We start from the raw sequence: 144,179 nt of genomic DNA on the forward strand, positions 1-144,179 counted from the left end.
CGCAGCCTGTACTATACACACATATAACATGTCACCCCTCACACCCGCAGCCTGTACTATACACACATATAACATGTCACCCCTTACACCCGCAGCCTGTACTATACACACATATTACATGTCACCCCTCACACCCACAGCCTGTACTATACACATATAACATGTCACCCCTCACACCCGCAGGCTGTACTATAAACACATATAACATGTCACCCCTCACACCCGCAGCCTGTACTATACACACATATTACATGTCACCCCTCACACCCGCAGCCTGTACTATACACACATATTACATGTCACCCCCTCACACCCGCAGCCTGTACTATACACACATAACATGTCAACCCTCACACCCACAGCCTGTACTATACACACATATTACATGTCACCCCTCACACCCGCAGCCTGTACTATACACACATATAACATGTCACCCCTCACACCCGCAGCCAGTACTATACACACATATTACATGTCACCCCTCACACCCGCAGCCTGTACTATACACACATATTACATGTCACCCCTCACTCCCTGTACTATACACACATATAACATGTCACCCCTCACACCTGCAGCCTGTACTATACACACATATTACATGTCACCCCTCACACCCGCAGCCTGTACTATACACACATATAACATGTCACCCCTCGCACCCGCAGCCTGTACTATACACACATATTACATATCACCCCTCACACCCACAGTCTGTACTATACACATATAACATGTCACCCTTCACACCCACAGTCTGTACTATACACATATAACATGTCACCCCTCACACCCGCAGCCTGTACTATACACAAATATAACATGTCAGCCCTCACACCCGCAGCCTGTACTATACACACATATTACATGTCACCCCTCACACCCGCAGCCTGTACTATACACACATATAACATGTCACCCCTCACACCCTGTACTATACACACATATTACATATCACCCCTCACACCCGCAGCCTGTACTATACACACATATTACATGTCACCCCTCACACCTGCAGCCTGTACTATACACATATATTACATGTCACGCCTCACACCCGCAGCCTGTACTATACACACATATAACATGTGACCCCTCACACCCGCAGCCTGTGCTATACACACATATTACATGTCACCCCTCACACCCTGTACTATACACACATATAACATGTCACCCCTCACACCCGCAGCCTGTACTATACACACATATAACATGTCACCCCTCACACCCGCAGCCTGTACTATACACACATATAACATGTCACCCCTCACACCCGCTGCCTGTACTATACACACACATTACATGTTACCCCTCACACCCGCAGCCTGTACTATACACACATATTACATGTCACCCCTCACACCCGCAGCCTGTACTATACACACATATTACATGTCAGCCCTCACACCCGCAGCCTGTACTATACACACATATTACATGTCACCCCTCACACCCGCAGCCTGTACTATACACACATATTACATGTCACCCCTCACACCCGCAGCCTGTACTATACACATATATTACATGTCACCCTTCACACCCGCAGCCTGTACTATACACACATATAACATGTCACCCCTCACACCCACAGCCTGTACTATACACACATATAACATGTCACCCCTCACACCCGCAGCCTGTACTATACACACATATTACATGTCACCCCTCACACCCGCAGCCTGTACTATACACACATATAACATGTCACCCCTCGCACCCGCAGCCTGTACTATACACACATATAACATGTCACCCCTCACACCTGCAGCCTGTACTATACACACATATAACATGTCACCCCTCACACCCGCAGCCTGTACTATACACAAATATTACATATCACCCCTCACACCCACAGTCTGTACTATACACATATAACATGTCACCCCTCACACCCGCAGCCTGTACTATACACACATATAACATGTCACCCCTCACACCCGCAGCCTGTACTATACACACACATTACATGTCACCCCTCACACCCGCAGCCTGTACTATACACATATATAACATGTCACCCCTCACACCCGCAGCCTGTACTATACACACATATAACATGTCACCCCTCACACCCACAGCCTGTACTATACACACATATTACATGTCACCCCTCACACCCGCAGCCTGTACTATACACACATATTACATGTCACCCCTCACACACGCAGCCTGTACTATACACACATATCACATGTCACCTCTCGCACCCGCAGCCTGTACTATACACACATATTACATGTCACCCCTCACACCCGCAGCCTGTACTATACACACAAATTACATGTCACCCCTCACACCCGCAGACTGTACTATACACACATATTACATGTCACCCCTCACACCCGCAGCCTGTACTATACACAAATATAACATGTCAGCCCTCACACCCGCAGCCTGTACTATACACACATATTACATGTCACCCCTCACACCCGCAGCCTGTACTATACACACATATAACATGTCACCCCTCACACCCTGTACTATACACACATATTACATATCACCCCTCACACCCGCAGCCTGTACTATACACACATATTACATGTCACCCCTCACACCTGCAGCCTGTACTATACACATATATTACATGTCACGCCTCACACCCGCAGCCTGTACTATACACACATATAACATGTGACCCCTCACACCCGCAGCCTGTGCTATACACACATATTACATGTCACCCCTCACACCCTGTACTATACACACATATACCATGTCACCCCTCACACCCGCAGCCTGTACTATACACACATATAACATGTCACCCCTCACACCCGCAGCCTGTACTATACACACATATAACATGTCACCCCTCAAACCCGCAGCCTGTACTATACACACATATAACATGTCACCCCTCACACCCGCAGCCTGTACTATACACACATATTACATGTCACCCCTCACACCCGCAGCCTGTACTATACACACATATTACATGTCACCCCTCACACCCGCAGCCTGTACTATACACATATATTACATGTCACCCCTCACACCCGCAGCCTGTACTATACACACATATTACATGTCACCCCTCACACCTGCAGCCTGTACTATACACACATATTACATGTCACCCCTCACACCTGCAGCCTTTACTATACACACATATAACATGTCACCCCTCACACCCACAGCCTGTACTATACACACATATAACATGTCACCCCTAACACCCGCAGCCTGTACTATACACACATATTACATGTCAACCCTCACACCCGCAGCCTGTACTATACACACATATAACATGTCACCCCTCACACCCGCAGCCTGTACTATACACACATATAACATGTCACCCCTCACACCCGCAGCCTGTACTATACACACATATAACATGTCACCCCTTACACCCGCAGCCTGTACTATACACACATATTACATGTCACCCCTCACACCCACAGCCTGTACTATACACATATAACATGTCACCCCTCACACCCGCAGGCTGTACTATAAACACATATAACATGTCACCCCTCACACCCGCAGCCTGTACTATACACACATATTACATGTCACCCCTCACACCCGCAGCCTGTACTATACACACATATTACATGTCACCCCCTCACACCCGCAGCCTGTACTATACACACATAACATGTCAACCCTCACACCCACAGCCTGTACTATACACACATATTACATGTCACCCCTCACACCCGCAGCCTGTACTATACACACATATAACATGTCACCCCTCACACCCGCAGCCAGTACTATACACACATATTACATGTCACCCCTCACACCCGCAGCCTGTACTATACACACATATTACATGTCACCCCTCACTCCCTGTACTATACACACATATAACATGTCACCCCTCACACCTGCAGCCTGTACTATACACACATATTACATGTCACCCCTCACACCCGCAGCCTGTACTATACACACATATAACATGTCACCCCTCGCACCCGCAGCCTGTACTATACATACATATTACATATCACCCCTCACACCCACAGTCTGTACTATACACATATAACATGTCACCCTTCACACCCACAGTCTGTACTATACACATATAACATGTCACCCCTCACACCCACAGCCTGTACTATACACACATATTACATGTCACCCCTCACACCCGCAGCCAGTACTATACACACATATTACATGTCACCCCTCACACCCGCAGCCTGTACTATACACACATATTACATGTCACCCCTCACTCCCTGTACTATACACACATATTACATGTCACCCCTCACACCCGCAGCCTGTACTATACACACATATTACATGTCACCCCTCACACCAACAGCCTGTACTATACACATATATTACATGTCACCCCTCACACCCGCAGCCTGTACTATACACACATATAACATGTCACCCCTCACAGCCGCAGCCTGTACTATACACACATATTACATGTCACCCCTCACACCCTGTACTATACACACATATAACATGTCACCCCTCACACCCGCAGCCTGTACTATACACACATATAACATGTCACCCCTCACACCCGCAGCCTGTACTATACACACATATTACATATCACCCCTCACACCCGCAGCCTGTACTATACACACATATAACATGTCACCCCTCACACCCGCAGCCTGTACTATACACACATATAACATGTCACCCCTCACACCCGCAGCCTGTACTATACACACATATAACATGTCACCCCTCACACCCGCAGCCTGTACTATACACACATATAACATGTCACCCCTCACACCCGCAGCCTGTACTATACACACATATTACATATCACCCCTCACACCCGCAGCCTGTACTATACACACATATTACATGTCACCCCTCACACCCGCAGCCTGTACTATACACACATATTACATATCACCCCTCACACCCGCAGCCTGTACTATACACACATATAACATGTCACCCCTCACACCCGCAGCCTGTACTATACACACATATTACATATCACCCCTCACACCCGCAGCCTGTACTATACACACATATTACATATCACCCCTCACACCCGCAGCCTGTACTATACACACATATTACATGTCACCCCTCACACCCGCAGCCTGTACTATACACACATATTACATGTCACCCCCTCACACCCGCAGCCTGTACTATACACACATATAACATGTCACCCCTCACACCCGCAGCCTGTACTATACACACATATAACATGTCACCCCTCACACCCGCAGCCTGTACTATACACACATATTACATGTCACCCCTCACACCCGCAGCCTGTACTATACACACATATTACATGTCACCCCTCACACCCGCAGCCTGTACTATACACACATATTACATGTCACCCCTCACACCCGCAGCCTGTACTATACACACATATAACATGTCACCCCTCACACCCAGAGCCTGTACTATACACACATATAACATGTCACCCCTCACACCCGCAGCCTGAACTATACACACATAATACATGTCACCCCTCACACCCACAGCCTGTACTATACACACATATTACATGTCACCCCTCACACCCGCAGCCTGTACTATACACACATATTACATGTCACCCCTCACACCCGCAGCCTGTACTATACACACATATTACATGTCACCCCTCACACCCGCAGCCTGTACTATACACACATATAACATGTCACCCCTCACACCCGCAGCCTGTACTATACACACATATAACATGTCACCCCTCACACCCGCAGCCTGTACTATACACACATATTACATGTCACCCCTCACACCCACAGCCTGTACTATACACATATAACATGTCACCCCTCACACCCACAGCCTGTACTATACACACATATTACATGTCACCCCTCACACCCGCAGCCTATACTATACACACATATTACATATCACCCCTCACACCCGCAGCCTGTACTACACATATATAACATGTCACCCCTCACACCCGCAGCCTGTACTATACACACATATATAACATGTCACCCCTCACACCCGCAGCCTGTACTATACACACATATAACATGTCACCCCTCACACCCGCAGCCTGTACTATACACACATATAACATGTCACCCCTCACACCCGCAGCCTGTACTATACACACATATAACATGTCACCCCTCACACCCGCGGCCTGTACTATACACACATATAACATGCCACCCCTCACACCCGCAGCCTGTACTATACACACATATAACATGTCACCCCCTCACACCCGCAGCCTGTACTATACACACATATTACATATCACCCCTCACACCCGCAGCCTGTACTACACATATATAACATGTCACCCCTCACACCCGCAGCCTGTACAATACACACATATATAACATGTCACCCCTCACACCCGCAGCCTGTACTATACACACATATAACATGTCACCCCTCACACCCGCAGCCTGTACTATACACACATATTACATGTCCCCCCTCACACCCGCAGCCTGTACTATACACACATATTACATGTCACCCCTCACACCCGCAGCCTGTACTATACACACATATTACATGTCACCCCTCACACCCTGTACAATACACACATATTACATGTCACCCCTCACACCCGCAGCCTGTACTATACACACATATTACATGTCACCCCTCACACCCGCAGCCTGTACTATACACACATATTACATGTCACCCCTCACACCCTGTACTATACACACATATTACATGTCACCCCTCACACCCACAGCCTGTACTATACACACATATTACATGTCACCCCTCACACCCTGTATAATACACACATATTACATGTGACCCCTCACACCCGCAGCCTGTACTATACACACATATAACATGTCACCCCTCACACCCGCAGCCTGTACTATACACACATATAACATGTCACCCCTCACACCCGCAGCCTGTACTATACACACATATTACATGTCACCCCTCACACCCGCAGCCTGTACTATACACACATATAACATGTCACCCCTCACACCCGCAGCCTGTACTATACACACATATTACATGTCACCCCTCACACCCGCAGCCTGTACTATACACACATATAACATGTCACCCCTCACACTCGCAGCCTGTGCTATACACACATATAACATGTCACCCCTCACACCCGCAGCCTGTACTATACACACATATTACATGTCACCCCTCACACCCGCAGCCTGTACTATACACACATATTACATGTCACCCCCTCACACCCGCAGCCTGTACTATACACACATATTACATGTCACCCCTCACACCCGCAGCCTGTACTATACACACATATAACATGTCACCCCTCACACCCGCAGCCTGTACTATACACACATATAACATGTCACCCCTCACACCCGCAGCCTGTACTATACACACATATAACATGTCACCCCTCACACACGCAGCCTGTACTATACACACATATTACATGTCACCCCTCACACCCACAGCCTGTACTATACACACATATTACATGTCACCCCTCACACCCTGTACAATACACACATATTACATGTCACCCCTCACACCCGCAGCCTGTACTATACACACATATAACATGTCACCCCTCACACCCGCAGCCTGTACTATACACACATGTAACATGTCACCCCTCACACCCGCAGCCTGTACTATACACACATATTACATGTCACCCCTCACACCCGCAGCCTGTACTATACACACATATTACATGTCACCCCTCACACCCGCAGCCTGTACTATACACACATATAACATGTCACCCCTCACATTCGCAGCCTGTGCTATACACACATATAACATGTCACCCCTCACACCCGCAGCCTGTACTATACACACATATTACATGTCACCCCTCACACCCGCAGCCTGTACTATACACACATATTACATGTCACCCCCTCACACCCGCAGCCTGCACTATACACACATATTACATGTCACCCCTCACATCCGCAGCCTGTACTATACACACATATAACATGTCACCCCTCACACCCGCAGCCTGTACTATACACACATATAACATGTCACCCCTCACACCCACAGCCTGTACTATACACACATATAACATGTCACCCCTCACACTCGCAGCCTGTGCTATACACACATATAACATGTCACCCCTCACACCCGCAGCCTGTACTATACACACATATTACATGTCACCCCTCACACCCGCAGCCTGTACTATACACACATATTACATGTCACCCCCTCACACCCGCAGCCTGTACTATACACACATATTACATGTCACCCCTCACACCCGCAGCCTGTACTATACACACATATAACATGTCACCCCTCACACCCGCAGCCTGTACTATACACACATATAACATGTCACCCCTCACACCCGCAGCCTGTACTATACACACATATAACATGTCACCCCTCACACACGCAGCCTGTACTATACACACATATTACATGTCACCCCTCACACCCACAGCCTGTACTATACACACATATTACATGTCACCCCTCACACCCTGTACAATACACACATATTACATGTCACCCCTCACACCCGCAGCCTGTACTATACACACATATAACATGTCACCCCTCACACCCGCAGCCTGTACTATACACACATATAACATGTCACCCCTCACACCCGCAGCCTGTACTATACACACATATTACATGTCACCCCTCACACCCGCAGCCTGTACTATACACACATATAACATGTCACCCCTCACACCCGCAGCCTGTACTATACACACATATTACATGTCACCCCTCACACCCGCAGCCTGTACTATACACACATATAACATGTCACCCCTCACACTCGCAGCCTGTGCTATACACACATATAACATGTCACCCCTCACACCCGCAGCCTGTACTATACACACATATTACATGTCACCCCTCACACCCGCAGCCTGTACTATACACACATATTACATGTCACCCCCTCACACCCGCAGCCTGTACTATACACACATATTACATGTCACCCCTCACACCCGCAGCCTGTACTATACACACATATAACATGTCACCCCTCACACCCGCAGCCTGTACTATACACACATATTACATGTCACCCCTCACACCCGCAGCCTGTACTATACACACATATAACATGTCACCCCTCACACACGCAGCCTGTACTATACACACATATAACATGTCACCCCTCACACCCGCAGCCTGTACTATACACACATATTACATGTCACCCCTCACACCCGCAGCCTGTACTATACACACATATAACATGTCACCCCTCACACCCGCAGCCTGTACTATACACACATATTACATGTCACCCCTCACACCCGCAGCCTGTACTATACACACATATAACATGTCACCCCTCACACTCGCAGCCTGTGCTATACACACATATAACATGTCACCCCTCACACCCGCAGCCTGTACTATACACACATATTACATGTCACCCCTCACACCCGCAGCCTGTACTATACACACATATTACATGTCACCCCCTCACACCCGCAGCCTGTACTATACACACATATTACATGTCACCCCTCACACCCGCAGCCTGTACTATACACACATATAACATGTCACCCCTCACACCCGCAGCCTGTACTATACACACATATAACATGTCACCCCTCACACCCACAGCCTGTACTATACACACATATAACATGTCACCCCTCACACTCGCAGCCTGTGCTATACACACATATAACATGTCACCCCTCACACCCGCAGCCTGTACTATACACACATATTACATGTCACCCCTCACACCCGCAGCCTGTACTATACACACATATTACATGTCACCCCCTCACACCCGCAGCCTGTACTATACACACATATTACATGTCACCCCTCACACCCGCAGCCTGTACTATACACACATATAACATGTCACCCCTCACACCCGCAGCCTGTACTATACACACATATAACATGTCACCCCTCACACCCGCAGCCTGTACTATACACACATATAACATGTCACCCCTCACACACGCAGCCTGTACTATACACACATATTACATGTCACCCCTCACACCCACAGCCTGTACTATACACACATATTACATGTCACCCCTCACACCCTGTACAATACACACATATTACATGTCACCCCTCACACCCGCAGCCTGTACTATACACACATATAACATGTCACCCCTCACACCCGCAGCCTGTACTATACACACATATAACATGTCACCCCTCACACCCGCAGCCTGTACTATACACACATATTACATGTCACCCCTCACACCCGCAGCCTGTACTATACACACATATAACATGTCACCCCTCACACCCGCAGCCTGTACTATACACACATATTACATGTCACCCCTCACACCAGCAGCCTGTACTATACACACATATAACATGTCACCCCTCACACTCGCAGCCTGTGCTATACACACATATAACATGTCACCCCTCACACCCGCAGCCTGTACTATACACACATATTACATGTCACCCCTCACACCCGCAGCCTGTACTATACACACATATTACATGTCACCCCCTCACACCCGCAGCCTGTACTATACACACATATTACATGTCACCCCTCACACCCGCAGCCTGTACTATACACACATATAACATGTCACCCCTCACACCCGCAGCCTGTACTATACACACATATTACATGTCACCCCTCACACCCGCAGCCTGTACTATACACACATATAACATGTCACCCCTCACACACGCAGCCTGTACTATACACTCATATTACATGTCACCCCTCACACCCGCAGCCTGTACTATACACACATATAACATGTCACCCCTCACACCCGCAGCCTGTACTATACACACATATAACATGTCACCCCTCACACCCGCAGCCTGTACTATACACACATATTACATGTCACCCCTCACACCCGCAGCCTGTACTATACACACATATAACATGTCACCCCTCACACTCGCAGCCTGTGCTATACACACATATAACATGTCACCCCTCACACCCGCAGCCTGTACTATACACACATATTACATGTCACCCCTCACACCCGCAGCCTGTACTATACACACATATTACATGTCACCCCCTCACACCCGCAGCCTGTACTATACACACATATTACATGTCACCCCTCACACCCGCAGCCTGTACTATACACACATATAACATGTCACCCCTCACACCCGCAGCCTGTACTATACACACATATAACATGTCACCCCTCACACCCACAGCCTGTACTATACACACATATAACATGTCACCCCTCACACTCGCAGCCTGTGCTATACACACATATAACTTGTCACCCCTCACACCCGCAGCCTGTACTATACACACATATTACATGTCACCCCTCACACCCGCAGCCTGTACTATACACACATATTACATGTCACCCCCTCACACCCGCAGCCTGTACTATACACACATATTACATGTCACCCCTCACACCCGCAGCCTGTACTATACACACATATAACATGTCACCCCTCACACCCGCAGCCTGTACTATACACACATATAACATGTCACCCCTCACACCCGCAGCCTGTACTATACACACATATAACATGTCACCCCTCACACACGCAGCCTGTACTATACACACATATTACATGTCACCCCTCACACCCACAGCCTGTACTATACACATATATTACATGTCACCCCTCACACCCTGTACAATACACACATATTACATGTCACCCCTCACACCCGCAGCCTGTACTATACACACATATAACATGTCACCCCTCACACCCGCAGCCTGTACTATACACACATATAACATGTCACCCCTCACACCCGCAGCCTGTACTATACACACATATTACATGTCACCCCTCAGACCCGCAGCCTGTACTATACACACATATAACATGTCACCCCTCACACCCGCAGCCTGTACTATACACACATATTACATGTCACCCCTCACACCCGCAGCCTGTACTATACACACATATAACATGTCACCCCTCACACTCGCAGCCTGTGCTATACACACATATAACATGTCACCCCTCACACCCGCAGCCTGTACTATACACACATATTACATGTCACCCCTCACACCCGCAGCCTGTACTATACACACATATTACATGTCACCCCCTCACACCCGCAGCCTGTACTATACACACATATTACATGTCACCCCTCACACCCGCAGCCTGTACTATACACACATATTACATGTCACCCCTCACACCCGCAGCCTGTACTATACACACATATAACATGTCACCCCTCACACCCGCAGCCTGTACTATACACACATATAACATGTCACCCCTCACACCCGCAGCCTGTACTATACACACATATTACATGTCACCCCTCACACCCGCAGCCTGTACTATACACACATATAACATGTCACCCCTCACACCCGCAGCCTGTACTATACACACATATTACATGTCACCCCTCACACCCGCAGCCTGTACTATACACACATATAACATGTCACCCCTCACACCCGCAGCCTGTACTATACACACATATTACATGTCACCCCTCACACCCGCAGCCTGTACTATACACACATATAACATGTCACCCCTCACACTCGCAGCCTGTGCTATACACACATATAACATGTCACCCCTCACACCCGCAGCCTGTACTATACACACATATTACATGTCACCCCTCACACCCGCAGCCTGTACTATACACACATATTACATGTCACCCCCTCACACCCGCAGCCTGTACTATACACACATATTACATGTCACCCCTCACACTCGCAGCCTGTACTATACACACATATAACATGTCACCCCTCACACCCGCAGCCTGTACTATACACACATATTACATGTCACCCCTCACACCCGCAGCCTGTACTATACACACATATAACATGTCACCCCTCACACACGCAGCCTGTACTATACACACATATTACATGTCACCCCTCACACCCGCAGCCTGTACTATACACACATATAACATGTCACCCCTCACACCCGCAGCCTGTACTATACACACATATAACATGTCACCCCTCACACCCGCAGCCTGTACTATACACACATATTACATGTCACCCCTCACACCCGCAGCCTGTACTATACACACATATTACATGTCACCCCTCACACCCGCAGCCTGTACTATACACACATATAACATGTCACCCCTCACACCCGCAGCCTGTACTATACACACATATAACATGTCACCCCTCACACCCGCAGCCTGTACTATACACACATATTACATGTCACCCCTCACACCCGCAGCCTGTACTATACACACATATAACATGTCACCCCTCACACTCGCAGCCTGTGCTATACACACATATAACATGTCACCCCTCACACCCGCAGCCTGTACTATACACACATATTACATGTCACCCCTCACACCCGCAGCCTGTACTATACACACATATTACATGTCACCCCTCACACCCGCAGCCTGTACTATACACACATATAACATGTCACCCCTCACACCCGCAGCCTGTACTATACACACATATAACATGTCACCCCTCACACCCACAGCCTGTACTATACACACATATAACATGTCACCCCTCACACTCGCAGCCTGTGCTATACACACATATAACTTGTCACCCCTCACACCCGCAGCCTGTACTATACACACATATTACATGTCACCCCTCACACCCGCAGCCTGTACTATACACACATATTACATGTCACCCCTCACACCCGCAGCCTGTACTATACACACATATTACATGTCAGCCCCTCACACCCGCAGCCTGTACTATACACACATATTACATGTCACCCCTCACACCCGCAGCCTGTACTATACACACATATAACATGTCACCCCTCACACCCGCAGCCTGTACTATACACACATATAACATGTCACCCCTCACACCCGCAGCCTGTACTATACACACATATAACATGTCACCCCTCACACACGCAGCCTGTACTATACACACATATTACATGTCACCCCTCACACCCACAGCCTGTACTATACACACATATTACATGTCACCCCTCACACCCTGTACAATACACACATATTACATGTCACCCCTCACACCCGCAGCCTGTACTATACACACATATAACATGTCACCCCTCACACCCGCAGCCTGTACTATACACACATATAACATGTCACCCCTCACACCCGCAGCCTGTACTATACACACATATTACATGTCACCCCTCACACCCGCAGCCTGTACTATACACACATATAACATGTCACCCCTCACACCCGCAGCCTGTACTATACACACATATTACATGTCACCCCTCACACCCGCAGCCTGTACTATACACACATATAACATGTCACCCCTCACACTCGCAGCCTGTGCTATACACACATATAACATGTCACCCCTCACACCCGCAGCCTGTACTATACACACATATTACATGTCACCCCTCACACCCGCAGCCTGTACTATACACACATATTACATGTCACCCCCTCACACCCGCAGCCTGTACTATACACACATATTACATGTCACCCCTCACACCCGCAGCCTGTACTATACACACATATTACATGTCACCCCCTCACACCCGCAGCCTGTACTATACACACATATTACATGTCACCCCTCACACCCGCAGCCTGTACTATACACACATATAACATGTCACCCCTCACACCCGCAGCCTGTACTATACACACATATAACATGTCACCCCTCACACCCGCAGCCTGTACTATACACACATATTACATGTCACCCCTCACACCCGCAGCCTGTACTATTCACACATATAACATGTCACCCCTCACACCCGCAGCCTGTACTATACACACATATAACATGTCACCCCTCACACACGCAGCCTGTACTATACACACATATTACATGTCACCCCTCACACCCGCAGCCTGTACTATACACACATATAACATGTCACCCCTCACACCCGCAGCCTGTACTATACACACATATTACATGTCACCCCTCACACCCGCAGCCTGTACTATACACACATATTACATGTCACCCCTCACACCCGCAGCCTGTACTATACACACATATAACATGTCACCCCTCACACCCGCAGCCTGTACTATACACACATATTACATGTCACCCCTCACACCCGCAGCCTGTACTATACACACATATTACATGTCACCCCTCACACCCGCAGCCTGTACTATACACACATATAACATGTCACCCCTCACACACGCAGCCTGTACTATACACACATATTACATGTCACCCCTCACACCCGCAGCCTGTACTATACACACATATAACATGTCACCCCTCACACACGCAGCCTGTACTATACACACATATTACATGTCAACCCTCACACCAGCAGCCTGTACTATACACACATATTACATGTCACCCCTCACACCCGCAGCCTGTACTATACACACATATAACATGTCACCCCTCACACACGCAGCCTGTACTATACACACATATTACATGTCACCCCTCACACCCGCAGCCTGTACTATACACACATATAACATGTCACCCCTCACACCCGCAGCCTGTACTATACACACATATTACATGTCACCCCTCACACCCGCAGCCTGTACTATACACACATATAACATGTCACCCCTCACACACGCAGCCTGTACTATACACACATATTACATGTCAACCCTCACACCAGCAGCCTGTACTATACACACATATTACATGTCACCCCTCACACCAGCAGCCTGTACTATACACACATATTACATGTCACCCCTCACACCCGCAGCCTGTACTATACACACATATTACATGTCACCCCTCACACCCGCAGCCTGTACTATACACACATATTACATGTCACCCCTCACACCCGCAGCCTGTACTATACACACATATTACATGTCACCCCTCACACCCGCAGCCTGTACTATACACACATATAACATGTCACCCCTCACACCCGCAGCCTGTACTATACACACATATAACATGTCACCCCTCACACCCACAGCCTGTACTATACACACATATTACATGTCACCCCTCACACACGCAGCCTGTACTATACACACATATTACACGTCACCCCTCACACCCGCAGCCTGTACTATACACACATATAACATGTCACCCCTCACACCCGCAGCCTGTACTATACACACATATTACATGTCACCCCTCACACCCGCAGCCTGTACTATACACACATATAACATGTCACCCCTCACACCCGCAGCCTGTACTATACACACATATTACATGTCACCCCTCACACCCGCAGCCTGTACTATACACACATATAACATGTCACCCCTCGCACCCGCAGCCTGTACTATACACACATATTACATGTCACCCCTCACACCCGCAGCCTGTACTATACACACATATTACATGTCACCCCTCACACCCGCAGCCTGTACTATACACACATATTACATGTCACCCCTCACACCCGCAGCCTGTACTATACACACATATTACATGTCACCCCTCACACACGCAGCCTGTACTATACACACATATAACATGTCACCCCTCACACACGCAGCCTGTACTATACACACATATTACATGTCACCCCTCACACCCGCAGCCTGTACTATACACACATATTACATGTCACCCCTCACACACGCAGCCTGTACTATACACACATATTACATGTCACCCCTCACACACGCAGCCTGTACTATACACACATATTACATGTCACCCCTCACACCCGCTGCCTTCACTACAAACAACTCCCCCAGTTCTCCGTCACCAGGACGTGTACGGCGCGTCGGTGAGGAGGGGGTCGGTCTCCATAGAGACGCTGTGTGCTGCGTGACGTCATGAGGGGGCGGCTCCCCACGGCGTGGGCGTCCCGCGGGTGTAATGTGAGCGCGGGGGGGGAGTGGAGAAGGAGGCGGTAGGAGGAGAGCCCGGGGCCCGAGCGGGAGGTGGAGACGATCCTCACACCGGAGCCAGGCACCGAGAGGAGAGCAGCAGTCAGCGGGACACAGCCATGAAGACCCCGGCCGGCGAGCCAGGTAACAACTGCCGCAAGTACAACTCCGCCAAGTGTGATCGCCGGCCACATGGCGCCCTCCTGCCGCCGCCGCATCACAGCGCACTTGTTGCTGCTGCTGCACAACTTTGTCGCGCACGGCCGGGCTGTGATTGCGCCGCCGGCGGTCACTCCTGATATACTTTGTACCCATTCACACTGGACACTTTATGTGTATCGCGCTTGTTTCTGCATTTGTCCCCGATTGTGTCCCTATAGTTTAGTTGTTTCTTTGCGTTGACACTTTATACTGGGGGAGGCTTGTTGGACATGTTGTGATGATTGGTCTGTCACCCGACGTGAGGGGGGATCCTTAACACCGGTCGGTTTCTAGCTCCCCCCTTTCCCCGGGCGGATACAATGTATCCGATTCTCAACGTTCCAAATGGAACTTTCTTGTTTCTTGCACACAACGTGCTCTTAAGGTGGCCGGGAGTGCAGGGGTTAAGCACTAAACTTTGTCCAGAAGCTGCTAATGGCAATTTACTTTCCATGAGCTAAGCCTGCTCCATGGATTAACCCCTGGGTGGCTGCATCACAAGTGAGGAGACACTGAATCCTCTCCCTTGTATTTTATTTTATTTTTTTTGCCAGTGTCTGTGATTGTTATTTCTGTTACTTCTTTGATCTTTTAGTGTTACTTCCTTGTCTTGAGAAATGCTCCTGGAGTGATTGTGTTGGGATAGCTGCTTGTCACCTCACTTGGCCCCATTGGCAATTAGTGTGTATATATCCCCCTCTACCCCCAATATTATGTCAGATTGATCCAGGAGGTAATTCTTTTCTAAAATAGTGCATTTTTTTTTAAGGTATATTTAGATTTTTTTTTATTTAGGTGCAATAATATATTCTATATTGCCTATAAATAAATAATATATTGTTTTATTAATCATGTGCTATATATATATATATATATATATATATATATATATATATATATATATATATATATATATATATTTTTTTTTTAATAAAACCTAATATATTTTATTTATGAGCAATATAATATTATTGCGCATAAATAAAATGTATTTTTTAAATGTTTTTTTTTTTTATTCATTCTTCGATCTGATATCCAATTAACATATAACAAATCAGTGATCACTTATAAGATATCTAATAATCCTCTCCTTTTTTGTAGTTTCGATGAACGCCGTTCAGTTTCGACCCCAACAAAACTATTTCCAGGTGTCTATCTCCTTAGGACACAAGCTGTCATTTCTGGTGTCCAATCTCCCTCTTGTTTTTTTTTTTTTTTCCTCTTTTGTAAATGTTGTTTAGTATTCCCCCCTTTTTCCTTTTTATTTGGCGCCACCTTAAACCCACCCCCCCTTTTTTGGGTAGCCTGATTGTCTGTCTTTTGGAATTTGAAGCCTTCCCCCCCTCCTCCTCCTCTTCTTCACCCTCTTCTCTCTTCCTAAACTCTATTCTGCTTCTGTTAAGACTTGTCCCTTAATTGTGAGGCTCCCGAAACGTTCACATATAATTCTTTGTTATTTTTCTTTAAAGCGGAGTCTAATCCATATAACTAATATGTAGGGTATGATACTTTTTAAAAGATCTTCCTAGAAAAAAAGTAATCTTCCGAAATCCAACTCTTATTTAATGTAAAGTATCGTACTCGATCTTTAGACAACATTTTTAAATTCAAAACTTTGAACCCAAATATTGCTTAACCCTTTCCGTTGTCAATAAAACGCGCGTCGGTCTGATATAATTTCTTTCCAATTTAAAAAAAAAAAATAAAGTGCCATGGACTCGGACACAGATCGAATTGTTCTGTCTCGACAGCGCGGAAAGAGTTAAGACCTTGCGTTAACTTGCAGGCCCAGACAGATGGAAATTCCTTGTAAACTTTCCACTGTTTAAATGTATAAATGTTGAGTGTGTGAGCGCTGCTCCTGCAGTCTCTGTGTCTTTAATGCTGTCCTGGAATCAGGAGTGATGTAATGTTGGTTTTTTGAAACAGAGATTGAATTCCAGCCTTTTAGCTTTTGGCTCAAGGGATTAGAGAGAGGGTGGTGTGGTTTGGGATGGGGAAGAGGGAGGGATAGTTGAGGTGGGGGGGGGGGGGGGGGGGTTGGTGCATTTAAAGAGATAGCATCAGGGTTGCTTCCAGGAGCAACTTATGTTGGGTTGTGGGTTTATTCTTTTTTTTTTTCCAGAGCTTCGCTTCCTTGTCTGGGAAGTCACAGGGTCTTGAGTTAAAGAGTTGTCTTGTGTTATTATGGGACCTGGAAGGAGATTGTAAGGGGGGATGTTTGGTGCCTGTCAGACTGTGCTAGACAAAGGGCAGTATATAGGGTGAGTGGCCTGTTTGTGTGCTTTAGATATGCAGATTGTACAGAAGGTGAAGAGGGCTTTCACAATTGTAAATTCCCCCTTTTTGTGTCCCTTTATTACCATTACCTTCCCCCCTCCCTTATATAAACACAAAAAGGTGCACTACTGATAACACTGCCTTTACCTAGAAGATTAAGTTGGTGATAATATGCCCATAAGTGTGGGCTGCCCCCTATAGAAAAAACAAAATCTGACTGTGAACAAAACTTCCTCCATATTCAGTGCCGGATCCACTCCTGCATTATAAAGGGTTAGTGTGCATTTCTGAGAAGGGCCCTTTAAATAAGTTTTGGTTTAAAAAAAAAAATCCCTCTAGTTGGTTAAAAAGTGGAAGTTCAGAATTACAGATGGAAACCTTGTTACTTTTTAGCTTATCTGTCGGGTGAGTTGCATGTGGCCCCTGCGATACCGGTTGTGTCTTTTGTAGAGTCCACTCATCCTGCAAGATAAACGCCTTTCCTTAGAAGCAACTTTAGAATAAAGGTGGAAGGGGCAACAGGGCTGCGTTCAGACTGGAGCTACAGTTTTTGTGATACCGCTAACTTTAATGAGTGGAAAGAACTTTGCTTATGCACAAAGGAACGTATCGGTGTTATCCCCATTATATGGGACTTCTAATTATGTTGCTCTCCAAAAATGGATCGCTTTGAGATATATATATATTTACTCCATGTCTTGATATAACAAATCATAAAAGTTATAATTGGGTGCTTAAAGGGATGTCATGTTGATAGTTCCTCCTGCCTGCAGATCAGATACCACTATCAAATTGATATATGTATACTCCAGTCCTCACGGCCCCCCACAGGTCGTGTTTTCAGGATTTCTATAGTGCTGCACAGCTAAGAGAATTACTGATGCCTTGATGATACTTCCACCACCTGGCCAATGCTAAGAAAATCCTGAAAACATGAGCTGATGGGGTCCTTGAGGACTAGAGCTTGGGAAACACTGGTATATATCAGTTTGCTATTATTCAGTGATTGGCAGTGTTCCTGGTCTGAATGTGCATGTCGGGATACCTGTCAATCACTAGTAGCTCCGCCCACTGGACTCCTATTTATACAAACATCGGGGATTTCAATAAGTTATTCTGAATCTTGTTTCCAAGAAACTCTTAGATCATTCTGCTCAGCTTCTCCTTCTCTATACCGTGCTGTCCACAGATCATGTACCACGTGTCAGGTTCCCTTTAAATGGATTGAGCTGACATTTTTCTCGAGACGCTTCTGTTTTTTCTTAGCCTTGTGTTAGTTTTGAGTCTTCCTAAGGGAAGAATCGGACGTCCGTATAACTCGTGATGCTCGGACTGGCCGGTGGCTCTACCCACCCGAGTGTGACAGCTGCATAGAAATACATGCTGTCAGGCTTAGGTGGGGAGAGCCGCCGGCCAGTCCGTGCATTGTGTTGCGATCCCCCGTCCGGAGTTATACTTCCGTCTTGACTCTTCCCTAAAGACGAATACATTAAGAGTCGTTTTTGATGGTGTACCACTCGGTACGTATAGAGTAAAAAGAAAGTATTCTTGTCTAACAATAGTCGGATGAATTGAGCCTTATGGATTCTTTGATCTATACTTGAATTGTAGGGCTCAAGCGCAGTGTGAACGAGCATTATAATACAGGACTGTTCACATTAGGTTTGTCCGCACGTCCGTTCCGGCAGTGTCCGTCGTCACAATAGCGCGGTAGGCTTCACTTTCGTGATTGACGGAGTACAAAGTGTCTCTGCTTCATTATAGTGAATGTCGGGGGGCGCATCTAAATTTCGTTTCTTGGTGTTTCTGACGATGGGAGTTTCAGACATGTAGCCTAGATGAGGTGTGAACAGGCACTTATGTTCCCTACTATGAGTGTGTATATATAATGTACAGTGTAAGTTGTGTCACTTAGTGGTTGTACTATCCGCGTGGCGCGTTATACAGGCGCTTGTTCTGGATTCGTGTTTGACGCTCTGTGCCAAGCAGTTTCCCGGTTGGACATGTTGCTATGGCCCTATTGAAGCTTCGCCCAGCACTTTGGCACTGCTCAACGCCGTGTCCCTCATGGGTTAAATTTGTCCAGGTGACAGTTGTGGGATCTGCGTTGGATTGCGAGGCCGCTCTTCAGCAGTCACGCTCCTCCGTGTGGAGGAGAGCCGCGTGGGATCCATGTTGTGTGCCCCCACAGCTCAGGCTGTGATGTGGAGGGGGTGATCGAATGTGGGAGAGAGGAGTCTTGGAACAGGGCTAGGGAAGAGGGATGGGGCGTTCGCGTTGTTGGCTCGTCACATGAAAAGATCTCTTCTTTTTGTCCCCCGTAACAAATGTGTTTTACAGTTTCCGCATATGTTTGATTTAAAGGGGTTTTGGGAATGGATACATGTGAGACAATTTAGATACATCTCTACTACTGATTTATAGGATCTTTAGCAAATGGGTGGGTAAGACATGTCGGCATCTCTGTTGACTCTCCATCCTTGGAGTTCATAACTTCTCTAAGGCACTGTTCACACAGGTGTGACCATGATACCACCTGCATGCGTGAGGAAGTCAGGAGAGTAGGGGGCCACTGCAGGATTACTGTACTTTTGGGGTGATGTTTTTACCAGTCACCTTCTTTCTACCGGATCAGGATCTCTCTCGTAAGAGGAAATATTGTGCTTTCCCCTTCGCTCGGTGCCCTCTCGTCCTCGGCTATTTGTGCTCGGAGTTCGGACTCCCTTTTTTGCTTTGCAGAACATGCGGCTAATTACAGTCACTGAAATCCTATTTATACAATGGTAATTAAATCAAACTCAAGACAGCAGGCCCGAAGTGTTCCTATCCCTACATGGACTACGACAGGCCTGGCTATCTCCGCGGCTGCCATGTATGTATGCCAGACAGGTCAACTCCCAGCAGTATGAGACTGCACCCAATGCCGGGAGGTTTTTACTTATTTTTTTCCCATTATTACTATATGACCAAAATGAATCCAAGCACTATGTATATTATAGGATCTCAATGAAAGTGCGGTGACACCCGGACTGGACTGGAGATCTCCTGAACGACTGGAACCCTATGGATTCGGTAAAGCAGAATGGGGAGTGATGCTAACTCCATACTGGGCTGGACCCGGAGAGTCTTGGCTGGACCCTTAGTAATTAGCAATACACTGTCAGGTTTACAATATGCCTTTATAATGCACAGGGATCTTATGTAACATTTTTTCCATACGTCACTTTGCATTTATTGTGTCTTCAAAGGTTGATTTGAAACTTTGGTATCTCATATTTGCTTCACGTCCCTTTAATTGCATGAGGATAAGAAGAAAGCCGGAATGTGAAGAAAGGGAGATAATATTGGAATTTGTACCCGGGCACTGTAGTTCTGAACTGTAACTGTACAGGTCAATGCACTTGTGTGGTGTGCCGCTGTATACATGTTGACGTACGCGCTTGCATCTGGTATGAACATGCAGACTCGTGTCTCGGCGGAGTGACTCTGCAAGTGCTAATGACTTGACTCTTGGGCTTGGAAAGAGGTGCAGTCGAAGCAGATCTGTCACCGGATTCCCCAAAAGTGCAGACTTTTATTAAATGCTTCTCTTGGACCTGATGAGACAACCTTACTTACTTTTGAGAGAATTTCAGAATGGCACGTGAATGTTTCACTGCCTACAGACCTTTGGCTTGGTTCGTTAAATTGATTTTCAAAGTAAGTACATCCGCCTCACCTGGTCTAAAGAGCTATGTAGTGAAATCTGGGGACAAATCAGCTTTAAAAAAACAGATTTTGGAATGAAAACAGTGGTGTTTATAAAGGGGGGCTTCACCTGAGCCCTATTTGACCACTAAGGCGGAGGATTGAACAGAGTAATGGTTCGTTATTTTTATTTTAACAAATTAAATTCCCGGGTAACCCCTCTGTTACGTCTGGATACCAGGGATCTGCTGACGTGCAGAAAAAGCTGTTTTCTACATACAGTTGTGTATGATTAATTCTCGTGTATGTCCCCCATTAATCAGGCAATTAGCGCTGCATGTTCTGTTCCCTTTGCCATATGGTAATGAATTGCTCTCATGTTCCTCCTCCTTCTCTATTGTAAACCAGATCTGTTTTTGCCTCTTTATTATCCATAATTGGTGCGGATTCCATATGTATGTTCTTCCATACACAAAGTGAACTCCGTTCTTGGAATCTCAAGCATTTCCATCTCTCTTCGGTCAATGCACCTGGTCTTAGCTTGGTTGAGGAGTTAAAGAGAATCTGTCTGTAGGATCAACCCTCCTAAGCCGTCTATATGGACTTGTAGGTCATTGGAAGCTGAATAAAATGATACCTTGATATCTGCGATCCGATGTTTTAGTCAAGAGAAATCCTAATTTTTCTTAATATGTAAATAAGCTGTTAAGATCTATGGGCTGGACATAGATCTTCCCGAGAATCTGCCTCTAGGGCTTATTGAAAGGGGGGATTATGTAGATCAAAAGAGCAGACTGTCAGTCATTACATGTCTCACTCTGGTAACTTATCTCTGCAAGATAAGCCATGAACACGGCTAAGAGGAAGACCAACAACGGTGGAGAAGACTCTGGTGGACCTATCTAGGCTTCCGCCGAAAGCGATCTATTGTGTGTGGGGGTCCATTACCCTCTTCGTGTATTTATCACTTTGTAGCTAGTCCTTGCCCCCTTTGATCTACATCCCAGACGTTATGGCTTTAAGGTCCTAATGACTAATCTCTCTTCATCTTCAGGGGGGAGTGACCCTTCCCTGGGAGGATAATTACATTGACAAGTTTGTTTTCTTGTTTACATTCTTGCCTGCTGTTTCCATCTTTTCCTTTTGACGCCCTCCCGGCATGAAACAAATGGGGTGGCTTCACATTGTGCCAAGAGGTGACTACAAAAAACCCTGAACTGTTCATTCCTGGTATGGGGATCATTTTTGGAACCTTGACCGAAAAATTTAAAAAAAAAAAAAAACCTTTTTTCTTAGTTTCCAACAAACTTTTTTTTTTTCTTTTTTTTTTTGAGTTTGCATTGGTGTGTTTGGCTTTTGCTGTGTTTGCACTGCTGAGCCCTCTGCATCCCTCCTCCGCATTTGTGCCCAGCCTGCCCGCACACGCCATGCTGCTCCCTGATTACCTCACATCTCTGTGCCCATTTGGGTTTGTTTGCTCTGTTTACTCGCTCGTCTTGATCAGGTTTGCATTCTAATCGCGCGAGCCGCCTTTAACACAGTCAATGCCAAATGCGCTTGACTCTTGCACACACTTGCTTTGGGTTATTCCCTTTGGAACACGAGGACTGACCTACTGGGAATCCTTGACTGAAATAGATGTGCTGTTGAGATTTCTGGCTGTTGACATCCAAAAGTACATCATCCTAGACTTAACCTGTATGCTGCCGAGTAGTACCTGGCTGGCAGAAGAAGCGTTAATGACCCATCGCAGGTATTACACCCACACACGTCAGCTCCTGCCTTCTGAAACTTAACCAGGGATGACAAGCCGAGCTTTGTTCAAGGGTTGTCGCACCCTAGGGTGGGTTTTGGGGCATTTGGCCAGGAAGAAGTGGCCTTCAACAAAGCAATGTTTGTTTGGGGTCCCAAACAAGGGAGGAGAACATCTGGTGATGTTGCATTATGATGCTATGTCCTAAGTGCCCGGTTTCATTGCTCGTAGACTCATTTCACGGCGCTTGCGTATCCTAGTCTTTTCTGTAGTAACATGGATGCGCAACCTGGACGATAAAGAAAAAAAGAGAGAAGAATCTACGCCTTCGAAATGTGGTGCTAGAGAAGGATGTTATCAATACCATGGATGGCAAGAAGATCAAATCAAGACAGACATGCTTCTCGAAACAAGGATCACCATGCTACATCTTGCCAACTTTGCTCTCTTCATATGATGTGTCCAATCACTGGAGAAGGACATCATTGTCAGGAGACTAAAAGGAACAAAGTGAAGAGGAAGACCAGCAACCCAATGGCTTGATACTGTCAAGATAACAGTGGTGAAAGACCCTAGTGGACTTATCTAGACTTGCACAAGATCCATCTTCCTACAGATCGTTCATCCATCAAGTCGCCATGGCTTTGAGATCAAGCTGAAGGCCTTTAAATAAAAAAAATAGTAATGCTTGTAGACTCTCAGGTATTAGTGGTGCCCTAAAAAAATTAGTTGTGAGTTGGGGTTGCATGTAGGGGACGAGAACTTTGACAACAAGAGACCATCCTTGAGGAGTGACCACCTATTGTAAAATGTTCCACTCCCTCGTCTCTTTAATGTGCAAATGTGGTTGTCTTGATGGTGAAGACCACTAATGGTCATCCTTTTAGTTCTTCAGCTGTTGTCAGCCTACTGGGAGCTGTAGTTTCACAACAGCTGAAGAACCATCAAGTTGCCGACCATCAGTTTCCAATAACACACCTGTTTGGACCTGTTAGTACAGGGGTTTCAAAAGTTTCTGGTTCTTGTGGTTGCTGCGTACAGTGTGTGCTGTTGCTTATCAAACTTTTTGATGGTTCGTGTAGGGGGAAAGTTACCCACACCGTCTCAAAAGTGCCTCTGTGTCAAAGCACACCCTCCTTTGACTGGTTCAACGTTTGTCTTCCTGTCTAGGCTTTTTACTTTTTTTTCCATAATCTCACTCTGTCCAGGAGTTCTGTGATCTGACCTGGGACTCCTCTAAAATAAGAAAGGGGGGCCAAACTTTTCCAATGTAGTTTGACTTCTTTGAAATAAAGAATTTTTATGTTTTCGTTTGACCACCTTAAACAAAAAAAAACAATTCTTCCATTATGAAAAGTATATGGATTAGTAATGGTTCACTTGACCTAATCTAAAAGGCAACGTTTGCTTTTTACAATCATCTGTTTTTGGGAAGAAAAGTTGTTAAAAAAAAAAAAAAAAAAAAAGGGCAAAAAAATGTTTACGTCTGATCTCTTCTACTCTGAGGTTTGGATGATTCGTAGAGCTAAAGTTATACAAATGCTTCTACAATGAGCACATTGATATGATTTGTGACCGTGTCTGTTACAAAGCCGAGCGCCATCACTCATGAACTTTTCACGTCGCATTTCCCCTACACATGTTGCCTACTAATACCCAACCTATGTATTCCACTCTTTCCTCAATAACTACGTAAATTTATCACCTATTTACGTTTTTTTGAGGGACAGGACATTAAACATAGTTTTCCCATCAACCAATGGCCAAAAAACAGAAATGTTTGTCTCCCAAGGACTCGTTAACTTTTTTTTTTCTTTTTGGGTCAAAGAAAATCGTTGGCTGTGGCTACCCTCAAACCATGTTTTCCTGCCTGGTCAAGACTTCGTCAAGAAGCTTCTTTTTGAATCCCCGAAAAACTAATGATCCAACGGAGCTATTGACTTTAGTAAGGCTAACAAAAGTCAAAAATATGAAACTTTGGCCAACTCTAGTAATAACAATAGCATAGTCTGCTGACTAAATTTGGCTCAATAGATAGACATCCTCAAAAAGGAGGCCATAGTTTTACATTTTTGACTTTTTTTGTCTTTTTGAAAGCTTTTGCCATATGTTTGAATCCTCGTTTTTGGTGATTCGGGTGGAAGCGCCCAACTGTCATGAACGGCTAGATAACTCTTCCTCAGGGTCCTCTTGCACAAGTAGATTTTCTGCCCAATATGAGCGCTGGTCGATTTAGCATCGGTGCTTGGTTTTTCTCCACTTTGAGTCTAATCAGAACTAAGATGTAACTGATCGTTCATGGACAGTTTTAATTTTTTTTTTTTAAATCGAGAAAGTTGATAAAAATGCAAAATCTGGCTTTCCTTTTTAGAATCAGTTTTCCATCCTCGAGGTAGCCATACCTATGTATGTATGTATTTATATTCCTCCTGGCCTGCTCGTGCAAATGGAGTAAGTCCCTGACAACACTTTACCCCTTAACGAAATATCGAGCAATGTGAAATTTGTCACGGCCAATTATTTAATATTTATACAAGTACCCGTCATCTTCTGAATGTTACATTCAACTGTTGGTCGACTAGTCCAGCTGATATCTACTGGTTCAGTTGTGTATGATTATTTGTGTAGAACAATGTTGGCCAAACCCAAATGATAGCGCTTTTTTTTTTTTTTTTCCGACCTGTTTAATTTCAGCATTTCCCCCCCCCCCCCCGATTCTTTGTTCTTGGGTAAGATGAGAAAGGTCCGGTGGAATGGAGTCTACAGTCGTTCTCCTGCTCTTTCAGTTGACCAACCCATGTGTTTGGCCATGGAAAAGCCCAAATCATCTTGCCTGTGTGTACCAGATGGCCTTTCCTCTCTGATACTCACAGATCCAGTTGAGTTGGTACCATATTTTGGTTTATCATACCCTTACTATATCCCCCTGAACTCCGGTTCTCCTTTGCAGCAACATCCATGACCTGTCGAAGACTCTACTTACTTGTCGTCTGCCTTTTTTCTTTCTTTCCCTCCCTCCTTTTGGCTTTATCTTCACACAACAACCCAACCCTGTCGACCTTGGTGGTAATAGTGGTGAGGTCATAGCGCTCACACATTTGGCTTAGCATTTTCAGAAAGACGTTGCGTATTGATCAGTAACTCTATCCCCCTGCCCTTGTGGTGGGTGATTACAGGGCAGTGCCAAGTGGCGCAGTGTGGTTAGCTTGTGTCTGCAGTCGCTCTCCGGGGGCTGCCTCCGTGCAATAGTTTCGGATCTTTGCTTTGACCTTGATGTGCGGAAAACCAATATCTCCTCCTCCACGTCCGTCTACGTGTTGTGTTTTTGCCTTCAGGCAACGTGATCTAGAATAATTTCCAGATATTCTAATGTATGATCCCCTTCTGGGGTAAAACAAACGAAAAATTGGGCACACTTATTTTTTTTTTCGGTGGGATTGTTTAGTCGCCCAATTAAAGACCGCAATGTGTTGGATGTTTGGCCGTTCTGATTTTCTCTATAGACTTCTAACAAATCAATCCTAATAATGTCTAACCTTAGTTGACTACTGACCGATGGACCATCAAGGGTGTCTTCATACAGGGTTTGATGGGATGTGGCGCTCCAAAAAGTGCCTCGGCGCTCTTCTTTTTTTATGATCGTCAGTACTTTGGCTGACCAGATTTTTACTATTACTTTTGTCAATCTCATATAGATTTAAAGGGGTTGTCCAGAACTTTTAACATTGATGGCCTTTACTTAGGAGAGGTCATCAATGTCTGGTGGGGGTGCGACACCTGCCACCCCCACTGATCAGCTATTCCTGTTGTTGGCTTGAACTGCTCAGTTACTTAGCTGCACAGCGCCGTCGACTGAATAGTGGCAGCGGCCGGGTACTGCATATCCTGTTGATTTGAATAGGTGTGCAGCCACTAAACGGTCGACAGAGCTGTTCTGTGCAGTCCGGCCGCCAACGACACCAGCTGATCGGCAGGGTGTTTTTTTGTCGCTCCCTCATAGGCCACTAATGTTAAAGTCCCGGACAACACCTCTAATTCTGTATACTTTTAAAGGAGTTGCCCGTCCTTGCAATATTAATAAGCAAGAAAAAATTGCTCGACCATTTCCATTGATTAAGGATGCGTGTTGCTGAACTGCATTACCAGGCAAGGCCAATGGTCTAAAGGGGGCGCTACCCTCCTTCCTTTTTCTTTTTTTTTTTAAATATAAATAATCCCAATCTTAAGTTTTTAAAGTCCTTCAATTGTTAATGCTATTCAGCCGTCTTGAGCATTCGCTTTAATTACTAAGCACTCTTGTTATTTACGCCATTGTCTTGTCAGTGACGGCATTAATGGTACTAAACCCGTGACGCCCCTGAGACTATGTGTTTTGTTTTTTGTGATGTACAAGCCTAGACAAAACTTTTTTTGCATTTTCTCAGAAGTAGAGAATAAGGAGGACATACGTTGAAAGTGTGCCCCCAGCGGATGGGCACCCCCTTAGTTGGGTCTATTTAGTTTCTCGTTCGGTGTCTGGACTTTTATCTAGTGTTTTTGTCTCGGGGCTCATGTGATGCTTTTGGCATTGGTTGCCGTCAGTTGAGTGTAGCGTGCATCCCCCATGGGCATCCTGGCACTGCCAGCGTCTTCACAATTGCTCGTTATTCTGTTTGATGTGCTGTGCCCTCGGGGGCGGTGTAAGGTGTGGTCATTGTAGAGCTTTGCCCCCCCCCTCCGCTCCCCTCCCTTCTCTTTTCCATTTCTGCAAAGTTAGTAATTAGCTCATTGTGTAGCTGGATGCCCACCCCTCGCTCGCTCGTGGGTGCCGTGCCGCAGCGCCGTCTTGCACACAGAGCCCCATTGAAGTCAGCTCTTAGGATACATTCAGACTGTGATGTCAGAGGCTGGTAACTTTTCCCTTTAATTAGGGAGAACAGGCTGGACTGTGTGCCTGAGTCAGACTAAAGGGGGGGAGGGCGGCTTGTTTGGGATGGGGGCTTTGCAAGAGGAAGGTTGGGGGGGGGGGGAGAGCACGAGCTGAGGAGCGCAGTGATTCACCAGGAGATGTGGGGGCTCATTTCTGGACGCCTGCCACGCACAGGCATGGCAGATATGAAACACGTGGCCCACCCGTGCACTTAACCCAGTCTGTGCCAGGTGAGGGGAGCATACCCCCATAATTCTTAATTATCCCACGACGCACATGTGGTTAACATCAATCCGTCCTTCGTTTTGCTTTGTGATTTGGCGACATTGTTAGCGTCCACGTAAACACCAGGAGTTAAAGGTTACGGTGATGGCGTGACTGGTGACCAGGGGTTAAGTGCCCCAGTAGAGTGGTCCAAGCCAGTTCTCCTATCAATAGCCCTATTGTATACGGTCACCCCCCCCCCACCCCCACCCCCGCCATCCACCTCCTCATTCCCCCCCCGTGAGCCGTGCTTTCTCCAGCTGGACTCGTGTGCTCCGCGCAGCCAACTCCGAGCGGAGTCTTAAGAAATCGGCACCTGGGCTGCGTGACCGGTGAATGTGTCTGGTAGGGGTGGGGGGGAGGAGACTACAACTTGGCTTTCGAAGAGTATTTTGCAAAACGCCAGCGTTCGAGAATCCTATTGCCGACTGTTCACACTTTTGCTGCGTTTCAGCTTAGTTTCGCCGCCTGCAACAAACGACCAAAGTTTCTCGCAATGGAAATGTCACGGTGTGGCACAATTGGATGCACCAGTTCACGGCAACACTGCCGAATAAAATATCGACTATTTGGAGTCGTACGTGTCATTTGTTTAACTTTTTTTTTTTTGCTGCAAAAATTTGGCACTTACAGGGCATTTACACTGGCCAATTATCAGGAGTGAGCGTTCCTAGCAAAAGATTGTTTCTGAAAAATTGAGGAGACCGAACAAAGCGGCTAATCGTCTGTCAAATTAGCAATATGCTTGTTCGTCGGGTGAAATGATTAGGCTCGCTTAAATATGATCGTTCTCAGCAGCTCATCGTCCGTGAAAAAAAAAAAGTGCTGCTGAGAACAATGCAATTCCTTGCTGCATCCAGAACTATCTTTCTATGCGGTTGAACTGGCTATTAGACGACTGCTGATCCTTGCAATAGATGAGTGTCCTCTGTTGTCCGCGCCCCCTACTCCTCCCCTGTTGTCCACGCCCCCGCTCGGGTCAACTCTCCACAAGGTTAGAGAAATCCAGGGCACTAGATGTGAATCTTCTGTACTAATAAGGAGGACAACGCTTCGGCCCCACAGGACCTTTATCAAGCCATAAAAAAGAGATATGCAGCTTTCTTTTTTATGGCTTGATAAAGGCCCTTCACTGCCGAAACACTGATTTTTCTGTACCAAAAGGAGGATGTCTGGTGCCCTGGTTCCTGGATTTCTGTGGCGGGTCTGCTGGTCTAAATGCACCCTTAGGGTTATGTTCACGTTTCGTTTTTCCACACATCAAAGACAAACATCCGACATATAACTCCAATGTGCCCCATGCAACCGACATGAACCCCAAAAAGTGCTTTTTTGGTGTGTGTGTGGGGGGGGGGGGGGTCCATACACGGCGTTGGCATGCCTCCTGTTTGTGAGATCTTTTTCCCGAATGGAATGTGTACCCATTGGGGTTTATAGGGCTGTTCAGATGTCCATGAGTTTTTTGTTGGAAAAAGGGTCTTTCTTGCCCAAAGCATCTGGTATTGCAGCTGAAGTGAATGGGGATGGACTGCAGAACCAGACACATCCTTTGGATCGGAGTGGCGCTATTTCTTGGAACATTTTGTCAAGTGAATATATATCTATCTCTATCATTTAATTCATTTGGAAAAAAATAAACAAATGTCCGTAAAAGTTCAGCCGAGACTTTTACTGGCTGCGTATTATGATAATGGGCTACATAAGGATCATTGGGGAAAAAAAAAAAGTTTTTCTCCCTTTTTGATTTTTGATTTATTTTTTTTTTATAAACTATTAACCACCATAGAGGAAATTCCCTGCGGTCCCTGGAAGAAGAAGAAGAAGAAGAGAAAAAAAAAAAAAAAAAAAAGGCACAGAAGGCGGAGCCTGGAACCAAACATTGGTCCGCAGGGCAGTCGGGGATAAAGTCCTACGGTACAAGGGGCGTAATGCAGTCTTGGCACCTGTCCGGCCCAGTGCGTACAGGAAACCTAAAGAGGAAAGAGATGAAAAGGTCAGACACGAAGAGCGTTTTCACCTGGGCACGGAGCCAAACAAGCGAGAGGGCGGCCGGCAGCTTAACCCTTCTGGGTGTTGAGATGCCGATGAGCGGTGTCGGAGCCAAATGTCTTGAGGGGGCCGGCAAAATGGGGAGGAAGGGAACTTTATTTTTTAGAATTTTTTTATTTTTTTTTTTTAAAAAGAACCCAAAAAACTAAATTTTTTTTTTTGTGTTCTCTAATGCGCCTGTGGATTTGCATAATTCTTTTATGGCGTCCGTAAATCTTCCCGTTGGACGCGAAGCTCCTTGGCACGATAAATCAGTCTGCGAGGCGTTCATTAAGCGCAATATCTTTTATTCCGCGACTATTTAATAATAGATTTTGCTTCTTTCCGAGGAGCTACGAATTGTCCATTATTTCTTCTTAATTTTTTTTTTCCATCGGTAAATATACGGTAACCGCTACAAGCTTAAGTCACAGCAACAGGAGACCCATTGAAGTCGCAAAAGAAAAATTTTCTTTTCACTTTTTTTTTTTTCTCCTTTTCCAGCTTTTGGTTCTGTTGCCATGCAGACGGTTTTCCGAATGAAAACTCCAGCTACGATGCGCTGTCTGTCGATACGTCCGCGGTCGTGCTGCAACTTCGTAGGATCTCCGAGACATGAATGACAACAATTGATTTTTTTTTTTTTTTTTTACCAACCTGACACCTGGCAGGTCACTGGTGCTGCACTGTTGCTGCAATCAACCATTTGCATGCTGCAATAACTTTTATCTACTTTCAAATCTGCATAAAACTTTTTGCGCCCCTAGTGTGTAAATTATTATTATTTTTTTTACCTGTGTATTAAATATTTAAAAAAAAAATATATATATATATATATATATATATATATATATATATATATATATATATATATATATATATATATATATTTTTTCAACTTTTCGAACATTGTACCGATGAAGATCGCAGGGCAGCGAGGGGTTAAGTGTGGATCTGCACTGTATATTTGGTGCAGTTATAGAGCTGGGTGTATTTTGCTGCTTCTTATTCTTGAAGTAGTTTATTTTTAGCCTGGCTTTCACTCTTTCTTTCGCTGTATTTCCCGTTGCTTGGAGACCGGCACTCGTTTCCCTTTTCCTCCCCGTTCTGACGGCTGCCGCCTCCCATTTACATTTACTTTGCACCCTTTCTTTGCCAGTGACGAGGCCTTGACGGGTCTCTTCCTGGCGAGAGTCATCGGGGGTGCCCAGGTCTCTGATTGGTCCCGTGTCCAATTGGCCTTGGGTCCTGATGGTCGCTGCCCCTTCGGTGTGAAATGTTTTTGATGCTCTAAATTGGGTGGATGTGGGGTGTCAAACTTTTTGCGTTGGCCCCCTGCCGCTTGAAATAATTTCCAATTGTCAACCAGAGCAAGACACTTGCTCGGTCACCTTCTTGGTTTGGAGCCATACACATGTTAAACCAATTTTCCATTTTTATTTTTTTTCCTTAAAGGTTTTTTTTTCCCATCTTCCTATATGAACATTTTCGGATAGTTCTTGCAAGAACGATCACATTTCCAATTTACAGCTTATTAAAATTTGCAGCCGTTCTTGAGATATTTAATACTTTTCTTTTCAGCTTGTTGCCTAGGAGACCGACCACCACTGCTGTCTAGCTTTTGTAAGCGCTTCGCTGAAGCCGGCAAGGGGTTAGGAGGTAAAAGGGCGATTCTGGACAGCTTCAAAACGGTGCTAGCAAGCTTTACTAGAAGACATTGTAAGGACTGAGCATGTTTTGCTGTCTAGCAGCGGTGGTCGGCCTCCAAGGCAACAAGCTGTTTGCAAAAAGAAAAGTGTCTATCTTAAGAACCTAATTCACAAGCAAGACTCTCAGAAATAAGAGAGCTTATATGACCAGAGTTTTTTCAGAAAAAATAATACTTTATTAAACATTACATATTAAAATATGATGGTGCTGCAAAAAGAGGGTACAGCTAACTCGCATATTATTCAACAGGAGTATATGTCCGAGAAATAATTATCCAGCGTATAAAATCCCAATGGGATGTTTAATAAAGTATTATTTTTTCTGAAAAAACTCTGGTCATATAAGCTCTCTTATTTCTGAGAGTCTTGCTTGTGAATTAGATTTCCAATGGAGTTGGACGTGATGTTCCTGAAATCCTTGTGAGTATGGTGTTATCTATCTTAAGAACGGCTGAAAATTTTAGCAAGCAGTAAATTGCTAAATTGCTTGTTTTTACAAGCTGTATCTGACAATACCCATATTTGGAGATGGGGAAATAACCCTTTTAAGGACATGTTTAATTGCATTGGGAAGTTTCCGCAAGAGATTTTACTCCTGGGTTTCTCCGCTTTTTGCAATAGTTTAGGTTGACATCTGCTAATTAAAAAAAGAAAAACAAATTTGTGACGTACAGTCCAAGCAGCAGCCTTTATTTTTATATAGTGCCAACATATTCTGCAGCGCTTTACATACATGATCATGGCTGTCCCCATTGGGGCTCACAATCTACATCCCCTATCAGTATGTCTTTGGAGTGTGGGAGGAAACAAGAGAACCCGGAGGAAACCTAGCAAACACGGGGAGAGCATACAAACTCCTTGCAGATGGTGTCCTTAGTGGGACATTTGTTTTCATATTCACTGGCCAATTATGTGCAGTCCATTGTATCCTATGGGCCAAACGCACGTGGGCAATTTTTGTCCCCTTCAGCCATATGGAAAAAAGCTGTAGCAAAGTCCAGTGCAATTTATGGGCCAGACCAGTGCGTGTAAATAGTAGTCAGCCCCTGCAGCAGTCAAGCACGTATAGACTTGACGGCTCCACAAAATTTGACGTTCGCCTGAACTTAAAGGTAGTTGTCCCAACTATTATTTTATTATTTTTTTTTTTAAAGGCATGGATTGATTCAAAATTCAAAAGGCAAATTCGTCTGCAAGGGGCTTCGGGGGTCTCTGTCTACCCAGCTTAGAAGTCGCAGCACCGCTGTAGTAGTTGGGTGATTTTTTTAAAAAGAGTGCAGCATTGGCAAAAAATCACCTGACCATTGCAGCATCAACCGAGCAGGCACTGGTGCAGCAGTGTAGACCTTTGGAGTTGTTTGTGCTCCCTGATTTTTATAATTTTAAGAAATCCATGCCCTTTTTTAAAAAAAAAAAAAAAAAAAAAAAAAAAAAAAACCTCTATAAATTAGTTTGCATAATTTTATATATATTGTATTATATTTTACACATACATTGTGTTTAGTGTAAAATATACTTTCTTGATGCGACTTGTTTGTATTGCACTTCACTTCCCAGTGCTCCTGTCCTGATTCGTGTCCTTCTTTCCTCCTAGGGTGGGTTTTTGATCTCCATAATTTAAGGAAGCTGCCTCAGCACCCCCCCCCCCTTCCTCCTTGCCAGCGAATGACCTCACCCTCTTAATGCCTTTCCCTGCGTCCTTGGCTTCTCTCTTGTTGTCTTGCTCCCTGGCGTCCATTACAGGGACGTTAAATTATTGATGACTCCTGATTTGTTTGGGGTTTGGGGAAATGGCAGAACCACAGAACTGCTCCTCCTCCTCTATAATGATCACAGATAGGAAGCATCTCGGGGAAACAGCGGGAGATGCTGGAAGTTATAGATATGGGGTGGGGGGGGGGTCGTTATGAGTTTTAAGAATATCCTGCGGACAAATTATTTTTTTTACTTACCGCAGACGTAAACAGGACATATTGGAGGTCAGCGCGCAGTACAAGTGTGTTCTCGCCTTTCGCTCGCAGGCACCTACACATGGGTAACAATAGCCTCGTCCTGTCCAGGCATGTTGTGAATAGTTTGTCTGGTGTTGGTGCCCGGGATGTGGTTTGGAAGGTGCTTGGGTCACCAAGGTGTTTGTGCCGTCTGCGGAGAGAGGAAAAAAAGTTTATAAAACTTTTGATAATGAAGTGTCGAACTCTGGTTGAGTGACTTGTATCCATCGGTGGTGCCACCTCTCGTTGAACTTGTATGTAGGAGCTACTGTGCCGTTTTGGCTGAATTCGGATGTCTGTGGAACTATCCAGACTGCAAGAGCCGGGTAAGGAGACCCGCCACCAGTCCATGACGTTGCTGTCCGTACTTGGACCGTGTTTCATGGACATCTGAATTTAGCCCAAGTAGGACAAGCAGATCCTATAAGCTGTCCTCTCCGATTCTGACCAAAAAAAAATGGTTCTGTTGGGTTTTTGCATGCAGACATCCATTGGTGTCAATGCAAACCTAGCTGGGCTCTGTAGTTCTTTAGAGGCGGCATGCTCTGACTAGCGCACCGGATTTCTGACCGGCGCAGCGCTCACGTTGACGTACACTTGCACGGGATTATCGGAGCCTTTGTACGGAGTCATTATTTAGTAATGACTTAAAAGGCGTTCCAGGGACTGTAAATGGTCGCCTGGTTGGAAGTCGTTACGTCAGGATTGGCGGTGACGCATAATGCCTCTCTATATATTATTCCACCTTAATAAATAAACGTGAGATCATATTTAGCGGATTAGTCACTTCCACACTCCTCCGTGTGCGGCGATTGACTCATGTGCTTATCGCTCTATTTCCAGATCTGTATAGATGAGCGTGTGTCATTGTTTGCTGTACGTTCTCTCATCTTGTTTCCCCCTACACTGAGCTTCACTTGAAGGATCATAGAAATAAGAAAGTCAGTGTTGATCAGAGTTTAAACATTTTATCCAAGAAAAAGCTGGGTGGTGGCTAATGTGGCTACCATTATGGCTTGCAAAGTAAAGTGTTGGATCTGACAAATTATCCTTAGCACCTCTACCTTTTAAGTGGTGGTTGCCCAAAAGTGGTCATCTCTTTCGACCATTCCAATGGGGAGTGGAGAAGGCTGCTGCCAAACATGCCTCACAAGCAAAGGGGTTTCTGGAGTCTCTGTAGGAAATCCAGGAGGGGTATCTGTCGTTGGGAGTTGTCTTGTTGCTCTTAGAGATATTCCCATCTTCAAAAATGATTTGTAGGGGTCTGAATTTTGGGATCTTGATCAATCCTGAGAATGAAAGGGCACGGCAAAGATTTAAGGCTAAGAGATTTGGAACCCCCCCTCCTTCAGTCCCAAAAATTAGGCTGTAGAATGCCATCACTTTATGTATTGTCTATGGGATTGCTGGAGACAGTCCTGTAGACCATAAATGAAGCGATGAAATCCAGAGCCATTTTTTGAGGATTTGTCTGATCCACAGTAATCTGCAAATTATCACCTATCCTGAGGATTACTTGCATTTATGGTCCAGTCATCTAAGAGGATGAAAGTGATTTACATAATCGAAATACTCCTCATCCACCATAAGTGTCTGCAATGCAATGCAATTCAACTTCTGGAAGACTTGGATCATCTGAACTCAATGGATGTTCATGAGTTCTGTAGTAAGGTCTTTTTTTTTTCACCATTGCTAAAAGGGGGTAAAAACCAATTCTGGGGGCACATACTAGAAGTTGACACCCAAAAGAGCCAATTGCCAGTGAATGTGTCAAAAAATTACAAACCCGACTGATAAGTTTTACAAGGATGACTGGACTGAAGAAGGATCTTGGGCTTCTGTGACAAGATTACTTAATGGCTGAGTGTCTCATATTGTGACTGCACAACCACCCCCCCCCCCCTCCTTGTTGGTTGATAATTCTTTCAACCTCTGTAAATTATCTTGATAGACTTGACATTTCTCCTGGGGGGTTATGAGCCGATGAAGTGTCTACAGCTGACGTTGCGTTTGGCCACTTCCTGTTGACTCATATTGAGGGGGCATTGAGGGGTCCAGTTGATGTTTAATCCGTGCGGTGCTGGAGCGTGGTTCCTCTTGTCTGCCTTTGCCAAGTGGACTTTTGGATTTTCAGCCACGGATGTAATTTTCCAGTTCGTGTCCCTCAGCTGTTGACTCCACCACATCTATAAATATTTTATTGCACATAATTCAGCCCTTTAAAAAAAGTGGGAACGTTTAACCCAGTGCCTTCCCTTCCACTTCCAGACGGTGAACTTCCAGCAGATCATGACTAGTGAAGGCTTCGAAGAAAAGACTCCATTGTGTCAGTGCACACCTCGTTCCATGTTGTGTGACTGCAGGCACGTGATCCAGACTTATAAAGACGGCTTGTGCTATCATGAGCTATAGATTCAAAGCCTTGGATAAATATTTCTAGAGAATCCTTATAAGTGGTGAAGAAAACTTTTAGAAAAATTAGACAAAAAAAAAAAATGTTGAGAAGGTTCTCAACTCGCAGTCCAGAACCATACGTCTTAAAAAGACTGCACCTTTAGTTCTAGAATGCCCAAATAATTACAACATTCTAGAATTAGAATGTTTTGATCTCTTTGGATATGTTTTACGCAAGAGTGCGACATACTTCTTGTCTGGCCAGTGGCCACTCAACCTTCTGCTCTTGCTATGGTGAGGAGTTTTACTTCTCATTCATTTTCAGGTGAAACGTCCCCACTTTGTTTCTTAGGAAGATTCTCCACCATGGTACGTAAGAGCGATGTAGGACATTCCAGAACTAGTTTGTCTGAAGAACTCAAATCGGTTTGGAAATTTATAAGATGGTACATTGAAATCTTTGAAATCAATTGTCTAGTCCTTTGAGAAGATAAGATGGTCTCCCTGTTGGGGCAACTTCCATTACACCATGAGCGGACAGAAGAGCTCTCCTGTGCAAGAACAATGTATGGGCCTTTGGCCCTCCCAATAGTTTTATCATGCACCATTTTACTTGCTGTGGAAGTGGGCTCCCCTCTACTTCTTGGGCCCCTGTGCGACTGCCCAATGTCTACACACAGTCTTCTCTGCTTTGCAAGCCAAGGTGTTGAAATCGGTTGAGATTTACGTCATGGATGAAGTTTAGAACTTCTCCAAACTTGACTTTGATTTAGGACTTGTGCTCACAATGGAGCTGTTTGTACGAATTGTGTACTGTGGCACGCTTGAGTATGCCAATGTTGGGATTGGAAGCATATTGAGAGGGTACAATATGGCTTCACTGACTGCTATGGGTGGTGTCGTTAGGTTCCATAAACCTTATAGCTTGCACAGTGCCATGATAATTGCGTGCATGAGCCTTTTTGGTGACCATCTAGAGTTAGCGGACCGGCAAACTGTTGGCCTTCTGAAAAAATAAAAATTGGCGTGTTGAATGCCCAATTTTTCAGTAGAGGTAAGGTGTTTGGAAGTGGCTTAACTATCTTTCCCCCATTAATTCCCAGAGGATCACTGCCTGATCCAGAAGTCTCGGCCTTGTAGCACAGTAAGGCTATATGTATGGTTGCCCTAATTGGCGAAACACAACTAATTAAATTCTAGATGTTTGAGTTTTGTGCCCTTTCTCAGTTGGCAAGCGCCTAGCACTCTGCTGTAGATGAAGGTACTTGTGGGCACATCTATTGATCGGGAAGGGCAAGGATATTTACTGGAGTCAGGAAGGATTTTGTTTTCCTCTGAGTAACGGAATTGCCAAGCGGTGGACGGTGGCATTATTTTCTTTTTCTTTTATTCTTTGCAGTCTTCCGGCAGGTCAATAGATCTCGCCCAGTAAAGCCGATAACAGGAAGGATGAGGGAGCAAAGTCTGCTGCCATCTGAGAAACTACATTATCCTTCAAGACGAGAGAGAATAAACTTGGAACAAATCTCGATCTACTCTACCCCCTCCCCAGCCCCCCATCTCTGGAGCTCTAAAAAATACTATCTACCTATAAAGAGAGCTTCAAATTATCAATCAGTACATCCAATCTTTTAAAGGAGCTGTCACCTGTCCGCAAGGGGGTGGGAGTCCTACTGCCGGGGCCGGCACTGATTGACAAATCGGGCTCTTATATTCCCGTTAGAATGGAAGGGTTATTATTTCCACCTTCCCTGATGAAGCACTTTTGCAATTTATTGTTCTCGAGATATTAACACTCTTCTTTACAGCTCGTTGCCTAGGAGACCGACCACCACTGCTGTGATGGCTTGTGCATAAGCTGGCGGGTATTAGGAGTGGACTGCATTTTACAGTGATTGCAGCTAAGCAGTGCTTACAAGCTTAATAGAAAAGTGCTTACAAGCTTAATAGAAAAGTGCTTGTAAGCGCCGTGCTTTTTCAGCCTTTGTTAAGCAGTAGTGGTGGTCGGTTTCCTAAGCAACAATCTGTAAACGAAAGAAAATAAGTGTTAATTTTCAGTCATTTTTTTTTAGATATTAAGACAGTAAATTGCAAAACATGGGAATAACCCTTAAAGGACTGTATTTTGTCCCTTTTGATGTAGTTCTACATGTGCTCTGCTTTTAAATGCTGGGTATTGTTCCCTGTTATCAGCCATTTTTGGCTGTGGAGAGGTTGACGGTGCAGTAAATCACTAGATCTCTGGCCTGACATCCTGTATATTTTCTAATAAACGCGGGAGATTTAAGAAAGTGAGTAAAAGAGAATCTGTTATGGTTGCCCATAGCGACCAATCACAGCGCAGCTTTACATTTCCCAAAAGCAAAATTTGAAATGAGAGCTGCACTGTGATTGGTTGCTATAGGCAAGTGTGTTTACAAAATGGCGAAAATCTGCAATAAATGTCGCATGTATCCCAAAATGATATCCATAAGAACTACAGCACCATTGACGGAAAGATAGCTATAGGTCTCAGAAAATGGTGCCTAATAATAATAATAATAATAATAGTAAAAGTAATCATAAAAAATGATAATTATTTCTATTTTTTATTATTTCTATTAATTGTAATTATTTTTTTAAATTAATATTTGTATTTCTATTTAAATTACTATTGATAATGAAAAAATAGAAATAATTTTCATTAAAACAGTAAAAATTATTTTTTTTGTGGTAAACAAAAAAAAAAAAAACTTGAGTTTTGGTATCGCCATAATTAGACTGATCTGAAGAATATTGTTACCAATTCTTTTACTGCACAATGAATGCCATAAAAACCCAAATCAGATAAACTATGGAATTGTGGGATTTTTTTTTCCCCCACCATTTTACCCCAGTATGACTTTTATTTTTTATTTTTTTTAGTAAATTTTACAGGAAAATGGTGTTATTAAAATCTACACAGCTAGTCCTGCAAAAGTTATGGCTCTTGGAAAAAGGGTAGGAAAAAAATGAGCGCACAACTTTTTTATTACTTGGTCGGAAGGGGTGAATCATTTATTTACATTAAACCAGAATCTATATTGCACTACAAGACCCCGTCGGTGGTTGTGGACCACTAATCTGCAGTGTAATAAAAGTTTGTTGCTGTTTTGCATAAAGTTTCCTTGTGTGTTTTTTTGGGGGCTTTTTAGCCTTGTTTCTCGGCATCACGGTAGGACGTGGTACCAACGATGGAGGCAGGAGTAAATGGATGCTGTGCCGGAGGAGGTGATGGGACAATCCCCCTTTACACCAGTGCCCGCTACCCCCTCTTACTTCTGTACTCCTGGAAGGAATGTGCAGGAGAAGGCCGCCGCTCTCTGCCCTTATAAGAAAAGGGCCTTTGTGTGGGGCTGATGTGACCTCAGTTGGGAGCTATTTGGTGAGCGCTGTGGATGGAGCGAGCCGTGAGCTGGCAGGCAGTGCCACACACCACCGCCTCACATGTTTGGAGCGAGTTCACGTGGTTTCGCAGCACAGACCCATCCGGCATGGGAAGTCCTGTCTGTTTACTGCCACCCAGTCAGCACTTTACAATATACTGCAGAACCCGTCTATGATATTGTGCTCGCTGCGGACCTTATATACCCTGTACTCAAATTCCCGCTGCATGGGTATAGCCAAGCGGACCAGCGGTACTCGTAATCTCATGCATTCCTCGGTTAGATCCATGGGATATGTTCTCAATATCCGATCCTGAAAATGTGGTATTTCAGTGACCATGTATGCTCACTCATTATTATAGGGCATGAGGTATGCAAATGGGAGCGTGCCCGCTAAGCTTTTATGCCCCCAAAGGAGTATACTCTGAGCTTTCGTGTATCCTGGGAGGCAAGTGCTCGCTAGGCCTCCTGCTTTCACGGGAGGGGAGCGTGCCCCCTAAGCTCTGGTGCCTCCCAAAGGAGCATGCTCTGAGCTTTCGTTCCTCGTGGGAGGAGAGCGCTCGCTAGACTTCGGGGCCTCGCCGGAGGGGAAGCGCGCCCGCCGGCCGGGCCTCGCCGGAGGGGAAGCGCGCCCGCCGGCCCTTACAGTTGCAATGTTTCCTATCCGGGTTGTCACCCAGCTTTTCACAATGGCATGTAATTTTACTCTATCAAATGTAATTTTAAATGCGTAATATTTGGGAACCTGGCTGATGACTATGGGGACTGTCATAGCTGCCACGAGAAGCCACCAGTTATTTCTTTTGCCTTTTTAGAGGGTTAACGTTAGAGCTCAGTAACTTTAATTCCATTCTCTTCTTGTTCCAGGGTTTGCCTTTCCTGACTGGGCCTATAAGCCGGAGTCCAGCCCGGGCTCCAGACAGATCCAGCTCTGGCACTTTATTCTGGAGCTTCTGAGAAAAGAGGAATATCATGATGTCATCGCCTGGCAAGGAGACTATGGAGAATTTGTTATAAAGGACCCCGATGAGGTGGCGCGGTTATGGGGCGTGCGCAAGTGCAAACCTCAAATGAACTATGACAAACTGAGTAGAGCACTCAGGTAAAATTATATTCTTATGTTGACCAAAACCTTGTCCAATGTGGTTTCCCACGTGAATCCACATAAAATGGACTTGTTTTGGCTTCCGTGTCAAAATGGCAGATTCTAAAAAAAAAAGTGCTGTGTTTTTTTTTTTTTTTTCTTAATGCGGATCATTCTAAACTCTCACGACTTTCTGTAGGTGAAAGCGGTATCCAACTTCTTAAGATGATCCTGTTTAAAAAAATAAATTAATTATAATCTATTAGAATGAAGCCACCACTGGAAAAAAAATGGTGAAATATCACTATGCAACAGCTTCACAACAAAGCATGTATTGTACCCACAAAATATACAGTCGGAAAAAGAGAACATGTACAAAACAGTGTGTTACACTTTTGACGGACTTGAGTTTCGCCCAATTGGCTTCATCCGGGGCATGTCCACTTCAATATCTTAAAGAGATCCTGTCATCGTCTTTTCCTATATAAAGTAGGGCCAACACATGTGAGCCCTCATATACTGCATTCTGGAATGCTGTATACTTGTTCCCAATGCGCTATGCATAATACAAAAAGAGCTTTTATTATACTCCCCTACGGCGCTGTCCGATTCGATAGGCGATTCAGATCTTGATCCGGGGCCTCCTCTCTTCTTGCGATTGCCGTCCTCCTTCTTGCTTCGTGTGGATGATGCGTCCTACGTCATCCACAGTGTGTCCCCCATCGCGCTCCTTCGCAGGCGCACTTCTCTCTGCCTTGCCGAGGGCAGAGCAAAGTACTGTAGTGCGCAGGGTACAGCCAAAGAGCGCTGACACGTGCACACTGCAGTACTTTTCTCTGCCATTGGAACGTGACTGAGTACAGTGTGTATGATGTAGGACGCGTCATCCACATGAAGCAAGATATTGATATTTTGGCAACAATAAGATATCCCAATCGTTTGATCTAAAGTTCTGGACTTTGAAAGCTTATTCTACCAGATGGTAGAATAATGGCCAAATCAGTTCTCATACTTTGCACTGACGAGGGCCAGTAGCCCGAAACACCGTGTCTGCAAAGATTTGGCTATTATCCTAAGTCATATTGCAAGACTCGTTAAAGGGTCGATTGTGGCTTGTAGGATTGCTGCTTCCAATATGTGGCGCTATAGAGTTAAAGTCTTCTTTCTCTATAAAGAGGCAATTTGCAGAATAATTGAATGTTTGAACAAAATGAAGCAAAGACTAGAAAAATTCTAAAGTAGTGAAGTACCGCTATTCCAGCAACTTCATGACATTTGGTCAACGTATTTATTGTGCTCACAAGATATAGATTAAACCAAGCACAACACACTGGCGTTTCGCCTGATCGGCTTCATCTGGGGAAACCCTTTTTAAAGAACTGTACACTTATGTAATAACACTCTTACCGTGGCAGTCATATCTGTTGCCCCACCAGCCGTTCCTGTTATAAAGGGAAAGTGCTTTTATGGTTGCGATTATTACTGTAATTGCTGCTAGCAAGATCAGCTTAGCAGGAATGGAGGTATATGTGCCTTTTAAATCAGAGCATCGTTGGTTTAATATCTTTAAATCTCATCCCAGTGGATATAAATCCCAGCGTACCCTTTTATAGATACCTGTGTCCCAGCTTACAAGGGGTTACAGGCTGGCAGGATGCGATTCTGCCCTCACCTATTTACTTCTCATACCTGTGGTGGGAGGCAGGAGCTGAGATCTAATTATAAGGTCTTCGCTACACCTGGGTGTTTAGAAAAGCAAAGGGGTAATTACTGGGTTCCATCCAGCAAAATATACCCCATGCGAAATAACAGGGCTGCGACTAGAAGGACAAGCGAACTCTTCTGAGGCAACTGCCAATGAAACAAGCAATTATTCCCCAGAATTCCCAAATCTGCCTGTGATTGTTTTCCTGTTGGAAAACACCTGGAAGTCAGGGTGAAAAACAAAGGTGACCGGAGGCATGTAATCGGGAACTCAAAATATCATCTACTTTTTAATTCCTGCACCATATGCCGCCACAACCTATCGCCGATACGTAGATGATTTGTTCCTGTAAAATTGCAATATCATGGACGACACTAATTTCTATAAGTAACCATGATTTTTTTCTTTGCTTTAGATATTACTACAACAAAAGAATCCTTCACAAAACCAAAGGCAAACGCTTCACCTACAAGTTTAACTTCAACAAACTGGTGTTGGTCAATTACCCCTTCATAGACATGGGCATGACGGGTAAGTCTTCACTGGCATTTTGACCCTTTTGGCCACTGCTGTCTCATTGGAAGGGCTTTAGAAATTTCGAGGCGCACGCTCCCATCTCAAGTCACTGAGAGGAGCATGTCACACGACAAGACCCTCTCCTCTTCCGCTGAGGCCTGAGATGATCCATGATGGTCCATCCCCGGGGGCATGTCCCAGACTCTAGCACAGTAACTGTCGGCTGAACTCTTGTTTAGCTAACCGTTATTTCTTCCCAGTACCCCCCATACATATGTACACTCGCTTCAGCTGAGCATGCATTTCTTTTCAAGGGGGAGTTAAGCAAAAGTGTATTTCCTTGGAAAACTAACTCTGTATGCAGATCCTTCTTGCAGCCGTCATCTCTTGGTGGAGTGTCGACCCATAAGGTCAGCTGTAATGTGTATGGAGATCTTTATACGTTTCCTTCTGGTGGCATTTTTCCAAAAAATTACTGCTTTTGAAATGACTTGAAGAGGGGTGGGGTTGTTTAAAAAATTATCTCTCGTTTTGGTCCTGCTCAGTGGGTCAGCCTACATGGTGTAGTCTCCAGTTCTGCTGGTGACACTGTACAAGTTTTCTATGGACGGTCATTGACCTGAATGCGGAGGAAATGCCGGGCTAGCCGTGGTCTTCCCCATGATAATTGTCAGTTTGCTATCCCTTTTGGAGAGTTTCCCCAGTGCCCAAAAGCAATGATAACCAGCCCTGGCGATAATGTGCCAAAAAACAAAGGCCAACTGTCCGAACACCCAAACCTCCACCATTTAGTATTGTTCTGATGGATTCTACTTTTATTTCTAGATGTTTTTGAAGTTGACATTTGCTTGTGCATTGCTGTTAATGTTGCTTCCTTTTTGTCTTCCCTTTTTATAGGAGGGCCAGTACCCCAGAGTGCCCCACCTGTACCATCAGGAGGAACGCACTTTCGTTTCCCACCATGCACCCCTTCAGATGTGTTGTCTCCCACCGAGGAGCTCCGTTCACCAACCCTCTTCTCCTCCGTGGCACGACGTCTGGCTCGTGGATCAGTCAGTGACTGCAGTGATGGCACTTCGGCTAACTCAGAAGTAGAAGAGAGCCTGAGCGAAGAGCAGCACCGGCGAGGCCCGGGGCCTGACATCCCAGCGTTCAGAGGGCCACCACTTCCTCGACTGTCTCATGAGGGCATTTTCAGAGTCTACCCTCGTCCACGGGTGCCAGAACCCCTTAGCCCGTTCCCAGTGTCACCTATGGGTGCTCCGGCTGGTCTATTGCCCCCACAGCTCTCGCCTGCCTTACCAATGACCCCTAATCATATGAACTATACCCCTTCGCCCACTCTCAGCCCCATGTACCCAGGAGGTAGTCATTTTTCATTCAACCCTGAAGACATGAAGCGTTACCTTCAGGCGCACACGCAGAGCGTGTATAATTACCACCTCAGCCCACGGGCATTCCTGCATTACCCCAGTATTGTGGTACCTCAACCACAGCGCCCCGAAAAACCTCTCCATTTGCCTCTTGACGAGCCACCTTTCAAATTTAAACTCCAGCCTCCTCCTTTGGGTAAAAAGCAGCGGGACCGACCCTTGGAGCCCAGTTCATCTACCTCCTCCTCCTCCTCTTCTTCTGGTGTGCCACAAATTAAAGTAGAGCCCATCTCCGATGCCGAGGAAGACGAGGAGGAACTGATGGTGGAGGTGACGGACATCAGTGAGGAAGAAGATGAGGAGGTGTTTAAGGCACCCACAGCACCAGAACAAAAAGCTCCCCCACCTATTCCACCTGGAAGGGAAGAAGAAGCGGTCAATGCGGTAAGCGAAAGTGGCCGTTGTATCCCCCTTAAGTTGCGTTTCAAGCGCCGTTGGAGTGAGGATCAACGTCTGGAGGCCGAGGGAGGAGTGGAAGAGTCGGACAAAAAAGTAAAGAGTAATCAGGAGGAGCAAAAACCTCCCCCAAAGCCGGTTGGACCTCCCTGTAGAAGGGTGAGCACCGATCTCCAGCGAGCCACAGAGGAACTGTCACTGGAAAGCAGAGATTCCTAATGGAGGACTTACTGGGCCCACCAAGCGTAGCCTAGTCGCCTTTATGCATTGATTCCCCTTGTTGGGATCATGATCCAGCGGAATTTAATCCTCCTCCCGACCCAAGAAAAAAAAAAAAAGTCCTAAAATTCCCTGGATGTGAGGACATTTTTGTTTTTATAATCCCGTATTTTATTTTATCATTTTTTATTTTGGTGGGTGGGTGGGGGGCAGAATTTTAAAAAAGGAAAAAAAAAAATACATGAAAATTAATTTACTGGGTTCGCTGTAGAAATGCTTTTATTTTTTAACATAAGAAATTGCTTTAATTGATCACTTTAAATTTTTGCACCCATGCTATAAAAAAAAAAACACTCCCGTCATTTCGTACATATGTAAATATCGCTTCCTGATCTGCATGGCATAAAGCTGGGGCGTTTTTTTTTTTTTTTTTTTTAACAAATGGGAAAAATCCAAAGTAAACTGTATTTATGCCCAGGCCCTGCCCTTTGCCAGCTAAAGACTGGTGCTTTCTCAGGTTTTTTAGGGGTGCAGCACCCCCTCATTTCACCCTGGGCATTTTCGCTACCATCTTTTACCATCGGGATTATTTAATCTTTTAACTGATCTGCCCTGCAATGCTTTTACCTGACAGGGAAACGGTTAATCAGACACATTGATATTCATGAGGGTTGCCTTAGAAATTTTGCGTTTTTATATAATATTGTAAAAACAAAAAAGACAAATTTTTTTTCTTTATATGAACTTTTCTACCCCTAGCCCCTTCTGCTAATCATTTTTTTTTTTTATTATTTTTAAAGCAAAGTAAATATTAGTAAAAAATAAAATACAGGGGTGTTTTACGTATCGCCCCTTTAAAAGGAAAAATATATATGTATAAATTATAATAAATCTATTCCATGGTTTGTACTGCAGGATATCTGCCACTAAAAATAACATATGGCTTATTGGAATTTTTTTTTTTCTTTTTTTTTCCCCCTTTTTGTTCATTTTCCCCCATTTTGTGTTTTTTCTTTTTTTTTTCTTTTGTTCCATCACAGCCTCAAAACTTTTAACTTCGCTCCTCAGACTCTAATTTTTCAGGACATATGTTGCTGCCGCAATGATGTTTAGCCTTCATGTGAAATTGTTTCAAAAATGTAACTGTCCCTAAAACTTATTTATGTGGACTGCTATTTTTTTTATTTTTTAAATATATAAAACATGGTAACCTATCTTCTGAGGCTCCCGCGCCTTGACGTTACAATCAGACCTACACAAATGTGCCTTATCGAGATGACCTGCAGGCTGCATCACTAATAGTCTTAATACTGGCCCTATGCAGAAATGGTCTTTTGCCCATTTTTATTATTTTTTTTTATTTTTTACTATGTTCGGTCTTTTTTAGGATTTTACGAAGCTTCTGGCAGAAAAGGAGTTAAAAAATTTTTAAGTAGGCCCCTGATCTATTTCCTGTATAGGGATATATTCCCTTTAAAAAATAAATAATATTTGATGACGATTAACTTGAAGAAATGGTCATTTAAATTTTTATTTCAGAAGATCTATTACAAAGTTCCTTATTTCCATTTGTATTATTGATTAGAGAAATCTGATTCTTTCTCCTTCTGGACTGATCAACCATTCTCAATTCATGGGTAAAATTTGTATTTGGTGATGACAGTTGGTGCTCATGAGCTTCTATGGAAAGAGGGAGGAGCTACAGATCTCCATAGAACTTTATCAGCACCGACTGTCATCGGCAATCTCCGTAATGGGAAAATCTGCATTCACTGAAAACCTATCTTTACTTGTGATCTGAGAATGAAAGATCAGTCCAGCGGGAGAAAGTAGAAGATTTCTCTTAATTTATTCCGAAGTTTCATATTTTCACTATTATTGATTTATGAAATAGTTAAACGACGGTTACTCTGAAACTGATCGAAGGAAGCATAAAAAAACATACAAAAAATAAATGCCTCAAGAGTATCCATCTTTAAAAGAAATAAAAATTTAAAATGATTTTTTAGAAAAATCTGATTAATTCTGCAGAATGAGAAGTGCAGATTGATATGACTGGTTGCTATGGTGACATTTATTAACCAGAGAGGCTATATATATATATATATATATATATATATATATATATATATATATATATATATATATATATATATATATATATATATATATATATATATATATATATATATATATATATATATATATATATATATATATATATATATATGTATATGTATGTGTTTGCCAGGCAGCAGGTCCCTAATATCCAGTCTGCCTAAATAAAATCACTGCTCAATTACACAGCACATCTCATCCTGTAGTATTAATCAGATTTTTTTTTCTTAAAATGAAGCTTAAAGGGGTTGTCCATTTTTGGGGGGGGACATTTTATATTCTTACCATATTCATAGACTAAAGATGCACCCAAGTGTGAGATACCAACAAATAGAAAAATACTTCCTACTAATTAAAACATTCTCACATACAGGCGCTCACACACCGCTCTGCTATACACACATACAGGCGCTCACACACCGCTCTGCTATACACACATACAGGCGCACTCACACACCGCTCTGCTATACACACATACAGGCGCACTCACACACCGCTCTGCTATACACACATACAGGCGCACTCACACACCGCTCTGCTATACACACATACAGGCGCACTCACACACCGCTCTGCTCTACACACATACAGGCGCACTCACACACCGCTCTGCTCTACACACATACAGGCGCACTCACACACCGCTCTGCTATACACACATACAGGCGCACTCACACACCGCTCTGCTATACACACATACAGGCGCACTCACACACCGCTCTGCTCTACACACATACAGGCGCACTCACACACCGCTCTGCTCTACACACATACAGGCGCACTCACACACCGCTCTGCTCTACACACATACAGGCGCACTCACACACCGCTCTGCTCTACACACATACAGGCGCACTCACACACCGCTCTGCTCTACACACATACAGGCGCACTCACACACCGCTCTGCTCTACACACATACAGGCGCACTCACACACCGCTCTGCTCTACACACATACAGGCGCACTCACACACCGCTCTGCTCTACACACATACAGGCGCACTCACACACCGCTCTGCTCTACACACATACAGGCGCACTCACACACCGCTCTGCTCTACACACATACAGGCGCACTCACACACCGCTCTGCTCTACACACATACAGGCGCACTCACACACCGCTCTGCTCTACACACATACAGGCGCACTCACACACCGCTCTGCTCTACACACATACAGGCGCACTCACACACCGCTCTGCTCTACACACATACAGGCGCACTCACACACCGCTCTGCTCTACACACATACAGGCGCACTCACACACCGCTCTGCTCTACACACATACAGGCGCACTCACACACCGCTCTGCTCTACACACATACAGGCGCACTCACACACCGCTCTGCTCTACACACATACAGGCGCACTCACACACCGCTCTGCTCTACACACATACAGGCGCACTCACACACCGCTCTGCTCTACACACATACAGGCGCACTCACACACCGCTCTGCTCTACACACATACAGGCGCACTCACACACCGCTCTGCTCTACACACATACAGGCGCACTCACACACCGCTCTGCTCTACACACATACAGGCGCACTCACACACCGCTCTGCTCTACACACATACAGGCGCACTCACACACCGCTCTGCTCTACACACATACAGGCGCACTCACACACCGCTCTGCTCTACACACATACAGGCGCACTCACACACCGCTCTGCTCTACACACATACAGGCGCACTCACACACCGCTCTGCTCTACACACATACAGGCGCACTCACACACCGCTCTGCTCTACACACATACAGGCGCACTCACACACCGCTCTGCTCTACACACATACAGGCGCACTCACACACCGCTCTGCTCTACACACATACAGGCGCACTCACACACCGCTCTGCTCTACACACATACAGGCGCACTCACACACCGCTCTGCTCTACACACATACAGGCGCACTCACACACCGCTCTGCTCTACACACATACAGGCGCACTCACACACCGCTCTGCTCTACACACATACAGGCGCACTCACACACCGCTCTGCTCTACACACATACAGGCGCACTCACACACCGCTCTGCTATGCATTCATACACACTTGTGCACAGCTCTGCTATACACACACACGCACATTTGGGCTCTCGCACAGCTCTGCTATACACACACACGCACATTTGCGCTCTCGCACAGCTCTGCTATACACACACACGCACATTTGCGCTCTCGCACAGCTCTGCTATGTACACACGCGTGCTTACACCCAGCTCTGCTATGCATTCATACACACTTGTGCACAGCTCTGCTATGCATTCATACACACTTGTGCACAGCTCTGCTATACACACACACGCACATTTGCGCTCTCGCACAGCTCTGCTATACACACACACGCACATTTGCGCTCTCGCACAGCTCTGCTATACACACACACGCACATTTGCGCTCTCGCACAGCTCTGCTATACACACACACGCACATTTGCGCTCTCGCACAGCTCTGCTATACACACACACGCACATTTGCGCTCTCGCACAGCTCTGCTATACACACACACGCACATTTGCGCTCTCGCACAGCTCTGCTATACACACACACGCACATTTGCGCTCTCGCACAGCTCTGCTATACACACACACGGGCGCTCAGTTACAGCCCTGCCATACACACACGGGCGCTCACACACAGTCCTGCTATGTGCACATAAAGAGCTGCTTACACACTCACTACACACTTGGTTTGAAAAATCATTTTTACAATTGGATTCCATAAACAATGTTGCACTATTTGGCTTTTCCAGGCTCTGTCTTCTGCACATTCAGATGTGCTCTGTGGTCATAAATCAGCTGAGAGGAAGAAGAAGAAGACACACAGGTGCTATAAAGTCTCCTGTTAGAACATCATACTGAGCTGCCTGACTGTTTCTCTGTTAACTCCTCCTGCAGCCAGTGCAACTCAAAGGCTATAGAAGACAAGCAGTGCAAAATCTTGAATGTAACCCAATTACAAAAATGATTCGAAGCCAAAAAATTTAATTTTGTGTATTTAAGTAACAAAAGAAAAAAAAAATGGACAACCCCCTTTAAGGCAAAACTTTTGGAATTGTAAAATGATGTTTCTCGGTCATGTTGATCAGCGTTTTGTTAATATAAATTAAGCTGGAGATTTTTTTAAGCGTTTGCAGTTCCCTTTTAAGTTGTTTTTTTTTTACGTTTTTGTCTTTAAGATTTAAAACACAAATTTGCCATTCCTGCCCAGTGGCTGCATTTGGTATTGCAACATCGTACCATATAGGTGAATAGGTCTGAGCTGCAATACACAGCCACTGGCCAAGGGTGGCGCTATTTTTCTAAAAGCCAAGTTTTAGTTTAAATCTGACACCCTATTAATTTAAAGACTGACTTGGAGACTTGTCTTTTCTCCATAGAACATACGGCATGATTAACTCTGTTCCTGCCAAGAGCCTCCTCCACCATTCCCGCTAATCCTCAGGACTTTCAGTAACCTCATAAGCATTGTAAGCGTCTGTGGGGTTTAACTATCTCACTGCCAGCCTAGTGTCTGGGAAGGGGGAAAACAAAAAAAAAAACAAAAACCCCATGGTGCTGACTTACGGCACAGTGCATACCAAATTGGCAATGCGAGTGGGCACAGGGGCAGGGTGGGTGGTCTTGCTCTGGGACCGGTAGAAATATGTCAGGTTTAACTTCATTCTGTATATTAAAAAAAAAAAAATGGTTCCCCTGTATACACAGATTGTAAATATATTTAGCAAAAGTCTGTTCACATTTTAAGAATGTATATCTTAAAACAATAAAAAAAAAAGTTGGAATTTCTCTTTTGTTTTGTTTTTTTTCCTTCTGCCTTTTTTATGTGTTTGTTAAAAGTTATAGTTTAAATTTACTCCACTTGTTTTAACAAAAGTGGTCCCAGTTTTGGAAAAATGGTTAAAAAGTTGATTCAAAAGTTTGTGCCCCAAAAAAAAAAAAATAGTTGTGAAACTGTTGCAGATGTCAGACACCAATTTTGTGGAATCCATTGGTTGCCAATTTTGGCTTTTTTAAGCCAAAAATTTTGCATCATTTCTAGTACGCGCCCCCCGGACTCCCCGCCCTGGCGATTTCCTATGTGATTTTTGGTGGTTGAGGCGAATGACCGTGTTACTAAACTACCGGTAACTTCTCAGGTTTTTGGGGGTTTTTTTCTCTTCCATTTTCGAGTACAGACTTTGAGAAGTGGAGCTGCTTTGCATTAATGAACAGCAAATTGCTTAAATAACATTTCACTAATTGCCTTAATTACCAGGAAGGCTCCCCTCGGTATCTGAAGCAATTTATAGGAAATCGGGTGACCTGAAAGGGATTTTACACTTGCCTGACTGGCAGGAGCATTTGCCTGCTGGGATTACGGCTCATGGAAGTAGATCTGATCCTCCACAGATGTAGACTGCTTTCTAGTCCTGTGCAGGATTTGTACTGGAAATCAGCTGACATTAGAACCCAGATTTTTATTTTTTTTTTCTTAATTTCTTACACCGCCACCCTTCCCCTGCCTGGATGAAGGTGTAGAAATGTTCCTATGGATTAATTCCTAGTGCACGAATAAAATTCTAAAACAGTGGCAACTGACACACTTGTAAAAAGAAAAATTTGCAAAGCACTTGGCTAACACATGGATGGCATTCGGGTGATTTTATATATATATATATATATATATATATATATATAGATAGATATATATAGATATAGATAGATAGATAAGATTTTATTCTATAATATATAATTAACTTTACTATATTCATTTTTTTTTACATTTATGTATATTTTTATATATAATTAATGAAAATATTTATATTGTATAAAAAAAATAAGAATTAATGCTAAAAAATTAATATAAATTGAAAATGTAAGAAACTAGAATATGAAATAATATAATAAAAAAAAATATATATTTTATTTTAGACTCCTCATGACTCAAATATGGAGACTTGCGTTGTGTTAAACTTTTTATGGTTTTAATTTCTGGACACTCGATTTGCAAAAAGAAAAAAAAAATCACGACCATGTAAACAGCCCCCCATAGATTGTAATGGTTTTAAATGTGTGAAAAATACCAGAAAAAAAAAGTTTGGATGATACATAAATGTGCTGTCCCATAAACCTCTATCTATAGGTTTTCTGATAATTTGTATGATCATTAAGATCCCTACTGATCCCAAAAATAAGATCTGATCATTGAAATCCCTACAATCCCAAGAAGAGGATGAAGTGATACTGAGCATGTGCGACCATCACTCCTGGATAAGTGGTCGCACATGCTCACTAACACTGCATTCACAGAATAGACTGAGTCCCCTGTCCCTGTGATCAGTGGACGCTCAATCAGTCAGACCCCCAATAAACATATATTTTTCGGGTCATATATGTTGTTTATGGGACAACCCCTTTAAGCATATGGCGTTATTTGATGTGACTATCTCTGTATACACCCTAATCACAAAGGAGAGAGATAACGACACCTGCGTTCAAACTTTCTCACAGACCTTTTACATAGAATTTACAAGGCCATTTATTGACCGGAGTGAATGGCATGTTGCATGGCAGATGTCACCTTTGATCAGCTCCGAGTAGACGCGTGCTCAACCTGACTTCGGTGACTTATAGTCTCACAATTAAGTCAGCCCGAGGATTTTTCTCCATATGTGCCTGAACTTAAAAGGGTTGTCCATATTTTATGTAATTCTTTTTGGCTGTAAATCATTTTTTGTAATTGGGTTCTATAAAAAAAATTTGCATCGGCTGCAGAATGAGTAAACTGAGAATCAGTCAGTGAGCTCAATCTTTTTTTTTAATATAAAAGCTCTCAGCTCATTTATAACCATAGATCAATTTAAAGGGGAATGTGCAAAGAAACCTGAAAGAGGCATACTGCTGCAAAATTTTTAATGAAACCGAATTGCAAAAATAATTTTTAGCCCCAAATAAAATAAATGTTTCCGGAGGTGGAGAGACACTTTAAGCTGGCCCATATGGGTCTCCTTCCATTATCCAAGGGTCCGTCTTGTGTATGTACAGGACAGATCTTATCCACGTCGTATTCTGGTAACACAACCCTCTCCCTTCAGACACTGCTCCAAATCCCACGACTGCCTTCCCCATGAGCAATCAGGCTTATGCAACAATTACAGCATGTGCGGCTTTATTTTTCCGGTGCCCGTGGGAGGGCGAAGTTCTTACTATCACAACAAAGGGTGGTAGATGGCGGTGATCCTGTGCCTATTATCATTAACCTGTTCACCAGCTGAGATGGTAGATTTGTCACCTGTGATTCACGGCAGATCATTGTACGGTATGAATGGGTAATCTACCGCGTGGATCGGAGGTGGGCTACCTCTCATACCGGAGTATTACTAAAAGTGCAACTCAACCGAAATACTAGGAACCCCCCCCCCAAGGCTCCTAAAAATGGAATGATGGCATATGCTTCTGTAGGGTCGCACGAGCATGGATTATACACCGAAAATCTGCCAAGAAAAAAAGTACAATAGGGAATATGTAAAAAAATTAAATATAAAAAAAAAAAAGTGACTTATCTGTTGCGTGGATTTCACAAATTACAAAACATGAGTGGGTGCGCTTAACATATGCAAACTTGTTTCTGTAGCACAATTGTTCTGTTGTGTGAATATAACCTAATACTACCCCCTATGGACCAGAATGTGCGTACTATAACACTTATCCATACTACACAACACTGAATACTATAATAATACAATATAACTGTTCTAATACTGCCCCCTATCTGCAGGAATATAACTACTATAATACTGCTCCTATATACAAGAATATAACTACTATAATACTGTCCCTATATACAAGAATATAACTACTATAATACTGCCCCCTATGTAGAAGAATATAACTACTATAATACTACCCCCTATGTACAAGAATATAACTACTATAATACTGCTCCTATGTACAAGAATATAACTACTATAATACTGCCCCTATGTACAAGAAAATAACTACTATAATACTGCTCCTATGTACAAGAATATAACTACTATAATACTGCCCCTATGTACAAGAATATAACTACTATAATACTACCTCCTATGTACAAGAATATAACTACTATAATACTGCTCCTATGTACAAGAATATAACTACTATAATACTGCCCCCTATGTACAAGAATATAACTACTATAATACTGCCCCTATGTACAAGAATATAACTACTCTAATACTGCTCCCGTGTACAAGAATATAACTACTATAATACTGCCCCCTATGTACAAGAATATAATTACTATAATAAAAACTGGGACGGACAACTGGGATGGACAGATAGTGTGTGGAGGCGATACGCCAGTCTAAAGAAATGGGTTTTTAGGGTCTGCTTGAAACTGTGGGTATTGGGAATTAATCGAATTGTCCTAGGTAGTGCATTCCAAAGAATTGGCGCAGCACGCGAGAAATCTTGGAGACGGGAGTGGGAAGTTCGGATTATGGAGGATTTTAGTTTTAAGTCACTGGCAGAACGGAAGGCACGTGTAGGGTGGTAGACTGAGACAAGGGAGGAGATATAGGGGGGTACTGAAGCATGGAGCCCTTTATGGGTAAGCGTGATAAGTTTAAATTGAATTCTATATTTGATGGGTAACCAATGCAATGACTGGCACAGGGAAGAGGCATCGGTGTAGCGGTTGGCGAGGAATATAATCCTGGCTGCCACATTCAGAACGGATTGGAGAGGGGAGAGTTTAGTAAGAGGGAGCCCGATCAGTAGAGCGTTGCAGTAGTCCAGACGGGAATGAATAAGAGCGACAGTAAGAGTTTTTGCTGAGTCAAAGGTGAGAAATGTCCTGATTCTGGAGATGTTTTTGAGGTGTAGATGACATGAACGAGAGTGATTTGATGTGAGGAGTGAAGGAAAGATCTGAGTCAAAAATGACCCCAAGACAGCGGGCTTGTTGCTGGGGAGTAATGGTTGAGCCACAAACGGAAATGGCAATATCGGGCACAGGTAGGTTAGTGGAGGGAGGAAAGACGAGTAGTTCAGTTTTTGACAGATTCAGTTTTAGGTAGAGGGAGGACATAATGTTAGACACAGCAGAAAGACAATCACTGGTCTTTTGTAGTAATGCAGGGGTGATGTCCGGAGCAGAGGTGTATAATTGGGTGTCATCAGCATAGAGATGGTACTGAAAACCGAATCTACTGATTGTTTGTCCAATAGGAGCGGTGTATAAGGAGAAAAGAAGGGGGCCTAGGACTGATCCTTGAGGAACCCCGACAGTAAGGGGAAGGAGAGGAGGAGGAGCCGGCGAAAGACACAGAAGGAGCGGTCAGAGAGATAGGAGGAGAACCAGGAGAGAACAGTGTCCTTGAGGACAATAGTGCGGAACATAGTGAGGAGGAGCTGGTGATCCACAGTGTCGAATGCTGCAGAGAGATCCAGGAGAATCAGCAGGGAGCAGTGACCATTAGATTTAGCTGTTAGTAAATCATTAGAGACTTTAGTGAGGGCAGTTTCAGTAGAATGTAAAGAGCGGAAACCAGATTGTAAAGTGTCAAGAAGAGAGTTGTCTGAGAGATAGCGGATTAGACGGGAATGGACCAGGCGTTCCAGGAGTTTAGAGATAAAGGGAAGATTGGAAACAGGTCTGTAGTTGGCCGTGCAATTCTGGTCGAGGGATGGTTTTTTAAGTAATGGTTGTATGCTGGCGTGTTTAAAAGAAGAGGGAAAGGTTGAAAATTTTAGTTAGGTGAGTGGTGACAGCTGGAGCAAGGGACTGAAGGAGATGTGAGGGAATAGGGTCACTGGTGCAGGTGGTAGGGCGAGAAGATGCAAGGAGCCTGATCACTTCATCTTCCGTGACTGGTTCGAAGTCAGAAAATGAGCAAGATACAATGTGGTGGGGGAGAGCATGCATAACATTTGGGGATTGGGAGAAAATTTCCTGTCGGATATGGTCAATTTTTTCTTTGAAATAATTGGCCAGATCGTCAGCGCTGAGGTCGGTGGTCGGGGCCTGTGTTGTTTGATTGAGGAGAGAATGAAACGTGTCAAAGAGTCGTTTAGGATTATTGGAAAGTGAGATTATGAGGTTGTTAAAGTAGGTTTGTTTGGAGAGGTGAAGCGCAGAGTTATATGTTTTCAGCATAAATTTATAGTGGATGAAATCTTCGGGCAGATTTGATTTTCTCCACAGCGGTTCAGCGCACCTGGAATACCGCTGGAGAAGACGTGTTTGAGGTGTGTGCCAGGGTTGTCGCCGTCTATGCCTAATTTTTCTTTGTGTAGGAGGTGCGGCTTCATCCAGGGCGCATAGCATTATTTTGTTATAATGCTTCAATGCAGAGTCGGGACATGAGAGGGAGGAGAATTGGGGCCAATGATGATTGCAACCTTTTTATAAATTTCTGGGTGTTAATGGCGCGTAAATTTCTATAAGTGTGTAAAGTGGGGGTGTCTTGAGTAGAGTCACAGTTCTTGACACAGAATGAAAGAAGATTATGGTCAGAGAGTGGAAGGGGAGAGTTAGTAAAGTCATGTACTGAGCAAAGGCGGGAGAAGATCAGGTCCAATGTGTTCCCGTCCTCATGTGTAGGAGAATTAGCAAGCAGTGAAAGGCCGAAGGAGGAGGTTAGTGATAAAAGATGCGTGGCAGATGGGGAAAGAGGATCGCCAATTGGGATGTTAAAGTCTCCCATGATTATCGTGGGGATGTCGCTGGATAAAAAATTTGGAAGCCAGGCAGCAAAGTGATCCAGGAATTGATGGGGGGGACCTGGAGGGCGATAGACAACCGCCACTCGCAGGGAGAAGGGCCGGTAGAGTCTGACTGTGTGGGCCTCAAAAGACGGGAAGATAAGGGAGGGTACAGGGGGGATAACCTGAAAAGTACATTTTGTTGAAAGAAGCAGACCAACACCTCCCCCTGATCTGTTGTCAGGTCGCGGGGTATGAGAGAAATGTAGGCCACCATAGGAGAGAGCTGCAGCGGCGGTGGTGTCCGACTGCTGGATCCAGGTTTCAGTGAGAGCCAGAAGGTTGAGGGAATTAGAGAGGAAAAAGTCATGGATGTAAGAGAGTTTATTACATGCTGAGCGTGCATTCCAAAGGGCACAGTCGAATGAGACAGAAGATATGCAGGGAATATTAATGAGATTAGCAGGGTTTCTGAATGTAACAGGGAAAGAGTTAGTGTTATTATTACTGGAGGGTCCTGGATTAGGAGAAATATCACCTGCGACTAAGAGAAGGAAGATACAGAGAGTGAGCAGATGGTTAAGTGATTTGTGAGAGCGTTTCCTGTGTTGTATGGTGGGAATGAATGGATCTGTGTGGTACAACATTGTGAAGAGAGCATGACAGCTGTACATAGGAGAAGAGAGGAGTGAGGGATTAATATGGATGAAGTGTGCAGAATTGGTGGGAGAACGGTGAATGTGTATGATTGTAGCAACCAGAATATAAATGGCACAGATACAAATGGTGAATACTGTTTGCCAAAAACATGACCTGAAAGCAAGTTTGTTTGTTTGTCTTGCATGTCTTACCTGTCTCCTGTCCGGTCCAACTGCCATTTTCTAACTGCCAGGGCACTTTGATAAATTATGGCACTTCGATTAAGTATGCATAAATGCCCCCACATAAATGCTGCCCCTAGACTAAGTCTCAATATATAGGGACGTATCTGCTTAGATCTACACAGATTTAACTCGTTAGCAATCAATCACTAGCTTAAAAGACAACAGGAGACCATAAAGTGCAGGGAAAAAAAAACAACAAAAAAAAAAAAACAGACTAACAAACTCGGCATGGATCATAAACTCTTAAAGTAAGTGTGATGACCTTTACGTATCATGGAATAAAAAACGTAGAGGAGTGAAAAAATATATACCAGAGATTGATAGGCTGCAGAGCATTGCATGGAGATACAAGACAGTTTTCAGGATAGATCACACAAGCAGTGAAAAATATATACCAGAGATTGATAGGCTGCAGAGCATTGCATGGAGATACAAGGCAGTTTTCAGGATAGATCACACAAGCAGTGAAAAATATATATATACTGCCCCCTATGTACAAGAATATAACTACTATAATACTGCCCCTATGTACAAGAATATAACTACTATAATACTGCTCCCTATGTACAAGAATATAACTACTATAATACTGTCCCCTATGTACAAGAATATAACTACTATATTACTGCCCCTATGTACAAGAATATAACTACTATAATACTTCCTCTATGTACAAGAATATAACTACTATAATAATGCTCCTATGTACAAGAATATAACTACTATAATACTGCCCCCTATGTACAAGAATATTACTACTATAATACTGCCCCTATGTACAAGAATATAACTACTATAATACTGCTCCCTATGTACAAGAATATAACTACTAGAATACTGCCCCCTATGTACAAGAATATAACTACTAGAATACTGCTCCCTATGTACAAGAATATAACTACTATAATACTGCTACTATGTACAAGAATATAACTACTATAATACTGCTACTATGTACAAGAATATAACTGCTATAATACATCCTCTATGTACAAGAATATAACTACTATAATACTGCCCCTATGTACAAGAATATAACTATTATAATACTGCTCCTATGGACAAGAATATAACTATTATAATACTGCCCCTTATGTACAAGAATATAACTACTATAATACTGCTCCTGTGTACAAGAATATAACTACTATAATACTGCACCAAGAATAATGAGCTTCACATGTGTGGATTAAAGATCTCTTTTGCCAGCCTTTTCTGACTATTTAAGACCCTTCCCAAACTTGTGAACAGCACTCAGACATGGTCAACATGGGAAAGACAAAGGAGCATTCCAAGGCCATCAGAGACAAGATCGTGGAGGGTCACAAGGCTGGCAAGGGGTACAAAACCCTTTCCAAGGAGTTGGGCCTACCTGTCTCCACTGTTGGGAGCATCATCCGTAAGTGGAAGGCTTATGGAACTACTGTTAGCCTTCCACGGCCAGGACAGCCTTTGAAAGTGTCCTCCCGTGCCGAGGCCAGGCTTGTCCGGAGAGTCAAGGCTAACCCAAGGACAACAAGGAAGGAGCTCCGGGAAGATCTCATGGCAGTGGGGACATTGGTTTCAGTCAATACCATAAGTAACGTACTCCACCGCAATGGTCTCCGTTCCAGACGAGCCCGTAAGGTACCTTTACTTTCAAAGCGTCATGTCAAGGCTCGTCTACAGTTTGCTCATGATCACTTGGAGGACTCTGAGACAGACTGGTTCAAGGTTCTATGGTCTGATGAGACCAAGATCGAGATCTTTGGTGCCAACCACACACGTGACGTTTGGAGACTGGATGGCACTGCATACGACCCCAAGAATACCATCCCTACAGTCAAGCATGGTGGTGGCAGCATCATGCTGTGGGGCTGTTTCTCTGCCAAGGGGCCTGGCCATCTGGTCCGCATCCATGGGAAGATGGATAGCACGGCCTACCTGGAGATTTTGGCCAAGAACCTCCGCTCCTCCATCAAGGATCTTAAGATGGGTCGTAATTTCATCTTCCAACAAGACAACGACCCAAAGCACACAGCCAAGAAAACCAAGGCCTGGTTCAATAGGGAAAAAGTCAAGGTGTTGGAGTGGCCTAGTCAGTCTCCTGACCTTAACCCAATTGAAAACTTGTGGAAGGAGCTCAAGAATAAAGTCCACATGAGACACCCAAAGAACCTAGATAACTTGGAGAAGATCTGCATGGAGGAGTGGGCCAAGATAACTCCACAGACCTGTGCCGGCCTGATCAGGTCTTATAAAAGACGATTATTAGCTGTAATTGCAAACAAGGGTTATTCCACAAAATATTAAACATAGGGGTTGTATAATAATTGACCCACACTTTTATGTTTAAAATGTAATAAAATTCAACTGAGCAACATAACTTTTTGGTTTGTAAGATTTATGCTTCTGTTCATAAAACCTACTCTCGTTTGCAGTTTGAAGGCTCTAACTTATTTGCATCTTATCAAACCAGCTAAATCTGCAGGGGGTTGAATGCTACTTGTAGGCACTGTATATACAAGAATATAACTACTATAATACTACTCCTATGTACAAGAATATAACTACTATAATACTGCTACTATGTACAAGAATATAACTACTATAATACTGCTACTATGTACAAGAATATAACTACTAGAATACTGCCCCTATGTACAAGAATATAACTACTATAATACTGCTCCTATGTACAAGAATATAACTACTATAATACTGCTCCTATATACAAGAATATAACTACTATAATACTGCCCCCTATGTACAAGAATATAACTACTATAATACTGCCCCCTTTGTACAAGAATATAACTACTATAATACTGCTCCTATGTACAAGAATATAACTACTATAATACTGCTCCTATGTACAAAAATATAACTACTATAATACTGCCCCTATGTACAAGAATATAACTACTATAATACCGCTCCCATACGTATATGTCTGTAGGGGGAGTGATGAGATTGGGGTCTCGACACATTGATCAAAGCCTTTTAATGTTTCTTTTTTCCTCGTATCACATCTGACCACACTGCATGGACAGCTTTTTTTCCTGGACTTTATGAGAAGTTGTCACCTCACCACCCGTATAATATTATGGAGCAGTGTAAAGATATAATGTAAAGTGATTACTAGAGGATGGCTGATAACAGGGAACAATGGATTGCATTCACACAGTACATGGTGACCTTAGGATTTATGTTTGGGGGTGGAGGACCCTCATGTTGTGATTGGGGCAAAGCAGATTACACGCATCTACTTCAGAAGACGTCTTCACGTATCAAAACAAAGAAGGTGACGGCTGCTGACATTTCTTGGTCCGGTTCATGGTCATTGGAACTCCGAATATACTGGACGCAAAAGGGAACAATGTAAAGAGTTTTGGGACGGGCCAATGATCGAGCAAGACCACATTGAGCAATGGTCCCTTTACCCATCCCAGGTTTCCCTCCTGGGGGGATGTGCTCCGTCTGATTCCTGTAAGCCTCCCACAATACAATGACATGGTCATGGCAGGCAGGCAAGGAGGGGGGAAGGCACTAATTGAAGCCCCCCTATACCTGTACACCTCTGAACCTTAATATTGCAATGTATTAAAAAGAATAGTGTAAAAAAAAAATAATAATGTATATAAAAGTAACAAAAAAGTCATATATATACCGTATATCTATAAAAAAGTATTAAAAGACATAAAAGTAGCAATAAGAGTAAAAAAATAAATATAGTTAAAAAAAAGTATTAAAAAAATATAAAAGTAGTAAAAAAATAAAAAATATATATATTTTAAAAATGTTATTAAAAAAACATGAAAGTAGAAATAAAAGTAAAAAAAATGTGTGTGTGTGTGTATATATATATATATATATATATATATATATATATATATATATATACACACACACACAGTACAGACCAAAAGTTTGGACACACCTTCTCATTTAAAGATTTTTCTGCATTTTCATGACTATGAAAATTGTACATTCACACTGAAGGCATCAAAACTATGAATTAACACATGTGGAATTATATACTTAACAAAAAAGTGTGAAACAACTGAAAATATGTCTTATATTCTAGGTTCTACAAAGTAGCCACCTTTTGCTTTGATGACTGCTTTGCACACTCTTGATGAGCTTCAAGAGGTAGTCACCGGAAATGGTCTTCACTTCACAGGTGTGCCCTGTCAGGTTTAATAAGTGGGATTTCTTGCCTTATAAATGGGGTTGGGACCATCAGTTGTGTTGTGCAGAAGTCTGGTGAATGCACAGCTGATAGTCCTACTGAATAGACTGTTAGAATTTGTATTATGGCAAGAAAAAAGCAGCTAAATAAAGAAAAACGAGTGGCCATCATTACTTTAAGAAATGAAGGTCAGTCAGTCCGAAAAATTGGGCAAACTTTGAATGTGTCCCCAAGTGCAGTTGCAAAAACCATCAAGCGCTACAAAGAAACTGGCTCACATGAGGACCGCCCCAGGAAAGGAAGACCAAGAATCACCTCTGTTTCTGAGGATAAGTTTATCCGAGTCACCAGCCTCAGAAATCGCAGGTTAACAGCAGCTCAGATTAGAGACCAGGTCAATGCCACACAGAGTTCTAGCAGCAGACACATCTCTACAACAACTGTTAAGAGGAGACTTTGTGGAGCAGGCCTTCATGGTAAAATAGCTGCTAGGAAACCACTGCTAAGGACAGGCAGCAAGCAGAAGAGACTTGTTTGGGCTAAAGAACACAAGGAATGGACATTAGACCAGTGGAAATCTGTGCTTTGGTCTGATGAGTCCAAATTTGAGATCTTTGGTTCCAACCACCGTGTCTTTGTGCAACGCAGAAAAGGTGAACGGATGGACTCTACATGCCTGGTTCCCACCATGAAGCATGGAGGAGGAGGTGTGATGGTGTGGGGGTACTTTGCTGGTGACACTGTTGGGGATTTATTCAAAATTGAAGGCATACTGAACTAGCATGGCTACCACAGCATCTTGCAGCGGCATGCCATTCCATCCGGTTTGCATTTAGTTGGACCATCATTTATTTTTCAACAGGACAATGACCCCAAACACACCTCCAGGCTGTGTAAGGGCTATTTGACCAAGACGGAGAGTGATGGGGTGCTACTCCAGATGACCTGGCCTCCACAGTCACCAGACCTGCACCCAATCGAGATGGTTTGGGGTCAGCTGGACCGCAGAGTGAAGGTAAAAGGGCCAACAAGTGCTAAGCATCTCTGGGAACTCCTTCATGATTGTTGGAAGACCATTTCCGGTGACTATGTGACGCCTCTACTCTCGAAAGAGCCCTTTTAGTTTTTGAGTTTACCCTGGGTGATGGGGGACTCGGTGTCGGGTCCTGTGATGAAGAGATGGGATGTAGTCGTGGCCCGGACCCGACCCGTGCTCGGGCCGTCACATGAAAAGGAAGATGGTGTGGGCTCGTCCGGGTTGAGTGGCTTATTTTAACGACTACGCCACCTGTGGTGCCTGGTGAAGGGTCACCAGCGCCGCTGCAGTCCGCCGAGGCCTGGTGTCATGGCGGCCTAAGTTCTCACTGCTCCCCACAGGCGGAGCAAGGCCTCCGGGCAGAGGGACAGGATAGATGAGAGGTAGTAGTAGAGGGAGACGGGCGCCGCATCCCGCGGTGTAGCGCAGAATAAACAGTCCAGAGGCCATAGGGGTGAACTTCCAAGGCTTTACTCACTTTAGAGATGGCAGTAGGAAGGAGACTCCCTGCTCTTCGCGGAGTCCTGCGGTCACCAGGGATGGGGGTCCGACATCCTCCGAGTAAGTCCAGCATTCAGTCACGACCTTACACCAGAGTGTTCCTGAACTACAGACCGAAACCTTTCCTGTCCGTGTGTGTACAAATAGGCCGTGTCTCCCTCTGAGCTCCTCTCAGAACAAGGGTACGGGTGGAAGCTCCGCTCCGTCCGATACCCGGTGGGATCCTCAGGGCCTAACCGGGCTTTCCCGTTCAGGATGTAGAGTAGCAAGGTCGGGGGCCGGTACCCCTCTTGCAGCCGGAATCCCTCTGAATATATCAGGTTGGCGAGGACAGGTGGCGTACTCCGTTCCGTCTGCATCCTGCCTGGGATCCATTTGCTGTGGAGCCACACTCTTAAGCTCCGGGCCTTCTTGATCCTGGTCCTTGGCCGGGTTGAGACATTCCTTGTCTGCAACCTACCTCTCGTCCCAGGGCCAGGGTACGAGGGCTGTGTCCCTTGCCGGTGCAGGCCCACACAGGATCTGCGCTCCCGGAGGGAGGTCACATTAGCACACAGTACATGACAGCACAGAGCAACCAAGACCAACTAGCCAGGTTGCGCCAAAAGACCGATCAGAAGAACAATGACCGAAAAAGACGACCACCAAGATCAAAGATGGCTTATTATTAAATATCCAATCTAAAGTGTAACTAACTTGTACGTACGTCCTCCACCCTCACCCACTAACTGGTTCCTACCACTTTGTGTTCCCCAGTCTCCCTGTAACCAGGGGAGCAGCACCTAGTGCATACTAGCTCCCTCTGGTGGAGAAGTGTGGTGTTGGATGCAAAAGGTTAGGTCACGGCTATAACACTGGCCTTACCTCAGAGGAGGAACACTACACTCCATTAGAGAAGTGCAGCATTCCTGTGGTGGTCGAACCCTCAGGGGCGCCACAACTACCTCTTGAAGCTCATCAAGAGAATGCCAAGAGTGTGCAAAGCAGTCATCAAAGCAAAAGGTGGCTACTTTGAAGAACCTAGAGTATAAGACATATTTTCAGTTGTTTCACACTTTTTTGTTAAGTATATAATTCCACATGTGTTAATTCATAGTTTTGATGCCTTCAGTGTGAATGTACAATTTTCATAGTCATGAAAATACAGAAAAATCTTTAAATGAGGTGTGTCCAAACTTTTGGTCTGTACTGTATATATACAGTATATATATTAAAAAAATGTATTAAAAAAACATATATAAAAGTAGCAAAAAAAAGTTAAAAAATACATATTTTTTTACCCCAGAACATAAAATCTAAAAAATAAAAAATATATAATGTATTTGAAATTGCCACATGCGAAACAGTCCTTTCTCTGGGCATCATAATAGATAACACTGTAGTATTAAAAATCATAGTGTAAAAGAAAAACTACGAAAAAATACAAAAAAATACATTACAAATAATAATGTAAAAGAAAATAAATTAAAAAAGAAAACAAAAAAAACCAAAAACATAAATTTATATATATAAAATGTATACAAATCCTGTTTTACCAGAACAAAAAAATAAAAAAAATAAAAATAAAAAACAAAACATAAAAATGCTATCTTTATATATATATATATATATATATATATATATATATATATATATATATATATATATATATATATATATAAAATGTTAAAAATCCTGTTATATCAGAATATAAAATTCCCCAAAAATCATATTTGGAGTCATCGTGTGCGTAACTCTGCAAATTTCTAAAAAAAAATAATAATGATAAAATCTACAAAAAAACAACAAGCCACAAACTCTGATATCAACTGGAGAATAAAAAAAAGTTTAAAAGGGGCCACATAATCCTGCTTGATATAAACGAGGGGCTTAAAGAGTCATTCTAAGACCACTCCCCATCTCTAGGGGAGGACAAAGGGGCTTCTGTCCAGGACACGAGGATCAGGCTCTTATTAAAAAGCTCTAAATAGAAAGTACAAAACAATAGGATAAAAGAAAAAACGTTAACAAAATGTCCGCTGTGCTGGAGACAGTCACGTGACCACTGTTGTCCCTCTACCTTCTTCTTCTAGTATCCGTCTCTCGCATGACGTCGGCGTCATTGTGGTCTCGCGATGCGTGCCGGGAGGTGTAGTTCTCATCGTCTTTATAAAGCCCAGCCTAATGCTCCCGGAAGGGGAACCCGCAACATGTTTGTCCAAAAGAAATACCGGGGGAAGCGGCTGCACTGTAAGTGTGACCCCGCGGAGAAGTGCCGGGCCGCGCTCAGCCCTTGTGTGAGACCGCAGCGCGGCGGGACGGGAATGGCCTTCAGGGAGGTCATCGCCGCGGGTTGGGTGTAGGAAGATGGTGACCGGACACTTCCGGGTGTATGTATACACGTGGAGCGGTGGGTGTAGCAAGATGGCGGAGCGCTTTGTTTTGTGTGTGTGTGAAGGCTATGTGCCCACGATGCAGAAATGCTCCGGATTTTTTCCTGAGCGTTTCTGCATCTCCCTGGCAGAAAAAACGCAGGCGGATTGCACATGCGGATTGTACATGCGGATTTTACATGCGTTTTTTCTGCCAGGGACATGCGGATGTGAAGCGTTCTTCACATGCATTTCTGCATGCGGGTTGTCAAGCGCTTTAAGGCTATGTGCCCACGTTGCATTTATGAAGCAGAAAATTTCTGCTTCATTTCTGCAAGTCCTCTCCCGGAAAAACGCATGCGGAATTCCGCACGTGTTTATCGCGCATTTTTTGCGCGTTTATCACGCGTTTTCCACATGCGGAATTGCCTTGCGTTTTTTATGCATTGGACAAAGGCAATTCTGCTTGCGGAAACGCAAAATTAATTGACATGCTGCGGATTTTTGAACGCAGCATAAACGCTGCGGAAAAATCCGCAGCATGTGCATAGAACTTGCGGAATCCCATTGGGGACCATGGGGTGCGGATTACCAAGCGTTTTACAAGCGTTTCCGCTGCGGAAATTCCGCATCAAAAACGCTTGAAAAACGCTACGTGGGCACACAGCCTTAGCATCACTTGGAAAGTGCTTGACAACTTGGTCACACTATATAAATCCATGCAACCGGCAACCAGCATGGATTTATATAGTGTGACCGTAAAAGAATGGTAAAAAATAAATATATACTTACCTTCTGATGGCCCGCGCTGTCTTGCTTCACCTTCAGCGGTACACTGAAGGACCTGCCGACGTCAGCGTCGCGTGCCCACTCACATGACTATGATGTCAGATCAGGTCCTTCAGTCCGTTGCGAGCTGCCGGCATGAGAGGAAGAGCGCACCGCGGGCCGCCAGAAGGTAAGTATAATATTTATTTTTTATCCTTTTTTTTTTTTCCCACAGGTTCCATGGTACCCAGGTCCAGAGGAGAGTCTCCTGTCCTCCACACCCGGGTACCATCCGCACATTGAAACGCTTGGATTCCGCATCTACATATACAGTGATGCGGATTCCATGCTTTCTAATGCAAGTAAATGGCCTGCGCCCGGTGCGGAGCATTGTGTGTGAGATTGGGGCTGCGCCCGGTGCGGAGCAGTGTGTGTGTGTGGGATTGGGGCTGCGCCCGGTGCGGAGCAGTGTGTGTGTGTGGGATTGGGGCTGCGCCCGGTGCGGAGCAGTGTGTGTGTGTGGGATTGGGGCTGCGCCCGGTGCGGAGCAGTGTGTGTGTGTGTGTGTGTGTGTGTGTGTGTGTGTGTGTGTGTGGGATTGGGGCTGCGCCCGGTGCGGAGCAGTGTGTGTGTGTGTGTGTGGGATTGGGGCTGCGCCCGGTGCGGAGCAGTGTGTGTGTGTGTGTGTGTGTGTGTGGGATTGGGGCTGCGCCCGGTGCGGAGCAGTGTGTGTGTGTGTGTGGGATTGGGGCTGCGCCCGGTGCGGAGCAGTGTGTGTGTGTGTGTGGGATTGGGGCTGCGCCCGGTGCGGAGCAGTGTGTGTGGGATTGGGGCTGCGCCCGGTGCGGAGCATTGTGTGTGTGTGTGTGTGGGATTGGGGCTGCGCCCGGTGCGGAGCATTGTGTGTGTGTGTGTGTGTGTGTGTGGGATTGGGGCTGCGCCCGGTGCGGAGCATTGTGTGTGTGTGTGTGTGTGTGTGTGTGTGTGTGTGTGTGTGTGTGGGATTGGGGCTGCGCCCGGTGCGGAGCATTGTGTGTGTGGGATTGGGGCTGCGCCCGGTGCGGAGCATTGTGTGTGTGTGTGGGATTGGGGCTGCGCCCGGTGCGGAGCAGTGTGTGTGGGATTGGGGCTGCGCCCGGTGCGTAGCATTGTGTGTCTGTGAGAGTGGGTTTCAGTAGCCCCTGACTGCTGCTCTGCAACGTAGTGTTACCAGTGGAAATCTGGATTGGGTGGGCCTTCCGGGAGCAGCGGACCCCAACCATTCCCTGAGTTTTCTTGCTCGTGATACCGGCAATGCCTGTTTGTACCTGTAGAGGGAGCCGGGACTCGATGTGCTGCTGTTGACCATTTAGGATACATGGGAATTTTGGTCACAAATTAAAAACATGTCCCGTGCTGCATGTAAATCATTGTTGATGGATCCGATTGGCGAGCGCTAACAATCTTTGGGTATCCAGCCTGAAAATCCCACCGTGCTGCCTGTTAGAGATATTTTACACCTCCTATATGGCTATAAACCTTGCACTATGGCTGTTCCCCGTGCAGCGTCTGAGCCACCGCTTCTGTGAGCGCTCACTATGGATTCACATCTGAAGTTTCATTTGTTCAGAGACTTGATAAGTTCAATAAGTCACTTATTCCCGTTATCAGGAGGGCGAGTCACTAATGTGTGCGTCTGTTTGCAAAGCCAGTGCCACCTTTTATTTATTATACATAGGAGCAGTGTTATAGTAGTTATATTCCTGTACTTAGGAGCAGTATTATAGTAGTTGGTCGGAGGTATATATACGTTCCTGGAAGGAACTGGTGGTATATATACGTCCTGTCACATCACGTGCCACAATAGTCGACATAAATTAAAGCAGCTGCGCCCGTGTTTGACCAGCAGGATAAGGGGGCGCCAGAGGGCTGCAAGGTCTGACCAAGTGTGTCTTCCCTGACAATTTTGTATGATCCATGTAGAGTTGCCAGTCTGTTTTGTTTTTTTTTTCTGTAGTTTATGGTCTCCTGTTGTCTTAAACTGGTTGAGTGGTAACAAGTTAAATCTGTGTAGATCTAAGCAGATACTTCCCTATATATTGACAGTCAAGGGGCAGCATTTATGCGGGGGCATTTATGCATACTTTTATCAAAAAGTTTATCAAAGTGTCAGCAGTTGGACAGGGCAGGAGACAGGTAAAGGCCCCGTCACACTTAGCGACGCTGCAACGATCCGACCTGTCAGGGATCGTTGCTGCGTCGCTATGTGGTCGCTGGTGAGCTGTCAAACGATCAGGGGAGCAGCGACATCGTGGAAAGAATCTTTCCACGATGTCCTGCTCCTGGTTGCCAGCCTGCTGAAGCAGGAGCAGGCTGGTAACCATGGTAAACATCAGGTTACTAGGGGCACACGCGCACCTAGTAACCCGTTGTTTATCATGGTTACCACTCTGCTACAGTGAGCGGGAGGTTACCGCTCACTTTAGCAGGCTCGTAACCATGATAAACAGGTTACTAGGTGCGCGTGTGCCCCTAGTAACCCGATGTTTATCATGGTTACCAGCGATGTGTGCTGACCAAAAAATGGTCCAGGACACTTTGCAGCGATCAGCGACCTCACAGCAGGGGCCTGATTGCTGCAAAGTGTCACACATAGCGACATCGCTGGTGAGGTCGCTGTTGCGTCACCAAAACCGTGACACGGCAGCGATCTCGCTATGTGAGACTTGGGCTTTAGACATGCAAGACAATTAAACAAACTTGCTTCCAGGTCATCTGTTTTGCAAACGGTATTCACCATTTGTATCTGTGCCATTTATATTCCAGCTGCTACAATCATCCACATTCACCGTTCTCCCACCAATTCTGCACACTTCATCCATATTAATTCCTCACTCCTCTCTTCTCCTATGTACAGCTGTCATGCTCTCTTCACAATGTTATACCACACAGATCCATTCATTCCCACCATACAACACAGGAAACGCTCTCACAAATCACTCAACCATCTGCTCACTCTCTGTATCTTCCTTCTCTTAGTCGCAGGTGATATTTCTCCTAATCCAGGACCCTCCAGTAATAATAACACTAACTCTTTCCCTGTTACATTCAGAAACCCTGCTAATCTCATTAATATTCCCTGCATATCTTCTGTCTCATTCAACTGTGCCCTTTGGAATGCACGCTCAGCATGTAATAAACTCTTACATCCATGACTTTTTCCTCTCTAATTCCCTCAACCTTCTGGCTCTCACTGAAACCTGGATCCAGCAGTCGGACACCACCGCCACTGCAGCTCTTTCCTATGGTGGCCTACATTTCTCTCATACCCCGCGACCTGACAACAGATCAGGGGGAGGTGTTGGTCTGCTTCTTTCAACAAAATGTACTTTTCAGGTTATCCCCCCTGTACCCTCCCTTATCTTCCTGTCTTTTGAGGCCCACACAGTCAGACTCTACCGGCCCGTCTCCCTGCGAGTGGCGGTTGTCTATCGCCCTCCAGGTCCCTCCCGTCAGTTCCTGGATCACTTTGCTGCCTGGTTCCAAATTTTCTATCCTGCGACATCCCCACGATAATCATGGGAGATGTTAACATCCCAATTGGCGATCCTCTTTCCCCATCTGCCGCTCATCTTTTATCACTAACCTCCTCCTTCGGCCTTTCACTGCTTGCTAATTCCTCCTACACATGAGGACGGGAACACATTGGACCTGATCTTCTCCCAGCTTTGCTCAGTACATGACTTTACTAACTCTCCCCTTCCACTCTCTGACCATAATCTTCTTTCATTCTCTGTCAAGAACTGTGACTCTACTCTAGACCCCCCCACTTTCCACACTTATAGAAATATACGGGCCATTAACACCCAGAAATTTATGAAAAAGTTGCAATCATCATTGGCCCCAATCTCCTCCCTCTCATGTCCCGACTCTGCATTGAAGAATTATAACGAAATAATGCTATGCGCCCTGGATGAAGCCGCGCCTCCTACACAAAGAAAAATTCGGCATAGACGGCGACAACCCTGGCACACACCTCAAACACGTCTTCTCCAGCGGTGTTCCAGGTGCGCTGAACGGCTGTGGATAAAATCTAATCTGCCCGAAGATTTCCTCCATTATAAATTTATGCTGGAAACCTATAACTCTGCGCTTCACCTCTCCAAACAAACCTACTTTAACAATCTCATCATCTCACTTTCCAATAATCCTAAATGACTCTTTGACACATTTCATTCTCTCCTCAATCAAACAGCACAGGCCCCGACCACCGACCTCAGCGCTGACGATCTGGCCAAATATTTCAAAATAAAAATTGACCATATCCGACAGGAAATTTTCTCCCAATCCCCAAACGTTATGCATGCTCTCCCCCACCACATTGTATCTTGCTCACTTTCTGACTTCGAACCAGTCACGGAAGATGAAGTGATCAGGCCCCTTGCATCTTCTCGCCCTACCACCTGCACCAGTGACCCTATTCCCTCACATCTCCTTCAGTCCCTTGCTCCAGCTGTCACCACTCACCTAACTAAAATTTTCAACCTCTCCCTCTCATCTGGTATCTTTCCCTCCTCTTTTAAACACGCCAGCATACATCCATTACTTTTAAAAAACATCCCTTGACCAGAACTGCACAGCCAACTACAGACCTGTTTCCAATCTTCCCTTTATCTCTAAACTCCTGGAACCCCTGGTCCATTCCTCTCATCTGCTATCTCTCAGACAACTCTCTTCTTGACCCTTTACAATCTGGTTTCCGCTCTTTACATTCTACTGAAACTGCCCTCACTAAAGTCTCTAATGATTTACTAACAGCTAAATCTAATGGTCGCTACTCCTTGCGGATTCTCCTGGATCTCTCTGCAGCATTCGACACTGTGGATCACCAGCTCCTCCTCACTATGTTCCGCACTATTGGCCTCAAGGACACTGTTCTCTCCTGGTTCTCCTCCTATCTCTCTGACCGCTCCTTCTGTGTCTTTCGCCGGCTCCTCCTCCTCCCTACTTCCCCCTTACTGTCGGGGTTCCTCAAAGATCAGTCCTAGGCCCCCTTCTTTTCTCCTTATACACCGCTCCTATTGGACAATCAGCAGATTCGGTTTTCAGTACCATCTCTATGCTGATGACACCCAATTATACACCTCTGCTCCGGACATCACCCCTGCATTACTACAAAAGACCAGTGATTGTCTTTCTGCTGTGTCTAACATTATGTCCTCCCTCTGCCTAAAACTGAATCTGTCAAAAACTGAACTACTCGTCTTTCCTCCCTCCACTAACCTACCTGTGCCCGATATTGCCATTTCCGTTTGTGGCTCAACCATTACTCCCCAGCAACAAGCCCGCTGTCTTGGGGTCATTTTTGACTCAGATCTTTCCTTCACTCCTCACATCCAATCACTCTCGTTCATGTCATCTACACCTCAAAAACATCTCCAGAATCAGGACTTTTCTCACCTTTGACTCGGCAAAAACTCTTACTGTCGCTCTTATTCATTCCCGTCTGGACTACTGCAACGCTCTACTGATCGGGCTCCCTCTTACTAAACTCTCCCCTCTCCAATCTGTCCTGAACGCAGCAGCCAGGATCATATTCCTCGCCAACCGCTACACCGATGCCTCTTCCCTGTGCCAGTCATTGCATTGGTTACCCATCCAATATAGAATTCAATTTAAACTTATCACGCTTACCCATAAAGGGCTCCATGCTTCAGTACCCCCCTATATCTCCTCCCTTGTCTCAGTCTACCACCCTACACGTGCCCTCCGTTCTGCCAGTGACTTAAAACTAAAATCCTCCATAATCCGAACTTCCCACTCCCGTCTCCAAGATTTCTCGCGTGCTGCGCCAATTCTTTGGAATGCACTACCCAGGACAATTCGATTAATTCCCAATACCCACAGTTTCAAGCGGACCCTAAAAACCCATTTCTTTAGACTGGCGTATCGCCTCCACACACTATCTGTCCATCCCAGTTTTCCCCCATATTAAAATCTTCAATTTGAGGTTCATACCAATCAAGATATTAAGGCTGCATTATACAATATATGTACATTCTACCTTTTGTGTCTCCGCCATTTCCTCATAGACTGTAAGCTTGCGAGCAGGGCCCTCACTCCTTTCAATATGAGTTATGTTTATTCTGTATTGTTGTATAAGTCCCCCCTAAAAGTGCTGCGGAATATGTTGCTGCTATAAAAATAAACATTATTATTATAGTTATATTCTTGTACATAGGAGCAGTATTATAGTAGTTATATTCTTGTACATAGGGGGCAGTATTAGAGTAGTTATATTCTTGTACATAGGGGGCAGTATTAGAGTAGTTATATTCTTGTACACAGGAGCAGTATTAGTTATATTCTTGTACGTAGGGGACAGTATTTTAGCGGCTATGTTCTTGTACAGGGGGGGCAGCATTATAGCAGCTATGTTCTTGTACAGGGGGGGCAGCATTATAGTAGCTATGTTCTTGTACATGGGGGGCAGCATTATAGCAACTATGTTCCTGTACAGTTATAGCAGGTATATTCTTTATATAGCACCAACATATTCTGCAGAACTTAACAATTAAGCAAGTAGACGTACAGACGACAACATTATAAGGTAACACAGTTCACTAGTTGGGGTATGTGCGCACGATGCAGAAATGCTCAGGATTTTTTCCTGAGCGTTTCTGCATCTCTCTGGCAGGAAAAAACGCATGCGGATTGTACATGCGGATTGTACATGCGGTTTCCTGCCAGGGACATGCGGAAATGAAGCGGTCTTCACTTTCATTTCCGCATGCGGGTTGACAAGCGCTTCCCAAGCGATTTTAGCATCACTTGGAAAGTGCTTGTCAACTTCACACTATATAAATCCATGCAACCGGCATGGATTTATATAGTGTGTGAATGTCAAAAAATAAATATATACTTTACCCTCTGATGGCCCCCGGTGTCCGGCTTCGCTCGGTCCCGGCTGCCGGCGGTGAAGACTGAAGGACCTGCCGACGTCAGCGTCACGTGACCCGTCACATGACTCTGACGTCAGCGAAGGTCCTTCTTCATTCAACCGCGAAGTGCGGGGAATCAAGCAGGAGCGCTGCGCGTGCCGTCAGAAGGTGAGAATATATATATTTTTTATTTTATTCTTTTTTTTTTTTTTTTTAATGGTACCTGGGTCTGGATGAGAGTCCTCTCCTCCACACCCGGGTACCATCCGCACATTAGACCGCATGAAAAGCGCATCAACATATACAGTGATGCGGATTCCATGCGGTCTAATGCAAGTCAATGGCTGCAAAAGAGCAGAGTTTCCCCAAAATTAATTGACATGCTGCGGATTTTTGAGCGCAGCGTTTACGCTGCGGAAAAATCCGCATCATGGGCACAGCACATGCGGATTTCCATTGGGGAACATTGCTGCCCTTCTACCATGCGTTTTTCATGCGTTTCCGCGGCGTTTACGCAACTGCAAAAACGCTGCGGAAACGCATGAAAAACGCATCGTGTGAACTCAGCCTTATAGGAGGAGTGAGGGTCCTGCTTACAATCCATAAGTAGGGGGGATACAATAGGTAGAATGTGCTTTTATGTACAGGGCCAGCTATCATTATAATAAATAGGGGATTTCATATAAAGCTGCATGATCCGCTCATCAGCCAGGATCTAAGTGCAGTTACCAAGAGCTATTGGGTGCATGGAGGATGAGGAGACAGAGGAGTAGGACGGACAGAGCTGAGGATTAGTGAGGTGGTAGGCCTGTCTAAAGAGATGTTTTTAAAGCACACTTAGAAATTTTGGGGCTAGGTATTAATCATATTGTTGGGGTAGTGCCTTCTAGAAAATTGGCGCAGCATGAGAGAAGGTGTGCGGGTCGGATTGAGAATGTTGGTCTTGCATCATTTGCAGGATGGAGAGTGCAGGTAGGGTGGTAGACAGACAGAAATGAGGGAGGAGATGGAGGATGGTGCAGAACTAGACAACATTATGGGTGAGAGAAGTTTGTGTTGTATTCTGTAGCAAATGGGCAACCAGCGTAATGACTGACACACAGGCTGGACAGAAATACGACCCTGGCTGCCGCATTCAGGGCGGGTTGGAGAACTTTTAGTTACAGGGACACAGTGAAGTTACAGTAGTGCAGACGAGAATGAATAAGAGCTGCAGTTTCAGAGGTGAGAAAATGTCAGATTCTGGAGATGTGTTTTAGAGTCGGGTAACATGATTCTAGTAGTTATATTCTTGTACATGGGAGCAGTATTATAGTAGTTATATTCTTGTACATAGGGGCAGTATTATAGTAGTTATATTCTTGTACATAGGGGCAGTATTATAGTAGTTATATTCTTGTACATAGGGGGCAGTATTATAGTAGTTATATTCTTGTACATAAGAGCAGCATTATAGTAGTTATATTCTTGTACATAGAGGAAGTATTATAGTAGTTATATTCTTGTACATAGGAGGAAGTATTATAGTAGTTATATTCTTGTACATAGGGGGTAGTATTATAGTAGTTATATTCTTGTACATAGGGGCAGTATTATAGTAGTTATATTCTTGTACATAGGGGGCAGTATTATAGTAGTTATATTCTTGTACATAGGGGGCAGTATTATAGTAGTTATATTCTTGTACATAGGGGGCAGTATTATAGTAGTTATATTCTTGTACATAAGAGCAGCATTATAGTAGTTATATTCTTGTACATAGGGGGTAGTATTATAGTAGTTATATTCTTATACATAGGAGCAGTATTATAGTAGTTATATTCTTGTACATAGGGGGCAGCATTATAGTAGTTATATTCTTGTACATAGGGTCAGTATTATAGTAGTTATATTCTTGTACATAGGGGGCAGTATTATAGTAGTTATATTCTTGTACATAGGGGCAGTATTATAGTAGTTATATTCTTGTACATAGGAGCAGTATTATAGTAGTTATATTCTTGTACATAGGAGCAGTATTATAGTAGTTATATTCTTGTACATAGGAGCAGTATTATAGTAGTTATATTCTTGTACATAGGGGACAGTATTATAGTAGTTATATTCTTGTATATAGGAGCAGTATTATAGTAGTTATATTCTTGTACATAGGGGGCAGTATTATAGTAGTTATATTCTTGTACATGGGGGCAGGGGTGAATTAAGAGTAGCAAGGGCCCTGGGCAGTTTAGAAGGTGCACACACACACACACACACACACACACACACACACACACACACACACACACACACACACACACCTACCTGATGTATCACGTGACATGTCACATGATCCCCTGTGATGGATCATGTGATAGTTCACGTGAAATTAATTTGGCACAATATTAATTAGAATAATTTTTTTTTAGGCTGTGTGCCCACTATGCGTTTAAGTGTTTCCGCAGCGGCAATTCCTCTGCAGAAACTCTTAAAAACACTTGGTAGAAGGTCTGCCATGTTCCCCAATGATAATCCGCATGTGCTGTGCACATGCTGCGGAAATTTCCTCTGCGGATTATCATTGCGGAAAAATCTGCAGCACTACCAATTATTTTGCGGAAGCGCGGCTCTTTCGCCGCCATTGACTTGCATTGGAACTCATGGAATCCGCATCACTGTATATGTAGATGCAGAATCCATGCGTTTCAATGTGCGGATGGTACCCGGGTTTGGAGAAGAGGAGACTCTCCTCCAGACCCGGGTACCATAGAACCTGTAAAAAAAAAATAAATAAATAAAATAGATATTAAACTTGCCATCTGATGGCCGCCGGTGTCTTTATCCGATGTGTCCTGGCTTGCCAGCAGCTCGCGATGGTCTGAAAAGGACCTGCCGTGACGTCATTTAGTCATGTGACGGGTCACGCGACCGCTGACGTCGGCCGGCCATCAGAAGGTAATTATATATTTATTTTTTACCATTCTTTTACGGTCACACTATATAAATCCATGCCGGCTGCATGGATTTATATAGTGTAACCAAGTTGTCAAGCACTTTTCCAAGTGATGCTAAAATCTCTTGGAAAGCGCTTGATAACCCGCATGCAGAAATGCATGTGAAGAACGCTTCACATCCGCATGTTCCTGGCAGGAAAACGCATGTAAAATCCGCATGTGTTTTTTCTGCCAGGGAGATGCAGAAACTCTCAAAAAATCCGGAGCATTTCTGCATCGTGGGCACATAGCCTTACATTAATTGTATGACTCAATATTGAGCGCACGTAGCCATCTGTACACAGCGGGAGGCCGCACGTAGCCACGCACGCACACAAGCATATACAGACATATACATGCACGCATAAACACATTTGAAATGCATATACACAGACATCACACAATGATATCTGCCTACACACACACACCATCCCCCGGCTCTGCTCCAGTGGTCCTGCTCCCGGCTCCAGTGGTCCTGCTCCTTTCCGGTGCAGCACTGCAGGCCAGGCGCACACTGCGTGACGTCACAGCTAGGAGACACGGCCGCGCACAGGGCCGTGTCTCCTAGCAGTGACGCGGCCGGGCCAGCACAGGAAAGTTAACTGCTGCAGTGCTGGCCCAGCCGAAGAAGCAGCGGCCGTGCGCCGCTGCTCCGGGAGCGGTCCGGGGCCCCCCCCCCGCCACTGTCTGCCGGTATGTGCCACGGCGCCGCACATATGAGGACAATCTTGCCATAGATGCCCCGGAGCCCCGGGTCCCCTGGGGGTTCGGGGCCCCGGGCGGTAGCCCAGATCGTCCTCATTATAATCCGCCTATGCATGGGAGGCAGTATTATAGTAGTTATATTCTTGTACATAGGAGCAGTATTATAGTAGTTATATTCTTGTACATAGGGGGCAGTATTATAGTAGTTATATTCTTGTACATAGGAGCAGTATTATAGTAGTTATATTCTTGTACATAGGAGCAGTATTATAGTAGTTATATTCTTGTACATAGGAGCAGTATTATAGTAGTTATATTCTTGTACATAGGGGGCAGTATTATAGTAGTTATATTCTTGTACATAGGAGCAGTATTATAGTAGTTATATTCTTGTACATAGGGGGCAGTATTATAGTAGTTATATTCTTGTACATAGGGAGCAGTATTATGGTAGTTATATTCTTGTACATAGGAGCAGTATTATAGTAGTTATATTCTTGTACATAGGAGCAGTATTATAGTAGTTATATTCTTGTACATAGGAGCAGTATTATAGTAGTTATATTCTTGTACATAGGGGGCAGTATTATAGTAGTTATATTCTTGTACATAGGGAGCAGTATTATGGTAGTTATATTCTTGTACATGGGGGGCAGTATTGGTTATGTTCTGCTTGTCAGCTTTTCTGGGGCTGCATAATGCATCAGATGACAGACAAGCTTGTTCGGCCAGGTGGAGGGGTCTTGGCATATCAGTAAGAACCTGGACTCCATGAGCAGATTACATGGGCTTTGGTTCTTTACCTGGTGGCCTCAGATACATTTACCTTTCAGGTAGTGACTTTTCTGGGATTAGTGCAGTTGCTTATTAATCAGAATGACAAGGTCACTGGCCGCTCCTGCATCTGGGACACCGCTCCTGCATCTGGGACATTGTGACAAAGATTTACTGGGAATCTGATCATCTGTGTATGGTGGAAACAATGGACTGGGGGACAATGGGAGGTGATGGGATTATGCTGTAAGGAGTGACTGGGTAAATAGTTTTTCTAGGAGGGGTATCTTATCATTAAGAGCTTTACAGAAGAACCGATTTGTTTCTTAATTCTCGAGGCCGATTGTTCTTTATTTTAGGGTGTGATGGAGCCGGAATAGAAAGGCATTTTATTAAAATCTGCTCTCCGATTGGGGTTCCACTGTTTGTTGTGCAACTGCAACTCCCAGCATGTATGTGAGCTCACCTGTATCAGAGAAGTGCTTTGACTCAATTTTCTCCTTTAACCCTCTTGGTCCTCTGGTATAATGCGGAATAGTGAGTGCAGCTCTGGAGTATAATACAGGATGTAACTCAGGATCAGTACAGGATCAGTAATGTAATGGATGTACACAGTGACTGCACCTGCAGAATAGTGAGTGCAGCTCTGGAGTATAATACAGGATGTAACTCAGGATCAGTACAGGATCAGTAATGTAATGGATGTACACAGTGACTGCACCTGCAGAATAGTGAGTGCAGCCCTGGAGTATAATACAGGATGTAACTCAGGATCAGTAATGTATGTACACAGTGACTGCACCAGCAGAATAGTGAGTGCAGCCCTGGAGTATAATACAGGATGTAACTCAGGATCAGTAATGTAATGTATGTACACAGTGACTGCACCAGCAGAATAGTGAGTGCAGCTCTGGAGTATAATACAGGATGTAACTCAGAATCAGTAATGTAATGCATGTACACAGTGACTGCACCAGCAGAATAGTGAGTGCAGCTCTGGAGTATAATACAGGATGTAACTCAGGATCAGTACAGGATCAGTAATGTAATGGATGTACACAGTGACTGCACCTGCAGAATAGTGAGTGCAGCCCTGGAGTATAATACAGGATGTAACTCAGGATCAGTAATGCATGTACACAGTGACTGCACCAGCAGAATAGTGAGTGCAGCTCTGGAGTATAATACAGGATGTAACTCAGAATCAGTAATGTAATGCATGTACACAGTGACTGCACCAGCAGAATAGTGAGTGCAGCTCTGGAGTATAATACAGGATGTAACTCAGGATCAATACAGGATGTAACTCAGGATCAGTACAGGATCAGTAATGTAATGGATGTACACAGTGACTGCACCTGCAGAATAGTGAGTGCAGCCCTGGAGTATAATACAGGATGTAACTCAGGATCAGTAATGTAATGCATGTACACAGTGACTGCACCAGCAGAATAGTGAGTGCAGCTCTGGAGTATAATACAGGATGTAACTCAGAATCAGTAATGTAATGTATGTACACAGTGACTGCACCAGCAGAATAGTGAGTGCAGCTCTGGAGTATAATACAGGATGTAAATCCGGATCAGTAATGTATGTACACTGTGACTGCACCAGCAGAATAGTGAATGCAGCTCTGGAGTATAATACAGGATGTAACTCCGGATCAGTAATGTATGTACACTGTGACTGCACCAGCAGAATAGTGAGTGCAGCTCTGGAGTATAATACAGGATGTAAATCCGGATCAGTAATGTATGTACACTGTGACTGCACCAGCAGAATAGTGAATGCAGCTCTGGAGTATAATACAGGATGTAACCCAGGATCTGCATGAATGATGTACAGTACTGACAAAGTTTGGACACACCTTCTCATTTAAAGATTTTTCTGTATTATCATGTCGATGAAAATTGTACATTCACACTGAAGGCATCAAAACTATGAATTAACACATGTGGAATTATATACTTAACAAAAAAGTGTGAAACAACTGAAAATATGTCTTATATTCTAGGTTCTTCAAAGTAGCCACCTTTTGCTTTGATGACTGCTTTGCACACTCTTGGCATTCTCTTGATGAGCTTCAAGAGGTAGTCACCAGAAATGGTTTTCACTTCACAGGTGTGCCCTGTCAGGTTTAATAAGTGGGATTTCTTGCCTTATAAATGGGGTTGGGACCATCAGTTGTGTTGTGTAGAAGTCAGGTGGATACACAGCTGATAGTCCTACTGAATAGACTGTTGGCTGCTTTTTTTCTTGCCATAATACAAATTCTAAGTAAAGAAAAACGAGTGGCCATCATTACTTTTAAGAAATGAAGGTCAGTCAGTCTGAAAAATTGGGTAAACTTTGAATATGTCCCCAAGTGCAGTTGCAAAAACTATCAAGTGCTACAAAGAAACTGGCTCACATGATGATCGCGCCAGGGAAGAAAGACCAAGAGTCACCTCTGCTTCTGAGGATAAGTTTATCTGAGTCACCAGCAGCTCAGATTAGAGACCAGGTCAATGCCACACAGAGTTCTAGCAGCAGACACATCTCTACAACAACTGTTAAGAGGAGACTTTGTGCAGCAGGTCTTCATGGTAAAATAGCTGCTAGGAAACCACTGCTAAGGACAGGCAACAAGCAGAAGAGTCTTGTTTGGGCTAAAGAACACAAGGAATGGACATTAGACCAGTGGAAATCTGTGCTTTGGTCTAATGAGTCCAAATTTGAGATCTTTGGTCCCAACCACCTTGTCTTTGTGCGACACAGAAAAGGTGAACGGATGGACTCTACATGCCTGGTTCCCACCGTGAAGCATGGAGGAGGAGGTGTGATGGTGTGGGGGTGCTTTGCTGGTGACACTGTTGGGGATTTATTCAAAATTGAAGGCATACTGAACCAGCATGGCTACCACAGCATCTTGCAGCGGCATGCTATTCCATCCGGTTTGCTTTTAGTTGGACCATCATTTATTTTTCAACAGGACCATGACCTGAAACACACCTCCAGGCTGTGTAAGGGCTATTAGACCAAGAGGGAGAGTGATGGGGTGCTATGCCAGATGACCTGGCCTCCACAGTCACCAGACCTGTACCCAATCGGGATGGTTTGGGGTGAGCTGGACCCCAGAGTGAAGTCAAAAGGGCCAACAAGTGCTTAGCATCTCTAGGAACTCCTTCAAGATTGTTGGAAGACCATTTCCGGTGACTACCTCTTGGAGCTCATCAAGAGAATGCCAAGAGTGTGCAAAGCAGTCATCAAAGCAAAAGGTGGCTACTTTGAAGAACCTAGAATATGACATATTTTCAGTTGTTTCACACCTTTTTGTTAAGTATATAATTCCACATGTGTTAATTCATAGTTTTGATGCCTTCAGTGTGAATGTACAATTTTCAGTCATGAAAATACAGAAAAATCTTTAAATGAGAAGGTGTGTCCAAACTTTTGGTCTGTACTGTACGTAGTAACTCAGCTTCTGTATATTGGTCAGATTACGCACTCATGCACCACTATGTAATAGTTGCAGATAATTGCTGTGATATTAGAATGAGAGGAAGTTGAGCAGGAAACAGAGGGGAAGGTGTCTGTGTCATGTGGTTCAGCCTTGGCTTGGATTACTGGCGTACGAGCCCCTATAGACATCACACAATGTAGATTGTTTAGGTTCGGTTCACCGCTTCCTCCTGTCCTTCTCGCACACTGGAAATGCGCCTCCTTGTTGCTGATGGCGTGTGGTGAGATCCGGATCTCCACCTGCTGATGTGCAATGATGGTGATATAAACTGCTGCTTCATCTGAGGTTTTCCTTCGTAGCGATTACAACCTTGTGATGGCCGGTTACTAGATATAAGAAGGGGTTCTCCTGCATGAGGGGCAGTGGGGCAAAAGATTTATTTCTGCGACTCTAGTAGATGTCGTCTGCAGTCCTATGTAAGAGTGGGAACACTCGCCAGTAAGTCATAAGTGATCTCTTTAATCATTCATTTTCCATTTTGTTCTCCATCTGGCCCAGACCACGACAACCAGTCTTTGCAGATTCATCTTTTTTTTTTTTTTCCCAACACTTTTCTCACTCCCCCACACTTGTCCATTACCCTTATAGTGCAGGAAGTAAAGTGTAACTGGTAGTAATGTGTCCCGCTACAGTAACAATGCTCCCTCTTGGTTTCACTTTGTTGCCCCCCCCCCCACACACACACACACACAATATTATAAATCCCTTTTGTCCTCGCACTTGGTAATGTCCCCCATTTATGCCCCCTTCCAGGACTCCCATGGCATGTTTGTGCCACTAAAACCCCCCCCACTCCCCCAATCAGTGCTACTCCCCTTCTACCCTCCAGTCTGTACCACTATGATGTAGCATCATTGCTCTGCTTTTTGTCCTCCGCTCGCTCCGGACCTCTGATGGCAGCTGCAGTCCTCATGCTGCCGCAGGCTGAGGATGCCGGTCATATAGAGCAAAGCTTTAGATTTGACAACTCCTCCAATGGTCTGGGAGGTCTAACTTAGATCTGTGACCTGGCATTGCACCCTAAAAATCCTCCATTTCTGGAAGTATCAGTGGGGACCCAGAAACTCGCTAGCTTGACACTGTTTTCAGGAACCTTTCTGACTTTTCTGTATATTGCATCCCTTCAATTGGACGATGGCTTCCTCCTATATTTTCAGGATGTTGCATGGAAACAATGGTTACTCCACAAGCGTGACAAACATGGTGGCACGGTGGCTGGAAATCCTGTCTGACCGAGTATCCTGCATGCGATACTTGGAACGTGGGTGTCGGAAATTCAGTTTTTGATAAATTTCCCAGTTGGAAAACCCGGTAGCCACAGACATTTTCCAGAAAATGGCATTCTGCATCTTTGCTAATAATGGGGCTTATCCAGCATGGTAAAATTGATGGTGGTCCGACACCCAGGACCCAGCAGCCACCTTCTTACATAGTCAGTTGGGTCCCTCCTCGTTGGGGGGGGGGCTCAAATTTGATATTGATTCCATGAACGGAGTCACGGTATCAAAAGACTCGTTTAGTGGACGTAAGCAGGCATCGGGCCTGTCAGAGGCCATAGTGATCGCTTTGAGACGGTTTGGGGAGCTGGTGGACAACCAATATGGCCGTTAAGCGGTTTTCCATATTGTCACACAATTTTTTTTTTCTGAAGTTTCACTCCATTCCAAATTGTGCAGGATGCCGATCACTAAACATATGTGGCAAACGCTCGTTCCTTGGGTGAAATAATCATTTACGCTTCAGAGAAAAAGAACTTTCTCTCAGCAGCACATCATGCTGCCGAGAAGAACAGTAACTGCCTATTAGCACATCACCATCTATGAATGTTGATAGCATGGCTATAAATGACTGTCAGTCGGCTTCTGTTCTGTGGAACGAACAGTCGTTTATGGCCGCTCAGTGTAAACAAGGCCTTAGGGACTTGATAGAGGGGGTAATGTACATCATGGGCTAGTGTGGGGTTGTGATCTAAAGTGTTTAGTACATTTTTACTATCACCGTGGTGAATTTAGTTTTAGTTTTTCAAACCGTTTCACTCTAAACAAGTTCAAGCCCCCAAAAATATTGATTTCCCGCGCTTTACTTCTTTTCCGCCCAAATTCAAAATGGCGGCCACGGGCAACCGCCCACACTTATCGCCACGCCCATTCCTTTCCGTACGTCGCGTCCGTGCTTTTATAGTTCTTTGTCTGTCGCGGTGTGTTCTGGGTATCGTAGTTATTCCAATTTCCGTCCATGACGACCAAACGCAGCGCGACGTATTTTCCCGTAAACTGACGTTCTGCACTCGCAAAGCACACTGGGAGTTGTAGTTTCATTTTGTCACCTCTATACTCGTCTCCTGATCTTACGTGCACTCGGGCTCCCGGCATGCTTTGCGTCTAAATCGTCTTCTCCCTCTTACTACCCCCTCCTCTTACGCCGCAGATTATGCCGGGAATTGTAGTCCAGTGAGGTGTTTCTTGTGATTGGTGGAAGGTAGATACGGACTCTGTTTCCCAGGGAGCTCAGCGTAGCGGCCTGGAGCCCCCGGGGCTGAGTGTGTGTGGCGGCCGCGGGGAGGGAGCCGCCGAGCCCGGCCACCATTCAGCGTCTGTACGCTTCGCTCATCAGCATGAGCGGCGTCAACCGGAACCGAAGCGACGTCTTCGGTGACCAAAATCCGTCTGGAGCTGGGAAGGGTCCCGGAGGAGCTACGGGGGGCGCCTCCTCTGTGCCTGCGGGCTTCAGCGCCATCAAGCTGGGCAGTGAGTATCTGGGGCTGTGGGGGGAGTAAACATGGCGGCGGGGGTCTGCGGGGCTTATGGAGTCTGTGTCATAAATGCCCCTATTCCCCTGGCCAAGATCAGCTGCGAGCTGTAACCTCCGGGGGGCGCTCACCCGCGATCTGCAGCCCATCGTGCGCATCTACCAGCATTGTGAGTACTGGCTTCATGTTTTGCCCCCTGTTAAAATGCGTTCTTTGGGGTCCACATGGCCACATACAGAAATGGGAGCCCCCCTATTAACTTTTTGGGGCGCCCCTTTAAATGGGATGGTGTAATGTGCACTTAGAATTCCCAAAGTGCCCCCATTTAGCAGACGGGGTGGGCCTTGGCTGGGGCCGCCCCTTAAGGGGGGGTGCAGTACCTTGGCTGGGGCCGCCCTTTGGTGGGGGGGGGGGTACCTTGGCTGGGGCCGTCCTTTGGAGGGGGGGGGTACCTTGGCTGGGGCCGTCCTTTGGAGGGAGGGGGGGTACCTTGGCTGGGGCCGTCCTTTGGAGGGAGGGGGGGTACCTTGGCTGGGGCCGTCCTTTGGAGGGAGGGGGGGGGTTACCTTGGCTGGGGCCGTCCTTTGGAGGGAGGGGGGGGGTTACCTTGGCTGGGGCCGTCCTTTGGAGGGAGGGGGGGGGTACCTTGGCTGGGGCCGTCCTTTGGAGGGAGGGGGGGGTTACCTTGGCTGGGGCCGTCCTTTTGGAGGGAGGGGGGGTACCTTGGCTGGGGCCGTCCCTTAGGGCTGGACACGTGCAAATACTGGTCATTTCAATTAACGGGGCCATCACTAAGAACCCCGTCCTACTATGGTGGTTGGACGCCACCACCTCCATTCATCTGGGGTCCCCCGCATTGGACGGCCCTGTATCCACACGTCCTACCGGAGTTTCCAGGATTCCCAATGTCAGATTCCCTAGAAATCGGCCTGGAAATAAACGGTTTGTTAAAGAAATTCGGGACAATCAAATTTGTAGTTAGGGGGAGCATGAGAGAGAAACCATGCCCTCCGACTCCTGTGTCCATCCTTCTTTCCAGGTCTCCACTCTTCATCAGGCCTCACACGGTCACACGTGGCACAACACACCTTTTCGGCAGTGGCATGTGCCGTGCACCATGTGACTGCGTGAAGACCGAGTGAAGGAAAAAAGATGAGGAGAGCAAAGTATAAACAATTTCTATTCGATAAACATCTGTTTTATGGTCTCTAGTAGTAACTGTTTAAAAAAAAAAAAGATAAATAAATACATATTATGCAGGTTAGAAACCCCCTAATAAACAATTAAGGGGTCTCGTTCTTAACCCGTGCTTTTTTTACGTCAAAAAGCAACTGGGACTTGATGGAACGGAGCTGGCGTCACCGAAAAGTCTGCCAGAAGTGCGAGGAAGGGTCCCGTCCTGTCTGTGGCATGTAGGTGGTAGGGGGCTGTATGACTCCCCTATAAAGGTTAATGGGGGGTAAATTGGTCTTTTAGGATTTATGATGGGTGCAGGCTCCACCCCGCACATTATATAATGGTGATATCCGGAGGTGGCGGGGCGTGTTTTCAGGATAATTATCCGCCTTCTCCTCTGCTGAGCTCATGATTATTAGTTTTCTGCCTCTTATCCCATTTTTATTTCCGGCTGAGGATATTTTTAAGAGTCGCTCCGCTGCAGGTGAGGGAGGGAACGTGAGCGGGGTTATACAGAGGTAGAGCGATCCCTGCAGACTCCAGGATCAGATACAAGTCCGTACACATAGGGCCCCGGTCACACCCGAGTCCGCTGTCATACACACACGTCAGGAGTGAAGACGGCCCCAAGCGTTCATCATGTGCAACAGCTCAGTTATAGAGGGGCTGGCAGACCACCAGAGAGAGAAGTTACCCAGCTCCACCAGCAGAATAGTGAGCGCAGCTCTGGAGTATAATGCAGGATCAGTATTGATGTGAGCTCACACATGTGGCTGGTGTTGTGGATTCTCTCACCAGACGCTGCAGTGTTTCTGGGACTTTTCAGGTCCTTTTCTTTCAGCATTTAAATTTCTTTTATTTTTTTTCTTTTGTTGGTTTCCCAGGGGACAATGGGAAAGTGACCACGGTGGTGGCCACTCCGGGCCAGGGACCGGACCGTCCACAGGAAGTGTCCTACACGGACATCAAGGTGATTGGCAATGGCTCCTTCGGCGTGGTGTACCAAGCGCGGCTCGTGGACTGCGGAGAAATGGTGGCGATTAAGAAAGTCCTGCAGGACAAGAGATTTAAGGTAAGTGTGCACTCTGGGTAATGATTGCGCTCCCCTATGTTCAGGCATGGTGCACGTCCCCCATCGTGTATTGTTGGCCCTTCACATGCCTATGTGGCCCCTGTAAAGTGCAGGCACCTGATTGTATCCATGCGATGCGTGATCTGTCCACCCCATCTTGCTGGGCTGTACTGTATGACTCTTCCAGTGCGCACTGTTCTTGCATTATATTCACTAGCAGTGGTCATACATCAGCTGATGCTCACCTGTGTGCAAAGCGCTCCCCGATTTTTGGCCGGGAGCTGTGAAATTTGGAAGCCGATTGCTGAATGTAACACTTAATACAAGAGAGGTGGAGGGGGGCTTGTTAAAGGGGATGGAGGGAAGGGGGCTGGTTAAAGATGGGGGATGAAGGAAAGGGAGGGGGGATGAAGGGAAGGGAGCTGGTTAAAGGGAGGGGGGGGTGAAGGGAAGGGAGCTGGTTAAAGGGAGGGGGGGGTGAAGGGAAGGGAGCTGGTTAAAGGGAGGGGGGGGTGAAGGGAAGGGAGCTGGTTAAAGGGAGGGGGGGTGAAGGGAAGGGAGCTGGTTAAAGGGAGGGGGGGTGAAGGGAAGGGAGCTGGTTAAAGGGAGGGGGGGTGAAGGGAAGGGAGCTGGTTAAAGGGAGGGGGGGTGAAGGGAAGGGAGCTGGTTAAAGGGAGGGGGGGGATGAAGGGAGCTGGTTAAAGGGAGGGGGGGGATGAAGGGAGCTGGTTAAAGGGAGGGGGGGGATGAAGGGAAGGGAGCTGGTTAAAGGGAGGGGGGGTGAAGGGAAGGGAGCTGGTTAAAGGGAGGGGGGGATGAAGGGAAGGGAGCTGGTTAAAGGGAGGGGGGGGATGAAGGGAGCTGGTTAAAGGGAGGGGGGGGATGAAGGGAGCTGGTTAAAGGGAGGGGGGGGATGAAGGGAAGGGAGCTGGTTAAAGGGAGGGGGGGGATGAAGGGAAGGGAGCTGGTTAAAGGGAGGGGGGGGATGAAGGGAAGGGAGCTGGTTAAAGGGAGGGGGAGGATGAAGGGAAGGGAGCTGGTTAAAGGGAGGGGGAGGATGAAGGGAAGGGAGCTGGTTAAAGGGAGGGGGAGGATGAAGGGAAGGGAGCTGGTTAAAGGGAGGGGGGGTGAAGGGAAGGGAGCTGGTTAAAGGGAGGGGGGGATGAAGGGAAGGGAGCTGGTTAAAGGGAGGGGGGGGATGAAGGGAGCTGGTTAAAGGGAGGGGGGGGATGAAGGGAGCTGGTTAAAGGGAGGGGGGGGATGAAGGGAAGGGAGCTGGTTAAAGGGAGGGGGGGGATGAAGGGAAGGGAGCTGGTTAAAGGGAGGGGGGGGATGAAGGGAAGGGAGCTGGTTAAAGGGAGGGGGAGGATGAAGGGAAGGGAGCTGGTTAAAGGGAGGGGGAGGATGAAGGGAAGGGAGCTGGTTAAAGGGAGGGGGAGGATGAAGGGAAGGGAGCTGGTTAAAGGGAGGGGGAGGATGAAGGGAAGGGAGCTGGTTAAAGGGAGGGGGAGGATGAAGGGAAGGGAGCTGGTTAAAGGGAGGGGGAGGATGAAGGGAAGGGAGCTGGTTAAAGGGAGGGGGAGGATGAAGGGAAGGGAGCTGGTTAAAGGGAGGGGGAGGATGAAGGGAAGGGAGCTGGTTAAAGGGAGGGGGGGATGAAGGGAGCTGGTTAAAGGGAGGGGGGGGATGAAGGGAGCTGGTTAAAGGGAGGGGGGGGATGAAGGGAAGGGAGCTGGTTAAAGGGAGGGGGGGGATGAAGGGAAGGGAGCTGGTTAAAGGGAGGGGGGGGATGAAGGGAAGGGAGGGGGGGATGAAGGGAAGGGAGCTATATATATTTTTTTTCTGTGGGTTTTTTATTTTTATTTTTTTTCCTTCCTGCGTAGTTCGGGGACGGCCATTTTACATCGGGGTGGGGGACTACAATATTTAAGTGGTGTGTGGTTGCGATGGTTGAATATTATTTTCTAATCTAAACTTTATTTTATTTTTTTCCTCAGAATCGTGAGCTTCAGATCATGCGCAGACTGGATCACTGTAACATTGTGCGTCTGCGATACTTCTTCTATTCCAGCGGAGAGAAGGTGAGGGCCACAGACACTTCTTCTGCTTTATTCTAGACATATTATCGCAGATACATTGTTTTTTGGTTTCTTTCCCTACAGAAGGATGAAGTTTACTTAAACTTGGTCCTGGATTTTGTCCCAGAAACGGTGTATCGCGTTGCACGACATTTTGCAAAAGCCAAATCCACGCTGCCGTCCATCTACGTGAAGGTGCGGGAGTTTGGGGTCTGCGTTTGTCTATGGCAGAGGGGGTGAGGGTTGTTTTTATGCTCACGGGATGGGTGTATTTACAGGTGTACATGTATCAGCTATTCCGAAGCCTGGCTTATATCCATTCTCAAGGCGTCTGCCACCGGGACATAAAGCCGCAGAATCTCCTGGTGGATCCCGACACGGCCGTGCTTAAGCTGTGTGACTTCGGCAGGTGCGTCCCGGAGGTAGAAGATATAACGGTGGTTTATCCGTGCGTTGCGTGGCGCGGAGGACTGATCCTCATCACCTCTTCTCTTTGCAGCGCAAAACAGCTGGTACGAGGCGAGCCGAACGTTTCCTACATTTGCTCACGATATTACCGGGCCCCCGAGCTCATATTCGGAGCCACAGATTATACTGCAAACATTGGTAGGACGAACCTTGAGTGTATAAAGGCATCTTTGTGTCAGTTTATCCTGTGTCGTCATGTGTAGTTCTATACTTTTTGCAAGTGATACAGTGATTGGCACTAGTCATATGCCCCCAAAAATGCAGCCTTTTGGTAATTTTATTTTTTGTGTGTCAGACATATGGTCGGCAGGTTGTGTCCTGGCGGAGCTTCTCCTGGGTCAGCCGATCTTCCCCGGGGACAGCGGAGTTGACCAGTTGGTGGAAATCATAAAGGTGAGTCCAACCACCGAGCCGGGCAACCATTGTGGCTAATTGATTGCAGATTAAGCACAAGGTGAATTGTTCTGTAGATTTACAGTTTATTCATTGACTTGGAACAGGTGACAAAAACCGGTCACGGTGATGGGGTTGTGCTCCATTATGGCGCAGGGGGTGGCGGGGATTATAAATTAAGTTTAAGAGTAAATGTTCATGGAGCTTATTAGCTGCAGATTGGACGCAAAACTACCTAAATGGGACCATAAAAAACAAAGAACTGCAGATATTTCTGTTTTTTGGGTTTGTAAATTGACGCACTGTTTTTGTTTATTGCATGCAAATCCTCACTAAATCCATTACATATGACTCTACCAGCTATTGTACATGCACCCTTACAGTGATCAGGAATACTAGTTTCACAGTAATTCTGCAGCGTTAACAGGCTGCCAATCGCCTTAAGAAAAAGCCAAAAACGCTTGTTTGTCGGGTGAAACTATTTTCAATCGAGAAAATAGTTTCACCCGACAAACGAGTGTTTTGGATCATCGTTCTCGGCGGCACATTGTCCAGTGTAAACAGGGACGGCGCTGGAGAGAGCAATGGTGATCTCTACACACAATGCTTGATTTGAAGCTGATCTGCGTATGTAGGAATTGCAGTCTGCTATTAAACCGGGTTTTCCACTTAAATAAAAGTGAACTCCAAATACATAACTAAGCACACACTCGCCTCTTTCTATCCCTTGTCCATTTCCAGTAGGAGGGGGCTCTGCTGCAGCCCCCTAGGGGGGAGGAAAGGAGGGGGATCTGCCGCTGTCCCCCAGGGGGAAGGACCCGAAAACTGTTTTCTGAGATTAAACTACCCCCGTAACTTGCCTGGATAGTGGGGACCCTTCTCTGGGGCTCTGAAAAGAACGTCCGGCCAGAGTGACATTGTATACACTGTTTGCGTCCTCCATACATTATGGGGGGATATAGACTTCAGGCTTAAGTCCTTTCTGTGTTATTTCCGCAGGTGTTAGGAACTCCCTCACGGGAACAAATCCGAGAAATGAATCCAAATTATACCGAATTCAAATTCCCACAAATCAAAGCACATCCCTGGACGAAGGTAAGGAGTGAGGAGCCGCCGGCCATGGTCATGGCTGTGACTGCCCTCCCCTCACTATTCTCATCTCCTCTCGGACAGGTCTTTAAACCCCGCACCTCTCCGGAAGCCATCACGTTGTGCAGCCGGCTATTGGAGTACACCCCGGACACCCGCCTCTCCCCTCTACAAGCCTGCGCGCACTCCTTCTTCGACGAGCTCCGTGACCCCAATACGCGTCTCCCGAGCGGCAGGGAATTGCCTCCAATCTTCAACTTCAGCTCTGTAGGTGAGAGTTTGGCGTGGCGGTGCAGCGACCGCCATCGTGGTGACTTGTGGGTCTCGTAACGGATTGCCTCTTCTCGTTTGCAGAGCTTTCCATCGAGCCCTCGCTGAACACCGTCCTCATACCTCCGCACCTGCACCAGACTCATTTGCATGGTAGGTGACTGGATGGAGCGAGGAGCGGCCGTAGATATCGGATTTGTCGTCGTTTTATCCTGTGACTCAAAACCATTTTTTTGTTTTTCCTACAGGTGAAGGGAGAACTGGATCAGACAGACTCAAAAGCAGCGACGTAGCAGAACTGAGCACCTCCTGAGGAGCGCTCCTCTTCCCCTTCCCCGACTTTTTTCCAGCGCTCTTCTCCCCCTCCTTTTCCCAGCTGACATCTTCCACTTGCTGTGTGGGAGATGAATGGAGGGGGGATCACGTCACTTCTCTTCGGCTCCTGGTCACTGACTTTCGATGGCTCTTGTTGTGGTCATCCTCAGATGGGTTTTAATCCCCCCCCCCCCCCCCCCTCACAATCTCCCCTCATCCCCCTTCCCCAGTTTATTGGTCAGAGGTCATGGATCCCTCTACCCCGCACAGAAACGAACTGCCTGTAGCACTGTAGAGCGCTGCTCTGGATACCTCCAAGCATTGATGTGAAGGTCGAGGCTTCCCGCCTGATCCTCCTCCTCCTCTTCCTCTGGACATCTTAGTACTGATATATTCTTCTCCTTGACAGGTTTCTTGCAGACTCTGATCATGTTGTAAAGTGTTTTTTTGTTTGTTTTTTTTTGAACCGGGCAAAGGTGCAAACTCCTTTCTTCCTCCTTGTCCCTCCGTTATTTTCCCGGACAAAGCGGCCGGTCCTCCATATAGCGTTAAAGGCTTCCCCTAAATTATCCGTTCGTGCCTGACCCTCAGACACAGTTAATACTTGACTCCTTCTGCTGCTTTTAGGGAAGACTACCGGACCCCAGATCCTCGCGGTGGTTTCACCATTACTTCCTCACAGGCACTCATACCCTTCGCTCCACCTTTAGTGAAGTTGGCTGGTTTTCCTAGGTATTCTGTGACGTTCCTCCCTGATACCATTACACGAGCATCTCCTCTGTGCATTATGTGCTGCTTTGCCACTACTACTCCCAGCAAGCCTTGTCTAGTTATGGATGCGACAGAGGCCACTTTGAAAAACTTTCGGTTCCTTTTTTAGTTTTGGGTTTTGCACCCCTTCTGCTCTAACTGTCTGGGAAAGTAAAGACCGATCGCGCTCCCACTATTCCCCAAATTGAAGCCCTTTCCACTTATTCCTCCCACACGTCCTCCCCCCATGTATACGTCCTCTGTATTGGGTTTTATCTATAGATGGTACCGGGATCTGATCTCTGTAGACCGTGACTATTAAAAGTTTTTAACGTCCTGTTTTGTTTTGTTTTTTCCCTAAAATTAGTAGAAAAAAAAAAAAAAAAAAGTCCAAAAGTTTTCGGTCCTTTTTTTTTTTCCCCATCGTCTGCCATATTAATCTCGACATGGATACGTTGTCCTGATATCTTTTGGGGGATGACACCAGAGAAACGGCAGTCATTTCTGGTAGATTAGGGGACAAATTCATTTGTTATAAAGCAACAAAAAAAAGGCTACTTGCAGAAATGGCAAAACGTTTTTGTCCGTACGTTGCGCTCAAGTATTGCAGCTCAGATCCATTTATTTGATTACTGCAATATGGTGCACAGCCCGGGGATGAGGTTGGCGGTGTAATCTCACATTTCCCTTTTATTTGTGGTCTTGGTGTTTTATTGCCGATCACATGGCCATCATTAACCCATAATGTCTCATTATTACACAGCTTGGCCAACCGCTGAAGCGTGAGGTCTTATAAACCCGCCACGAGCTTGGACCTTGCCTCCATGTGCGCTCCCCTTTATCAGATGGAGATCTGTCTTCACTGAGCTCCACAGCTCCCCCTAGTGTAGACTTTTAGCATATCCGAATGTGCATTTAGCTGGAATTCTAGATTCTACCACTTGTCCTATTTCTCCCCCCCAAAAAAAAAAAGACCCTCTCATCATTGCATGGGTTTGCCCTTCTCTGGCACTATAGTACAGGAAAGTAAGTACACCCATCAGTTCTGTAGAATCTTATCCCTCCCGGGGTGACTTGAAATCAGTCTACTTTACTTTTTACCGTATTCTTCAGATTCCAGCGCATTTGGGTACGTCGCTTATCCCCACCACACTCCGGTAGATTTTTTTTTATTTTATTTCCAATCAAGTTACATCCTATTTTTGTTTTTTCCTTAAAATCCCATCTTGGAATTTGCACCCAGCCTTTTTTTTTCCCCCCTTGTAAATATATATATTTCTGCCTACTACAATTTCTTGTAGCGGAGAAGATGTAGCTGTTGATTTTTCTTTGTAAATATGTTCATTCGTTTTATTTTTTTTTTCTTAATGAAGATGTTGAGACTTTGATTATTTTTTTTCTCCTTATTTTTAGCCTTTTTGTTTCACCCACGACCTCCCCACAAAAAATCAACTTTTTTTTTTTCCCCTCCCCCTTTTTAATTCCTGTTTTAGAATCGAGACGTGAAATACTGTATTGTTGTAGAAGCAAAAAAAAAAGCCAGGATGTAGTATGGTAGAAGCCCGGCCTCCTGTCACTGGGCTGCTGTGGTTTCTGGAAATGTACAGCAATCTTCAATAAATTATTGGCATGAAGATGTTTCACTTCTGTTTTTCTCCTCTGATTTCTTTAGTGTCTGGTTATTGTTTTATCCATTTTATATTCCCATTGGAAAGAGACCGGGAACATAGAGGTGAATGTGATACATAAAGTGCAATTATATATATATATATATATATATATATATATATATATATATATATATATATATATATATATATATATATATATATATATATATATATATATATATATATATATATATATATATATATATATATATTATATATGTGTGTGTGTTCATAATTTGTATTTTTTATTAAATATATACATATTATATATTTAGATTTTCTATAATATGTATATAAAAATATATTAAATCTATAATAAAAATATATTGATAAATTCTATTATAATATACTATTATTATTTTATAATATATTATAATAAAACATAAAATATATTATAAAAATGTACCATTTATTTTTTTTATCCAGTGACAAGTTTTAATGTTAGTGTGGCGCCACCTAGTGTTCAAAATAACTGACAGTGTGCATATCCACCTAATAATAAGCAGAGTTCTGGTGGACACGCATGCTCAATCATATCACCCCTTAGATTTCTGCATAGCGATCCTCCAATCGCTGTTTCTTTCCGGACACAACTATTTTTATTGGTAGCGTGTCTACAGGACATGACCGTATAGCTGTGAAACTTCTATAGAGAAGGCAATATATTGTTAGTAGAATAAGTCTCCTTCTCCTTCTGGCAGCTAAGAGGCCTTCCCCAGCAGCACCAAGGAAACCTAGTTGAAACAATGCAAGCTGCTTCGAAAAGAGTATTAAAAGAGCAGGTTTGTCACATATGGGATGAAAGTCCTTTGTTACTAAAAAGTAGAAACACAAAGTAATTTACGGTAATGAGCTTTGTGTCTGGCTGGGGAAGGGCTACTTGTAGAATTGGTCTCCTTCACCTACTGGAGGATTTCCTCATAATTACACAAATGATGGAATACTAAGGAAATCCTGATCTGTTGGAGGGCCTTGAGGACTGCAGTTGAGGAACATTGCTGTAAAGGCTTAAAATACAACTAGTTTTTTGTTTGTTTATATTGCTCAGGCTTTAAAAAACAATGTTGAGGCTAGTAACAGAAATACATCTCTGGCACCCTCTTGTATGAATGAAAAATGGTACTGTCCCCTTTTTTAAAGGGATGAAATGAATGGTAGAAATGGGGTGTGCATTGAAAGGGAATATGTAATCAGAAAATCAGTTGTGTTAAATGTATTCACAGAAAATTCTCCCAGTCTTCTGTACAATGACTTGTACACAGTACTCTGTACACAGTAGATGACACAGGATCCATCATTCACAATAGATGTCACAGCTCACCTCCTACTCCTCCTGTGCAATGACTGCTAACAGCTCTATATATAGTAGATAACACCAGATCCATCATTCACAATAGGTGATGTCACAGCCCACCTCCCATCCCTTCACACACGCTCCTTAAATGCTTCAACACAAAGATGGGGTCTGAATCTGTCTATTGCTACTAATGTAAGGGTGATGTATGTTGGGTGGGGGACAGATGTCCATTCACATCAAAATTTTGCATCCTTTTAAAAAAAAAAAAAAAAAAAATTGCAATTGACGAAATGGTGGCAGACATCTGGTAATAAAAAAAATTACACTAAAATAGGCAAAAAGTGCAAATGAAATAATGACTGTGTCCCATAATGTAGTAGGTGAGACGTGCCCTTTAAGTCTGTCTGCTGCTTCTGTCCCTCACTTTCCATTATGAACCTGTACCTTGTGCTATTGTAAGTGATCCAGTCCATTAATTGCTGCCAGTTTATACCCGCTGACCCTGAACGCATTCTTTTGGAAAGTCGTTAGCGTGTTGGAACGAGCCAGGTTCATTGCGGTGTTCTTCCAGCTCTTAATGTATCGGCGAAAGCGGAATAATTCCAAACGTAAAGTCGTCAGCGAAGCAGCGTAGGCGCTAGCAGACCGCCTGCCCGAACGCTCAGCCCGGAAAAAGCTTTCAAGACCGAGCTGAGAGAAAGCAGAAGAGGCTGCTACTTGATTCCCTCTGAGCCGTGGCACCAGATAATCCTGTTTATGTAAGAACTTCGCTTGCAGCCGTCACAGATCTGCTTGTTTTTGTCGGTTTCTTTTTAGTTTGGTCCACCTTAAAGGAAAACATGGCAGTTCACCCGAATATCTAATGTGTATGGGGGTGTCATTGAGAAATTAAAATCCATGTAGACCTATCTGAAGATATGATTAATCCCCTTCACACTGAACATATGAGATTAATTTTACCTCGGGAAGTGAGAAGGAGCTGACACTTCAGCCTCCGTTGAAGTAGGGATCTCCTGCAGTGACCAGGTAATTACAACAGGCACTCTACTCTGGAAACTAGACACCAGTACAGGGATTCGTTTACACAAGTATGCTTCCCAGGCAAGAGCTTCCTCTGATCAAAGAACGGTTGAGGTTTTTTCAACCCAGTGGTTAGTGATGAATATTGGGGTTTTTGCATCAATCTGATATTTACGGAAGATATAGTTTCGCATCATAGCGAAGGAACGATCATAACGCGTTCACTCACATCACCGTGAGGCCAATCTAACCTCCAACTAAATATTGGTCTGTTGCATGGTGTTATCCATGCCATGTTTCATCTCCATAGAAAAGTAAAATCGCGATTAGGAAACATGACGACAATGTCTACCACCTGGGACCTCCAGGGGCGAAGATATCCTGTAAGTTGGGGATTTCATAGACTTCTAAAATACCTAGCACATCCCACAAGCAGCCCCCACACGAGCTCACAAAGGGGAGGTATGAGGGCGTAACCTTTATCTAATAAAAATGAGAGTTTGGGTGACTGTCATTGTTCATTCTGGAAGACCTAGCTCACTGTGTGATGAGTCCATTTTCCTAATCAGAGCGCTTCCCTCCCTAAAGATATGAGCCATTTCTGTGACATCAGTTTTAGTACTTCTCTTTCGCTATTCCTTTTTACTCCTATGTAAATTGTATATACCATATTGTGTTGTTCCTATTTTGTATCATCTTTGTATGTTTTTTTTTTTTTATAAACACTACCTTCCTTTCCGGATTAAATATATAAAACTGAATAGCTCTGCTCCTCTTGTTCTGTAAATCGCACCCCTGAAGCCATAAGCTTCCTGTAACGGGTGTCCAATGGGCCTGTATAAACGATTGATGATGGCAGCTAGTGGTTCCTTTTGTTATTGTGGAGTTGGCAGTGACCGTTCCGGGGTATATATGTATGTGTGTGTATATATAAATAAAAATGTAAATGTTCGTTTGTTCAAAATCTTAAACCTCCGAAAGTTTTTAACAGATTGCTTTGAAATTTTGACACAACGTTGCATTCGAATACACACGTTTTTATATACCAGCTGTAGGACATAAAAGCAACAGCGAGAAGGGGGTGTTATGAGCTCAGTTCCAGGCTGATTCTCCCCCACCCCACCTTAGTGATGTCTCATCCACAAACCCTTCTTCCTCTCCTTCATTCGCCCTCAGCCGCTGCCTGTGCTCTGCTCCTTTCGTGTCCCCCGTTGGGGGGGGGTGGCCGCAGCCTCCGCTGTGGCCGCTGAGCTGGGCCCGAGCCTTGCAGCAGTGGACGGATAGCGAGCAAGTGCATACCCCACTGCGCCACCGTCATCTGGCCGGTACCGACCCGGGACATATCAAGCGGATCACCCCCTCCTCCTCTGCCTGCCTTCATCTCTGAGCCCCCTCCTGTCACATTCCCTCTGTACTAGGGAATTGCATAACTAGCAATCCCTGACATGACCGGCTCCATTGTGACACCTGACTGTGTCCAAATTTCAAAGCAATCGGTGAAGAACGTTCGGAGATTTCAGATTTTGAAATTTGCAATCACCATCAACAAAGCTCAGAGCCAATCTTTAGAATTGTGCGGTTTAAATCTAGACACTGATTGCTTCTCACATGGACAATTATATGTTGTGTGTTCTAGAGTCGGCAAAAAAGACAATCTCTATATCTACACAGACAATGGAACAACAAAAAATATTGTATACCCACAAGCATTGTGAAATTAAATATTTTAGAAATGTGCGCGTTCTCTTTTCTTTCTTTTCCATTTAACCAGACTGAGCCACAGAACACCAGGATTGGCAAAGTCGCCACTGGCACCCTGTGCTCTTCACAGATGAAAGCAGGTTCACACTGAGCATGTGACAGTGTCTGGAGACGCTGTGGAGAGCGATCTGCTGCCTGCAACAGTATGACCGGTTTGGCAGTGGGTCAGTAATGGTGTGGGGTGGCATTTCTTTGGAGGGCCGCACAGCCCTCCATGTGCTCGCCAGCCGAGATGAGATCCTCAGACCCCTTGTGAGACCATATGCTGGTGCGGTTGGCCCTGGGTTCCTCCTAATGCAGGACAATGCCAGACCTCATGTGGCTGGAGTGTGTCAGCAGTTCCTGCAAGATGAAGGCATTGAAGCTATGGACTGGCCCGCCCATTCCTGACTTGAATCCGATTGAGCACATCCGGGACATCATGTCTCGCTCTATCCACCAACGTTGCACCACAGACTGTCCAGGAGTTGGCGGATGCTTTAGTCCAGGTCTGGGAGGAGATCCCACAGGAGACCATCCACAACCTCATCAGGAGCATGCCCGGGCATTGTAGGGAGGTCATACAGGCACGTGGAGGCCACACAGAATACTGAGCCTCATTTTGACTTGTTTTAAGTACATTACATCAAAGTTGGATCAGCCTGTAGTGTGTTTTTCCACTTTAATTTTGGGAGTGACTCCAAATCCAGGCCTCCATTGGTTAATAAATTTGATTTCCATTGATGATTTTTGTGTGATTTTGTTGTCAGCACATTCAACTTTGTACGGAACAAAGTATTCAATGAGAATATTTCATTCATTCAGATCTAGGATGTGTTATTTGAGTGTTCCCTTTATTTTTTTGAGCTGTGTATATTCCATGCATTGGAATCGAAGGTGTATATACCATACGCTCACTGAGTTCCCCAATAACCGGCCTAGTAGTGGAAGCATCCTCGGTCTCGTCCATCAATTGCGAAATTGTCCTGATGATTGCAGGCAGCAGAGTTACGTTCCCGACAAACAGGTGACAGTGGTGCGATCTGCACGATCTTCCAAGTGTCATCCATGACAAGATGCCTCAAACCCCCTCCCAATAGGTTACGTCAGGGGAGAGAAGGATCTGGCGTGTTATATTTCAATGGCCGATCCTTTTATTCTGAGATAAACTGCTATCGGGGGAGATGGCTAGTGGCCGGATGATTTTTTGGGCTAACGGCCATCTAATGTGCATGGCAGTCTTGATCCTTGTAGGAGCCTTAAGGAGGACCTGCCAGCAAGATATTTCACCCCTCACTAAAGGCATGAGTGTAAAGCCCCATTAATACATCCATACCTTGCTTGTAGTATTTAGTTGGGGAATTTTTGAGAAATCCATCCTTAAAAATTTAATCTCAAGTGCAGCGAGGTGCGCATTGCACTGCCAGCTCTCTTGTCGGCCTCTGATCTGTGACTGACAGATCACTCTTCTCTCTGTCTCTCCTTGGCTGAGAGTTGGCGCCATCATTGCCCAGATTTGTTTCTTTTCGGTCTGAGGGGGCGGCGCATGCGTAACAAGCTCCCGATCACTCGGTAGGCTCCCGCTGAAGGCGTAAGCTTCCGATAATGCAGTAGGCTCCCGCTGAAGGAGCAAACTCCAGCTGACGCAGTAGGCTCCCGATGAAGGTGCAAGCTCCTGCTGAAGCAGTAGGCTCCCGCTGAAGGAGCAAACACCAGATGATGCAGTAGGCTCCCGATGAAGGTGCAAGCTCCCGATGAAGGAGCAAACACCAGATGATGCAGTAGGCTCCCGATGAAGGTGCAAGCTCCCGATGACACAGTAGGCTCCCGATGAAGGAGCAAACTCCAGATGACGCAGTAGGCTCCTGATGAAGGTGCAAGCTCCCGCTGACGCAGTAGGCTCCCGATGAAGGCGCAAGCTCCCCCCGATGAAGGAGCAAGCTCCCGCTGACACAGTAGGCTCCCGCTGAAGGCGCGAGCTCCCAATGACACAGTAGGCTCCTGCTGAAAGGAGCACGTTCCCGATGACGCAGTAGGCTCCCCCCGATGAAACAGCAAGCTCCTGCTGACGTTGCGGGAACTGCTTCATTGATCTTGCAACCTCACTAGGAGCTTACTGTGCATGCGCCGCCCATTCTGCTGAAACAAAGCTGAGCAATGATGGCGCCTGGGCAAGGGAGACAGGGAAAGAGCACAGCATAGCCGGGAGTGCGGTGTCTGCACCACTGTACTTGTGATGAAATGTTCAAGGATGGATTTCTCAAAAATGCCCTAAATAAATACTACAAGCAAGGGATAAATGCATGAATGAGAACCCCAGTAATTAGCAAGTTATCATCTAGCAATTTTGTACAAACACTTTAAGCCCTAATATTTTTATAAAACTGAATTGGACTCAAGACATTTGTATTTTTAACAGTAAGCCCCTTGGCTCGGAGCTAGAAGTTATGGGACGTTCGTAGCACAACCTGGCGTGACCTCGGTGTCCTCCCCCGCTGCTCCTCTATCAGTCCGTCGAGGTCAATTTTAATATTTAACAAAAAAAAAAAAGCGAGACACACAGGATGACGAGTTCATCTTCAGATCTGGGGAACGTGACCATCTGACACAAGGTTCACCGGCTGAGGGGGGGGGAGAGTCATACACACGTATAGAGCAAATTCAAAAGAACCCAAGAAATTTGTAATCTATTCTTCGCTGTTGCAATTATTTCTTAAAAGCCCACGATGCTTGCTAAAAATGTTGTAAAAAATATTGCAAAAAAACAAAATACAACTGCAGAGCGTGAACCCAGCTCAATGGTGGTGGTTTCCCATCACTTTTCTTTTTGTTTTACAAGGGCATAAAAGAAATCCTACAATAATAACCCAATGCCGATGCTTTCCTGCTTCCCGACGGTCTTTGTTCATCCAGTGATGTTGCGTCCCCCACACCATGATCCTATCACCACTGCAGCAAGTGATCGGCTGCACCGGTCTCATCTAATAACCACATCGTTATTGGAGCCTGGAAAGCACGATCGCAGCAGGGATTCATTTTATACGATTGCTGTTTGCAAAGAAAAAAATGTATATGTTTGATTCCTCACATCTAACTAATGGAGTGCGTAGGACTGGAGTACGACATGACTGCTCTTCTCTTGCAATGCCTTATCAGACCACCACACACATACTAAACCCCGGAGCCGAAAACGCATCCATGATCTGCGGTGTGGCGTGCTTCAAATCCTTAACATGTCACTTTCTCTTGCGGATAGGCGGCGTTTTCAGTGTGGATTTTCCCCATACTTGCATTAGGTGCGGAAAATCGGCAGGTAAAAAAAAACGCACATGCGTCTTTAGCGTGCTTCCGCAGCGGAAACAAGTCAAAAGCGCATGTGATCTGCACCTAAGTATATCAATAAAGTTCAGAAAAAAAACAAAAAAACAGGAAGTATCAAAAGCAGCTTTATTTAAAGCAAGGTACCAAAAAGGGACAAAAAAAAAGTCAAAAAAGCATGTAAAAAACAAAAACACAATGAAAAAAAATCAGCAAGTAACCTATTAAGTGCAGAGATTCTGGGAACATAGCCTTAAAGAAGTATTGCCATCTCCAAGACCATATCCCAATATGTAGTAGGTGTAATAATATTAGAAAATACCTCCAATTAGAAATGTGGTAAAGTTCTTCTGATTCGCTATGCCACTTACCCTATATGCAGGGCATTGCAGTAGCTTAGGCATCTATGCTAATGACTACCCCATGTGCAGGGCATTGCAGTAGCCTAGGTATCCATGGTAATGACTACCCCATGTGCAGGGCATTGCAGTAGCCTAGGTTTCCATGGTAATGACTACCCCATGTGCAGGGCATTGCAGTAGCCTAGGTATCCATGGTAATGACTACCCCATGTGCAGGGCATTGCAGTAGCCTAGGTATCCATGATAACGACCACTCATATAGTGACAGTTAGTTAGCTGTTCGTTGTCATAACCATGGATACCTAAGCTACTGCAATGCCCTGCACATAGGGTAAGTGACATAGCGAATCGGAAGGACTATACTACATTTCTAATTGGATTATTTGCTAATATTATTATTATACCTACTACATATTAGGATAGGATCTTGAAGATGTGTAATACCCCTTTAAATATAGCCAACCCATAAAAAAACGCTCCAAAAATCACTTGAAAGACTCTTCCTACTAATTTCAATGTCAATCCATATTAGGGTATGTTCACATGCTTTTTTCTGTGCATTGGTGAAAAAAAAAACACCTTTTACAGTACCAGAAAGATTTCTAAAATATTATTCACACGGTCCATTTTTTACACTACCGTCCATTTTTTTTAAACCTCAGGATATCAATTTTTTCACCCTTGCAAATTAATGCAGATAGAAATTTTTTAGCTATTTTTTAAAACCCCCCCGCTTTATATTTTGGGTGGGAGGGATGGGGATTTGATGGAATCTGCTGTAAACTAGACACTTGGCTATTCGGAATAAAAAAAAAAAAAAAAAGCATTTTCTGAAGTAGTTTCCAGTAGAAAAACTTGTTTTTGAGCGCTGCAAAAAGAAAAACTCCACCTTAGTATTTCAGAAGGCAGAAATATTCTGCAGCGAGTACGCACACATAGCAGTGTGAACACGTCCATGTCAGAACAGTGCCGATATGGCTAATTATTGCCAATTTATGCCCAAAGTTACGTCAGGAAAAAGCAGTAATGAAACGACGACCATTTATAAATCTAGGCCTTTTATATTATGAATAAATACCTCCTATCACATTAACGAAACAGAAAAAAAACAAAAAAAAACACACTGAAGACTATATTGTCACATCCTCCACCTGTAAGTTCCTCTCAAGTGCGGCCTGATAGATTTCGATGGTTTCGGCTAAAGGGAGCGGCTCCACGCTCTCGATGATGGCTATGGTTTCGCCCAGTTCTGTGCACATGATGGTCTGCTGCGGCTGCGCCAGGTTCCCATGAGTTAGTATATGGCTCCGTAGATTAGAAAGGGACTTGAACCCCTTCCCACAGTCTGGACACGAGTGGGGTCTTTCTCCGGCGTGGACGTGTCTGTGTTCTGCTAGTTGCAAGGACTGGACAAAAGTCAGGCCGCAGTCCTGGCAGCGATAAGGCGTTTCGCCTGTGTGAATTCGCCGGTGCTCCCTTAAATGGGAAGCCTGGCGAAACTTTTTGCCGCAGTCCAGACAAGGAAAAGGGCGCTCCCCAGTGTGCGTTCTGAGATGGAGCCGTAAACTGAAAGAGGCGGAAAAAGCTTTCCCGCAATGGGTGCACTTGTGAGGTCGGACCCCGGAGTGATACTTTTGGTGCCTCGTTGCTGTTCTTTGGCTGGTGAAACATTTGCCGCATACAAGGCACTTAAAGGGGCGCTGACCGGTGTGTAGGAGTAGGTGAAGGTTCAAACCGGACTTCGAATTCAAGACCTTATTACACGTCGTACAGACGTGCTGACTCGAGCGTCTGCTCCGGCATCTGTGTTCGGAGCGCTGCGATTCGTCCGCAAACACCGCTCCGCACTCTTTGCAGTGGATCGGAGCTTTGCCCTGGTGCTCGAGTTCATGCAACTGCATTAATTTTTTCCGCAAGAAGGACTTGTCGCAGTCTGGACACTTGTAAGGGAGGACGCCCGTGTGTTTGATCTGGTGCAATGTAAGCTTGGAAGCCGTGTTAAATTCTAGGCCGCACACGTGACAGGGGAAGGGCCTGGACCCGGTGTGCAAAACACGATGCTGCTGCAGATTGGAATTCTGGGTGAAGCGACGGCCGCACACCTCGCACGTGTATGGCTTTTCTCCCGTGTGGGTGAGCTGGTGCCGTATCAGATTGGCATGAGTCCCGAAGGCTTTGCCACACGCTGTACATGGAAATGGCCGCTCGCCTGTGTGAGTGCGCATGTGGTTCCTCAAGTCCACCCGTTTCTTAAAGTTCTTTCCGCACACGCTGCACTTGTGCTTCCTTTCGGTGACGTGCACGGCACGTCGGTGCTGCACCATTTTCAGGCGGGTGGCAAACTGTTTGCAGCACTGAGGGCACTTGAAGGCCTGACTCTTGGGCGCGCTCTTTGGCTCTTCCAATGAAATGTGGGTGGTGGCGAATCCGTTTTCTTTCGACCCTGCGTTCTCTTTTTCATTGGGCATGTCCACGAGCGGCACCACTGGGGCATGCAACATCGCTGGAGCCAGCAGTGCAGAAATCTGGGAAAAATTTCCCAAAGATAGAGGATTCTCCTTGCTGAAGATGGCAGGCCTCTCGGGCCTGGGAATACGTGTGCCGCTTTTACCCACATGGGTCCTTCTGTGGTATAAGAATTTTGTCATGTTGCTGAAGGTTTTCCCGCAGTGGCAGCGATGCAGAGGATCCGCCGTGTGGCTTTTCCGATGCAAGACTAAGGTGATTTCTGTGCCGAAACCTACACCACAGTCCACGCATAGGTACAGAGCCTCCCCCCGATGGACTCGCATGTGCTGCTCCAAGGACGCCTCCTTTTTAAAAACCTTATAGCAATTTGGGCACTGTAAGGTGCCCTCCACATGCACCCGACGGTGGGACTGCAATCTGCTGGCAGAGGTGAAGAGTCGGTCACAGTCTGGGCATGAGTACTCTTCGTTCTGGTGTTGCTTGCGGTGCTTCCGTAGCTCCTCGCTAGAGCCAAACTGTTTCTTACACTCTTGGCACTGGTACACCCTATGAACTACCCCAAACCTATCCTTGGTAAACTCCTCTTTCCCTTCTATCATCCAGTCTTTTCGCAGCCTCTCTAGAATACTGGATGAAGGGGTGGCATTATCCGAGCTTCCATAGAGCAAAGACGCCGAACATTCCTTCTCTGATTCCAAGAAGTGTCGACCTTGGTGGTCAAGGAACTCCTCAGGGGTGTGAAATACCTGGCTGCACTCCGAGCACTCGTATGGGTGCATCTCCGGGAGCTGGATCACCTCTCCCTGTGCAGACGGATTTGTAGAAGACGCTATTGGCACAGGTTCTACGGTGCCGTCGGCCGCTATTACAGCCGGCATTTCCACTCCCCACCCATTCAACGTCCTTTCGTCTAGGAGAACATTTTGCAGGCTGAGTACGGCCTGGAAGCCGGATCCGGTCTGGAGGACGACGCTTTGCTGAGATTGGTGCCCCTGCTTGTCGTGTTTCTGGCGGTGAGCCAGCCACAGTTCTGGAGACGTAAAGAGTTCTTTACAGTCAGAGCACTGGTAATGTATCTGGCCATTGGTTAATGAGGGAGATGCGGGGGTCTGAGGAAATTCCCGCATGTGCATCTCTTGGTGATGGAGTAGCTCGTCCGCGGACACCAGGACTTGTTCACACTCTAAACACTGGTACTGGCTTTCTTGTACTAAGCCTTGCAGCTCTCCCAACTGCAGGGACACATCCTGAGAGAGCGTCGCTTGGATGCCACTTCCTACGTGGTTCTGCTGATGAACCAATACGTCTTCCAGAGCGTTGAATAGCAAACCACATTCTGAGCACATGTACTGGTGCTGAAAGACCACCGGAGCCTGGACGTCCTCCGCCATGACGGCAAACAACAGGGATCACAGCTTGTAGGACAGCTGTAAAGAGAAAAAGAGAAACCAATAAAAGTACAATACAGCAACTTATTACCCCATCACCACTTGTTAGTAACTATCAGATCCCACTCCAAAATTATAATCTCCAAGCATGTCCTACTGATCCTGAGTTACATCCTGTATTATACCCCAGAGCTGCACTCACTATTCTGCTGGTGCAGTCACTGTGTACATACATTACATCCTGTATTATACCCCAGAGCTGCACTCACTATTCTGCTGGTGCAGTCACTCTGTACATACATTACATTACTGATCCTGGGTTACATCCTGTATTATACTCCAGAGCTGCACTCACTATTCTGCTGGTGCAGTCACTGTGTACATACATTACATTACTGATCCTGTGTTACATCCTGTATTATACCCCAGAGCTGCACTCACTATTCTGCTGGTGTTGTCACTGTGTACATACATTACATTACTGATCCTGAGTTACATCCTGTATTATACTCCAGAGCTGTACTCACTATTCTGCTGGTGGAATCACTGTGTACATACATTACATTACTGATCCTGAGTTACATCCTGTATTATACTCCAGAGCTGCACTCACTATTCTGCTGGTGCTGTCACTCTGTACATACATTACATTACTGATCCTGCACTGATCCTGAGTTACATCCTGTATTATACCCCAGAGCTGCACTCACTATTCTGCTGGTGCCGTCACTCTGTACATACATTACATTACTGATCCTGAGTTATATTCTGTATAATACTCCAGAGCTGCACTCACTATTCTGCAGATTTCAGAGATGTAATATCCAGAGTGCAGGCATTCCTTATTAGCTCATTGTAGACAGAGTGTGGCTTGTCCTGTTTTAATCTCCTACCAGGCATTCTACAGTCACTTCATATAACAATCAGCAGAATAGTGAGTGCAGCTCTGGAGTACAATACAGAATGACCGTCTGCATCAGTACAGATGAGGTGGAAGTTGCAGTTGTCCAGCAGTTGTGAAATTACAACTCTCACCATCCCACCACTTTGCTGCATCTACCAACACAGTCTAAAGTGTCCAAACCAGCGAGGAGTGAATGTGGTGGAAATCGTCACTGCAGTTTGGGGTCAGGCAGAGCCGCCGTATCAGGGGGTCTAATTAGTGACTGTATGTCAGCGGATCATCGTGTGCTCGAGCTCAGAAGATAACAGTAACAGACCCGGGCCAAGAGCGCCGTCCAAGACTTTTTAATTTTCCGGTCAATGAAGCTTTATCAGGACTTGTTTTGTGTTATGAGCTGTAACTTTTATCATTAACATTTTGGGCTCCGTGCGACGTCCTGATGTCTTTTGGAAGGTGAAGTGATTCCATTTTTTTATTTCTTTCCCGTTCATCCTATGGGATTAATATGCCGATATTCTATTTGTACGCCCCAATATGTTCATCGTTTTGAGGTCGTGTGTGTATATGTAATATATATATATATATATATATATATATATATAAAAAGCAAAAATACCGGGATGGACACAGAAGAGGCAACTATATGGGCCTTGCGCAGTTTAATGTGTCTGAGACTGATGCTGCTTTGAAGGTAAAAACATGTATAAAACTATGTAAAAAAAAAAATAAAAAAGGTATACATAAAAAATATATACAATTTTTATTGTAATTTTTTTTTTTATTTTTCACTTTTTTTTATTCTCTTCCTTGAACCTGCGATCACTAAAATGTAAACTATATAATTTAAAAAATATTTTATATATTATATACACACACACATCGACACAAGCACAGGGACAATACTGACACATTGCAAGCCGCAATTCCACTCTGCAGCGGCCCCCGTGTTGGCTGTAAGGGGACATCTGCCCAATTTCTAATGCCTTACATGCAGCTGTCACTATTGCCAGTGGCATGTACAGGGTTAAACGAAGCGGTCAGACTCAGGACATCAAAGTTGGAAGAAATCTGGAAGTTGTAGTTCTACAGGAAAAGGTCAAAACAATGGTAAACAGCAGAACAACCAATCAGAACGCAGCTCTCATTTACCAACCCTGAAAAAAAGAAAAAAAGCTGGATTCTGATTGGCCGTTCCAGGCGACAGCGCCTGAAGCCCGCACATTCCCCGCGCTGACAGCTCCCCGGGCCGTGTTTATCTCTACCTCACCCTTCCGGGCTGACTCACACTGTTCTTCCGCCTCCCGTTCCCTGCCCCTTCGCCGCCATGTCTGAGGCCATCTCTCCGCCCTCCCGCTATCCCGGCACTTACACACTGAGCACCCGACTTCCCCTCCTCCTCCAAAGCAGCCGTCTGTTCGGGAACCTTCCAGCATCCTCTCACCTTATTGGCTGCAGTCCCTCGTCCTATAGGAATGCGACGCCGCTGCTTCGGGAATAGAAGACTTGCAGAATGACGTAGGCGGACGTCAAGACGAGGCTGAACAACCCCATAGTGCTTTGCGGTGACTCATTTCTTTGAGCGGAGTTTTAGTAATGGGCTAAATGCTGTGTGAGGAGACTGCTGAGGGCACATGGCAGACTCGGGTTTTTTAAGTCTCCTATACTCTCAAATTAATAGGATACAAATAGATCAGAAGTCTTAAAGCCCCCTTACACTTATATATTATGGTTTATGAGGGTCTCCCAATTTTTTTCCAGCAGATGATGTCAGGGAAGAAAATAATCTGAAATGTCCGATTCCTGACAACCAGGGGTATAGCTGGGGGTTCAGTTCTTTAACATCTAAGTGGCCCCTAGCCCTAACTGGTAACCCTGATTACAACTACGATGGCGGACCCTAATAGTGGGTATAGGAGAAACTCAGTAGGTGACCACGCTGATATTCACTGATATTACCTCCATATGGTGACCATATAGTGGGAGATACCAGTCCTGCAGTAGCCCCCACTATATATGATGGCCCCTTAGTAGCCACCACTCTGTATGAGGGCCCCATTGCCCTCTTAGTACCTCCCATTCTGTATCATGGCCCCCTTAGTAGCTCTCACTCTATATGAGGGTCCACTTAGTAGCCCCTATGCTATATCATGGCCCCCTTATTAGCCCTCACTATGTATGAGGACCTCCTTAATAACCCCCACTATGTATGAGGGAAAATAGATATTTAATGTGCATCGTCCCTTTAGTAGCCCCCACTCTGTAAGAGGGCCCCCATAATAGACAACACTCTGTAAGAGGGCCCCCTTAGTAGTGTCCATGCTGTATCATGTCCCCCTAATTAGCCCACACTCTGTGAGGGCCCCTTAATAGACCACACTCTGTATCATGGCTTCCTTATTAGCCCACACTCTGTATGAGGGCCCCCTTAATAGACCACACTCTGTATGAGGCCCCCTTTAGTAGTGTCCATTCTGAATCATGGCCCCCTTATTAGCCCCCACACTGTTTGAGGGCCCCCTTAATAGACCACACTCTGTATGAGGGCCCCCTTAATAGACCACACTCTGTATGAGGGGCCACTTAGTAGTACCCATACTGTATCATGGCCCCCTTATTAGCCCACACTCTGTATGAGGGCCCCCTTAATAGACCACACTCTGTATGAGGGGCCACTTAGTAGTGCCCATACTGTATCATGGCCCCCTTATTAGCCCACACTCTGTATGAGGACCCCCTTAATAGACTACACTCTGTATGAGGGCCCCCTTAATAGACCACACTCTGTATGAGGGTCACCTTAGTAGTGCCCATGCTGTATCATGGCCCCCTTATTAGCCCACACTCTGTGTGATGGCTTCCTTAATACACCACACTCTGTATGAGGGGCCCCTTAATAGACCACACTCTGTGTGAGGGTCCCCTTAGTAGTGCGTATACTGTATCATGGCCCCCTTATTAGCCCACACTCTGTATGAGGGGTAAAACACTATTAAATGTGTATGGCCACCTTAAAAGTGTTGGGCCATAAATTCAAGGTACCACTATCCACAATATTGGTGATAGCTTGCTGATTGCAAGGTCCCCAACTTTTACACAGATTGGGGCTCTGGTCCCACATGCTCACCGTCATTTCATTCATTGTCTATGGAGACTCTGGAGCCAGAAGAGAAGCTGAAGGAGGTCTGGGGGGCTTCATATTGTATATAGTGGAGGTAGCAGTATAACATATACTACAGGGTGGGCCATTTATATGGATACACCTAAATTAAATGGGAATGGTTGATGATATCAACTTCCTGTTTGTGGCACATTAGTATCTGGGAGGGGGAAAACTTTTCCAGATGGGTAGTGACCATGGCGGCCATTTTGAAGTCGAACATTTTGGATCCAACTTTATTTTTTTCAATGGGAAGAGTGTCATGTGACACATCAAACTTATTGAGAATTTCCTAAGAAAAACAATGGTGTGCTTGGTTTTAACGTAACTATATTCTTTCATGAGTTTTTTTACAAGTTTATAACCAATTATAAAATGTGTTCAAAGTGCTGCCCATTGTGTTGGATTGTCAATGCAACCCTCTTCTCCCACTCTTGACACACTGATAGCAACACCGCAGAAGAAATGCTAGCACAGGCTTCCAGTATCCGTTGTTTCAGATGCTGCACATCTCGTATCTTGATGGTATGGTGTGGTATATGGGGTACAAAGATAGTGGGGCCATTCTTCATCAATGGAAACCTCAATGCCACTGGATATCTGAAATTGCTACATGTTGATGTGTTGCCCTCTTTATGCATTGAAGATGGCACGTTCTCTGAGTTTTTCCAACAAGATGGTGCATCACCACATTATGGGTGTCAGGTCCGAGCATTCCTACATGAACAGTTTCCTGGAAAGTGGATTGGTCGGCGTGGGCCAGTTGAATGGCCACCAAGGTCTCCCGATCTGACCCCCTTAGACTTTTATCTTTGGGGTCATCTGAAGGCAATTATCAATGCTGTGAATATACGAGATGTGCAGCATCTGAAACAACGGATACTGGAAGCCTGTGCTAGCATTTCTTCTGCGGTGTTGCTATCAGTTTATCACAAGTGGGAGAAGAGGGTTGCATTGACAATCCAACACAATGGGCAGCACTTTGAACACATTTTATAAGTGGTCAGAAACTTGTAAAAAACTCATGAAAGAATAAAGTTATGTTAAAACCAAGCACACCATTGTTTTTCTTAGGAAATTCTCAATAAGTTTGATGTGTCACATGACCCTCTTCCCATTGAAAAAAATAAAGTTGGATCCAAAATGGCCGACTTCAAAATGGCCGCCATAGTCACCACCCATCTGGAAAAGTTTTCCCCCTCCCATATACTAATGTGCCACAAACAGGAAGTTGATATCACCAACCATTCCCATTTAATTTAGGTGTATCCATATAAATGGCCCACCCTGTATATAGCTGCTGTCACAGAGGACATTTTACCAAAATTTTCACGTTGAACTGAGCACACAATGTAATAGAGGCTGCAGAGCGGAATTTTTTTTATATCTCGCTTTCTCCTTTGTGAGACATATAATGATCGACAGCCTGATCTCACTGAAGAGGGACTACAAGTTGCTGTGAGCACAACAGAGATAAGTGTGATTACTGACACCTTTCAACTTTTATCTCCTGGCAGTCTTTGTTGGGGGATGGGCAGTACAGCTGAGTTTAGCTGTGTCACATTAGGAACCCTTCTACCTGCTATCCTCCTCTCATAGGACCTTCACCTTTGCTGTACAGTCCTTCACCCATACTAGCTATCCAGAGATGAGAGCTCAAAGGTGTCCATAACCGCAGTAGTGTCTGTTGTGCTCAACTTGTAATTGCTATGTCGTGAGATCAGGCTGTCTGTCATTATATTTAAAAAATTGCAGAGGGCGAGCAGATGATATACATTTATATTTCTGTCTAATGTTTGTCCAAAACATCCACATCATCAAACAGTATATCTCTGTTGACTAGATTGGATAGACCAATCGGAAATGATTGAAAACAACCTATATTAGAACATCCGACAAGGAGGCCATATATGATCAATTAAAAAACCTTTATTATAACAAAATAGGGTATGTGGTGACAAAGAAAAAAGAGCATACACTTTGATGCAAGATGCCTTGTGAAACATTAATTCATTCATTTGCACAGGAAAACAGAGCAAAAAATGACATGCAACTTCAGTGCACTACCCATCAATACATGGGTCAAACCTGCAGCAATGGCAGGATGTCAGTGTAAATTAATATACACCTATGCTCAAATAAAGCACTATCTTAGGTATAAGGAAGTAAAATCAGCAGTGTATGGACATGACATATTACCCACTAATTGTAGCAGATATTAAACATTGAATACATGTTCATGGCTGAGTATCTTCATACCTGCAAATGATGATATACACCTATAGTGCTGGCTCCTGGCTGAATGTTTCTGAAGCACGTGTAATGCTCACCCCGACGCGCGTTTCGGTGCGTCCTTCCTGATTTAATATCTACTACAATTAGTGGGTAATATGTCATGTCCATACACTGCTGATTTTACTTCCTTATACCTAAGATAGTGCTTTATTTGAGCATAGGTGTATATTAATTTACACTGACATCCTGCCATTGCTGCAGGTTTGACCCATGTATTGATGGGTAGTGCACTGAAGTTGCATGTCATTTTTTGCTCTGTTTTCCTGTGCAAATTAATGAATTAATGTTTCACAAGGCATCTTGCATCAAAGTGTATGCTCTTTTTTCTATGTCACCACATACCCTATTTTGTTATAATAAAGGTTTTTTAATTGATTATATATGGCCTCCTTGTCGGATGTTCTAATATAGGTTGTTGTCTGTCATTATATGTCTCACAGTGAGAGAAACCTGCTCAAAGCTCTGGTGGGGGTGTGTTAATATTTTTCCTGCTTGCTTATCATTGGTCAGAATTATACAGGGGGAAAAAAGTACACGCCCCCAATAGAAATCCTCTAATAACACCCACTTGAACTTACCGAAAATTAACTCATTAGCTACCAAATACTTTAATTGCTAATATCTCCGCAATGGAGAGGCGAAACTTCAAAAAAACAACAGCACTTTTTATTCTGCTTTGCAGCAGCTATTACATAAAGTGTCCAGTTTAACATGAAAAATTTGCTGATAGGTCTTCTGTCGTGAGTCATAATGTGCGTTAGTAAAAACCTAAGCAAAGGCATATATGAGGCTGTTTGGGTCTGGAGACATTTGTTGGTCTGGGCATTTGCGGTCCAAATACTGACTGTGAAACACAGAGTCTGAATCCAGGCTTAGACAGACCGGCTTCTTGATGGAATTTCCAATCCTTTTCAGTAAAGCATCAATCTCTCAAAGCTACAATGGCCACTTTCTAGGAAAACCAGCATCCCAAATGTTGGCTGTAGGATTTGCAAATGGACAGGTTTAAAGCCACCATAAGGGTAACCTCAGCCAAATCCGGCAATTTTCATGGGTATGGCCAACAGGCTAAAGTGTCTGGAGGCCTCCTGACTATAAGATAGGTATCCGGAAAGTCTGAACTACTGATCCTTTCATGATAAGCCGCCATCCAAGGAGTCTCATACCGGAGCGCGCGTTGGAGGGTGCGCTCCTCTGTTTGGAGGAGTCAGGAGAGAGGAATGGCCTGAACCATCTATTATGTAAGGGGCATCTTATCAAGTGTTCATCACAGATGAGCAGCCTCCCAGGGGAAGGAGAAGTCATTGTCTGCCCATACCACACACTGAGCCAACCAGTGTGGTCACTTGAAGCTCATGGGCCCCAATCCAAAAGTTCCAACAGGGCCACCAATCATTGCAAGTCTTTAATAGTATTGGTCTTTTTGTATAGGCAATCGGGACTTTTGAGCTGTCCTTGGCTCCAGGGCCTATTGCGATTGCAACCCCTGCACCTATTATAGTTCGGGTGGTTTACTCTTATATGGAAGTCTCTGGGCCACCCTGAACCTCCAGTCTAGATGTGTTGGTGCCCCTTACGACTGCAGCCATTACTTTTCAACCTGTTCTTCCAGGTACCCTTAGGCTATGTGCCCACGATGCAGAAATGCTCCAGATTTTTCCTGAGCGTTTCTGCATCTCCCTGGCAGAAAAAACGCATGCGGATTTTACATGCGTTTTTCCTGCCAGGGACATGCGGATGTGAAGCGTTTTGATCATGGAATTTCGCATGCGGGTAGTCAAGCGCTTTCCAAGCGATTTTAGCATCACTTGGAAAGTGCTTGACAACTTGGTCACACTATATAAATCCATGCAACCGGCATGAATTTTATATAGTGTGACAAAGTTAGTTAAAAAAAAGAATAAAAATGGTAAAAAATAAAAAAAAAACATATACTCACCTTCCGATGGCCCCCGATCTCATTATCCGATGCGTCCGGTCTCCCCGGTGTCTCGCGGTTATGCAAAAGGACCTGCCATGCCGACGTTAGTGGTCGCTTGACCCGTCACATGACTAAATGACGTCATGGCAGGTCCTTTTAGACCATCGTGAGCTGCCGGGAAGCCGGGGGACATCAGTAGGTGAGTATAATGTATATTTTTTATTTTAATTCTTTTTTTTTTACAGGTACTATGGTACCTGGGTCTGGAGGAGAGTCTCCTGTCCTCCAGACCCAGGTGCCATCCGCACATTGAATTGCTTAATATCCGCATGTGTACATGTAGTCATGCGGATATTAAGCGATTCAATGCAAGTCAATGGCGGCAAAAACGCCGCGATTACGCAAAATAATTGGTAGTGCAGCGTTTTTTTCCGCAATGATAATCCGCAGCGGAAATTTCCGCAGCATGTGCACAGCACATGCGGATTATCATTGGGGAACATGGCAGACCTTCTACCAAGCGTTTTTTAAGCGTTTCTGCGGCGGAATTGCAGCTGCGTAAACGCTTAAAAAACGCATAGTGGGCACACAGACTTACTCTACTTGTTACTGTGATAGGACAATCCCTTTAAGTATACCAATTAAAAAATGACTAACATAAGGTGAAGGATCAGAATCACAAAGAATTGGGAATTAAATTATCTGTATCTTCATTAATAGGTTTGTCAACAATGAACCACCAAATGGCCAATCCATCATTATCACTCCTTGCAGCTAGTGGGGAGCAGTGATGCCTGGTGGTGAGGGGGTTCAGTCTTTTAGCAGTGGTGTAAATTGTCTTAACTGATGACAGAATTCGGGAAGTTTTTAGTAAGTGTAAGTTCGGAGGAAAGATGAGCGTAGACTTCCTCATTAAAGCAGATGGCTTCTCCCTTACCTGTCCACAGCAGGAGGTCTTGCATTGTAAAGCTGGCGAAGCAGCTCTTGGCACCTGCGGGGTCCTAGCTGTTTCCAGTGCAAAAGTCAGCAGATCAGCGTTACTTATTCAAGAGAGCACATAACCTGCAGGTATCCCGCTTACCTACCACAACTCTGCCAGATGCTTCACATATATTTTCAGCCATGTAAAAATGAATCCCTATTACTACTTTGTTATACTGTAGTCATCTGCAACCTGTGGCAGTCCAGCTGTTGTGCAACTACTACTCTCAGCATGCCTTGACTTAGTTCTGCTTGAACACTCAATATCCTGGACAACAATCGACATATGTATTGCACAGTGGTGTAACTAGAGTCCAATGGGACCCGGTGCAGAATTTGGACCTGGACCCTAATCTGCATGTTGGTCAGATGTATGGGCCCTTGTAGCGTTTTAGATCTTATAAAGACATGCATGTTCTCCCACCATATAATAATGTCCCCCTTCCTGGCTGTTTCCTTTAAAAACCTCTCCTATCGTAGCCCCTATTCTTTAATAATGTCTCTCATCCTAAGCCCCTTCCTGGTATAAAGTCCCCCATACTGTGCCCATTCCTGTTATAATATCCAATGTCCTGGTCCTCTTTTTGTTAAAATGCCCCTCATCCTGGTCCCCTTCCTGGTATAATGTCCCCCTTCCAAGTATAATGTCCCCCATCATGGCCCACTTCCAGGTATAGTGTCCCCCATCCTTTAACAATGTCCCTCATCCTGGTATACTATCCACCATAATGGCCCTTCCTTCCATAATGTCCCCCATCTTGAACCCCTTTCTGTTATAATGTTCCTCATCCTGAGCCCCTTCCTTGTATAGTGTCCACCATCCAGGGCTCCTTCCTTGTATAATGACCACTCATCCTGGGCCCCTTTATTGTATAACGTCCTCCATCATTAGCCCCTCCAACAATATTGTTCCCCGCTCTTCTCCAACACATTTTTTTGTTAAAATAAACAATTATCCTTACCTTCCTCCGCTCCCACGACATGCGGCGGCCTCTTCTATAGCCGGCGCAGGTGCCGTCAGCTGCTTTTGCCTCATGACATCACTGCCATGCGCCGCCAGTAACGGGCCTGCCGTTAGCTGCCAGCATCTGATTGGGCCTGCGGCGTATATTTTAGTGCAGGGAGAGGACGGGGATCTGCGCCGCAATCCATTTCAGCTGAATTAGGTGTTGGTATCAGTGGGCCCCCCATCCCGCATGGATACGGTCAACCTAATACACAGAAGATCTGGGGTTGGTTCTCCAAGATGTACATAGAGTTTCAGAGTGCTGCTTTAAATTGCTAGCTACATATAGAGTGACTCTCTTAGCTTCCACCTGTTCAAATTTGTCTTTATTTTTGGAAGTGACAGTCAGTCTTTGATATTACTTATTATATTATTATTATTATTATTATAATACTTTATTACTATTATTTATATTACTAATGAATATTACTGTTCTTATATTTTAATATTATTCCATCATCACTATTATTTTAGATTACTAATATTCCATATGCTATTGTATTATTACCACTCAATTAGAATATTGCTATTATTCTATTATATTAATGCTATTATTTTATCGCAGTATTACTTTGCTTTATAATATTGCTGTTATTCTACAATACTAATACTATTTTATTATTACTATTATTCTGTTACATTGTTACTATTTCCTTATGATATTCCTGATATTCTATTCTGTAAATAGTATTATTTTGTATTTATTCTGTATTTTACATTTATGTTATTTATTTTGTATTATTCATTTTATATTTGTGTTGTTTATTTTGTATTATTTACATCATATTTGTTGTTTTTTTTTATTTTGTTTTATTTATATTTATTTTTATTTTACATTTGTTATTTATTTTGTATTATTTATATTTATTTCATATTTGTGTTATTTACTTTCCATTATTTTATTTATTTTGCATCATTTATATTTATTTTAGATTTGTGGGTTTTTTTTGTTTTATTTATTTTTATTTTAGATTTGTGTTCTTTTTTGTATTATTTATTTGTATTTTACATTTGTGTTATTTTATGTATTATTTATTTTTTATTTTAGATGTGTGCTATTTAATTGATATTATTTATATTTATTTTAGATTTGTGTTATTTTGTATTATTTATTTTTATTTTAGATTTGTGTTATTTATTTTGTATTATTTATTTTTATTTTAGATTTGTGTTATTTTGTATTATTTTTTATTTTATATCTTTGTTTTATTCATATTTATATTTATTTTATATTTGTGTTATTTATTTAGTATTATTTATTTTTGTGTCGTTTATTTAGTATTATTTATATGTATTTTATATTTGTATTGTTTCTTTTATTCTGTTATATTAATGCTATTGTATAAATGCATAATAAGCAGAAATAAAAAAAACAACAATATTTTCACTGAAAAAAAAAAATAATTTTTTTCTCGTCACTGACCTCTGCATTGTATTCAATCAATTTGTCAGCCAGGGCTGGAGTGAATGTTCCACCACCTGTAGGGAATTTTCTGCAATCCTGCTGTCAATATGAATTAATAATTTGCTTGGTACTGACCTCAGTGATGTATCCTTGGAATTGTAGAAAGGGCAGATACTGCAGGACCAAGTGCGCTGTTACATAATAGATTATTTACAGATTAGATAGAAACGTCCGCGGGTGCATAAACTTCCCCGTATACCTGTTCAGTATATATGCCGTCTGTAGTGCACTAGCGCATTCAAAGGAAATAATATACTAGTCATTGCAAAGCCAACAGGTTAGCAAGTCCTATCCCAAGGAGCTGACAATCTGGTGCTGCATTGTAGTTCACGTATAGTGTTTTGTAGCAGTGACTTCTTAGGCCACATTCAGTATTTTACATTAGCATTTGTAAGCACACTGTAAGACTAGACTTGCTCAGCTTCTTTCAATTCACTTGTATTGAGAGAAGCCGGGCACGACTAGTCGGAATGTGTCCGGAAGTATGCAAATCAGATTCTTGGGGTCACGTGACTGCCCACTCTCACTGGCAATACCAATGAATCCTGACAGTGTGCACACCACTACAATAGAGTGACTGCAGACTTTCATCTGATAACCAGACAATCCCTTTACATTTTATTATGATTTCAAATAAGCCGATAATACCTAGAATTGCAAATACCAGATGTGACATACTTACTTTTACAAGGGCGGACATATCATTGTGACGTGATCGCGTGGCGCTGATGGGTTGTCATGATAATCGAGGGTCTGATGATGGCCCCCGTGACTGTCATTATGATCCTACTGCGGAAGCCAGCCTGTTGATGCACTGCTACGTATAACACAAGCAATCAGACAATCGCAGCTTCAAGTCCCCTAAGGGGACTATTAAATACAGTAATAAGTGAAAAAAAAGTTTTTAAAAATATGAAAACATAATAAAAGACTAAAATTCTAATCACCCACCTTTTACCCCATTAATAATAAAACAATTAAAAAAATACACATATTTGGTATTTTGTAAAAGTCAGATCTGTCAAAATATAATACATTAATCCAATCAGTAAACGGCGTAACGAGAAAGGAAATCAAAACGCCAAAAATTATTTTTTTTGGCCGCCGCAACATTGCAATAAAATGCAATAAGAGGCAATCAAAACATCCTATCTACCCCAAAATTGTATCAGTAAAAAACATCAGCTCAGCGCGCAAAAAATAAGTCCTCACCCGGCCCCAGATCCTGAAAAATGAAAAAGTTACGGCTCTCAGAAAATGGCTACAAAAAACAAAAATGTATTTATTTATTTATTTTTACAAATTTTTTAAAAAAATTTCACGATTTAAATTAAATAAACTAGACGTATTTGGTATCTGCGAACTCGCAATGACCTGGAGAATCATAATGGTAGGTCAATTTTACCTTATAGTGAGCATGGTAAATAAAAAAACACAAAAAACTATTGTGGAATTGCACTTTTTTTGCTATTTCAATGCACTTGGATTTTTTTTCCCGTTTTCCAGTACACGATATGGTAGAATGAATGATGTCATTCAAAAGTACATCTCTTTCTGCAAAAAAAACAAGCCTTCATGTGTATGGAAAAATAAAAAAGTTATGGCTCTTGGAAGAAGGGGAGGAAGAAACGAAAAAAAAAAAAAAAAAAACGGAAAATCCCCGTGTCATAAAGGGGCTAATGTTTTTTGCAATGTAAAGTGCTTGAGATGACACCATTATAGCGAGTATATTACATTGTGACAATATCCATGGGAAATTTAAGACTCAAATGCTGCGTTACCACATTCTTCCAGCAGATGGCAGTATTGCAGAGCTTCTGACCATTACTAGTCCCAGCTGAGAGATGATAATAGGCAAAAACTGAGCCATGTCAGGTCTTTCAGGATGTGACATCTGCAGATTAACCCTATATATCATAAACTGAGAAGTGATCATGCAGATAGCTTTATATTTATTTGCAATCGACGACACGAGACAAGTGCATGTGTTTAAAGTGGCTTTAAATGCCCATATTTTATGCCTGCACCTATGTTCGCTATATGTATACGTGCATGTATGGGGTCTGATCTGTCACAGGCCAGCTGAGGATAATAATAATAATAATAATCTTTATTTTTATATAGCGCTAACATATTCCGCAGCGCTTTACATACATTATCGTCGCTGTCCCCATCGGGGCTCACAATCTAAATTCCCTATCAGTATGTCTTTGGAGTGTGGGAGGAAGCCGGAGAACCCGGAGGAAACCCAGCAAACACAGGGAGAACATACAAACTCCTTGCAGATGTTGTCCTTGGTGGGATTTGAACCCAGGACCCCAGCGCTGCAATGCTGCATTGCTAACTACTGAGCCACCGTATGCACTTCTCTGACACGGTCACCTATGTTGCAATTGTCTTACCCAGTCTCAGACCTATATGACAAAAGAATGGGGGACACATCCTAATCCACCTGGGTAACCACTAACAATGGTTTTTTGTCGGCCATTGCATGTTAGAATTTTTGCTACGACTTGACCTAATATGACGGATAGTAGCAGTAATCACTATAAATGGTTAATGGCCATAATCCATTTGATGCAGTCACTGTCTGACCTATATACAAGTCTCCCACATGTAATTGCCGCTATCACTATGATAATTGAAGGGGAACCCATTAAGGGGAATATCTGACTTTTCATTTGCTAGAATGGCAACATTTCTTTCCTCTTAATCCCCCTCCACCCCTGGAAAACAAAAGGGAATAACTCCACCATAGAGCGATTATTGTGACGCCGGAGAGGAGATTGATAGACGCTGGGCTGAGGGTTCAGGAGTCAACCTTGCAATCAGGTGCGACCTTGGAGATGATGCGATGACAAGCAGTCACATGCGAGACATCCTCGTGTTATAAGAGTGTGGCCACAGGATCTGACACTGTTATCACGTGACATCGGGGCTAAGTTTTACGTGGCCTTTATCGTGACAGAGCTTCCTTTCAATTTTCAAGGTTTTTTTTGGGGGGGGGGGGCGAAAATTAATTAGATCCATGTCAGGCTTTAGGAAAGCAACTCTGGCCAAGTGGCATTGAGATCGCAACGTTGCACTGTTAAAACACCACTTGTGTTAGTGAACGTGCCTGCAACAAGTTGGCAGAAAGAAAAAAAATAATTGCAACCACTTTCAATATCAATTTTTGCACTACTGCCAGGCTTGGACTGGCCAACTGGAGAAGTGGAGAATCCTCCGGTGGGCCACCACTCTGTTATATGAGCAGTACTTGAATCATTATGTGCAGACAAAGGCATCATCTTATTCATTTAGCAATCTACCCAGCTCATGGTTATTTAAATTTGTGATTGAGGATAATGTCACATTTGCATGTAGCTGAAAAGTGGGGCCCTAGAGTTGGTTACTGGTGGGCCCTTGGCACTAATGGACCGCATGGAAAAAAATGGCAGCGTGCACAGCTTTGGTCTGTTTTCCGCAGCACAATAATTCATGCAATGAAAGGGGAGCCAATCACTAAATTGAGTTGCAACTGGCCAGATTTTCAATATGGCCGACTGGACCCGTCCCCCCATAATCTCCGAGCCTCCCTTAGCAGATTAGAAGTGTATAGGAGAGGCTCAACTGTCCACTTATGTTTGATGCTAGGGATCAAGCATACAGGATTTTTTGCATATCTGATAAGCGGTGCCAGATTTATCTGGCAGCCTCCTCTCTCTAAGATGTGAACAGGGTTTGCTTGAATACTAACTGATAATAATTTACCTTGGAAAACTTTACCCAAATCCAGGGGCAGGGGTTGCAATTGTGCATAGGGAGGTCCTAAATGTCCCTATGGCCCATGTGAAAAGGTCATTACCAATAAAGACCTGTGGTATGTGGCTCCTCAATGCAGATTTTGGATTGTGGCCCACAAGGTTCATCAGCTCAAGTTAACTGGAACACAATTAGGATTCCTCTAGTATTTGAAGTTCAAGGAGTTTTCCAAAGTTAGTAACTTATGATACGTCCACAAGATAGCTGATAAATTGCTGATCACTGGGGGTCCAACACTAGGACCTTTAACAATTCCGGGAAGGGGGACTCGTATAAATAGAGCGATGGCCATGCATTTGCATTGTCTAATGGGACTGCTGCTGATAACCAGGTATAGCAATACAGTGGACAGAGCCCTATTCCCAAGATTAGTGGGTTCCCAGAGGTGGGAACCCCAATGATTAGGAAGTTATCACTTATCCTGTGGATAGGTTATACCATTCATAGTAAGGACAACTCATTTAAAGGGGACCTGTCACTTGCCATAAATTGCGATTTTTTTTACTATATGTAAATGCCGCTTTTCTCCTGAATCAGGCCTTGTTTCTCCTTTGTTCCTGCGCCTCTCCATTCCTGAGATATGGTCTCCTTTTCCTTGAATGTGAATCTAATCCTGTTAACAAAGTGGGTGTGGTGCTCACTTTTTCTCAGTGGGCGTGTTTTTTGAGTACCACGCCCAGTTACCTAACCAGAGTAGATAGGGAAGAGATGGCCATATCTCAGGAATGGAGAAGCGCAGGAAAAAAAGAAAAACAGCGCTGGATTCAGGGGAACAGCGGCATTTACACCAGGTACATATATTACATATTTATGGTAAGTGACAGGTTCCATAATAATGGGTTCAGGTAACCGTAAGAGCAGATTTACTTGACCAAACATAGTCTATAGGATTGTAGGGGGCCCTTAAGGTGGATTCTACAATACGTCATTTCTCCACATGACCATACATTTCCTTTATCACATTATAATTTTTTTTTGTTAGAAAGGCCTACTTTAAATGTGGCGACATAAGTAACCTCTAAGTACCGGTATGATTCTGCCTGTAATCACGTGGCGATATATATATTCACATGTCCTAAAATGCAAATGTGTGCGATGATCAATGTAGGGAAGGAGAATCGATCGGACGTCTGCGGTCACATCCACACAGGGCAATTATCATTACGAGCGCTCATTATTAGCCTTGTAGACGGGTAATTGCTGCTTGTAAACAGGATGCCAGCAGTATATATATGTATATATCTGGTCCCGTATACATTGCATTGTCCGATGATGGCTGCACTTGACACCGGTGACCGTTGATGTGTGATATCTATAGGATTCGCTTTATTCTGACCCTTTCTGCCTCCGCCCTTTTTTTTTTTTTTAGCTTTTTGCTGATTTATGACTTGAGGTTACGATACGGGGGCCCCTGTAATGTCAGCTCATAAAGCGTAAAAATTAAATTCACAATATAAGCTCCGGCCGTGCAGGGACGACGGCGGTCTCCTTGCAATCTTGATGAACCCTCTTTGTCCTGTTAATTTGCTATGTCCGCCGTGTCTTTTGCAATCGCCGAAGCTCCCCCTTTAGAGCTGTAGGAGAAAGGGTTAAGCTGTTCTTCATAGCTGACCAATCTGTACACCGGCGGGCATGGGTTATCCGGATTTTTATCCATAAGGTCTTGCAAAATACTGATTTTTCTAGATGCAATGGGGGTTAAGGGAGAGTAGAGCCCCTTTAAGAAAGATATTGTGCATGTAGGTCTGTGGCATTTGCTAGCCTTCCTCCCCCCCTAGCGTGCGGGGGGGTACTTCTGGCTGAGGGAGGTCAGGGGTCAACCCAGCCAGCGTTGTCACTGGCTGACTGACGGAGCGAGAGAGGTAGAGAGTGCTGTTGTCACGGCAACCGAATACCCAGGACATTTCATTATTACAAAATAATTGTTTTTTTTTTTCCCCTTATCGATCGGTTCTGGCAGAGAGCGGAGTCCGGGCGGCCGTAAAGACACCGAGGAAATGGCAGCTGGAGGGAGGGGTGTGGGGGGAAAAAAAATCCTGAGTGATCATGGTCAGAGACACATAGAAAATATCACAATGTGTGTCCACCGATACAGACGATGTATATACATGTATAAAGACAATCTATGTGCTCATCATGCATAAATGTACATCTGGTCTATGGCAGGTTCATCACATACAGGAGGCCCGGCGCGACGCCATCTGTGAGTTCTGCTGCAGCGTCATGACGACACAGGGCCTAGTGATCGGGAGAGGCACCAGGGATCTAGCAGATAGGAAGAGGTACACAGGGCTGTCACGGACCACCGATGGGGCCTCCGAACCCGGGTCCTGCATATCTTTATACATTGCAGATGATCCTGGTCTAGAGGACATGTCGGTAGTCCATGGCTGCCAATCCAGAGCCCTGCGAGCCTTCTACCTGAGTCATCCAGACGCCTCAGCTGATTGATAGGACCACCGCGCGTCGATCCGCAACAATAATGGCGCGCTGGGCCTGCTAATCAGGAGAAGCACCCGGGATTATGGCAGATAAGAGGAGGGGAACTGGCAGTCACGGACAACTGATGTGGCCAGCATTCCAGAATCTTGTGTATTTTTATAAATTGCAGATGATCCTGATCTAGAGGACAGGTCGGTAGTCTATGGCTGCCAATCCAGAGCCATGCAAATGACGCGCCCCCTGGGCCGTGGGGTACTCGGTGCCGGGCCGGCCGTTGCTAGGGGTGATGTCACAGTGGCGGTGACCCTGTCCGTGACCCAGGGCGGTCAGTAAAAAGGGGATATTTACAGGGGATTATAGTTTTTATATACAGTTTGTGACGCCACCTGTGGTATGCGGCTATATGGGGCCGCCGCTGCGGAGCAGGTCCTCTGGAGCTGTTGTTAATGCAGCAGAGTTGGTTTAGCTCTCCACAGGCAGAGCTTAGCTCCAGGGCAGTGTAGACGTTGCTGTTATGGTGTAGTGCAGAGGATGGCGCAGTTAATAATCAGTCCACAACTTAATGGCGGTTTCCTCTTATCTTTACTTGCGGTGGTTAAGCAGACCGGGGCACGGGTGCTAGCTGGTAGAAGAGGTCCGGGCGGCCTGGAAGCAAGTTGGGGGATCCACCTAGCCAGGTGGAGTTGTAGGCCTTCCCTTTTGCGCTACCTCTTTGGCCCTGCTGCGTATAGCTATGCTGCTGCCCTCATCCCTGAGTAAAATGTCTTTGTGCTCACCCGTATGGCAGGCAGCTCGGGCCTTCCTGGAGTACCGCTCCCACGTGGTGGTGCTGGGCCCTGCGGTGCTGCTGAGCCTCCGGGCGTCTGATGGGGCCAGGAGACCTGCAGTCTCCTGCCTTCCAGTTCCTGCTGCTGGGCTTTCGGTGCCCCACAACCTCGGACTCCGGTGTCCGGTTCTTCTACGCTCCTCTCTGGGGCGAGCTGCCGTGCAGCTCCACTCCCTAGGTCTTTCCTCGTTGACATCCTGACTTCATCTCCTCTCACTACTCTAACTAACCCTGCCTCCAGATTCCAGTTGCTAAGGGGAGGAGCTCCCCTTGCTGGTCTGGAGCCAGGAAAGTGTTGCATGCTAGTATACCTGACTAGGGGACCCCTGCTTGCCTCCAGGCATGGCATCACCCCTTGTGAGGGAGGCAATGCCACTGTGGCAACCGGACCCCTGGGGTGCCACACAAACCTTCTACCTGAGTCATCCAGGCTGCTCTTCTGATTGGTAGGACCACCACTTGTCGTGCCACAACAATCATGTCGTGATGGGCCTACTAATCAGGAGAAGCGCCCAGGATGATGGCAGATAGGAGGAAGTGAACCGGCAGTCACGGACTGCTGATGGGGCCGCCGAACCGGGGTCCTGCATATCTTTATCCATTCAGATGATCCTGGTCTAGAGGACATGTTGGTAGTCCATGGCTGCCAATCTAAAGTGCTGTGAACCTTCTACTACCTGAGTCACCCGGATGCCTCTTCTGATTGGTGGACGCACCGCGTGTCGTGCCGCAACAATAATGGCGCGCTGGGCCTACTAATCAGGAGAGGCACCCAAGATGGTGGCAGATAGGAGGAGGTGAATCGGCAGTCAAGGACTACTGATGTGGCCGCTGAACCAGGGTCCGGTGTTTTTTTATAAATTGCAGATGATCCTGGTCTAGAGGACATGTCAGTAGACCATGGCTGCCAATCCAGAGCCCTGCAAACTTTCACCTACCTGAGTCATCTGGGCGCCTCTTCTGATAGGTAGACCTATTGCGTGTCGTGCCGCAATAATGATGGCGCTCTGGGCCTAGTTATCAGGAAAGGCACCCGGGATGATGGTAGATAGGAGGAAGCGTGCAAGGCTATGAACTGGCAGTCACGGACTACTGATGTGTCCGTGTGCCTGGTTTCTGTGTATTTTTATAAATTGCAGATGTTCCTGGTATATAGGACATGTCGGTAGTCCGTGGCTGCCAATCCAGAGCCCTTCAAACCTTCTACTACTTGCGTCATCCCAGGCTGCTCTCCTGATTGGTAGGCCCAACACGTGTCGTGTCGCAACAATCATGTCGTGCTGGGTAGAGATGAACGAACCCGAATTGTAAAGTTTGGGGTTCGTACCAGAAATCTAGTGTCCGAGGCTGAACTCAGATCACGTACTTCTTCTGGAAGTCCGTTTTAGTGTTCCGAAGGAGAGAGAGAGACCCCTAGCCCTTACTACGACCATTGTCAGCCCTTTAACAGCATTAAAGTTTGGGTCCTCATTGACTTCTATGGGGTTTGGGTTTAAATTCAGGTAGAGTTCTGGTACCTGAACTGAACTTTGGAGTAAAGTTCGGTCAAATCTGACAAACCCAAACATCCACGGGTTCGCTCATCGCTAGTGCTAAATCCAAGCGACACTACTTTGTCCTCCTCTTCCTGGACCTGTCATCTGCCTTCGACAAAGTGGACCATTCCCTCTTATGCTGTGTGCCCACTATGCGTTTTTAAGCATTTCCGCAGCGGCAATTCCGCTGCAGAAACGCTTAAAAAACGCTTGGTAGAACGTCTGCTATGTTCCCCAATGATAATCCGCATGTGCAGAAATTTCCGCTGCAGATTATCATTGCGGAAAAATCCGCAGCACTACCAATTATTTTGCATAATCGCAGCGTTTTCGCCGCCATTGACTTGCATTGAATCGCTTAATATCTGCATGACTACATGTGCACATACGGATATTAAGCGATTCAATGTGCGGATGGTACCCGGGTCTGGTGAAGAGGAGACTCTCCTCCAGACCCGGGTACCATAGTACCTGTAAAAAAAAAAAAAGAATTTAAAATAAAAAAATACATTATACTCACCTTCTGATGGCCCACGGTCTCCATAGCGATGCGTCCTGGCTTCCCGGCGGTTCACGATGGTCTAAAAGGACCTTCCATGACGTCATTTAGTCATGTGACAGGTCACTCGACCACTCGTCAACGGTCGTGTGACCTGTCACATGACTAAATGACGTCATGGAAGGTTCTTTTAGACCACCGCGAGCCGCCCAACACACCGGACGAGACCGGGGGCCATTGGAAGGTGAGTATGTTTATTTTTTATTTTTTACCATTCTTTTACTATAACTTGGCCTCACTATATAAATCCATGCCGGTTGCATGGATTTATATAGTGTGACCAAGTTGTCAAGCACTTTCCAAGTAATGCTAAAATCACTTGGAAAGCGCTTGATAACCCGCATGCGAAATCGCATGTGAAAAACGCTTCACTTACGCTTGTCCCTGGCAGGAAAAACGCATGTAAAATCCACATGCATTTTTTCTGCCAGGGTGATGCAGAAACGTTCAGGAAAAATCCGGAGCATTTCTGCATCGTGGGCACAAAGCCTTACTGCAGACTCTCTCATCTCTTGGCATCACAGACTTGGCCCTATCTTGGATCTCCTCACACCTAACAGACCGGACATTCAGCGTCTCCCACTCACACACCACCTCCTCATCTCGCCCCCTATCTGTTGGTGTCCTCCGTGGCTCAGTTCTAGGCCCCCTGCTGATCTCCATGTACACCTTCGGCCTTGGACAGCTCATAGAGTCTCACGGCTTCCGGTATCACCTCTATACTGATGACACACAGATCTACCTCTCTGGACCCGATAACTTCTTACTAACCAGAATCCCACATTGCCTGTCCACTATTTCATCCTTCTTCTCTGCTAGATTTCTAAAACTTAACATGGATAAAACCGGATTCATCATCTTTCCATTTCATTCAACCCCCCCAACTGACCTATCCATCAAAGTCATTGACAGCCCACTCTCCCCAGTCCAGCAAGCTCGCTGCCTCGGGGTAACCCTTGACTCTTATCTCTCCTTCAAACCTCATATCCAAGCCCTTTCCACTTCCTGCAGACTCCAACTCAAAAATATTTCTCGGATCTGCACATTCCTCAACCATGAATCTGAAAAAACACTAGTGCATGCCCTTATCATCTCCCGCCTCGACTACTACAACCGCCTGCTCTGTGACCTCCCTTCTAAAACTCTCGCACCCCTCCAATCTATCCTAAACTCTCCTGACCGAGTAATCCACCTGTCACCCCGCTAGTCCCCGGCCTCTCCCCTTTGTCAATCCCTGCACTAGCTCCCCATTGCCCAGAGACTCAAGTTCAAGACTCTAACCTTGACATACAAAGCATCCACAACCTGTCTCCCCCATACATCTGTGACCTAGTCTCCCGGTACTTACCTGCATGCAGTCTCTACTCTCCTCTTCCCACAATCGCATACAAGATTTCTCCCGTGCATCCCCCCTACTCTGGAACTCCCTACCCCAACATATCATACTCTCGCCTACCATGGAAACCTTCAAAAAGGACCTGAAGACCCACCTCTTCCGACAAGCCTACAGCCTGCAGTAACTGTCACTCCACCATACCGCCGCATGACTAGCTCTGCCCTCTCCTACTGTATCCTCGCCCATCCCTTGTAGATTGTGAGCCCTCACAGGCAGGGTCCTCTCTCCTCCTGTACCAGTCGGTGACTCGTTTTTGTTCAAATTATTGTACTTGTTGTTTGCTATGTATACCCCTTTTTCACATGTAAAGCGCCATGGAATAAATGGCGCTATAATAATAAATAATAATAATGCTAACTGAGGTTTTTAGAGTCTGAACGTAGGCTCTTATTTTTTTGTTTTTGCAGCTTCTCTGAGCATTGCATGGTCTTACCGTAGTATGAATTTGCTAAGAGGTCTACTCCTATGAAAATAGTCAATGGTCTTGAATGTTTTACACTTATGAATAATTTTTCTCAATGTAGAATGATGGACTCCACTTTTTTGGGGAAAGACCTCATAACCCTTCCCAGATTGACCGGCAACAACAATTGCTTATCTAAGATAATTGGTGATGTCTTTCATCACTGATGTTGTCTTTCCTTCTTGGCATTGTGTTTAGAAATGCCAGAATGCTCCAGACTAACAAACTACCAAAACTTCTTCCTCTAACCACTTTTTGGTGGTACTTACCACCGCATTTCAGAAACACCTGTGGTAAGACGCCTCATTCGCCCGCTTCCGGAAGTAGACTCAGGAACCATGTTTTCTCTGCAGGCTTTATTATGTGACATAAAGCCCTGCAGCTCCAGCAAAATAAACACAGCCTTACTGGCAAAACAACAAAACAAAAAGATAAACGATAGCACAGTCCATAGCAATGTGGGGTTTGTCCACACAGGTTGTAGTCCCAGCTTTCATCTCCTCTCTGAGCTGTGGCCTTCCAGTCTGGAGTCTTTGCCTCTCCAAACTCAACAACAGAAAAAAAAATAGTGACTGAGCACTTAAACCTTGCTCAGCCACACCCTGAGGGGAGGTAGGGGAATGGCCTCCCACCCTCTGCCATTCCCATAAAACCACACCCTTTAAATGAATTAACCCCCAGCATATAACATGCTGGCAGAAAGTTTATAGGTTTCAGTTCACACAGGCTAGCAACCTGTGTGACACATACCTCCCCTCGTATATCATACCAGTGACTCTGTCACATATCCCCCCTTCTGCCCAAAGCCGGGGGTTTGGGCACCTTCCGATACCAGACAGGGAATCCTAGAGAGGGCATCAGCGTTCTCATGTAACTTCCCGGGTCTATGCTCCACGTGAAAGTTAAAGTCCTGAAGACCTAGGAACCACCTAGTTACCCTGGCATTTTTACCCCTCTTTTCCCTCAACTATCTCAAAGGGTATGGTCTGACACCAATTTAAACTTCCGGCCTAGTAGGTAATATCTTAGTGTATCTATGGCCCATTTTATGGCTAAACACTCTTTTTCTACTATTGCATAGTTCTTCTTGCAGGACAAGAGCTTCTGGCCCAGATAGAGAATGGGATGTTCTTCCCCATTTATCTCTTGAGAGAGCACAGCTCCTAGACCAACTTCTGAAGCGTCCATCTGGACCACAAAATCTTTCTTAAAGTGTGGTGCGACCAGGACCGGCTGCTTATACAGTGCTAGCTTCAACTGTTGAAATGATGTCTCTGTTTCCTCCGTCCACTTCACCATGGTTGATCTGGTGCCTTATAATAGATCCGTAAGTGGCACGGCCATCATGGCAAAATTTGCATAAACCGCCGGTAATATCCCACCATTCCCAGGAACGCTCTTACTTGCTTCTTGGAGAGCGGTTGCGGCCAGGTCTGGATTGCCTCCACTTTATTGACTTGCAGTTTTATTTCGCCTCTCCCTACGACATAGCCCAAGTACTTGGCCTCCTCTTTTCCGACAGCACATTTTCTTGGATTTATAGTAAATCCTTAGAGCATCCAGAACGGCTTGTAGTTTAGAAATATGACAAGCCCAGTCTGGGCTAAAGACTACGATGTCGTGAAGCAGGGCAGGCTGTAGGTTTTTGTGGGCCCTGGGCGAAAGAGTCTCAGTGGGCCCCTTCAACGCATATGTAGCGCCCCAAGGGTTCGGTCGCTACAGAGGTATTGCATCTCACCCAGAGGTGTGATATCTCACTTTCGGGTAAGGATGGAGTGTGGCTCAGGACCCTAACACCCACATGCACTACACCACATTTCCGGGGGACAGGGCGACAATGCTCCCAAGAGTGAGCACAACTGTCCCTGTCCCTGGCTGGAGTGGGGGGAGGGAACACCTAGAGAGGGGGAACCCGGTAGTGTGTGGGTGGGGAGAGTAGATCCTGGGTGCACTGATTAGAAGATATATAAGGTGGGCACCATCTTAGATCAGGGTTGAGTTCAGTCAGAGGAAGCAGAGAGAGAGAGAAGAAGGCTGGGAGCAGAGGCTCTGCATGGGCTCTGCTCCGCAGGCAGGCCAATTCTCAAGGCCTGGGCCTGGAGGAGAAGGAAGGAAGGAAGGAAGGGAGAAGAATGGAGGAAGCTCTAGGAGAAGCCTGAAGGGACCCCAGGGGTGCGGACCGGCCAGCCGCCACCGCACGCCCGCCGCTACCAGAGTAGGGGGGTCAGGCCAAGAAAGGGAACGGGATCCCTCATCTAGTGGAGGAGAGCAACGACCCTCAGCTAGTAACCAGAGGCCGTGGCATTGTTCGTGCACGGCCCCTCACTACACCCGTTAGGAAGGCACCACATAGGACCCAGGGAAATGGAACATACGTTTGCCCGCCAAGGCCCGAGGCAGCTGGACAGAAACGTGGTCAATTGTGGGGTACGACAGGCCAGAGAAAGGACACACGAAGGGGGTCCTGAAAAGCACTCCAAAGGTACCTGGGAGTTGGCCGAGCCCCTCACCTGGTGAGCACAGCACGACGTGGGCAGCCATCATCTGCAGAAGTGGTTTGGAGTGTAAAACTGTGAGTAAAGACCCTGGACTGCATCACTGGACTCTGAGTCATTACTGCTGCTCCCGCGCACCATCACCCCCACCATCTGCACTCACTGCCCTGAGGCTATACTCCTCCCGTGGGGAGTTATACTACCCCCTGCTGCGCACACAACATCAGCCTCAGCGGTCTGCCCGCAGCGGCGGTTCTCAGTGACCGCAATCCACGGGTGGCGTAGTCGGACATTTAAGCATTACAAAACCCAAATAAACAGATCCGCCACTGGTTTGACCACCCTGAGCCACGGGACCGGGTCGCCGCCACGGAGACTACAACAGGCGGAGCCCACCCCCAACAGCCATGAGTGCGGCTGCAGAGATGTCCATCAACGTGGGGGGGCTGCCCCTGAGAGTGATTGTCAGCAGATTGCCCCAGGACCACCCCCAACAGGGGCGGAAGGACAAGAAAACCGAGGGGCAGGATGTGGTTTGGATCAGTCTTGGCAGACCACACCCGGAGATGGCGAGCAGCACAAGCCCCAGTACCCGTGCCAGTGGCCTACTGCAGGCCGAAGCGGCTCCGTGCAGCCTCACGGAGCTGATGGCCCAGCTCCCCGGAGAGGACCCTGAATTCCTCCAGGCTGGACTGGAGCAGTTGGACCGGAGGATGGTCCGGGCTCAGCGGGAGGCCATCGTGGGGTGGAGAGAGGAGATGGGCCGGCGGGTCGCGGCCCGGCAGCAAGTGGCGCTGCAACCACCCGACGGCGTGCCTGCCCCTGAGGATAGAGGAAGACCAGTGGAGGCTGAGAGCAGCGCTGCGAAGGGAGCAGGTAAGGGGGACACCCCTGAAACCAGCCAGGACGCCACTAACCTGCCCCTGGACCCCGTCGTGGAGCCGATCGCCCCGGACGTCGCTGCACCTCCTCCTCCGCTATCGCCGCCTGCACCTAGGCCCAAAGCCCCAAGCGCAGCTGCCGGACCATGTCCCACGCCGTGCCCCTTGATCCCGGGTACGGCCGGAAGCGGCCCGCTCCAGGCCCGGTCGCAAGGCCTGATGTTCCCAGGCGCCTTCCAACAGCGAGCGCCCCCGGTCCCAGCACTACCATCCCTAGGGACTGACCTATACAGCCAGCTCGCCGGGCCTCATGGAGAGCCGATCCCCCTGCCACGCGGATGGGTTCACCCTTGCCACCGGAGGGACCTGTCCGCAGTGGCCGAAGCCCCGCTTGCTCCGCTCCTGCCAGCTCCGCAGCCAGTCACCATCCCCCAGCTCCCGGATGAAGAGGTCCAGATAGAGTGGGGCCAGACCGGGGAGGACCTAATGGGGTTTTCACAGGAGACGCGGGTGGACGCAGCTCGCAGGCAGGAATTCTGCCGCCGTGAGATAGAACAACTGGAGAAGGAGAAGCGGGCGCGGCAGGAACAGCTGCTGGCCCAGAGCGCGGAAGAGAAGACCCGGACCCGCCGAGACCCCCAAGCTGCACGCGGTCCCATAGTTACCGGGATCGTGATCAATTCCACCAGGAGAAGGGGTGGGGGTTTATTCGGGACCCGACAACCGACACAGACCTTTTTGTTAATAGAAGGGATGTGGAGAGTCGTCTGCCCGAGGGTAACCCGAAACGGGATCTGTTCCCAGGGTATCAGGTAACATACACCCGACACCGAGGTCTGCGAGGGTGATACGCCCTCAACGTTCGGAGGGTGAAGGAGCACCGCTACCTTGAATCCCGCTACGCGGAGGACCCGGATGTGGATGAGCCTGAAGAGGATGAGGCGCAGGTATACCGCTACTAAAGCGCAGCAAAAAGAAATTGTATATAGTTACCCGCCAGGGTGAAAGAGTTTCGTGACACGCCGTTTGCAGATAACAAAAAGTTTACCCGGATCGGGATTGTTGTAAAGTTTATTAGTTCACTAGAAGTTACCCGAAAAGGGTCTGTGAATTATCCGGCTGAGGACTGGGAGCAGCCAACCCTTTTCTATCCGGCTGAGGACTGGGAGCAGCCAACCCTTTTCTATCCGGCTGAGGACTGGGAGCAGCCAAATTTTGTAAATAGTTGCACTTCTTAAAGTGCCCCCTATTGGTTTTATAAATACCTACCTCAACGGACACCTGAAGGTGTTTGAAAAGTTGCACTTAGAAGAATTGCACCTTGTTGGGTGACATGGACACCTGGTCGTGGCAAGGACTGTGACCTGCTACAGAGACTTTGTCGCAAGAATGCTGCTGAGAATAGTTTGTGATTTCTACTGGAAGAAATATTTTATATACATCTATATGCCAAGAGTTATATATTTAAAAGAAAATTTCATGTATATTAGAAAGTAAAGTTTAATAATGCTGAAAGTAACAGGAAAAGTTGTCTCCCATAAAGGGAAAAAGAAAAAAATGTTGAATTGCTTTTTGCATGTCTTTTGCTCTGTTCCAGCCCGCGGACGTGCTGTGATTTACCAGGGGAGAATGTAGTGCCCCGAGGGTTCGGTCGCTACAGAGGTATTGCATCTCACCCAGAGGTGTGATATCTCACTTCCGGGTAAGGATGGAGTGTGGCTCAGAACCCTAGCACCCACATGCACTACACCACATTTCCGGGGGATAGGGCGACAATGCTCCCAAGAGTGAGCACAACTGTCCCTGTCCCTGGCTGGAGTGGGGGGAGGGAACACCTAGAGAGGGGGAACCCGGTAGTGTGTGGGTGGGGAGAGTAGATCCTGGGTGCCCTGATTAGAAAATATATAAGGTGGGCACCATCTTAGATCAGGGTTGAGTTCAGTCAGAGGAAGCAGAGAGAGAGAAGGAGGCTGGGAGCAGAGGCTCTGCATGGGCTCTGCTCCGCAGGCAGGCCAAGTCTCAAGGCCTGGGCCTGGAGGAGAAGGAAGGAAGGGAGAAGAATTGAGGAAGCTCTAGGAGAAGACTGAAGGGACCCCAGGGGTGCGGACCGGCCAGCCGCCACTGCACGCCCGCCGCTACCAGAGTAGGGGGGTCAGGCCAAGAAAGGGAACCGGATCCCTCATCTAGTGGAGGAGAGCAACGACCCTCAGCTAGTAACCGGAGGCCGTGGCATTGTACGTGCACGGCCCCTCACTACACCCGTTAGGAAGGCACCACATAGGACCCAGGGAAACGGAACATACGTTTGCCCGCCAAGGCCCGAGGCAGCTGGACAGAAACGTGGTCAATTGTGGGGTACGACAGGCCAGAGAAAGGACTCACGAAGGGGGTCCTGAAAAGCACTCTAAAGGTACCTGGGAGTTGGCCGAGTCCCTCACCTGGTGAGCACAGCATGACGTGGGCAGCCATCATCTGCAGAAGTGGCTTGGAGTGTAAAACTGTGAGTAAAGACCCTGGACTGCATCACTGGACTCTGAGTCATTACTGCTGTTCCCGCGCACCATCACCCCCACCATCTGCACTCACTGCCCTGAGGCTATACTCCTCCCGTGGGGAGTTATACTACCCCCTGCTGCGCACACAACATCAGCCTCAGCGGTCTGTCTGCAGTGGCGGTTCTCAGTGACCGCAATCCACGGGTGGCGTAGTCGGACATTTAAGCATTACAAAACCCAAATAAACAGATCCGCCACTGGTTTGACCACCCTGAGCCACGGGACCGGGTCGCCGCCATGGAGACTACAACCCCCAGCATTATACAGAGACCCGGCTCCGGGTATTTCCCCTACATACACGGCCCAGGGGGCGCGTCACATACCATGATTCATGATGCACAGATACCGCAGAGAAATATATCTATATATAGTACAATGCAAAGATTTCACTTACTACATTACATGACCGATATCTATTGTAAATTCCACAATAGCTCAGAAACCGACGAATCGCTCCACACAGTATACTGGCCCCCATATAACGCTCCATACAGGATACTGGCCCCCATATAACGCTCCATACAGGATACTGGCCCCCATATAACGATATAACGCTCCATGCAGGCAGTGCCCCCACATAATGCTCCATGCAGGCTGTTCCCCCCACATAATGCCTCATGCAGACTGTTCCCCCACATAATGCCCCATGCAGGCTGTTCCCCCCATATAACGCCCCATGTAGGATGTCACCCTCCCTTATAATGCCCCATGCAGCATGTCACCCCCCCCCCTCCCTTATAATGCCCATGCAGGATGTCACTCACCCTCGTTTATAATGCCCCATGCAGGATGTCACCCCCCCTCACTTATAATGCCCCATGCAGGATGTCACACCCCCATATAATGCCCCATGCAGGATGTCGCACACCCCCCTCCCTTATAATGCCCCATGTAGGGTGTCACACCCCCATATAATGCCCCATGCAGGATGTCACACACCCCTCTCCCTTATAATGCCCCATGCAGGATGTCACACCCCCATATAATGCCCCATGCAGGATGTCACACCCCCATATAATGCCCCATGCAGGATGTCGCACACCCCCCTCCCTTATAATGCCCCATGTAGGGTGTCACACCCCCATATAATGCCCCATGCAGGATGTCACACACCCCTCTCCCTTATAATGCCCCATGCAGGATGTCACCCCCCCCCCCTTATAATGCCCCATGCAGGATGTCACACCCCCATATAATGCCCCATGCAAGATGTCACACCCCCATATAATGCCCCATGCAGGATGTCACACACCACCCCTCCCTTATAATGCCCCATGCAGGATGTCACCCCCCCTCCCTTATAACGCCCCATGCAGGATGTCACACCCCCATAAAATGCCCCATGCAGGATGTCACACCCCCATATAATGCCCCATGCAGGATGTCACACACACCTCTCCCTTATAATGCCCCATGCAGGATGTCACACACTCCCCCTCCCTTATAATGCCCCATGCAGGAAGTCACACACCCCACCCTCCCTTATAATGCCCCATGCAGGATATCACACCCCCCTCCCTTATAATGCCCCATGCAGGATGTCACACCACCCCACCTTCCCTCCCTTATAATGCCCCATGCCTCCATACAATAAAAAAAAAAAATCAAATACTCACCTCACTTATCACCTGCTGCCGCTGCTCCGGACTCCTCAGCGTCGCTGACGTCTTCCCGCTCTGCGCTGTGATGGCTCAGGAGAGAGCGCAGTGTAAAGAAGTCACCGCGCCCTCTGACCTGAGAAGTCACTGTGCAGCAGCCGCGGAAGAGACAGGAGCTGCTGCGGAGGCATGGGGAGAGGTAAGTATCGTGCCGTCGGCTGCCGGGGCCCTGAGCAAGCGGGGGGGAGCAGGCGCTGGCACCGCTCTCCTCCGCTCACGAGTCCCATAGCGCGGCGGGGTGCCCGACGGTGAGTGGGCCCCCCCGCCTGCTCAGGGCCCCGGCACTTGCCCGGGTGTGCCGGGTGCTGACGCCGGCCCTGTCGTCAATGTAGGCTGCGGCATACTTCTTATGTGGACCTAGGATCCGATCCATAGCCCTCTCGAAGGTGGCTGGGACCCCCTGTAGTCCGAACGGCATCCGAGTGTATTGAAAGCACCCATCAGGTGTCGAGAAAGCCGTGTTCTCATTGGCCATCTTGGACATGGGGATCTGCCAGTAGCCCTTCATCAGGTCAAGAGTGGTGATGTACCTCGTCAGTCCAAGCCTCTCGATGAGTTTGTCGACGAGGGGCATTGGGTACGCGTCACACTTGGACACCTCATTCAGCCGGCAGTAGTCATTACAAAACCTCCACTCTCCGTTGGGTTTTGGCACGAGGACGATGGGGCTCGACCATCCACTCTTTGACTCCTCTATCACACCGAGGTCTAACATCCTCTTCACCTCGGCCGAGATCACCTCCCAGCGTGTTTCAGGAATCCTGTATGGCTTCAGGTTCACCCTTACATGCGGCTCCATTAGCACGTCATGTTCTACCACCTGGGTATGCCCCGGCAACTCTGAGAACAGGTCCCGATTCTGCTGGAGCAGTTCTCGACACTGTTGCTTCTGGACTGGCAAAAGGGTTTCTGCTATCGTGACATCTTCCACCTGCCTTCGGGAGTGACTTCCAGGCAAGGAGTTCCCATGGGTTCTCGATCTCGCCACGGCTTGAGCAAGTTTACATGGTACACCTGGTGTGGCTTTCTTTAGCTAGGCTGGTGGACTCTGTAGTTCACTTCACTGAGCTTCTCCACCACCTCATACGGGCCTTGCCACTTGGCCAGGAGCTTACTTTCAACGGTGGGAATGAGAACCAGGATGCGATCCCCAGGTTGGAACTGTCTCAGTCTTGCCGACCGGTTATACACCTTCGCCTGGGCTTCCTGTGCCTGGAGGAGATGTTCCTTCACGATGGGCATCACCTTTGCCATTCTCTTCTGTAACTGGGTGACATATTCGATGATGCTCCGGTGGAGCGTGAACTCGGCCTCCTAGGTTTCCTTGGCGATGTCTAGGAGACCTCTTGGATGCCATCCATACAGGAGCTCAAACGGAGAGAAGCCAGTGGAGGCTTGAGGAACTTCTCTGACAGAGAAAAGTAGAAATGGGAGCAGGTAGTCCCAGTCTCGCCCATCCTTTTCAACGACCTTCCTAAGCATTGCCTTTAAGATCTTGTTGAAGAGTTCCACTAGGCCGTCCGTCTGCGGATGATAAACTGAGGTCCGAATCTGGGCAATCTGAAGGACTCTGCAAAGCTCCTTCATCATCTTGCTCAAGAAGGGGGTTCCTTGGTCTGTCAAAATCTCTTTTGGCAGACCTGTTCCAGCAAAAATATGGACCAGCTCTCGGGCTATACTTTTACTGGATGAGTTCCTTAGGGGTACCGCTTCGGGGTACTGGGTCACCTAGTCCATGACCACCAGGATGTATTCGTGGCCCCGGGCTGATTTGACTAAGGGACCCACAAGGTCCATGCCAATCCTCTCAAAGGGAACCTCTATCACAGGTAAGGAACTAAGGAACAATAGTTTAAGATTTCCTGATAACATCCTGGCCAATAGAACCTCCTCATTATTCTCTCCTGGGTTTTCTCAACCTCTAGGTATCCCCCCAGAATATGTGAGCGTGCCATGTCTAATACCCTCTGACGGTATGGACCTGGAACTAACAGCTGTTCCACTAACCTCTTCACCTTTTAGTTTGGTCACCCGATATAATAGCTCACCCTGAACTGCAAAGTGTGGGTACCTGGTGTCCGCCCCCGGCTCTTGAGCAACACCATTACAAACAGTAACATTGTCCCACTCCCCTTTCAAGGTCAAGTCCCGAACTTGAGCTGACCCAAAGTTCTCTCCGGGCACCTCTAATGCAGGGAGGTCGGCCACCTCAGTCACAGTCTCGTCCTCGTCGCCGACAAGGACACACAGTGGGAACTCATCCACTTCCGATGTCGACCGGGGTAATTCTCTAGGGTCCTGGCTTTTGTCCACAGGACTCAGTCTGGATGCCTTCCCCCACAAGTCCCAGAACAATGGAAAATCGTGCCCCAATATAACGGGATGTATCAGGTCCCTGACCACCCCGACCTCGTGGGATTGTGCGCCACAGTCTGTTCCGAATGTCACTCTGACCACCGGGTAGTTCTTGGCGTCCCAAATGTGTGGATGAAGTTGCTTTCCAAGAAGAGGTGGTGTCTGTGCTGAAGACGTCACTGGAAGGAGCTGATCTCCCTAATCTGCTATTCTATGGGCCACCTGGAACTGGAAAAACATCTACGATTTTGGCAGCAGCTAGAGGGCTGTATGGGCCAGAATTGCTTCGACAACGCATACTGGAGTGCCCAAAAGGGGGCGGGTTCACCACGGAAGGGGTTCAGAGCCACAGCTGGAGGGTGTCCCACTTCCACTGAAAGTGCCGCAAGGACTATTGTTAAGGATGTGATCTGCTGTCGGTGTCACAATCTAGGACACGCAGCCACCCAGTGTCGTATGTCTGCTGAGTCAATGTGTAGCGTCGGCGTCCCTGCCTCCTGCTAGGCAGGGACACTGCTCCCCTCACCTCTCCGCTCCGTGCCCGGCGTCTTCCTCCCGCTCTGCTGGCAGCGCGCGCTGCTTCCCGGCTACTGTGCTTAGGGCGCGCTCCCCCTCTCTTAAAGGAGCCGCGCGCGCCGTCCTAAGGAGACCTCACCATATATAAGGAACCTCCTCCAAAATGGAGGTGCCCGAGCAATGTTGTTACATAGCCAATCACTCTGCTTCAGCCCTCAGGTCCCGTTACCAGATACCTGCCAGTTACCTGCCAGTTACTTGCCAGATTCCTGCTTGATACCTGCCTGATACTTGTCTATCTACTTGCATTCCTGTGGTCCGACAGTCTGCCTACCAGCCCTGCCAGTCTGTCTATGGATCTGATTGCCCGCTCACCTGGGAGCGCTCATCTGCTACCTGCCTGCTAGCCTACCTGGAGGCTTTGCCGTCACGTGCTGTGACCACCTGCCTGTCCAGAGACTCTTACCCGCTCACCTGGGAGCGTCCATCTGCTACCTGCCTGCTAGCCTACCTGGAGGCTCTGCCGTCACGTGCTGTGACCACCTGCCTGTCCAGAGACTCTTACCCGCTCACCTGGGAGCGTCCCCCTGCTACCTGCCTGCTAGCCTACCTGGAGGCTCTGCCGTCACGTTCTGTGACCACCTGCCTGTCCAGAGACTCTTGCCCGCTCACCTGGGAGCGTCCACCTGCTACCTGCCTGCTAGTCTACCTGGAGGCTTAGCCATCACTTGCTGTGACCACCTGCCTGTCCAGAGACTCTTGCCCGCTCATCTGGGAGCGTCCACCTGCTACCCGCCTGCTAGCCTATCTGGAGGCTTAGCCGTCACTTGCCGTGACCACCCGCCTGTCAAGAGACTGTCCCCGTCACTTGCCGTGACCTCCTGCCCTTCTACCCAGAGACTGTCCCCGTCACTTGCCGTGACCTCCTGCCCTTCTACCCAGAGACTGTCCCCGTCACTTGCCGTGACCTCCTGCCCTTCTACCCAGAGACTGTCCCCGTCACTTGCCGTGACTACCTGCCCGCCTACCCTGGGAGCCACCCGCTTCCTTACAAGGACTGCTCCTTTGTATCGTTGCTCAGAGGTTCCACCTCCCAGACCCGTTACAGTTTGCTCGGGCCATGGAACCCGGTGGCACCCAAGCTCCCTCGCTCTCGGACTTGTGTCATGAACTTTCCCGTCAGAGGTCCCAACAGGAGTCCATCCTGAGTCATCTGCGTAGTGTTAACTCCCGCCTGGACACATTGTCTACCTCTGCGGGAGCTGCCTCCACACGCACACTTACTACCCCGGCACCGCCGCAGCCCATCAACACCATGGCATCTCTTCCAGGTCCCCGCCTCTCCACTCCTCCTCGTTTTGGCAGAGATCCCAGCCAGGCATGGGGCTTCATTAACCAGTGCACTCTGCACTTCGAACTGTTGGCACACCAGTTTTCCACCGACCGAGCCAAAGTAGCCTTCATCATGTCCCATCTCATGGGAGAGGCACTGGCTTGGCTAAATCCTCTATGGGAGAGAGGAGACCCCCTGGTGTCCAATCTGCCAGCCTTTCTCACGGCTTTCCGGAAAGTCTTCGACGAACCAGGATGGAAGATCTCATCCGCATCATCTCTGCTACGCCTCCGTCAAGGAAATCTCACCGTGGGCCAATATGCCATACGGTTCCGTACCCTTGCTTCGAAGCTGGCCTGGGATAACGACTCCCTGGTGTCTGTCTTTTGGGAGGGTCTGTCCAGCCGTATTAAATATGAACTCGCCGGTCGGGACATTCCTACCACTCTCGACGACTTAATAACTCTTGCCACCCGGATAGACATCCGGTTCCAGGAGCGCGCCAAAGAGGTCACCCATGAGAGGAGGTTTCCACGTCTAGCCCCTACCTTCCAGAAACCCGTCACTTCTCCCGTTACTCCCCAGGCGCACTCTCCCGAGCCTATGCAGTTCGACCAGACCAAGATGGTCAAGACCCGTCAAGAGTTACGCCGAGCCGAGTGGAGCTGCTTCTACTGTGGCAGTAAGGAGCACCGGATCCGTTCCTGCCCGGAGAGGTCGGGAAACGCCTGTGTCTAGGATCGCTCAGAGAGGTCGTCCTAGAAAAGAGTAAACCCTCTCCATCTCTGTTGCTGTCGGTCTCTATCATCTGCGGGGAGAACCGTTATTTTGAACTAGCCCAACTTGACTCTGGAGCTGCCGGAAATCTCATTTCTCAGTCCCTGGTAGAGAAATACCGCATTCCCACCAAACCTCTAGCTGTACCCTTATCTGTCGCTGCCGTAGATGGGGGCCTCTTACCACATCCCATCCAACTCATCACCGAATCCATAACCCTGCAGGTGGGAATGCTGCACTCAGAGAGCATCTTCTTTCATGTTCTGCCTGGACTCTCTCACGCCCTCTTGCTAGGCTTACCTTCGCTTCAGAAACATGCACCCGTGCTTGATTGGCAGACCGGAGAAGTCCTTCGCTGGGGACAGGACTGCCATAAGACTTGTTTAGTTCCCGTCCATCCTGTCCGTCCTTCTCCTACCCCAGCCAATCTACCTGGTCTTCCGGTTCCCTATTGGTCTTATGCGGACGTCTTTAATAAAAAGGAGGCAGAGACATTACCCCCTCATAGACCATACGACTGCCCAATCGACCTGATGCCCGGCGCTACTCCTCCCCGTGGGCGTATTTACCCTTTGTCCGCTGCTGAGACCCGGTCCATGTCTGAATATATTGAGGAGAATCTGGCCCGGGGATTTATCCGGAAATCGACCTCCCCGGCGGGAGCAGGCTTCTTCTTCGTCAAAAAAAAGGACGGCTCACTCCGTCCCTGTATAGACTATAGAGGCCTTAACCAGATCACGGTGAAGAATAAATACCCCCTTCCGCTCATTCCGGAATTATTTGACCGTCTGAGGGGGGCTAGAATCTTCACCAAGCTGGACCTCCGTGGGGCGTATAACCTGGTCCGTATCCGTCAGGGGGATGAATGGAAGACGGCATTCAACACCCGGGACGGCCACTATGAATACCTGGTAATGCCCTTCGGTCTCTGTAACGCTCCCGCCGTCTTTCAAGAGTTGGTCAATGACATCTTCCGGGACCTTCTCTACTCCTGCGTAATGGTGTACCTGGACGACATCTTGGTCTTCTCTCCGGATCTTCTCACTCACCAGAGGGATGTTCGTCAGGTCCTGCTCAGGCTCAGGCAGAACCACCTCTACGCTAAATATGAGAAGTGCCTCTTTGAGCAGACCTCGCTTCCGTTCTTGGGCTACATAATCTCTCAGACCGGCCTACGAATGGATCCTGAGAAACTGTCTGCCATCCAGAAGTGGCCCCGACCAGAGGGGTTGAAGGCTATTCAGCGGTTCCTGGGCTTCGCCAACTACTACCGCCTCTTCATACCGCACTTCTCTTCCCGGACTGCCCCAATCTCTGCGCTCACCCGTAAGGGCACTAATCCCAGAGAATGGCCGCCCGAAGCAGAGGAAGCCTTTCTTTCCTTAAATCAGGCTTTCTCTTCCGCCCCGGTGCTGCATCGTCCGGACGGCAACAAACAATTCTTCCTGGAAGTGGACGCCTCCTCCTCTGGAGCCGGAGCGGTACTTACCCAAAAGTCGTCTTCCGGAAGAATGGTAACTTGTGGCTTCTTCTCCAAACTCTTCTCCCCTTCTGAGCACAATTATTCTATAGGAGACCGAGAGTTATTGGCCATTAAGCTGGCACTGGAGGACTGGCGTTACCTGCTCGAGGGGGCTCTTCACCCGGTAATTATTTACACGGACCACAAGAACTTGGCTTACCTCCAGAGCGCCCAGAGACTTAACCCGCGCCAAGCCCGGTGGTCCTTGTTTTTTGCCCGCTTTGATTTCGTTCTTCATTTTCGCCCGGCAGACAAAAACATCAAAGCTGACGCCTTGTCCCGATCCTTCCTGGTGTCTGATCTTGAGGAGGAGCCTAAGCACATCATCGATCCCGCCAGAGTAATGCAGGTGGCCCCCGTGAATCTAAATCGTCTCCCTCCTGGTAAGACGTTCGTAACAGTACCTGATCGGAAGAAGATCCTACACTGGGGTCACTCGTCTAAGCTAGCTGGCCACGCCGGTCAGAAAAAGACCCTCCAGCTTATTACCCGGCATTACTGGTGGCCTACCCTGCACAAGGACGTAATAGACTTTGTTTCAGCCTGTGTGTCCTGCGCCCGCAACAAGGTTCCGAGACATCTGCCAGCCGGTCGCCTCCTTCCTCTTCCAGTATCTGTTGCCCCGT

General features: G+C 46.0%; 3 protein-coding genes across 13 annotated transcripts; 2 read left to right on the plus strand and 1 right to left on the minus strand.

Moving 5' to 3' along the window:
- Positions 1 to 16,704: 16,704 nt before the first annotated feature.
- Positions 16,705 to 47,725, plus strand: ERF (ETS2 repressor factor). Its single transcript, XM_073655867.1, has 4 exons — positions 16,705 to 16,861; positions 42,205 to 42,439; positions 44,542 to 44,657; positions 45,540 to 47,725. The coding sequence occupies exons 1-4, from the start codon at positions 16,837 to 16,839 to the stop codon at positions 46,688 to 46,690; spliced, it is 1,527 nt and encodes a 508-aa protein (XP_073511968.1). The 5' UTR covers positions 16,705 to 16,836; the 3' UTR covers positions 46,691 to 47,725.
- Positions 47,726 to 67,194: 19,469 nt separating this feature from the next.
- Positions 67,195 to 95,089, plus strand: GSK3A (glycogen synthase kinase 3 alpha). 8 transcript variants are annotated; one of them, XM_073655874.1, is made up of 11 exons: positions 85,486 to 85,830; positions 87,893 to 88,080; positions 90,078 to 90,161; positions 90,243 to 90,353; positions 90,437 to 90,567; positions 90,658 to 90,764; positions 90,922 to 91,019; positions 92,019 to 92,114; positions 92,193 to 92,379; positions 92,463 to 92,531; positions 92,627 to 95,089. In XM_073655874.1, exons 1-11 carry the CDS (start codon positions 85,698 to 85,700, stop codon positions 92,689 to 92,691), a joined length of 1,269 nt encoding a protein of 422 aa, XP_073511975.1. In that variant the 5' UTR covers positions 85,486 to 85,697; the 3' UTR covers positions 92,692 to 95,089. The 8 variants fall into 8 exon arrangements, with proteins under 8 accessions (XP_073511972.1, XP_073511971.1, XP_073511969.1 ...); XM_073655873.1 differs by having other exon boundaries at positions 85,487 to 85,830; positions 87,881 to 88,080; XM_073655875.1 differs by having other exon boundaries at positions 85,487 to 85,830; positions 87,881 to 88,080; positions 92,193 to 92,375.
- Positions 95,090 to 103,891: 8,802 nt separating this feature from the next.
- LOC141172064 (zinc finger protein 574-like) lies at positions 103,892 to 116,012 on the minus strand. 4 transcript variants are annotated; one of them, XM_073655879.1, is made up of 2 exons: positions 115,922 to 116,012; positions 103,892 to 106,746 (listed from the first exon to the last, which is right to left on the minus strand). In XM_073655879.1, the coding sequence occupies exon 2, from the start codon at positions 106,708 to 106,710 to the stop codon at positions 103,981 to 103,983; it is 2,730 nt and encodes a 909-aa protein (XP_073511980.1). In that variant the 5' UTR covers positions 106,711 to 106,746; positions 115,922 to 116,012; the 3' UTR covers positions 103,892 to 103,980. The 4 variants fall into 4 exon arrangements, with proteins under 4 accessions (XP_073511980.1, XP_073511979.1, XP_073511977.1 ...); XM_073655878.1 differs by lacking the exon at positions 115,922 to 116,012 and adding an exon at positions 109,053 to 109,144; XM_073655876.1 differs by lacking the exon at positions 115,922 to 116,012 and adding an exon at positions 108,981 to 109,122.
- Positions 116,013 to 144,179: the final 28,167 nt, after the last annotated feature.

This window comes from Phyllobates terribilis, unplaced genomic scaffold, assembly GCF_046119375.1.
Source record: "Phyllobates terribilis strain yellow unplaced genomic scaffold, ASM4611937v1 Scaffold_12__6_contigs__length_324123572, whole genome shotgun sequence".
In the NCBI taxonomy this organism is placed as follows: Eukaryota; Metazoa; Chordata; class Amphibia; order Anura; family Dendrobatidae; genus Phyllobates; species Phyllobates terribilis.

Excerpts from the sequence above, each read along its gene's own strand:
- LOC141172064 (XM_073655879.1), bottom strand. The coding sequence starts at position 106,710 with ATGGCGGAGGACGTCCAGGCTCCGGTGGTCTTTCAGCACCAGTACATG.
- ERF (XM_073655867.1), top strand. The coding sequence starts at position 16,837 with ATGAAGACCCCGGCCGGCGAGCCAG. Across the intron at positions 42,440-44,541 it reads AAACTGAGTAGAGCACTCAG|ATATTACTACAACAAAAGAA; the intron begins GTAAAATTATAT and ends TCTTTGCTTTAG. Across the intron at positions 44,658-45,539 it reads CATAGACATGGGCATGACGG|GAGGGCCAGTACCCCAGAGT; the intron begins GTAAGTCTTCAC and ends CCCTTTTTATAG.
- GSK3A (XM_073655868.1), top strand. The coding sequence starts at position 85,698 with ATGAGCGGCGTCAACCGGAACCGAAGCGACGTCTTCGGTGACCAAAAT. Across the intron at positions 90,765-90,921 it reads AGATTATACTGCAAACATTG|ACATATGGTCGGCAGGTTGT; the intron begins GTAGGACGAACC and ends TTTGTGTGTCAG. Across the intron at positions 92,380-92,462 it reads CTTCAACTTCAGCTCTGTAG|AGCTTTCCATCGAGCCCTCG; the intron begins GTGAGAGTTTGG and ends TCTCGTTTGCAG.